Source organism: Quercus robur, chromosome 4, assembly GCF_932294415.1.
Source record: "Quercus robur chromosome 4, dhQueRobu3.1, whole genome shotgun sequence".
NCBI classification, from domain to species: domain Eukaryota; kingdom Viridiplantae; phylum Streptophyta; class Magnoliopsida; order Fagales; family Fagaceae; genus Quercus; species Quercus robur.
The window spans coordinates 83,111,970-83,233,865 of record NC_065537.1 but is presented as its reverse complement, the minus strand read 5'-3'; the positions used below and the strand labels follow the sequence as shown (position 1 = coordinate 83,233,865).

The 121,896-nt window shown below is 35.5% G+C and overlaps 3 protein-coding genes and 3 long non-coding RNA genes across 7 annotated transcripts; 4 read left to right on the top strand and 2 right to left on the bottom strand.

The window, feature by feature from the left end:
• The first annotated feature begins 930 nt into the window (after window positions 1–930).
• On the top strand, window positions 931–60,327 carry LOC126724016 (receptor-like protein 13). Its single transcript, XM_050428066.1, has 7 exons — window positions 931–1,456; window positions 1,636–1,794; window positions 3,365–3,442; window positions 3,565–3,711; window positions 4,569–4,715; window positions 4,793–6,661; window positions 59,875–60,327. Exons 1-7 carry the CDS (start codon window positions 1,078–1,080, stop codon window positions 60,222–60,224), a joined length of 3,129 nt encoding a protein of 1,042 aa, XP_050284023.1. The 5' UTR covers window positions 931–1,077; the 3' UTR covers window positions 60,225–60,327.
• LOC126724029 (receptor-like protein 9b) lies at window positions 19,314–22,565 on the top strand. Its single transcript, XM_050428123.1, has 4 exons — window positions 19,314–19,788; window positions 19,983–20,138; window positions 20,750–20,821; window positions 20,916–22,565. Exons 1-4 carry the CDS (start codon window positions 19,422–19,424, stop codon window positions 21,065–21,067), a joined length of 747 nt encoding a protein of 248 aa, XP_050284080.1. The 5' UTR covers window positions 19,314–19,421; the 3' UTR covers window positions 21,068–22,565.
• Window positions 23,359–42,006, top strand: LOC126724030 (receptor-like protein 56). Of its 2 annotated transcripts, none has more exons than XM_050428126.1 (4): window positions 23,359–24,150; window positions 24,704–24,850; window positions 24,960–25,282; window positions 41,599–42,006. In XM_050428126.1, exons 1-4 carry the CDS (start codon window positions 24,063–24,065, stop codon window positions 41,677–41,679), a joined length of 639 nt encoding a protein of 212 aa, XP_050284083.1. In that variant the 5' UTR covers window positions 23,359–24,062; the 3' UTR covers window positions 41,680–42,006. The 2 variants fall into 2 exon arrangements, with proteins under 2 accessions (XP_050284083.1, XP_050284082.1); XM_050428125.1 differs by lacking the exon at window positions 41,599–42,006 and adding an exon at window positions 26,430–27,253 and having other exon boundaries at window positions 23,361–24,150; window positions 24,960–25,057.
• On the bottom strand, window positions 33,795–35,089 carry LOC126724034 (uncharacterized). The gene is made up of 3 exons (XR_007654576.1): window positions 34,790–35,089; window positions 34,196–34,248; window positions 33,795–34,031 (listed from the first exon to the last, which is right to left on the bottom strand). It is a non-coding gene; the product is annotated as an uncharacterized LOC126724034 (long non-coding RNA).
• On the bottom strand, window positions 43,842–45,894 carry LOC126724032 (uncharacterized). Its single transcript, XR_007654574.1, has 3 exons — window positions 45,015–45,894; window positions 44,391–44,474; window positions 43,842–44,313 (listed from the first exon to the last, which is right to left on the bottom strand). It is a non-coding gene; the product is annotated as an uncharacterized LOC126724032 (long non-coding RNA).
• On the top strand, window positions 54,202–57,818 carry LOC126724035 (uncharacterized). Its single transcript, XR_007654577.1, has 4 exons — window positions 54,202–55,045; window positions 56,530–56,604; window positions 56,735–56,881; window positions 57,710–57,818. It is a non-coding gene; the product is annotated as an uncharacterized LOC126724035 (long non-coding RNA).
• Window positions 60,328–121,896: the final 61,569 nt, after the last annotated feature.

Genomic DNA, 121,896 nt, shown 5'->3' with positions numbered 1-121,896 from the left:
TGCCAAACAATATAACAAATACTAGGGGGTGTTTGGTTTGTGTTTTCAAACAACAATTTTCAATTTTTAAACAACATTACACATATTTTTATACACTTTTTCACTCACACGTATTTTCACAAATATTTTCAAACAACAATTTTCAGTTTTTAAACATATGTACCAAACGGGCCCTAAACAACAAAAAACACATAAACTTATAAAACCTAGAAAACCAAAAATTATAGTCTAAAAGAGGCTTGTACCAAAAGTTGTTTTGGTTTGGTTAAAGAAATAAAATATTTCGGTATCATTTTGAAATTATGGTTAATTTTATATTATATATATATATATATATATATATATATATACACATATTTAAAATTCTTTATTATAATTATAATTTTATTTGTCTCACACAATATATTTCAATAATAATAATTATATGTAGATTTTTATTTTTATTTTTTTTCCTAAATAAGATACACCTATTGTTAGAATATGTTAAATAGAAAATAAATAAAATAGATAAAAAAATTTAAAATTTAAGGCTAAGGCCTACAATACACGGCTGTGTTGGTAGACAAAGACAAAGTTTTGAAGAGTTGAAAGCGTTTATTCAAAACTTTGAACTTTATCAGAGAGTTATTCACCACTTTGTATGGGACCACACTGTTTAGGCCGGCCGGACAAAAAACAATGAATAGGCTCTTAAAAACAAATTCTTTCTTTCACTTTATTTTCAGTCTCATAAATAAATAAATATATATATATATATATAACTCTCTAAAATAAATTATCTTCTTGCACCTTTTTTTATTTAGAAAAAATCGTTATCGTAGCTGGGTGGAAAGACACATGATGCGAATTGCGAAGACTTAATTAGTCCAAGTCATCTCAAATAATGGACGTAACTTTTTGCTTTTAGAAAAAACACAAGATATGATCTGAGAAAGTGGTACGTGTAGTGGGTATATATAGGATGGTGGTGGTAGTGTTATTTCAACTCAAGACCTATTTTGCTTGGGAGTATAAATCAAAGTTGAGCAAAAACTTTGTCAGTCTTATTGTTGTAGAAAATCGTAAAAGGAAAAAGTAATGGAGTTTGGACATTATTGGTGGTGGCCGGTGGTGTTAGTTTTGGTTCATTTTAATATGAATGGGTGCTTTGGTTGCTGGGAGCAAGAGAGAATTTCTCTCTTGGAACTCAAAGCTTCCATTGTCAACTACACTGATAAATATTATTTTCCTCATTGGGACTCAGCTGACAAAGAGAATGATTGCTGTGAGTGGGAAAAAGTCAAGTGCGACATCACTACTGGCCGTGTAATCAAACTTGCTCTTAATAATACGATTTATTGGGGTGGAGAAAGTGGGGGAGGTTGGCACTTTAATGCCTCTCTATTTCTTCCGTTTGAAGAGCTTCAGTACCTCGATTTGAGTTTTAATTCCATTTCTAGAAGGATCCCAAGTGAAGGTACTAAGTTTATATCTTGAGAAAAGTAGGTAGTATTTGTCAATATTTTACTTTTTTCTATTACCTCTTTGTTTTTTTTAATGGACGTGAAAAAAATTAGTCACATGTTAGAATCATTTTATACTATTTTGTGGGAATATATAGTTGCCGACATGCAAATTGAAGCATCTAAATTGCAGGTTTTGAAAGATTCTCTACGTTGGGCAAGCTGGAAGTGCTTCACTTGGGTGATAATAGTTTTAATAACAGCATTTTACAATCCTTTAGTGGTACTATTGCTTCGCTCAAGGAACTACATTTGGATTACAACAGTTTGAATGGATCAATCGACATCCAAGGTAAAATTATCATTAATTAATTTGCAAATGAAGATTAGAAGAGTGTTTCATGCTTATTGAGAACGTAATATTTTTTTTATTTCCCTCCTATATCAATCATTGAGATTTATACAACTAAATTTCACCTTTTTTTTTTTCCGGTAGTTCTTTTAAATGTTTATCTATGGAACTGTAGTTCCTTTAAGAAAAACTAAATTACTGGCCATTTATATTATTGGGAAATGTTAGTGGGCACTTTCACCTAATTAAAAATTAGTATAAATTAATGAAGTAACTGAAAATATTACTTAAATGATAAGTGAGATTCAAAAAATTAGTTTTATTGGCTCTACATCTTTAAAAATTGGTAAAAAATTTGACATAAATTAAATGATTTGATATAAAGTTATTTCTTAGACTACCCTATATTGATAGACCAATTCTTTAAATGCAAAGAATCCCACTGTGAAGTTTTGCGTAACCTGTTATATTTATTTATTAGACATATTTAAAGTTCCATTTAATGAAAAATTATACCTTGCATTGGGTATACTATTAATAGGGTTATTATACCCTATTAAATGCGAAGATTCAAATGATTGAATTCCCAAGAGGTGTATGGAAATGTCATGGATGATTGGATGCTTAGGTAACAATCTCAGATAATGTGTAAAAAAAGTGTGACTTGGCATTCCAAATGAAGAAAAAGAATAGGTAACAATAAGTCAGTAATAAAGTTTGGAACTTTGCTTTTTGGTAAGTGATAAAATTTGGAACCTAGCATGTCATAAATTAGAAAAATCATTCTAATAACCCATGAGAGAGCTCTTGAAGTTGAAACACTGACAAAATTTAGGGGGAAAATAGGTAAAAATCACAAACTATTATATGACGACATAGAAAGAAAAAAAAAACACACACACACATTCACATGCCCTTTTTATTTTGGGTAAATAAGGACAACAAAAACAAGCCCAGTGGGTCAAGTTATAGGCCATTCCATTGATGGATATGGAGCAAAAGGAAAAAAAGATACATCATCAAATATAGAACAATTAGACTAAAATATTAGTAGTCATTCAATTATATAATATAATGTTAGTCAATGATGACTCTTTTTTAAGCTGACTAATTAAGTACCATTAAACAAAAATAAAACGACAACAAAAAGTCATTTGATCCAAAGTCCAAACTATCTTCATCCTCTAAGAGAACAGAATGGATGAATGAGATAGTTCAAGAGGAATAATTCTAGAGACATAACCAATCACACATTTAATTTTACAATTTACTAAGTTGTGTCACTGTGAATGGTGGATATTTTCTACTTTATGCGACTCACTACTTCATGCAAACCACTCAAACTCACACAAGTCAGCAAATTATGAAATTGGGTGTGGGAGTGATTGTGTACAAGAAGTCCAAACAATATGTACAAGAAACTCAAACAGCTAGCAAATGGAAATGAACATTACAATCCTTGTTAACAAAATGAATTTAAGATTCTCAAATTGAAATTCAACCTTTAATCTAGACAAATTGAACTACTAAAAAATCTACAATCTTTTAATTAATTTATTTTTTCATGTAGACTTCAAAGCATTTAACAACTTGGAGGAGCTCTACTTGGGCGGAAATCGTTATATCAATGACTTCGTGACAACGGAAGGTATGACAGGTTGTCAAATACATGTTCACGAATTAAAATAAAATCCTCATTTTACATTGTATGCCGTATACTTAATGAAACTGCAACATTATTATTTGTGAAATATTTTATTTTTCCTATAGATTCAAACAGCTTAAGTAAGTTGCAAGTCCTAGATTTGAGTTACAACAATTTTAATGCACGAATTCTTGAGTCATTAGCTGCCTTCCCATTGTTGAAGATATTAAATATTGGATACAACAATTTGGAAGGATCGTATACTACTAAAGGTAAGTTATACAATGCTCAGACTCTTATAGACACAGTAAGATAATCATTACTAGCATAATTTTAGAAAACCACAACCTATTATAAACTTTTTATAAATAATTTTCATGAAATTTCTTTTTAAAAAAATGAAACTAAATTTGTGTTCCTTAACATTTGAACCTTTCTAACACATGATTCTTTTGTAATTTAAAATAAATTTCGTATTACATTTTCCAACCCTTTATTATTCTCGATAATAATTTTGCATCTCTTGCAATTCTAGTTATAATGATTTGGAATCAGTTGTTAAAATTCCGTAGTCCTTGAAAGAACATAGAGATCTTTTGTAACTCAATCAGTTTATGCACATATTTGAAGACCAATGAAACTCGAAAAATGGCTGTCATGTTTACTTTACCACTTTCTCAAGAAAATAACAAAAGCGGTAGTTTCAGACATTGAAAGTTTATTTCATGCTTTTGAAAACCATATTGTACAGATTTTGGATTTTAGAAAAAAAAAAAAGAAAAAAAAAGGAACAAGTAAAAAGTCGTAATAGAAGCATTTACTTTTAAATTTGTTGACATTCTTGTTATAAAATTCCACCTAAATAGGAAAAATGTCTTTTACTATGGACAAATTATTTAGTTTTCACTCGTCTAACTGATGATGTTGATGATAAAAACAAAGTGGACATTTCTAATTCTTTCTTGGATTTGTAACTGTTAAACCAAAATCTGTATATATTACTTTTATTTAAACTTTACATATAGCATGCCACATATCTTTCCATAACTATTTCATAGTATACAATATTAATAATTTTTTTTTTTTTTTTTTACAATTTCCATGTCTAAAAATTTTATTATTATTTTAGAGTTAGGTGCACTAAACAACCTAGAGCAGCTGTACTTGGATGATTCATCAATTGATAACTGCTTCCTTCACAAAGTTGGAGTTATGAATTCTCTTGAAGTATTGTCAGTGCAATTCTGTCGTCTCAACGGTAGCTTACCTGCACAACGTAGGTTGCTTTCACAATGATATTACTTAGGAAAGCTACAATACTAGAATCTAATCGATACTAATCTCATTTTACAGGCTGGTGTGAACTTAGGAAGCTCCAGGAGATAGACCTCAGCTACAATAATTTTGAAGGGATACTACCTTCATGTATGGCAAACTTGACATCACTTCGAGTATTGGATCTCTCTAACAATCACTTCACCGGGAACATTGCCCACTCCCCACTATCAAGTTTGACGTCACTTGAGCACCTCTCTCTGTCAAATAACGACTTCTTGATCCTAGCCACCATGTCCTCCTTTTCTAACCTCTCAAATCTTAAGGACTTACTAATTGATAACAATAAAATTGCCCTTGAACCTAACTCTCATACTTGGATTCCAACCTTCCAATTACAGTTTTTGAGTCTTTCTAACGGACTCAATGTCAATGGCACAACTCCTAGATTTCTTCATTACCAATATGAGTTGGTAGTGATTGATCTCTCTCACAATAATTTGGTCGGAAAGTTTCCCACTTGGTTGCTAGAAATCCATACAAAATTGGAGTCCCTTTTCTTAAATAATAACTCTTTCACGGGGCCTTTCATGCTGCCATATGATATTTGTCACAACATTAGGAACATAGATATTTTAGATAATCACTTCCAGGGTCCAATCCCAATAAATTTTGGTTTAATTTTTCCAAATTTAGAATATTTAAACATGTATAAAAATGCATTTCAAGGTAGTATACCTTCTTCTTTTGGGAAATTGGTTTTCTTACGAGATCTAGACCTGTTTGAGAATCATTTATCAGGAACAATACCAATGCATTTCGGAATGGGCTGCCACAACTTATATTTTCTCAAATTGTCATATAATAATTTCAGTAGCCAAATATTTCCCACCAATTTTAATCTGACTAATTTATTTTATTTACTTTTGGATAACAATCACTTATCGGGAATGATCCCAAAGAGCATCTCAATATTAAATAATCTTGGCGTAATTGATTTTAGTAATAACCATTTTTCAGGCATGCTTCCAACGTGGTTGGGGAACATGTCTGGTTTAACAGAACTTGTTATGGCCAAAAATCAACTTGAAGGTCCTATTCCAGTCGAGTGGTGCAAAATTGTTAAACTTGAATTTCTTGACCTTTCCGAGAACAATCTATCCGGCTCTATTCCATCTTGCTTCAATTCATCAGAAATTAGATTAGTTTATCTGAATAAAAATTGTTTGAGCGGTCCAATTCCACCTGTGTTCCAAAACAACTCTAATCTAGTAACGCTAAATCTTCGAGATAACCTCCTAATTGGAAATATTCCTGATTGGATTGGCAGCCTCTCATCCTTGAGCATTTTTATTTTGAGAGAAAATCATTTAGATGGTAGGATTCCAAATCAATTCTGCCTTTTGCAAAACTTAAACTTGTTGGATCTTTCCTACAATAAATTTTCAGGTACAATACCACATTGCTTGAGTAACATTACTTTCGTGGCATCCACCCAAGAGCCTATTTTAAGAGTTTTCTCATTTGAGTTTTCTAAGTACCAAATTGGAATGCCATACTTGAAGACAAAATCAACAAATATGAAAGACTGGAATAATATGGGTTATTTTGAGACATTTGTAAGTGAGACAGATGAAGCAGAGTTCACAACAAAGAATAGAATTGACTCCTATCATGGAGACATTCTCAACTACATGTTTGGAATTGACCTCTCATGCAACAATTTAGTAGGTGAAATCCCACCTCAACTTGGAATGATGAGCACCATCCGGGCAATGAACTTATCACACAACAGTCTAACTGGACCAATCCCTACAACATTCTCAAACTTGAAGCTGATGGAGAGTTTTGATCTTTCCTATAACAATTTAAGTGGTAAAATTCCACCTGAATTGACCGAAATTACCTTTCTAGCAGTTTTCAGTGTGGCACATAATAACTTATCAGGTACAACACCAGAAAGAAAAAATCAATTCGGGACTTTTGGTGAAAGTAGTTATGAGGGTAACCTGTTGGGAAAAAATCCTAATCCCCTCTATGTCTATGTGTGAATTAAAATTAATGACTACCAAGCAATAGCAATATTATGGAAACAAAAAAAATTCCAGCAAGCACCACATAAACACAATCACACAAGAACACCAAATCTTCCGTGGAAAACCCTCTAGTGTAGAGGGAAAAACCACGGGGCAGCTCCGAAAAATATCCACTATAAAATAGAGATTACAACTATCAAGTTTATGCTAAACTTGTGTTCACAATAAATTGGATATACAACAAATATATCTCAAGGAGTAAATACAATCTCACCACAAAGCTAGTAGCAAAATCTTCCTCTGAATACTCCAACTCTCCATGGTTGTAGCACTCAAAAACTCCATGAGAACTCCACCAATTTATCTTCCTTGTGTGTAACTTGAGCAAAGAAAAATGTCTCCTTTTTCTTTTTCACTCTCTCACACTCTCACTGTGTTTCTCTCTATTTTTCGAACTGCACCTCCAGCTGAACCTCTCTCTTTTTGTGTTTTGCTCTCTTTGGAACTCACATACAATGGCCAAGAAAGGCTCTCAGTTTTCAGCTTTGCTCACAAGGCCGAATGCCTTTGTTTTCCTTCTTTTCTTCTTTTGTCAGTTTCAGCGTGTCTCACACGCCTAAGTCACTGCCCAAGAAAATGGCATGCTGACTTTTGGAACACTTCTCATTAAGAGAAGTTAGACCTCTCCATGTTTTGGTCACTTCTCAATAAATGGAAAGCTGAATTTGAAGACTCTTGGAACCAAGCTCATAAATGAGCTTTGACAAGGCATGGCAAGCAAGTGGGCTGGACCCACACGGTAAGGCACCCAACATAACCCTCTTTTGTGTGGACCTCCATTACATGATTGCACCAAAATTGGACCTCCTTCTACAATTCTAGTGGATCATGATGGGGAAGATGGGGGCAGTTTCATTGACATGGCTGTCTTCTACATAAGCTTTGTGGTGGTTTACATAACAGTGTTGTTGGGACTTGTTGCAGTTCTCTACATAAATCCTTACTGGCGTAGGGCGTGGTTTAACTTCATTGAGGCGTGCGTTGACAATTCCTACTGTTTTGTTGTGGTTCATTACCGTAAGTTGTTCAATTTCAGGCTTGCATAGCCTTGCATTTTAATGGTTACATGTATGTGTGTCTCTTCCTTGTGGATTTTGAATCTAAAGTTTGAACTTTGAATAAATATATCAGTTTTGTAAATTTTGAATTTGGTTGTTGTTCTAACTACAAAGATAGTGCATTTTAATTTTAGACCCCTTTCAAAATATTAAATTTAACCAATTTTAAATCCAAGTTAATAATTAGATCTATTTTGGAAGATTTAGGCTAAACACATAATCATTAATATTATTATGCTAGTGTGAAAATTTAAAAGATACAAGATATGACAATCTAGGAAACCAATAGAACACAATAGTTTCAAAGGAAAAACCTGGGGGAACTTGACTTTATAAATGCGATTGAGGTGAACAATTTCACTATAGTATAGGATAGATATGTATAGTCAAAATAACCTCATTCTTTGTAAATCTAACTATAGTTACCAAACTAAGCTTTGAATTTCACAGATGTCTCTAATAGTGATTTGCTGCAACATGAACATCTAGCCCACATACTTCAATGCCCCTTAGAAGATTTGAATCCAATGCACTTGATATTTGGAGATCAATAACTTGAATCCACCAATTTAAAGAGTATGTGAGTGATCATCGATAGAGACTTATTATGTCACACATTATTCTCGGTAGAGAGCAGGATGCAAGTGGCATGCCAAAATAAAATCATTTATCACACAAAATTTTTTATAAGTGAACATAATGAAATTTGGCATGTCTAGCTCACCAACCTTTCTTCTTCAAAACTACCTTCTGACTGGGCTAGGTGCCAGAGCGAACCTAAATATCAGAAATTAGTTAGATCATGATACTATAGAGAACTACAACAAGAAAGAACCTCTACAAGAAGCTAGCTATCTTAGGCTAAAAGCCAACCCCATAGAAATGACATGGAGGGATAGAGAGACGCTATTTGGCTTTGGTTTTTTCCTATCCCAACAAAGGGACAAAGACATGAAAGAACCTCAACAAACAAATTAGATCTCATTATTAATTGATCAGTCCAACAATCAAGTCGCGGAGGTCAAGTCCAATAACCAAGTCACATGAGTTGCATGAGTAAATTCCAAATGCACTGATAGAATCTCAACAAAGAAAACAGTCATAAATGAAATTTTCCCATTACACAAGTACTAATCATATATAAACAATAAACAAATCTTGAGGACTACATCTCCTGTGATAGATGGGACTTGGATTGTTCCCCCCAAAATTGCCTACAATCCAATAAACACACACACACACAAATAAAATAAAATAAACAACTAGATCAAAAATAAAAGTTTTTTTTTTGATAAGTAATAAAGATTTTACTTATGAAAAAAAAAAGGGTACTTTATGTTCGCAATGATAAACACAAAACACCTAAAAACAAATGCAAGAAAATCAAATCGAAAGACGAACTGAAGACTGAACATCAAAAATAAAAGTAACTTGAGACAAATGATACATACAGCTGTAGCTATCAGAAATATTGAACGCCAACTTGTAAAAAGGGGATAAGGTACCAAATTTGGTCATTGGGATTGGCTTATAAGTAACAAAAATTTTCAAGGAACTTACTAATCTTAGGAGGTTTTTTTTTATTCCATACAGAAACAGATAGTTTCTATAAATGTAATTCAATTATTTTTATCATTCCTCTAACGGCTTTTAGCGATCTAATAATTATAGAAACAAATCAAAAAGTACCTAAATTTTTCTGCTGCCAGAAAATTCCTAAAATGTATCTTTAAGAACATCTATCTTTAGCTTTATATTCCATCTTTTTGAAACCATAATCAACCTACAGACCCTAAAACCTTCTTCCTTTATTGATAACAGGTGACTGAGGTGGTGTTAAGAAACAGCATAACAAGTGATTTCCTGGAATTCATCTACAAAACTCAAAAACTCGTTGGAAAATCTTCTGTAAAGATAATTTTCCACATTTTCAAGTGTTTATTCTTATCGTTTTTCTCACTATACTCTTAGTCCATTTCCAATCTTCGTCCTGGTATACATAGTGAGAAGAAGTATATTGTAGGTACTCTTCTTTCATCCGTTAAATATATACTATTTGAGATCTTTCTGTCCACTGGATAGAAAATAGGCTAACCTCCAAAAATGTTGATTCAATCAACCACAAATACATGTTAAGAATATATATGCATCCCCAGATCAGTTTCCCATGTGTCTAACATTTAAGTTTAACCTCTATTCACTTCGTAATTGCAAATTACTAAATTGCCCATTAGTCCAATATCAAATAAGTGTAAGTTATACTTATACGTTAATGTTGAAAAATGACAAGCTTCGTAGACAATGGCTGCAGAACTTATTTGACAACTATTTAAACCAATTTTGATTATGTCGGTGCATTTTGTTAGAATTTGGATGTGTCAATTTGAACAATTGGCATTTTGGTATTTATCAAACTATTTGTACTAGATTATTTTGTAGGTCAAACTATTTGGCCTATGTGGCATTTTGAACTATTTAAAGTGGAGCTTATGGTTATTTTGAATTTTGAGAATTACTGTCCATATATATGAGCAAGATGATTGATCGAGATCATGAAAATTGAATAACTATTTTTTATTGTACATATTGTCAAAATTTTAGTATGAAAATTAAATTCATTCTTGATTTTTTATTTATATTGATTACATTAGTTGGTTTAAATAATACACATGTTTTAAATTATACAAGAAATGTTATAAAAATTTTATGCATACCAAACACAAGAAAACGTTCGCAAGCTCATTTTCAAGGTCTTTATCAAACACCGTAAATTGAGATAGTTTTTCAAAAAATGTTCTTTAGAAAATGAGATAGTTTTCCATCAAGACCTGCTCCACCAGTTCTACTCACCTTTATGGTCTCATCATTATCTACTCCTGCAAATGGCAAAGGAGAGTCAAGCATCTATAAAAACTAGCATATACAAAACCTATAAAACCGGTTATATTTTTCTTTTCTTCTTAAAGCTTAAAAAACGAATATGGGAGTTACCGTTAGAATTTGAATTAAGAAGCAAAACGCACTGTTTCTCACTAGAGTGCATTTATCAGAACGCACCGTATTGCTTATGTCATACGTGTTAGAAATTGAGTCTTAAAACGGTGCTGTTCTCTGTGAACTCAGAAACTGTTAGACTTGGCGCGAAAATCTGTTTATCTCTAATATAACAAACCAGTAAAAAAAAAAAAAAAAATACAATAAGCTAGGATATAAATATAATAAACTTTGCACCAACCATCATACATAATCAACACAAATGGAAGTGAAGAAACCAATTAATATCAATGCCTAATAAAGTCACTGTGATTCGTGTATAGTACACGGATTAAACTGCAAAAAGTTTCACGTTGGCATCAACTTCACCTGCAGATGAGCCCCACGTCTAAAAAGTAAAAACTATCCCTGAATTTCCCTAGAACCCAAAACTTTTAACTGCAATTAGTACGTCCAGTCATCCAGCATGAGAAGGCTAAAAAAATTATGTATACAACTGTTGATCACTTCTTAAAAAGTGAGCTTTCGAATCTAATTCAAAAAAGCAAAGCACGAAGAGTCTGGTTTTAGGGATTGCAGCGCCTGAGGTTGAAGATAGACTATGAGGGTTACCGTTAGAATTTGAATTAAGAAGCAAAACGCACCGTTTCTCACTAGAATGCATTTATCAGAATGCACCGTATTGCTTATGTCATATGCGTTAGTAATTGAGTCTTAAACGGTGTCGTTCTCTGTGAACTCAGAAACTGTTAGACTTGGCGCGAAAATCTGTTGAGCTTAGCTCCTTGAATCACGGATTAGATCCGTATAATGTGGATTGGGCTTAATACTATAAATACGTTTGTATACCACTGAAATTAATTAAGCAAGAATTACTCAGTTTTACAATCTTTGCTCTCTCTCCCTCTCTCTCTCACTCTTCTTCATCTCCATCCTTTTCTTCTTCTCAGTTTCTCTGTTACTGACTTACTGTTGTTTACAATTGGATTCTTGCTTCAATAGTTGTTTGCACTAGACATAGATTTCTTCAGTATTTTCCAAAGAGACATTATGAAACATCCACATAAAAGGGAGAAACAATTAAATTGATGATCTTTTTTTTTTTAAAGTGCAATTCAATTGATTACTTTCAGATTTTCGTTAATGATAAATTCAGATAAATGCAACATACCAGCACAATTTCCCGTTCTCCATGACACTGAGGACAAGTAATCTGCACCATAAATGGGCCCTGTTGCATGGAAATCTGGATCGGCAGAAAAACTTCAAGTTAAAAATGGAAAAATACTTTTTATCCTCCATAAAAAAAATGTATAGAATAAAATCTTATGGAAAACTAGGAAAATTAGAATCAGAAGAAGAATAACAGTCTCCTGCTGGAGTCCATCAGTCTTCTAAGAAGTGCTTGCTTATGCAAACTCTAAATCAGTCAACTTCGGTCGCTTTAGTCCGTTTCCGTCCACTTCGGTCCATTCAGTGCACTTCTGTCTATTTCGTCCATAACAATCTAACTCAGTCCACTTCAGTCCCTATAGTCCATTTCAGTCTACTTTGGTCCATTCGGTTTATTTAAGAATGTTTTTCATTCACATTTGAGGATAATCCATCCATGCGGTTTAGACCGAAGCTATTTGCATTTGGTAGGCAATACTTTTTTCATTTATATCATCCAAGTTACCAGGGCTTTTTTGTTTTTGTTAATTTTAACCTAGAAACAACGAAGAATAATAAACAATAAAGCAAAATGATAAATTTCTTGCTCATCATTTCTAAAATCAAAAAGATGTGATACTATAAAATGATAGACTGACTTTACAATTAACATGCATACATCAATTCCAGTAGTAAAGAATAATAAACAATATTTACAATAACAACTTGGATATCTAGAGGCAAGATTTTAAATGTTCTCTGCCTCAATGATAGGCTTATCATATTCTGCTTGCTCTTCTTTGGCATTCTCTTTCAATTCACGTTGCTTTGGAGTCAGATTCATTCACAAATGATCAGTCAGATAGTCAATTGGGTTCCTACCAATGTTGTCAATACCTTTCCGGAATGCAAACTGGAACAAGAAACCCCCTTTTCTCCTTTGAATAAAATTATGGGTCATTTTAGTCTATTTCGGTCAATTCCAGCCCAAATTGAAGTTTGAGCTTGTAGTAAGTTATCAAGTTGTATCTTTTTTTTTTTTTCCTCCCACTTATAAGTAACCCACAAAATACAAATTCCAAAGCAATTGAAATTTTAATTACAAGAAAATTTTGGCACCAAATATGGATTGATAGTGGTAAGTAAAAGAGTGATGTTAGTGGTGAATTTAAATGAGAATTAGTAAAACTTTGCTAACTAAACTGTTATGAAAAATGTCATAAATTTTTTTGTGTATTGCTTTTTTTTTTTTTTTGGGAGAAGTACTACATCAAATTATTTTGTTTCTTAACAAACTCATGAACACAAAACCCTAGAAAAGAACACTCCAAACATGATGGTTGGTAGAAACTGGAAAGACACGAAGTCTTCGACTATTGTAGTCTAGCTAGGTCTTCCCCAATAATGAAAGGATTATCCAAGAAAGAACTATATAAGTTCTTGTCGTCTTTGTTAAGTTTAGCTGTTTAGGTCTTCCTAAATAATGCAAATTATTATATTACTAGTGGTCGATGCAACTTTTTTGCCTGTTGAATGAAGACTATCTTTCCAAAAAAGAAACAACAGGGTAATTAATTAAGAGATAGAGAGGAAAAGAAGAATGATTAGAGTCGTTGAAATACTGACATAGCCACGTGTTTCTTGCCTGCATTTTGATGATTGCATATTCACGTGTTTCATCTTCTTGGATTTTTATTCCGAAGTTGAATTTTTTTAATTGATCTTTATGACTGAAAATTTTGAATTTTTCTTCGTGTAATTCTAGTGGACGAAGATTGTGTTTCACATTTTTGGTTTAATTGCTGTTGGTAATTTGATATGTGATTCGTGCAAAGATAGAGAGAGAATTCACCTTCCCCATGTAAAGCTCAACAATTACACTCTATATTGTACCTCTATTATGATGCATATATACTCCCTCAAATGTACATTCCCCTGGCGATGAACAAATTGAATGACATACCAAACTATCCAGTCTCTTGCTCGTTTGTTGTGTTTTAAGCTTTACTTTTACCTAAGGATTTAATTGTTATTTTCAATACATTAGATTTCGATCTTTATATCATAAGTTGTCTATAATTTGCTTACTTTTTTATTTTTTAAAATTCTCAATTTCAATGAATTATCCAAAATTATGATATTATTGTTTGTCCAAGTGTCACATAATTAGTTAAGATCAAATACCATACTTTTGTTCAAGTCAATAGCTTTTTTTTCCTCTTACGTTATTTTTAGAAATCAATTTTAATGAATTTTTCCTTTCTATTTTCGGTAGAAACTGGAAAGACACGAAGTCTTCGACTATAGTAGTCTAGCTAGGTCTTCTCCAATAATGCAAGTATTATCAAAGAGAGCACAATATAAGGTGCAACGAAAGCACCATTGACCCCAAGTCCTTGGCGTCTTCGTTAAGTTTAGCTGTTTAAATCTTCCTAAATAATGCAAAATTCGTATATTACTAATGGTGGATGTAACTTTTTTGGCTGTTGAATGAAGACTATCTTACAAAAAAACAAACAAGAGGGTAATCAATTAAGAGATAGAGAGGAAAAAGGAGAATGCCTAGAGTCCTTGAAATGCTGGAATATCATCTCATCAAGGACTTACGTATTTGATATTTTCCTTGAAATAATAGGAGATGAAAAATTGTTCGAAACTGTCATTGGAATAGCTTTAAGAGAAACGAACTTTGCATTATTATTAGGACCATTTATGCCTAAATCTCTAGCCTCTTCTTGATTTTAGGTATTATCAAATAATGCTATGCTCATAATACCAATGGCATAGGTTAGTCATCAATAAACATTATCTATGAAGAAAGTATTGGATACACCAATAAAGTCTTTGGCTTCACTTTCTCAAAAAAAAAAGTCTTTGGCTTCTTGTTGAGAGTCTTCTAATTGCAAAGTCATTGGCGTGAGAAAAACAAATGACAGAAGTAAGTCAATGGTGATCACCACGAAGAACTAACGCGCGGACAGACCAGAATTTTAAACTATAGTGGGAGTTTAAGTAAAAATAAAAAATAATAAAAATAAACTTCAAATAAACATATTAACAAACTATTAATCAAGGCAAACACCAAAATTATTTTTTCTTAATAGTTAATACATTAATAATTTAAAATGAAATCATCTATCAACGAAGACAAAAGACACAAAACATCATTGTTTCTTAATACGTTATAATTAAGGTAGATAATTTCGTACCGGGAGCTATTTCAATTTAACTAAAAGAATGGTATATTTTGATATTGGTCAATATTAACATACTGTTTTACCACTATATATATATATATATATATATATATATAATTTAATTAATTACCAAACGGAATGTAAATTTTTTTCTAATCATATCTCAACCACCTACAAACAATTTTTTTTAACTCTCTCTCTCTCTCTCTCTCTCCAAACCGTTGACACAAAAGTCTTTGGCACCTTCTTGAGTTTAGGTATTCTCAAATAATGCAAAGCTCATAACATGACCTAGTCATTACTACGAAACATTTTCCATGAAAGCACAATTGAAACCAAAGTTTCTTGCCTCTTCTTAAGTGAATCTTCACAAATAATGCAAAACTCATAATATTATGAACTATTGTTCACTATGAAACCCTTTTCAACAAGGCACTAAACTCTGAATAGAAGTTGAGAAAGTACAATTGATTCCAAGTCTTTGTTCTTTTGTTGTGTCTAGATCTTCTCAAATAATGCAAAACACATAATACAAGTAGTATGACTTAAGTTCCAAGCTACCTCATTCCAAAATATGACTTAAGTTGAATTGGCAACTTTTCATTCCAACCAATAGCAACAGTCACATTTGTGGCACTAATTCAAACCATTAGCAAAAGTCACATTCACATTCACAGTAATAAATTTAGAATAATCCAATTTAGCAAATATGAAGAGGTTTCATCATTTAAAAAACAATTTGTTTTAGAGGTTCTTGCAGGAAGAAACTAAAGCCACATTTGCTAGTAATTTTAAAAGTTGAAAATCTAGGGTTATTTTCCTTTTGAGATAGATGCACAATGTGTGACCTCTATCTATAGGAAAATTATCTTATGAGATTGTCTCATGGTGGTTATTTTCTTTTTAAGAGATGCACAATGTAAGGACCTCTATCTATAGGAAAATTTTCTTATGAGATTATCTCATGGTGCATCCCTCTTACAGCATGTGAATCTTTAGGTGTGTGGGGACCATCAAACATGAGAGGAATGATCCATGAGATTGTTTCATATGGTAATTTTTTTCTTCATTGATAAGGAATTTTTTTTTACCATTTTATTTTATTTTGGTTGAAAAAAAGATAAAAAATAAAAACTCTCAAGGGGTGGGTGGAAAGATATCACTGGATGTGAAGTCTTCAACTATTACGTTCTATGTTATCTCAAATCATGTAAAGTTCATAATACTTGTGATATAGACTAGTATTCACCATGAAACACTTTCCAAGAAGTTTAGGATTTCAAATGAGTTGGGTTTTTATTATTCCCATGAAACACTTTCTAAGAAGTTTAGGGGCCGTTTGGTTACGTTGTTTTAGTAACGTTGTTTGTATTTTTTGAAAATACATGGGGTGAAAAAATGTATGGAAATACGTGTAATATTGTTTAAAAACTGAAAATATGTTTTTAAACCCATATACCAAACGGGTCCTTAGTTATTCAATTTTTTTTTTTAATTATAAAAAATAGTTATTAATTTAAAATTTTTGACACCCGAGGCAATGGCTTAAGTGGCCTTGCCCAAGGGCCAGCATGGCCCATTGTGCCAATATTTTTTATTTTTTCACGTTGGAGATACATCCTTATATATTTTTACAATACTCAAAGCATTTTCACCTCTTTGGTGAAAGCACATATCCTGTCTTCTTCTTCTCTTCTTTTCTTTTTTTTTCTTTTTTTTTTTTTTTTTTTTTTTTTCTTTTCTAAATGAAAATGAATAATTTTTTCCCACCTTTTAGTTTAGTTGAAAAAAAAATTCCATGGTGGTGGGTGTAAGGATACAATGTATGTTAAAATCTTCAACTCTCATGGTCTAGCTGCAAAATTCATAATACTAGTTATATAGACTAGCATTTACTATGAAACACTTTCCAGGAAAGCTGATGTAGAACAGACAGCATCTGCCTTCCTAGAGCAGCAGGAGCGCAGGAAGTCATAATGCAAGATCAAAGGGGGGGGGGGTGCTAATAGAGGCCATCGGGGTGACAGTGTCAAAATTGCATGAAATTTGGTAGGTTGAAGGAAAACAACGTTCTGATTTAGAATCATGAAATGAATGTCGCCAACTTTTAGGTGAATTACTTCATTAAGGCCCCAAAAATAGTGGTTTTGCTATTTATAGTAATATTTGTTTTTTCTTAATAACTTTTAGTTTAAATGTCAGAATAAGGTCCTGTCTGTTTTGGAACAACCCTAAGGTTAGTAGTTTATGATTCTGCATTATGGTCAATAGTTTATGATTTTGCCTAAGAATGTGCAAGTTTTGTTGTGCACAAAAAGTTGTTTATATGGATTTGAAAGTAATTTAATTGATAGTTATAAAATGTTAAATCTTTATTATTGATTTACTTTCATGGTATACTTAAGTTATATCAAAATTTTGTATTATAGATGAAGTGACTAGCAAAACTACTCGACAACTTGAGTTGTAATTTGCAAGTATAAAGACTTTCAATGCTAGATTTGCTACTAACCTTGAGTAGATTGAGTGTAATTCATATTAAATATTTACTTATTCTAATTTACCTAATATGTTATGTTTTATTTTTAATTTAATTATCTCTCAAGGTAATTAATAATATAACTTTATTTTATCTTACATGCAACTGGAATAGGCACATCTAGGAAGGTTGATAAGTGATAACTTGAAATGGTCCATGACATCAATTTATAATATTGTGTGTGTGTTATTTTATGGTTATTGTAAGGACGCAATTTGTAACGACCCGTAATAGTGTTGGGTTCGTACGTAAAAAAGCCCAAACAATATGATTTGTAGAGCGTGGGTGTAAAGAACTAGGTCAACTGTGGTATATTAAAAAGATTCACTCTCACGTATATTGAAGGTCTAAAGTTGGTACAACGATCGTTCTCTTTTGTGATCAATACAGTTCTTTTTCTCTCTTTTTGTTCTTCTTCTTTTGTCTGTGCTTTTCTCTCTTTTTCTTTTTCTGTTCCGATCCCCCCTTTTTTGGCATGTTCTTCTTTCAGTTTATATACCCCCCTTTGTATTCCATCATTACCGCACACGTGTAGGTTGGGTTCAGAGGATTTCTTTTTGTCCCATCTAGCACCTCCTGGAACTTCTTATGGGCAGCTGTAAGGCTGCTTCCTTACTGTTCAGGTATCACCTCTACATTAATGCGGCCAGAGAGTTGGTTGAAAGGTCATTAATGCGGGGGCAGCTGCAGTTACAGATATTTGTTTACCTTATCTATTTCATCCTTAGTCGGTTATTCTATCCTTGGTGGTGACTTAGTTCTGAGGTCTGGTTGCAACAAGGTCGCGTCCTGGTCGTCCTCGAACGCATACTACCAGGGAATATGGCGTCCTTGGACGAATATAGAACTCTACCGTCATGGTATTGACTACCCCTTCCTTCAGTAATTACCTCATCACTTGACTTGGCCTCCTCAGACGGATATGTATCCTCGGATGGTCCACAGGCCCAACAATCCTGAACTTAATGGGCCTATTGATCGAACGGCCCCCACAGTTATAATATCATTAGTGAAATTTGAATTTGAATTGTGTAAATTTTAAATATATACCTTTAAATTGGTTTATTTGAATTTTTATGGTGGTTAGAACCCAAGTGTTGGAATTTGTTAAAGAATTGTGCATTTTCCATTCCAAGTTTGATGGTTAAAAGATTAGTCTTTTACTTTTTTGGGTAATTATTTGTTGGATGACTTACCAAGTGTCAAATAAAAATCATTCTAATTCAGCAAAAATATATATCATTCTAAAAAAAAAGTGTCAAATATATATATATATATATATTTATTAATCATGTCAAATAATAGGTGGTCGACTCAATCCGACCCGTTTGCCAGGACTGGATATAGTTTAGTAATCACCAAACAAGTAAACATTATCTAGGAAGAAAGTCTTTAGTTTCTTGTTGACTTTTGGTCTTCTAGTCTTCTTGTTTAGTGCCTGCCAACTGTAAAGCGAAAGAAAAAAACACGCTTTGCATTTATTAGATTTTTTTTTTTGGTAAGCATTTATTGGATATATTGTGATGATGATGTGGACTGTTTGATAACAGTATATATGTGGGATGCCGGTGGCCTATTTCATCGCAAGATCAGTTGGAATCATAAGTGAGAGAGTTGGACAAAAACTTTGTCAGTCTTACTGTCATAGAAAATCAGAAAAAGAAAAAAGTAATGGAGTTGGGACGTTTTTGGTGGTGGGTAGTGTTAATTTTGGTTCAATTAGGTATGAATGGGTGCTTTGGTTGCTGGGAGCAAGAGAAAGCAGCTCTCTTGCAACTCAAAGCTTCCATGAACTTCACAGCTGATATAGATCCTTTGCGAACTTGGAACTCAACCAACAAAAATAGTGATTGCTGTGATTGGGAGAGAGTGAAGTGCGACAACACTACAGGGCATATAATCCAACTTGATCTTTATGATATGATCCGTTTGGGTAGGGAAGATTGGTGTTTAAATGCCTCTTTGTTTCTTCCCTTTGAAGAGCTCCAGCACCTCGATTTGGATGCTAATTGGATTAGTAGATGGGTCCCAAATGAAGGTATGTTCATGTCTTAAGCAAAGTCAATTGGTAGTGTTTGTCGAAATTATGTTGTACTTCTGCCTTATATTTTTCTTTTTGAATTTTCAAAAAACGAGAAATTAGTTGTGGCTTAGGATTCACTTTATGCTATAAATAGGTTGTGGGAATATATAGTTGTGGACATGGAAACTGAAGCTTCTACTAAATTGTAGGTTTTGAAAGATTCTCAGCGTTGCGCAAGCTGGAGATGCTTTACTTGGCTAATAACAATTTCAACAACAACATCCTGTCATCGCTCAGTGGAATTTCTTCGCTGAAGCTACTATATTTGAGTTATAATAAATTGAATGGATCATTCCACATCCCAGGTAAGTCTCACGGCTAAAATTCACATCAAGTTGCAAAGAGACTGGAAGAGTGCCTCACGCTTGAGGGTGTAAACTTTTGCTTCTTTTTTGTATTTTGAGAATTTCTGCTCTTAGTTATTGAGATTTATGCAACTAAAATCTCACTTTTTTTTCTTGGCTCTTTTAAATTAAATTACCGAAGAGAATCATTATGATTTCAGTTTTAGTTTAAGCAATTGGAATAAATTATGAGAAGTACAAATATTTCTAAATTAATAAAATCGTGAACAAATTTAAAGCCTTATCAATTTGTGGATTTGAAATAATTTGGGTGAAATGTGATTTCAAATTAATTACACAAGTGTTAATCCACTTATGCTAGAGAAAAACTCTCAAAAATCAAATTCATCTTGTGTCGTTATAGTTTATGTCGAACAACAATTAAAAAAAGAAAATCAATTATTATTTTAGATCATCAATAATTTTAAATAAAAAAAAAACAAATAATTTTAAATTATCAAATGCAAATGTAACCTTAAAATAATCCAGTCAAAATCAATTGATGAATATTATGATTTATATATATATATATATATATATATATATATATATGTGGAATTCAAACTTCAAAGCATTTAGCAACTTGGAGGACCTCTACTTGGATGACAATGAGATCGATGACTTCGTGACAACAACAACAAAAGGTAACGATTGTTTTTAAAAATATATGTTCATGAATTCAAATCAATTCCTTCTTTTATATGGTATGTCAAATTATCTATTTTACTTTGCCCATAGGTTCAAACAACTTACCTAAGCTGCAAGTCCTAGAGTTGGGTTGGAACAAAGTTAATGCACGAATTTTCAAGTCATTGACCACCTTCACATCATTGAAGATCTTAAGAATGAGAGGAAACAATTTGGAAGGATCGTTTACAAGTTACAACTGAAGGTAAATTGTACCATGGACATTTTACGGTGGTGTTGTTTTGCATTTTTCTTTTTCGTCGTTACTGACATAATCTCAAAAAAGCAGAAGCTATAATAAAACATTTTTTTATTATTAAATATTGTTCATTTTTTCTGAAACAAAATATATTGAAAATAAATGAAACTGAGCTTTTTCTTTTCTTTTCCCTTTTTTTTTTTTTTTTTTTTTTTTTTTTTTTTTTTTTTGGTTATAGGGAAGTCAAATACAGAGAGCTAACTCACACTTTTTTTTTCCCCCTTACCATCATGCTTTATTTTGGTCGAACTTGTTTTCCAATTCCTTTAATATTCTCAATAACTATTTGCATTCCCGCCAATAAAAAGCTTCTAATTCAATCATTATTTGCACATATTTTAAGACCATTCTCATTTGTTAATGCTAGTTTACAATTGTAATAGGGGAACACACCCTATAACATGGTCATGGTGCAACCTCCTCACAGGCGTAATAGACCCCACTTGGTACCTAGTGTTACTTCATATTCATAGGAATTGTTATTCTGTAGATGATTTTTAATGAAATAGTATTTGTGTAAGGATATATCTTTTCCCAACTTATTGGAAAACATTTCGGTTAGAAAGTACTCGAATCATCACAAAGAGGAAAGGCAATCTTTGTGACATCTTTAGATTCGATCGAAGAGGACCCTAGCGAGAAAGAGGAGAAATTTCGAGCGGCATATACTACATCGATCCCACTGTTGGATACGTTTCAAGGAAGTCTGTCGCTATAGGTAGAGATCCAACCGTTATCGCCGATTCAAGTTCCTCAACTACCCGTTCAAGCCTAATCACTAGTCCAATGAGATCGCGAGGCCCACAACTCTTCCAATCCTTTGTTGATTGAGTCTGTGAAGAAAGAAGAAGGAAACCAACCCAAAAGGCAAAATGACACCATTTTTGGTGGTCTTCATCCAATCATAAAATCTAAGCCGGTTCATGACACCAATTCGATCCAAGTTCCTTAACTTGGTTCTTCAATTAAGCTCACAATCAAAATTAAACTCACAGCATGCAAACTAATTATATAGCAAACCCAAACCCCAAGCTCAATTTAAAGCTCTGTTGAAAAATTGATTTAGGCCAAATCATTAAGCCCAACCCTACACAAAAACACAACCCATATGGTAGAACTGTTCTACAACTCGATTCACAGCCTAGTGTGGAAACTAAACAGCAAACCGGTTTGGTTCGCCTAACCAGATTCCCAGAATCATACAAAAAGTTTCATATTGTAAGGGTGTATTAGAAGTGTTCATGAATTGTACAATACATAGATGCATATCAATTGAATGATATCATATCATATGTATCGGGAGATACATGAAAACTTGGTTTAAAATGGATTCTTTTACTAAAATTTGGGTTTTAACTTGAGCCCAAATGCTTTTCTACTTGTTTTTAGATATAAAAATTGGGCCACTACTACTTAAGCTCAATACAAAGACCTAGCATGAGCTCCCCCCCCCCCCCCCCCCCTCTTTTCGTAAAAATTTTAGACTACACATTTGCGCACATTTAGATTTTCTTTTCCTTGGCTCTCCAACTCCAACTGAAGCCCCTTTGTCTTAAAAAAAAAAAAAAAAAAAAAAAAAAAAAAAAAAAAAAAAAAAAAAAAAAAAAAAAAGTAAGCAAATATATAAAATTTTACCATTTCCTTCTTCTAACAAAATAAAAAGGCAAAAAGAGATCAATGAAAGATAATGTGAGAACTAAGAATATTGAGATAAAAGTAATAAAATGAGAGAGAGTTTGAAATGATTATAGAAAAGGGAGAAAGTGAGAAAGAGAGAGTGGCAGAGAACAACGAATAATACTTGCTACAACTGCGATATGAGTTGTCGAGGAGAGCCGAGCTGCTAATGCCACTAAAGAGAAAACACGATCATAGTATCTCTATGGGTACCATTTTTTAGGAAATATGAAATTAAGGATAATTTTTATGGAATATGTTGAATGAGTTACGAATTTGAATAATTAATTATTTTTATTTTTTTGTTTTTTAAGAGGCTTTTTGCTTAATATTTTGTTCATTTTTTGTTGTTTGGGCTATTTTTGCTATTATTTGGGGTTTTTTTTTTTTTTTTTTCTTTCTTTCTTTCTTTAAGTGGCTATGAATTATGATTGTGGGGTCAAGACTATTTTTGTTGAACACAAATTCTTGGAATTAACAAGTCAAGGTATACAATATATATTTTTTAGGAGAGACAAAACATATTAATTTAAAAATAATTATGTATATAATTTTTTTTTTCCAAGTATAAATTTTATTTGTTGCAAGTTAGGATGTCCACATCTCCTGAGATTGGCAAATTTATGTTTTTACCCTCACTATTCAAGTGCAATCTCCATTTTACCCTCCAAACCCACCATTGCCACTCCCTTCCTCTATTATTATATGGTCGAATGAACAATAAGTAGCTTAGTGCAAACCAATTTTATGAATATTGTTTTGGTGCTCATTTCAGTTTGTCAATTGAAATGAAATGTTTTGGTATCAATCTATTTCGGTTTACCGTTTTGAGATTACTATACCCGTAAAAATTAATAATATATGCCTACTCTTTTACCTTAAAAGTAAAATAATAATAATAATAATAATAATAATATGTAGTGAAGTCAGAAGTGGATTAAAAACATTAAGGGAAAATTTTTAACTTCTTACTTTATGGAATTCTGGTAAATAAAGGAGAGTCTAGGATTTTTTTTTTTTTAATTGGTGGGAAGTGTCCTAGAAGTTTCCTTACTCCCTCTAGGCTCTACTACTCAACAGGTGCTTTACCATTCTTCACTTCATCTCCCTAGTTTCTTCCTCATCAGATCTCCTTTCTCCGTCTCTTCACAAACAAATTTCATCCTCCACCAAGGAAGCATTGGCAGGAGCTCAAGAAACACAAGGTCAAGAATACACATACTTAAAGGCAAGGTAACTACTCTAACAAATGCAAGCAATACATGTGGCTCCAATCTCTAGGAAAGCAAATGCTAATGGCGGAGAAGGGCAGTGGCTCAAAGATCAAGCTAAAGGAGAAAATGAGAAATAGTATGGTTCCGAGTTTCAGCGAGAAAACAACATATTTTAGCTTCAAGAAGGGAAATAAAATCCAAAACTCATACCGGGCGAAATTCATATTTCGACCGAAATTATCTGAAACGGACCAAAACGCAAGGAACACCCCAAAATTGACCGAAATTCTATTTGAGCTGGTAATTGTAGCATCAATAAAAAAAAAAAAAAATGATTTAGATGTTATAGAAAAAGGGGAAAAAAAAGGTTTAACAACATAGCTTTTAAAATAAGACTGAGATCTTCAAAAAAAAGCATCATCTCTAGTTGAAATAAATTAATTTCACAATTTGAATTAAATTCTAAAATATGAAAGTATATAGACTGCCACATTACATGGTAGTCTATACTCTATACACTATTATTAGATAAAATAAAATTACTTTCTTTCAAAGAATCTTAGTTATGAAAGTGGTCTTGGCTACTTTAACACTTCTGTGTGGTATCTTAATAATTTTCAGCAATTAGTACTAATTTATGCTCTACCATATCAATTAGTACTAATTTAAGCTTTTTACTTTTGTTTTAGAGTTGAGCAAACTAAACAACCTTGAACAGTTGATGTTGGATGGTTCATCAATTGATAGAAGTCTTCTTCATAAAATTGGAGTTATGACTTCTCTTAATGTATTGGCAGTGAGCAACTGTGGACTGAATGGCACCCTACCTAGTCGAGGTAGGGTTTTTTTTTTTTTTTTTTTTTTTTTTTTTTTTTTTTTTCACAATGATATTGCTTCGAATAATTACAATAGTAGAACCTAATAACTAATTATCACATTATACAGGCTGGTGTGAACTTAAGAAGCTCCAAGAGATAGACCTCAGCAACAATAATTTTGAAGGGAGACTACCTTCATGTATGGCAAACTTGACATCACTCCGGGTATTGGATCTCTGTAACAATCACTTCAATGGGAACATTGTCCAGTCTCCACTATCAAGTTTGACATCACTTGAGTACCTTTCTTTCTCTGATAACAACTTTTCGATCCCATCCACATTTTCCTTCCTTTTCAACCTCTCAAATCTTAAGATCCTATTAAGTGATAACAATATATTAGCTTTGGAACCTGACTCTCTTACTTTGATTCCAACCTTCCAATTAAAGGTTCTCAGTTTGTCAAATTGCTCAATTAACATTCCCAATAGGACACCTCCCAGATTTCTTCATTACCAATATGATTTGCGAGTAATTCATCTCTCTCACAACAAGTTTGTTGGGCAATTTCCTAACTGGTTGTTAGAGAACAATACAAGATTGGAGGTTTTTATTGTAAATAATAACTCTTTCACGGGGCCTTTTATGGTGCCATACAATATTCGTCCCAACATGTGGAGCATAGATATTTCTGATAATTACTTACGTGGTCCAATTCCCACAAACCTTGGTTTAATTTTTCCAAATTTAGAATCTTTAAAAATGTCAAGAAATGAATTTGAAGGCAATATTCCTTCTTCTTTTGGGAATTTGGCTTTCTTAGGAAGTCTAGACTTGTCTGAGAATCATTTCTCAGGAACCAGACCGATGCATTTCATAATGGGTTGCCACAATTTAGTCTCACTCATATTATCAAACAATAACTTCAGTGGCCAAATATTTCCTACCAATTCTAATTGGACTAATCTAGAAGATTTACATTTGGACAACAATCACTTCTCAGGCACGCTTCCAACATGGATAGGGAACGTGACATCTTTAGAAGGTATTTTTATAGCCAAAAATCATTTTGAAGGTCCTATTCCAATTGAACTATGTAAACTCATTCGTCTTAGATTTCTTGACCTTTCTGACAACAATCTTTTTGGCTCTATTCCATCTTGCTTCAATTCCTCAATTATCAGTTTTTTTCAATTAAATAAAAATTGCTTGAGCGGTCCAATTCCAAGTTCTTTGCAAAACAACTCCTATTTACGTGTACTGAATCTTCGAGATAACCATCTAACTGGAAACATTCCCGATTGGATTGGCAGCCTCTCATCATTGAAAATTCTCCTCTTGAAAGCAAATCATTTAGGAGGTCAAATTCCAATTCAAGTATGCCTTTTGCAGAACTTAAACATTTTGGATCTTTCCTACAATAAATTTTCAGGTCTAATTCCTCATTGCTTGAGTAACTTTACTTTTAACGCATCTGCTCATAAACCTTCGTTAAGAAGTTCATCTTTAGATGAAGGAATGAGTTTGTCATCGTATTTGAACACAAAGTCAAATATTATCAAAGATTTGACTACTTCATCTATATCTATACTTGAAGGATTTGAGAATGTTGAAGAAGAAGTAGAGTTCACAACAAAAACTAGAACTTACTCCTACACGGGTGACATCCTTGAGTACATGTTTGGAATTGACCTCTCGTGCAACAACCTAGCAGGTAAAATCCCACTGGAACTCGGTAGGACGAGCAGCAACATTCGTGCATTGAACTTGTCACACAACAATCTATCCGAACCAATCCCAGTAACATTCTCAAATCTAAAGCAAATAGAAAGTCTGGATCTTTCCTACAATAATCTGAATGGCAAAATTCCACCTCAGTTGACCGAAATGACCTCTCTAGCAGTCTTCATTGTGGCTCACAACAACTTATCAGGAACAATACCTGACAGAAAAAATCAATTCATTACTTTTGATGAAAGCAGTTATGAGGGGAACCCTCTCCTGTGTGGGCCTCCATTACATAATAGTTGCACCAAAATGAGGCCATTGTCTACAATATCAGTGGATATTGAGGGGGAAGGTGGTAGTTTCATTGACATGAGTGTCTTCTACATAAGCTTTGTGGTGGCTTACATAACTATCCTGTTGGGAATTGTTGTAGTTCTCTACATAAATCCATACTGGCGTAGGGCGTGGTTTAACTTCATTGAAGTGTGCATTGACACTTGCTACTACTTTTTTGTGGTTCATTACCATAGGTTGTTCAATTTCAGCTTTGCATAGCCTTGTATTGCTACTATTTTGTTGTGGTTTATTACCGTAAGTTGTTTAATTTCAGACTTGCATAGCCTTGCATTTTAATGATTACATGTATGTGTGTCTCTTCTGTTGGATTTTGAATCTAAAGATTGAATTTTAATACTATGTTGTGTAAAATCTGTATTTGCTATGTAATTTTAAAGGACTAAGATTGTATTTTTGCATTGTTGCTTTAATTTAATATGAGAGTTATGCAAAGACAGAAATACAACTACCCCCAAAGGGCTAGGAGTCTAGCCATGAAGTGCCATGTAACGTCAAGAAAATCTTAATTAAATCTTGCACATTATTTCAAAATATTGTCTAACTCATTTTCTACTCACCATGAACTCTGCAAAATCACATAAAACATACTCTTGAATTCACAATGTTCAAAACCAGAATATAGGGACATCCAATCCTATACACAAGCACTTGTTTGATCTGACAGCTCCAAAGAAAACCAATTAAATAATGTTTAACTTTCTAAATGCTTCAGTAAATATTGAACCATCTTTATATTCAAAAGATTTATTCCAAGTGACATCTAAATATCCATGTACGTGACATTATTCATAACATAATATAAAAATGACAAATAAACTGACTTGACGTTCTCGATAGTGAAAAATATTAAAGAACAATAAATAATATGTACAATAACAATTTAGATACTTTAGATGCAAGTGATCAAATGTTCTCGCCTTAAATAAAACTACCATTGTGATTTGTAAGAAAAAAATTACACACCCCTACCAAAAAAAAAAAGAAAAGGACAAAAACGACCTAGTCACCTACAAAACTTAGGGGGTAGGTGGGTCTTTCAACAATTGATGCTCTTCTTCAGTTACCTTTATCCTTTTTTGCTAAGAATTAGCAAACAAATGACACCAATTGGTCTACATTTTACCCTGATGGTCCAGGAGTAGAACACTTATCATATTCTCCTTGCTCTTCTTTGGCAAACTCTTCAATCAATTCACGTTGCCTTGGGTTCAAATTCATGCACAAATCAAGCATTTAGTTCTACAATAAAAATGATAGGCTGCAAACACATTCCCATATGATGCTATAGATTACAGTAATATGACACTTTTTTCCCATATATAGTCCACACACTAGATTGAACTGAACCATAAAAATGCATTCTGGAGGGTGAAAAATCCTGCAACAACAATGGCTAAGAACAAGGAAACCTACGATGGAATGCTGACATTGAAGTGCAAATATTGATCACCAAATGAGTAAGAGTTCCTCGTCTTGATCCCCGCATAAAAACAATGAATTCAGAGGGAAAACACACACAATTTCAATATTAAAAAAAAAAAAAAGTTTTTACACTAAAGATATTTAGAATCTTAATTAACAGACAAATAAAATTAATGATATTACATTTAATAAGTTGCTTAACTAAGGTAAAATCATCAAATCCTACATTGAAATGATGATCAGCAACAAATTGCATATTTTATGTGACTCAAGTGGACTCTTAACGTTTGTCATAGAGGATACTCTTCTGTCAAATTTTCTTGTTGATTCCTTACTTTAAAATAAAAAAAAGAATAAATCATGGCAGTAAGAAAAAACCACATTGACACAAGGAACAAAGTGGCTAAAATGTACAAGGACCAATTATGTCACACACAATTCTCGATAGAGAGCAAGATGCAAGTGGCATGCCAAAATAGAATCATTTATCTCTTTCTTTCTTTTTTTTTTTTCTTTTGATTTTTCAGGGCCTTTTTTCAACTAGATAATGATTTTTTTTATGATTTTTTTTTTTATAATAAATTTGGATGATTGCTCTTTTTTGTATGGTTATTTGTCACTTTTTTTATATTTTATTTTATTTTAATTGAGCATCATTCTTTAATAAGAGTATGTGAGTAAATTTAGTCGAACTCATTTTCTTCATCCTACCACTTTTCTACTCCCAACCAAACAAAAATGAGAGAAATATGTTTTGCAATTACTACTTCATGTTCTACCATATTGATCACTTTTTGTTAATTTACATACCTCTAAAAATTTTATTTTTGTTTTAGAGTTAGGTAAACTAAACAACTTCGAGCAGTTGTATTTGGATGGTTCATCGATTGATAAAAGCTTTCTTCATAAAATTATATTTTTGATTTCTCTTAATATATAGTCAATGAGCGGTTGTGGACTGAAGGGCACCTTAACTGCCCGAGGTAGGCTTTTTTTTTTTTTTTTTTTTTTTTTTTTTTTTTTACAATATTTTTGCTAGCTTCTTTAAAAAAATTATAATTACAACAGTAGAACCTAATAACTAATTTATAGGCTAGTGTGAACTTAAGAAACTCCAAGAGTTAGATCTCAACAATAATTTGGAAGGGAGACTTCCTTCTTATATGGCAAACTTGACATCACTTGTGAAAGCTCGGATTTTTGCTAAAACACAAGAGTTTGTTTAGACCCCCAATTGAAAATTACGGCTAGATTGCTTTTACTCTTACTTAATCAAAGTGCGAAATAAGAGTAAATGTGCGCAATGAACTGATACCACTCTAGTGCATACACATGAACAATAAACGATAAAAGTAAAGCACAAGAGTAAGGGAAGAGAGATGCACAGACTAGATAACACCAAGATGTGTTATCAAAGAGAAAACTGAAGAACTCAGTGAAAAACCTCTCCGCGACTCTTCAAGTCGAAATCGATCCACTAGAGAATAAAGTTGGAGTACACGAATAACAAAAAACCCTCCAAGCCTAGTCTGTGCAATGTACTTGAGCCCTCCAAGCTCCTACTACCAATGGACTTCTCGGAGACATGTCTTCTCTAACTTTCCGGATCTCGCAATACGCCCGATTGCATCCGCCAAGCCTCACCGGCTTCTTTTGGCAAATTCCTAAAGCTTCCCAAGTTCCAAAACACTCTTTACACTCTGAATAGGTGTGAGTTGTGTTTGGGTACAAATCTCCTCTTAAGATATAATAATGGGAGAGGGAAGGAGAAGAGGCTAGAATGATTTCTCACTAAGGATGAGTAGCTCTCTCTCTAAAAGATGGGTGTGTTGTGATGTAGAAAACCTATCTAGGGTTTTTCTCTCTGAATGATCTCTCATACTTTTGTGGGTAACGAGGGTATATATAGTATAGATGAAGGGTAAGAAAGTTACACTTAAAATCCTCCAGGTATAGAGTTTTGCGGGTATCTCGCGGGTTGGCCCTTCTCGTGAGACACTCACAAAACTGACAGCCCGGCACGACTCTTCAGCTTCCAGCATATGCTTCTCACGTGGCTCTTTTGCAGGTAAGCTTCTTGCGAGACACTCACGAAATCCACTTGTTCATCCAATACATGCTCGATTCTTCTCCAACTTAATACAAAATCCAATACAATAAAATTCCACAAAATACAAGGAACAAAATTAAAGCAATTACAACACTTTTTTTCATGGAATAAAGCCAACATAAAACATAGTTGTAAATCACAACTTTACAACTTGAGTACCTTTCTTTCTCAAATAACAACTTCTTGATCCCATCCACATTTTCCTTCCTTTTCAACCTCTCAAACCTTAAGATCCAATTAAGTGATAACAATATATTAGCTCGGGAACTCGACTCTCTTACTTGGATTCCAACCTTCCAATTAAAGGTTTTCAATTTGTCTAATTGTTCATTTAACATTCTCAATAACACACCTCCCAAATTTCTTCTTACCAATATGATTTGGGACTAATTAATCTCTCTCATAGTAAGTTGGTCGGGCAGTTCCCTAATTGAGTAATTGGTTGTTAGTGAACAATACAATATTGGAGGCCTAGGTTTCTATTTTAAACAATAACTCTTTTACGGGGCCTCTCATAGTGCCGCATGATATTCGTCCCAACATTTTAACAATGGAAATTTCAGATAATTACTTACAAGGTCCAATTCCCACAAACGTTAGTCTAATTTTGAAAAATTTAAATTATTTAAAAATTTTGAAAAATGAATTTTAAAGTAGTATTCTTCTTCTTTTGGGAATTTGGTTTTCCTACAGCGCCTAGCCTTGTCTGGGAATAATTTCTCAGGAACATTATCAATACACTTCATTATGGGTTGCTAACAGTTAGAACTTCTCACATTATCAAACAACAACTTCAGTGGACAAATATTTCCTACCAATCTTAATTTGACTAATCTAAGGTGTTTGGACAACAATCACTTCTCAGGCGTGCTTCCAATGTGGATGGGGAACATATCATCTTTAGAACATATTGTTATGGCCAAAAATCATTTTGAAGGTCCCATTCCAATTGAGTTATGCAAACTCCTTGATCTTAGATTTCTTGACCTTTTTGACAATAATTTGTTTGGCTATGTTCCATCTGCTTCAATTCCTCAAGTATCACCTTTTTCCAATTAAATAAAAATTTCTTGAGCAGTCCAATTCCAAGTGCTTTCCAAAATAACTCCAATCTACTTGTACTAAATCTTCGAGATAGCCATCTAACTGGTGACATTCCCAATTGGATTGGAAGCCTCTCAACATTGAGAATTCTCCTCTTGAAAGCGAATTATTTAGGAGGTCAAATTCCAATTCAATGATGCCTTTTGCAGATCTCAAACATTTTGGATCTTTCCTACAATAAATTTTCAAGTATGATACCTTACTGCTTGAGTAACATTACTTTTAATGCATCCACCCAAATACCTTTTTCAAGAGATTCATATATAGAGATGTCTAGTTCCAATAGTTTTTCATTTCGTTGGTACACAAAGTCAGTAAATATCGAAGATCCAAATAATTTTTTATTTATGTTCAATGATGTTGTGAATGTTGACGTAGAAGTAGAGTTCGCCATAAAAAGTAGAACTTACTCTTACAAGGGTGACATCCTCGACTACATGTATGGAACTGACCTCTCGTGCAACAACCTAGCCAGTAAAATCCCACCGGAACTAGGTAGGATAAGCAGCAACATTCATGTATTGAACTTGTCACACAACAATCTATTTGGACTAATCCCTATAACATTCTCAAATCTAAAGGAGATAGAAAGTTTGGATCTTTCCTACAATGATTTGAATGGTAAAATTCCACCTCAATTGACTGAAATGACCTCTCTAGCGGTCTTTAGTGTGGCACACAACAACTTATCAGGTATAACGCACAATAAAAAAAAATCAGTTCATTACTTTTGATGAAAGCAGTTATGAGTGGAACCCTCTCCTGTGTGGGCCTCCATTACATAATTGTTTCACCAAAATAAGACGATCATCTACAGTGCCAGTGGATATTGAGGGGGAAGAAGGTGATAGTTTCATGGACATGGGTATCTTCTACATAAGCTTTGTGGTGGCTTACATAACAGTCTTGTTGGAAATGGCTGCAGTTCTGTACTTAAAACCATACTGACGTAGGGTGTGGTTTAACCTCATTGAAGTGTGTATTGATACTTACCGCTGTTTTGTTGTGGTTCTTTACCGTATGTTGTTCAATTTCAGACTTGCATAGCTAATGTTTTGTTGTGGTTCATTATTGTAAGTTGTTCAATTTTTAGAGTGCATTGCCTTGCATTTTAATGATTACATGTATGTGTGTCTCTTATTGTTGGATTTTGAATCCGAAGATTGAATTTTAATACTATGTTGTGCAAAATTTGTATTTGCTGTATAATTTTAATGGACTAAGAATGTTTTTTTTTTTTTTTGCTTTAATTGAATAAGTGAGTTGTGCAAAGACAGAGAAATGTACCTTCCCCCAAGGGGCTAGGAGACTAGGTACGAAGTGATAGGTAATGGCAAACAAATCTTAAATCTTGCAAATTCTTTAAAAAAAATTTGTTAACTCTTTTTACTTGACAAAGTTTGGCTTCAATCAAATGGCTACAATTCCTCTTAACATCTTTTTATTAAATGTGAATTTAGAGTCTTTGACAAATCCCACATTCGATTACATTTTCTTCTCATATCTTTTATACTTACAAAATTTCCAAAAAATCAAAGATCAATAGCTATATTATCAACAAATGTTTAAATTTCAAGTTTTCTGAAATATAAGATTATGTATAAAAAATAAATTCTTGGATCAAATAAAAAATAACATTTGATTGACATAAAATTTAGCATGTGTTTTAAGAACATAAAAAACATACAATCTAACAATTATAATTTCAAAAATATATAATTATGTTAATTTTTTTTGTGAGTGTTGTAGCCATTAGCTCCAAACAAGTTTGGAGTCAAATCTTGCTGCCGTAAACTCTACCAAATTGCATCTAACATGCTCATGAATTCACAATGTTCAAAACTAGAATAGGGTCACATCCAATCCCATTGCAAAACAAGCACTCGTCAGATCTGACAGAGCCAAAAAAATAAACCAATTGAATAACGTTTAACTTTCTAAAAGCTTCACTACATATTTAACCATCTATATAGTCAACTTTAAGATTTATTCCATGTGACATTAGTCATAACATAATACAAAACCCACAAATAAATTGACTTGATGTTCTTGACAACGGAAAATATTAAAGAACAATAAATAATATGTACAATAACAACTTCAATACTTTGGATGCAAGTGATCAAATTTAGTCGCCTCAAATAATACCTACCATTGTGATTTGTAAGGAAAAAATTACATACCCTTAACAACACCTCCCCCCCACCAAAAAAAAAAAAATTACTTGGACAAAAACGACCCAGAGTCACTCCTACAAAACTTATAGAGTGGGTGGGTCTTTCAATAATTGATGCTTTTCCTTCGGTTGCCTTTATCCTTTTTTGCTAAGCTTGACTTTCTATGAATTGGCAAAGAAATGAAGCCTTTTTTGGTTTACATTTTTACGCAGATGCTCCAGCAGTAGCACACTTTTCATATTCCCTTTGCTCTTCTTTGGCAAACTCTTCAATCAATTCACTTTGCCTTGGGGTCAAATTCCTACACAAATCAAGAATTTTAATATACTATGAAAATGAGAGGCTGCAAACACATTCTGTAGTCCACACACTTGATTGAACTGAATCATAAAAGTACGTTTTGGAAGGTGAAAAACACTGAAAAAACAATGGCTAAGACAAGGAAACCTATGATGGAATGCTAACATTGAAGTGCACATATTGATCACCAAATGAATAAGAGTTCCTCGTCTGGATCCCTGAACAAAAACAACGAAGTCAGAGGGAATACACATAATTTTGAGAAAAAAAATTTTACTAATGTTTTTTAGAATCTTAACAGAAAATAAAAAAATTAGCAATATATTTTTATATATAAGTAATAAAAATTAATGATATTACACCTAATAACTTGCTTAACTAGGGTAAAATCATTAAATCTCACATTGAAATGATGATTAGCAACAAATTGCATAACTAACGCGACTCATATGGACTCTTTAGTCATAGAGGATACCCTTCTGTCAAAATTTCATGTTGATTCCTTACTTTATAAAAAGAAAAAGAATAAATTGTGGCAATAAGAAAAGATCACATTGACACAAGCTGAGGAAGTTGCTTCAATTGAAATTCTGAGGGTTTATTGATACAAGGAACAAAGTGGCTAAAATGTTAAAAGACCAATTATGTCACACACTATTCTCAATAGAGAGAAGGATGCAAGCGGCAAACCAAAATAGAATCATTTATCACACAAAATTTTCTATAAATGAAAATAATGAGCATGTCTAATTCACCAACCTTTCTTCTTCAAAACTACCATTTGACCAGGCTGGGCGCCAGAGCAAACCTGAACATCATAAAATAGTTAAACCATGATACTATAGGAACTAGAACAAGAAAGAACCTCTACAAGAAGCCAGTAATCTTAGGCTAAAGGCCAACCCCATAGGAATGACATGGAGGCATAGAGAGATGCTATTTGGCTTTGGTTTTCATAGTCCCAACAAAGGGTGGACATGAAAGAACCTCAACAAACAAACCAGATCTCATTATTAACTGACCCAGTCACCATCCTATCTGGGGGTCAAGTCCAATAATCAAGTCGCATGAGTTGTATGAGTAAATTCCAAATGAAACCTCAACAAAGCAATCAAATGAAAAATTCCAAATGAAATTTTCCCATTGCACAAGCACCAATCATATACAAACATTAAACAAACCTTGACGACTACGTCTCCTGTGAGAGTTGGGACCTAGATTGTTCCCCCCAAAATTGCCTGCAATCCAATAAACCCACTAAATTAAACAACTAGACCAAAGATAAAAGTTTTAATTTTTATTTAATTTTTATTTTTTTAATTATAAGTAATAAAGATTTTATTAACAGAGAAAAAAAAAAGTACTCTATGCTCACAATGATAAACACAAAACACTTAAAACCAAAAACAAGCAAATCAAATAGAAAGATGAATTGTAGACTCTGAACATCAAAAATCAAATAGATCAAAAATAAAAGTAACTTGAGACAAATGATACATACAACTATAGCTATCAGAAATATTGATCGTCAACTTGCAAAAAGGGACTAGGGTACCAAATTTGGTTATTGGGATTGGCTAATAAGTAAATAAAATTTTCAAGAAACTTACTAATATTAGGAGGTTTTTTTATTCCATACAGAAACAGATAAGTTTCTACAAATGTAATTCAATTATTTTTATCATTCCTCTAATGGATTTTAGATGTCTAATAATTGTAGAAACAAATCAAAAAGTACCTAAAATTTTCTGCTGCCAGAAAATTCCTGAAATATATCTTTAAGAACAGCTATCTTTACATTAATATTCCATCTTTTTTAAAACCATAATCAACCTATAGACCCTAAACCCCTCTTCCATTAATTGCTAACAGGTGACTGAGGAGGTGTTAAGAAACAGCATAACAGGTGACCTTAATGACAATATAAAGATCACCAGGTTGATTTCCATCAGGATCTGCGCACCACTTCTACTCACCTTTGTGGTCTCATAATTATCTACTCCTGCAAATGGTAAAGGAGGAGAGTCAAGCACCTATAAAAACTAGCATATAAAAATCCTATAAAACCGATTATTTTTCTTTTCTTCTTAAAGCTTAAAAAACGAAATCTGATTTTTGATACTTGATGCAAACAGACCTGTAATTATAAAATAAAAAGCCTGCAAGCCCATCCATTTCATTCCCAAATACCTACTCTACTATATACTAACAAACCATATACAAATTTTAAGGCCTGAATTGATAAGATCATGCATTAGACTTTGTAGCAGAGGAATTTATTCTACACGGATAAGAATAGCTTGACAACAGTACGATATTTTAGCAATACAACCACCAGAGCCAAAAAAAGAAACAAAAACATAAATAATTAAAAAAAAAAAAAACCTAAAATAAAAAAAGAAATACCTGGCACGATATTCAATTGATTACTTTCAGATTTTCGTTAATAATTGCGTGTAAATTCAGATAAAATGCAACATACCTGGGCATATTTCTTTGCATTGGACTCAGTTTCTTTGACAGTGGATATATTATTATTATTATTATTATTATTATTACTACTAATTTTTATCTTTTTTCTTTGAGTAACGAGGTATTACATAAAATGACACAATTTGTGTCATAACTTGTTCACGTGACGAGTTTTAAGTGGTAGAAATGTGTCTCCACATAGAACCATCATCATACCTCTATTACTCACAACTCGTCACATAGACGAATTATGTCACAAATTGTATCATTTTATGCATCACTAACATTACTCTTTTTGCTTTCATTTTTTTTCTTATACACGTTTTGCTTTTCTTTTCAGTCGTGTCACTTTTTTTTTTTGTTTAAGGAACTTTAGTCCTGTCACTTTGCTTCAATTTATTGCCCTTGACTGACTAGTCAATAGAGTCGATACTCAGTACTCACTGCTCATTTTCACTTGTAAAGACACCCAAAACATAAATAAATAAATAAAAGATGCTAAATGCTAAATGCTAAATGCAGTATTGACTAGTCGATAGAGTCAATACCCAGTACTCACTGCTCAGTTTCACTTGTAAAGACAAAACATAAATAAATAAATAAAAGATACGAATGCTAAAGAGAGCATCTTCAATAACTTCTTTAAAACTAATTTCAGAAAGAAAATACTTCAAAAACTCATTCCAACAGTTTCTTTATTTCTATTTTTTAGATTAGAATTGCTACAGTGCTTCTCTACAAGTAGAGAACACTGTAGCATTTACTGTTCACACTTCAAACATTTTTAGCTATTATAATAATCAGCTATTGGATAAAAAAATGTTGGAAGATGTGTAGTTGTTAAAGAAAGAATAAAAAAAATAATATTTAAATGAAATGGAGAAAATGATAGAGAATCTGTTGGAAAGTGTATTTGAAAAAGTAGGTAAGTAAAAACTAAATATCACTGTTTATTGTCTAAACAGTAAAAAATTTAGATAAGCTCTTGGAGATGTTCTGAGACCGAGAAAAACAAAGAAGACGCATAACAAAAAATTGAGAAGAAGAAATCTTTATTTTTTTATTTTTTATTTTTTTTTAATGAAAAGAAATCTTTATGTTTCTAACTTTCTTTGTTTCGGTCCGTAGCTCTTTTTATTATTATTTTTTAATAAAATTTATTGTATTTTGGAGTTTGGACTAAGGATTTACATGTGTTTCGGCAATATTTTATTATTATTATTTTTTTAAAAAATAAGGGTGTTTGGGAAAATAATTTTAAAGGAGATGAGCCCAAACAACGGCCCAAATATAAATATATTTTTTTTGGACAAAAAACGTATCAATTATTTTCTTTCCATAAGGTCAGGGGGCTCGGGCCTCGGGCCCCTTTACGCCGTCCACGATCGTAATAATGAAATGGAGTGTTTGACAACAGTACATATTTGGGACCTACATATTTCTTTTCTTTTGGTAAACTAAAATGGGGGCCCTTATGGTTGTATTATACCTCTGGGCAGGGCGTCGAGCTCCAACGGGAGGGACTCGTGTGAGGGGTCAACCCCACTGAGGATGCCCACCAACAAGAGCTCACTGGCAGCGGAAATCGAACCTGAACTGGTTAGGCGGAGTGAACGAACCATGCTAGCTGAGCCAAGCCCTTGTTGGCAGACCTATATATTTCAATTCAAGATCATTTTGGAATCATAACTAAGAGTTGGACAAAAACTATTAGTCTTATTGTCATAGGAAATTTGAAAAACAAAAATTAATGGAGTTGGGACATTTTTGGTGGTGGCCAGTGGTGCTATTTTTGGTTCATTTTGGTATGAATGGGTGTTTTGGTTGCTGGGAGCAAGAGAGGATTGCTCTCTTACAATACAAAGCTTCCACCATCAACAGTGTTGATGAATATTATTTTCCATCATGGGACTCAGGCAACAAAGAGAGTGATTGCTGTGAGTGGGAAAGAGTCAAGTGCAACATCACTACTGGCCATGTAATCCAACTTGCTCTTAATAGCACGATTTCGTATTGGAGTGGAGAAAGTGGGGGAGGATGGTACTTTAATGCCTCTCTGTTTCTTCCCTTTAAAGAGCTCCAGTACCTCGATTTGAGTGATAATTCCATTCTTGGATGGGTCCCAAATGAACGTACCTAGTTTATATCCTAAGAAAAGTAGGAAGTATTTAATTTGTTGATATTCAAATTTTTTCTATTACATCCTTTTTTTTTTCTTTTTTTTTTAAATAGTCGAGAAAAAAATAACTATATTTTAGGAATCGTTTTATACTGTTTTTTTGGGAATATATAATTGCAAATGTGAAAATTGAAGCATCTAAATTACAAGTTTTGAAAGATTCTTTGCATTGAGCAAGTTGTAGGTGCTACACTTTGAATGGAATAATTTCAATAACAACATTCTTTCATCCTTGGGTGGAATTGCTTCCCTCAAGGAACTATATTTGGGGTACAACAATTTGAATGGATCAATCCCCATCCAAGGTAAGCCTTTCGGGTAAAATCCTCCAAATAATTTGTTTGACCAAAGTAAATTGTTTGAATTTTTTTTTTTTTTTTCATTTATACCATTTCGTTAAAAATAAATGTAGACCATAGATTAGTTGCATGTTAAGATTCATTTTGTACTGTTTTGTGGGAGTATAAAGTCACAGACATGCAAATTGAATAATTTAAAAATTGCAGGTTTTGAAAGATTCTCTTTGTTCAACAAGCTGGAGGTGCTTCACTTGGATGGTAATAATTTCAATCACAGCATTCTGCAATCCTTAAGTGGTATTGCATCGCTCAAGGAACTAGATTTGAGTTCCAACAATTTGAATGGATCAATCCACATCAGAGGTAAAACTCTCATTAATTTGCAAAGGAATATTATTGGAAGAGTGTTTCACGCTTATTGATATTTATGCAACTAAATTTCACCCTTTTTTTTCCTCAACTATTTTAAATGAAAGTATTTATGTGACTGAAGTCCCTTTTTTCTTCCATGACTTTTCATGTACTTTTTTTTCATATAGAATTTAAAGCATTTAGCAACTTGGAGGATCTCTAGTACTTGAGAAGCAATGAGATCAATGCCTTTGTGACAACAAGAGGTATGATAGTTTGTAAAAATATATGTTCATGGATTAAAATCAAATACTTCTTTTGTATGGTATGTCAAATGAAATTATCATGTCGATGTTTTTGAGATATTTTATTTTGCCCTGTAGATTCAAACATCTTAACTAAGCTACAACTCCTAGACTTGAGTTGGAATTATTTTAGTGCACGAGTTCCTGAGTCATTAATTGCCTTCCCATCGTTGAAGACATTAGATCTCTCATATAACAATTTGGAGGGATCGTTTACTACTAAAGGTAAGTTATACCATTAACATCAAGGTGGCGTTGTTTTGCGTTTTTCCTTTCATCACTGGCATAATAGTAGAAAAGCTCTATAAAAAACCTATTCTAAATGTTGATAATCAAATTTCTTGAAATTCAATTGGACTAAATGTATTGTCTTTCATAAGTATCATAATTTATTTTCGTCTTGTTAAAATTTTGTATTCAAAATGTTAAAAACAAAGACTACATAGTAGAGATTTTAATATTGGTTTTTTTAGCATACCTTTCTTGGCCTAAACCAACAATCATATAGGAGCTTCAAGGTTGTTCTACATTACCCAGAGCTAGCAATTTAAACTCGTTCTATATTTCTACATTAGTAACCCACGAATAAATTGTTTTTCCAATGGTGTTGCAATTGACTAGAGTAATGCAAACAAAATCCACCCCCTAGGAGCCTCACAACAATATTACAATAGATTCATATATATTCTAAATTATAATAATCTAAAAAAATACATTTCCTATTTTTCTAATGACTTGTAAATAATTGATGTTCATTCGTCAAATATTATAATACTTAATTATTATTATAAATTTATCATAAAAATAATATCTTATCAAATATTTCAAAATAAATTTATAGCATACGCGCACATCAAGTGGGACATCAGCTAGATTTTACAAATTGAAGAGTTGAAATAAAAAAATGGTTTGGATATGATTTGTGTAAAAAGGAATTTACCTAAATCAGAAGTAATTGTAGCAACCAAAAATATATGATTTAGATGATGTAGAAAAACGGGGGAAAAAAAAAGCTTTAACAACGCTACTCTTAAAATAAGACTAAGATCTTCAAGGAAATTAAAGCATCATCTCTAGTTGAAGATAATTAATTTCATAATTTGAATTAAATTCTAAAATATGAAAGTATATAGGCTGCCACATTACGTGATAGTCTATAGTCTATACACTATTATTAGAGACTGCCACATTACGTGATAGTCTATAGTCTATACACTATTATTAGATAAAATAAAATTACTTTCTTTCAATGAATCTTAGTTATGGAAGTGGTCTTGGCTACTTTAACACTTCTGTGTGGTATCTTAATAATTTTGAGCAATTAGTATTAATTTATGCTCTACCATATCAGTTAGTACTAATTTAAGCTTTCTGCTTTTGTTTTAGAGTTGAGCAAACTAAACAACCTTGAGTAGTTGAAGTTGGATGCTTCATTGATTGATAAAAGTCTTCTTCATAAAATTGGAGTTATGACTTCTCTTAACGTATTGACAGTGAGGAATTGTGGACTGAATGGCACCTTACCTGACCAAGGCAGGGTTTTATTTTATTTTATTTTATTATTATTTTTTTTTCACAATTATATTACTTCGAATAATTACAATAGTAGAACCTAATAACTAATTATCACATTATATAGGCTGGTGTGAACTTAAGAAGCTCCAAGAAATAGACCTCAGGTACAATCATTTTGAAGGGAGACTACCTTCATGTATGGCGAACTTGACATCACTCAACATATTGGATCTCTCTAACAATCACTTCAATGGGAACATTGTTCAGTCTCCACTATCCAGTTTGACATCACTTGAGTACCTTTCTTTCTCAAATAACAATTTCTTCATCCCATCCACATTCTCCTTCCTTTTCAACCTCTCCAATCTTAAGATCCTATTAAGTGATAACAATATATTAGCTTTAGAACCTGACTCTCTTACTTTGATTCCAACCTTCCAATTAAAGGTTCTCAGTTTGTCTACTTGTTCATTTAACATTCACAATAGCACACCTCCTAGATTTCTTCATTACCAATATGATTTGTGAGTAATCAATCTCTCTCACAACAAGTTTGCTGGGCAGTTTCCTAACTGGTTGTTAGAGAACAATACAAGATTGGAGGTTTTTATTGTAAATAATAACTCTTTCACGGGGCCTTTTATGGTGCCATATGATATTCGTCCCAACATGTTCAGCGTAGATGTTTCTAATAATTACTTACATGGTCCAATTCCCACAAACCTCGGTTTAATTTTTCCAAATTTAGAATCTTTAAAAATGTCAAGAAATGAATTTGAAGGCAATATTCCTTCTTCTTTTGGGAATTTGGTTTTCTTACGGGGTCTAGACTTGTCTAAGAATCATTTCTCAGGAGCCATACCAATGCATTTCATAATGGGTTGCTACAATTTAGAATTACTCATATTATCAAACAATGGCTTCAGTGGCCAAATATTTCCTACCAATTCTAATTGGACTAATCTAATAAATTTACATTTGGACAACAATCACTTCTTAGGCACACTTCCAACATGGATAGGGAACATGACATATTTAGAAGATATTGTTATGGCCAAAAATCATTTTGAAGGTCCTATTCCAATTGAGTTATGCAAACTCGTTGATCTTGCATTTCTTGACCTTTCTGACAACAATCTTTTTGGCTCAGTTCCATCTTGCTTCAATTCCTCAAATATCATTTTTTTTTTCAATTAAATAAAAATTGCTTGGGCGGTCCAATTCCAAGTTCTTTCCAAAACAACTCCAATCTAGCTACTTACACTAAATCTTCGAGATAACCATCTAACTGGAAACATTCCCAATTGGATTGGCAGCCTCTCATCATTGAGAATTCTCCTCTTGAAAGCGAATCATTTAGGAGGTCAAATTCCAATTCAAGTATGCCTTTAATTTGCAGAATTTAAACATTTTGGATCTTTCCTACAATAAATTTTCAGGTCTAATTCCACATTGCTTGAGTAACATTACTTTTGATGCATCTGCCCACCAAACTTCTTTAGGAGGTTTACCTTTTGGGGTAACTTATTTATGGAGTTTGTCATTATATTTGAACACAAAGTCAAATATTATCGAAAGTCTCGATGATATATCTGTGTTTGACGGATTTGTGTATGTTGAAGAAGAAGTAAAGTTCACAACAAAAACTAGAACTTACTCCTACAAGGCATCCTCGAGTACATTTTTGGAATTGACCTCTCATGCAACAACCTAGCAAGTAAAATCCCACTAGAACTCGGTAGGATGAGCAGCAACATTCGTTCATTGAACTTGTCACACAACAATCTATCCGGACCAATCCCAATAACATTCTCAAATCTAAATCAAATAGAAAGTCTGGATCTTTCCTACAATAATTTGAATGGCACAAATCCACCTCAGTTGACTGAAATGACCTCTCTAGCGATCTTCATTGTGGCACAAAACAACTTATCAGGAACAACACCCGACAGAAAAAATCAATTCATTACTTTTGATGAAAGCAGTTATGAGGGGAACCCTTTCTTGTGTGGACCTCCATTACATAATAGTTGCACCAAAATGAGACCACCATCTACAATATCAGTGGATATTAAGGGGGAAGGTGGTAGTTTCATGGACATGAGTGTCTTCTACATAAGCTTTGTGGTGGCTTACATAACTGTCCTGCTGGGAATTGTTGTAGTTCTCTACATAAATTCATATTGGCGTAGGGCGTGGTTTAACCTCACTGAAGTGTGCATTGACACTTGCTACTGCCTTTTTGTGGTTCATTACCGTAAGTTGTTGAATTTCAGCCTTGCAAAGCCTTGTATTGCTACTATTTTGTTGTGGTTTATACCGTAAGTTGTTTAATTTCAGACTTGCATAGCCTTGCATTTTAATGATTACATGTATGTGTGTCTCTTCTTGTTGGATTTTGAATCTAAAGATTGAATTTTATACTACGTTGTGCAAAATCTGTATTTGCTGTGTAATTTTAAAGGACTAAGATTGTATTTTTGCATTGTTGCTTTAATTGAAAATGTGAGTTATTACCGTAAATTGCAAACTCTTTTTCTACTCACCATGAACTCTGCCAAATCACATAAAACATGCTCATGAATTCACAATGTTCAAAACCAGAATATGGGGACATCCAATCCTATGCACAAGCACTTGTTTGATCTGACAGCTCCAAAGAAAACCAATAAATAGTGTTTTTTTCTAAATGCTTCAGTAAATATTGAACCATTTATATATTCAAAAGATTTATTCCAACTAACATTTAAATATCCATGTACGTGACATTATTCATAACATAATACAAAAATGACAGATAAACTGACTTGACATTCTTGATAGTGAAAAACATTAAAGAACAATAAATGATATGTACAATAACAACTTAGATACTCTAGATTCAAGTGATCAAATGTTGTCACCTCAAATAAAACTACCATTGTGATTTGTAAGAATAAAATTACATACCCCAAAAAAAAAGGACAAAAACGACCCAGTCACTCCTACAAAACTTATAGAGTGGGTGTGTCTTTCAACAATTGATGCTTTTTCTTCAGTTGCCTTTATCCTTTTTGCTAAGAATTAGCAAACAAACAACACCAATTAGTCTACATTTCATATTCCCCTTTCTCTTCTTTGGTAAACTCTTCAATCAATTCACGTTGCCTTGGGGTCAAATTCCTACACAAATCAAGCATTTTAATCTACTATAAAAATGAGAGGCTGCAAAAGAATCTAAAGTCAAAAGAAAATAAAACCTCATATGCTCTTTGAACTTCTTGAAACTTTTTCTCAGCTTCAGGATCATCTTTATATGTATCTGGATGTAGCTTCTTCGCAAGCTGCAGAACAATGCCAGATTAACCAAAAAATCATAATAAATGGAGGCAATTAAAAGCAAAAAACACAAAGTTAAGACAAACAGACTATGCTGTCCTAGCAAACTACACAAATGATAAGGCTGCCTACCAATCACCTCCCAAACCACAAAAAGTGGGATTCCCGTGCACTAGGTATGGCCTTTTTTTTCCTTCTTGCAGTAATGAATATGAATAAGTTTTATTCATTTAAATCAATACACATGAAAATACCTTTTTTCCCTCCTACCATAGAAACCAGCATGCTATATCATTCATTCTTTAAGATTTCAGAAAAAAAGATTCACATCTCCATTTAAAATGTTAAGCATTTCAAAAATATAACAAAGAAAACAATAATGCCACACTCCAAATATTGAAGGTATAACATTACAGTGATCCATACAAGCAGATTTTCTCTCTTTAAATTTCCAGTGCTCTTCTTCATTCTATAATTAAAGAAACAATCATGCTAATGTGTGATCAACAAATCAGAGGTAAGTGTGGTGAGTTCGTATTCAATACCAGTGCCATGAATTAATCTAGCTGAGCCAAAATTGACATTCAGAGCTCCCAATAACAACCAATTTTTCTGACTAACTGCATATCACAATACACAAACCATTATCTCAATATTATTAAAAATATACCATATTCAAAGAAATTAATCCAATAATCAGTACAAAAACAGGCACACTTGCTCACTTTGTTGCAAACAAAACTTAAGAAATGAAAGCTTAATAAAACAAGAATTGAACCTGACAAATAAAATCCTAAGTTGAAATGGGATATTGGGTATTATTCATTCAAACTTCAAAAAATTTCATTTTTATTTTCATATTCCCAAATTCTCAAAACCCCAACAAATAAAAATTGAAGTTACCATTTTTAGAAGTGTAATTCCCGTGGTTTTAAAAATCGGACCGGCCGGTTCAACCGGAAACCGGATACTAATCCGGTCCAATTATTGTTAAAAATCAAAAATAAAAGAAAAATTGTTAAAACCGGAAAACCGCTTGTTTAACCGGAAAAACCGGAAACCAATACGGTTAAACCGGTTTTTAGCAGTTCTTCGTTAAAACTACAAATGTTGTGTTATTTTTTTTTAAAAAGAGAGAGAGAAAGAGAAAGAGAGATTTTGTTTCAGATTTGAGAGGAGAGATTTTGATTTTGAAAATGTTCTCAAGCTTGAAGTGGTGAAGCCTAAGAAACCAACAATGACTCCAAAAACATCAGATTTGCTATCTTTGTGTTGAGGAAGAAGCCCAAAAACGAAGCAAGTTTTATATGATTTTATCTGTCTGCACTCTGCTTCAGCCTTTGTTTTCTGCTCTTGCACAGTTGCACTTGCACATACCCATATTGACGAGAGAGACAGAGAGAGGGAGAATATTGAAGAGGGAAATCCGGAAATGAAAGTTTAGCAAAAAGTGGATAGGAAAGAAACTTTTAAGTCCAGACACTCCAAAGAGTTGTTTGAAAGTTTGAATAAATGTGTGGTGGGTGTGATATAAACGTGTAAGTGTAGGATAGGTGGGAAAAAAGTATAAGTGGGCAATGATATTGTTACCCATTGGTGACTTTCTTTTGGTTACTTGACAAATTAAAAAATAACTAAAAATTGTTTGTAATTGTTACACTTTACATTTATTAGGTTGAATTTTGTTAAGTGGTGTCCAAAATTTGGTCAGTTAATATTTAATGTTTTACTATTATTAAAATTTTTAGTTAAAATAACTACTTATAAAATTATTTATTTATTTTTATAATTAATAATTATTTATTTATTATTTATGACATCATCGGTTCGACCACCGATTAGACCCCGATCGGACCATAAAACCGATAAACACACCCTATTCCGGTTCTTTCATCATACTGGTTTTTAAAACCAGGGTAATTCCCAAGAATCCGAGAGGGGTTACAAACCCCAGAATTGAAATTCCTATATCCCCCTTTACACACCATCTTGTATATCTACAAAATTCAAAACCTCACAAAACCAACCAACCAACCAAAAATTCAAACTTTTTTCCCAAACCCACCAAAAAAATTAGGGAATTGATTTGAAAATCGAAGTGGGATTGAAGAAAGAGCGATGAGCGAGGCGCGTACTATGGCGGCCCTGGATTGGAGGCGCATACCATGTCATGCTTGTGTTTCTAGATGCTGCTTTGGTGTGAATATAACTGCTATAGTTGAAGCAACAAATTGAGTTATACACTTACCCCCGTTGGATTTGGGCATGAAACTATAAATCACATGTTGAGCATAGTTTTAAGATTAGTTCAATTACATATTTATGGTATATGATGTCGTACATTTATGCATTTTCCTTCTTATGCTTGGCACTTTCTCATGCTATTGTCTGCTTTGTCTAGATATTTCCTATTATACATGTCAGGAGTTCGGGTCTTTTATAGTTGGACGTGTCTAACATATTATGCCTTAAATAATGTTCCACGAGTATTGATTTGTTAATATCTGAACATAAGCAACTACTATATATCATAGGGATAAATTACTGTGCAGTCCCAGAATATGCTATTTCAGTCACAATATGTATAGTCGCAACAACAGAAACGGATGTAAATATTTTGGTTCCCATGTTTCCTGTGTGGACAACGATGGTATTCGTACTTCATTGCCTCAGTTTGTCTACCACGATTAATCAGCTTCAAAATTCATTTAAAACCCAAGTATTAGATGGAAATTTCACTTCCAAAATTCAAAAAACTTAATACCACACTTGCCAAACTAGCTGGTCTTCTGGAAACTAGCTATTGTCCAAAACGTTGAAGCAGCACTTTTCTAATATGTTTTTCTTGGTATACACTGCATATTTTGATAAGTACTTGTAGAATAAGATTAGTTCTTGGAACCTGAGTACAGCCACCTAAATTCTTAATATGCTGGGACCTGGGATTGCTTAATTTGATTTAGTTTGTATATGTGAGTTTCCTGTTTTGCAACCCTGCTCAATTCTAGTTATTTTAAGCGCTAAAATTTATCTGCCTTAATGGAACTAATATCTCATGTTAATATTTCTATTGGTAAGCTTAAGTTTCTGAAATAGCATACAACTTGCTTGAATATGGTTTTCTTTACAGGTAGGCATAACTATTGCAGCTCGCAAATATGATTTTAATTCTGCAGCACCTTTCCAAACGTCCGACATCATGAATCTCCAACCTTTAGTGAAACATTCAGTTCCCTTATGTTCAGAAGCCAAGGCTAAAATCCAATTGGCTGAGGTATGAGTTATGCTTTGTTCTATTGTTGAGATCCTTACATGAATATGTATTGTCCAGTCAACAGAATGCCACATTAATCATAAAAAAACTTACAATCCCAAACAAAATTTTGCATAATGAATTTGGTGGCAATTGTGATATTCATCTTGAGTATATTAATGCTTGGTGAAATTGGTTTAAAATTGAATCAACATTGGTTTTAAGCTATTATTTACCATTGAAAAAGCATATACTGTTATTTTGGAGTTATTTGAATCTTTAAAAGAGTTTTTCCAGGGCATCTGTTAAGATAAAACATACACTAGGTAGAACCAGTCTAGATAGATTTCATGAAAACTCATACATGACTACCTATTGCAGAAGATTAAAACTTCTGCTGAATGATTGTCGTCATGACTTTTTATTTCGTATTCTTGTATGGAAAGATATGGTATATTTAGTCATGTGACTCTTTGTTCCAGGGAATGCTTAGTGAAGCCTACACATTACTTTCTGAGGCATTTTCAATACTTCAGCAGGTATGTTATTCCATTATTTTGCCCTCTTTGAATTCCTTTGGTACGGTTTTTAATTTTTTAATTTTTTTTTTAATTGTGTTGCAGGTTACTAGTCCAATGCATCGGGAAGTTGCTAATTGCTGTTGGTAGACATCTCAACTAAAACGATTCTGCATATTTGTTGCTATTATTTTTTGGTTGATCTTAGTGATATAAAAATTTATGCATCTTGTACTTTGATTTTGATCATAGCTGTTAGGCACTAATGTTCCCCTGCAGGACATGATTGATTATAAATTTATGCATCTTTAAATTAGCTATTATTTGGTTATAAGATTGATTTTCGATTCAGTGATCTGCACTTACAAGAGTAAAGCAGATCAATATGAAAATTTGTTTATGATTTGCTTGAGCCTAACCGGTGTTCCCTTTCTTAACTTTTCAGGTATCTTGCCATGGTTTTGTATCATGCAGGAGACAAGGCTGGTGCGATAATGCAACAGCACAAGGAACTGATAATAAATGAACGGTGCCTAGGTTTGGACCACCCTGACACTGCTCACAGGCATGCTCTTCTATTCTTTTCTTTTGTTTTAATGCACTGAGGTGTTTGGATAGTATCTGTCAATTTGTAATGTTTGATGATATAAACTCATTGAATGTAGTTATTTACTTATCCAAAAAAAAAAAAAAAAAAAAAAAATTACCACAAGTTACTATTTAAAATATTAGCAAATGATCTCTTTATCACATGACTCCTTCCATTCTAAGTGCAAGTTAGAGGGTGAGGTCATGAGTTCAAGACCCACTGTATGAATACATAATTAACCAATAAAAAATAAGAATTCTCGTATAATAATCAAAAGTGGATGTGGTTTACAGAATGAGTTCAAAAAATCATGTATAAAATTAAATACATTTGTTTCTATCTATTACTTATCAAAAAAAAAAAAGAAGGAAAAAAGATTTGTTTCTATTTCTGTTCATAACATGAGAAATTTTTGTTTTCTTTTGCGGTGTCCAAGCAACCCTCTCTTACAGTCACATAGAGATCTAATTCTTGGTTCACTGCAGTTATGGCAATATGGCTTTTTCCTACCATGGACTTAACCAAACAGAACTTGCATTACGGTACATGTCTCAGGCATTGCTCTTGCTAAGCTTGTCATCAGGCCCAGATCATCAGGGACGGAACCAGGATTCATACCTGGGGGGGGGGGGGGGGGGGGCAAAGCTTAAAACCAAAAAAAAATTTATGAAAATAAAAACTAACATCTATTTCATATTCAACAAAATACTACATACAAAATAAGTATTTCTTAAACATTTCATATTATAAAACACATCAACAAAGTATAACATACAAAATAAGTGTTTCTTATTTTGTGCGCGATTTTTATTTAGTTCATATTTATTTTTTTATTTTGCTTTTGTAATTAAAGGGGCATGAATTTTATTTATTTATTTATTTTCTTGTAGGTCAATATCTAAATATTTTAGAGGAGGAGAGACAAATATATATATAAGGGCAAATCTTAATTTTTTTATACTAGGTTTTTTTTTTTTTTTTTTTTTTTTTTTTAAATGTTGGTGTGGGGGGGCAATGGCCCCCCTCTGCCCCAACGTAGATCCGTCCCTGCAGATCATCCTGATGTTGCTGCAACTTTTATAAATGTTGCAATGATGTACCAAGACATTGGAAATATGAACACAGCTCTTCGTTATTTGCAAGAAGCCCTGGAAAAAAAATGAAAGGCTTTTAGGTGAGGAACATATCCAAACTGCTGTATGCTATCATGCTCTTGCCATTGCATTCAATTGTATGGGTGCCTTCAAGCTTTCTCACCAGGTATGTGCCTTAGTAAAATTTAATTTGTATAATTGGGATACAATTAATTATAATTCACTAATTTTTGCCTTTGGCTTGCCAGCATGAGAAGAAAACCTATGATATACTTGTCAAACAACTTGGTGAGGAGGATTCAAGGACACGGGATTCCCAAAACTGGATGAAAACATTTAAGATGCGTGAGTTACAGGTAATATATGATCTCCTTGAGTAGATGTGAACTTGTGATAGATTTTCTTGGACAGTTGTTTTGTATTCTTAACGAGATTCTGTATTCCCTTTTGGTTTCTGAATTTTGTGAACCTTGTTTGACAGATGAATGCACAAAAGCAAAAAAGGCCAAGCTTTGAATGCAGCTTCTGCTCAAAAAGCTATTGATATTTTGAAGGTACTTTTGGATTCTTCTTTTTATTTATTTGTTCTTGACATTTTCATCTTTATCCAAGATGAAAGGAAGGGATCAGATCTCAGTACGGGTTCTGCTTTTGTCCTTTTTTGCGTGGTCTGTTTCTCATTCTCTGTATGGTGTCTACAACCCATACATTTCTGGTTTTGTGTTCTTAAAAACCAGGTCTTTTTATCCTGGTACTACAGCATAGCGTATTAAAATCCCTTTATGGATTCCTTTTCAAATTATTTTTTTTTGTTAAAAAAAAAAGGCTTTAAATACACGGTTAATCCCTAAGGTTTAGCACAAAAGAGCACACAAGAAATTTTAGCCCCTGAAGTTTAAAAATAGTTGCTTTTACTTGGATGATGTGACCAAATTAAAAACTGACATGTCATCACTCAATTAGACACATTAGGAAGTAAAAGTGATAACTTTTAAACTTTAAGCTTTCCAGGGACTAAAAAGGATCTCTTTAAGTTTGTTAGGGACTAAAAGCTAGCACTTAAAACTTTAGGAACAAAATTGTTAGTGGACTAAAGTATAGGGACTAACAGTGTGTTTTGGCCAAAGAAAAAAAAAGAAAAAGTAAGAACTGTGAAGAGCCTCGTAGCTCAATTGAAGACGTCCAAGGTTCATATTCCCCCACCCCCAAGTATTGAATTATCAGAAAGAAAAATTGAGAACTGTAAAATGCTTGATATATAAATCAATGTTAATTTCCCTCTAAAATGAGGCGAGTTTATTTCCGTTTCTTATGTAAAACAACATGCTTTTAATGTGGTATTATCTTTTTGCATATGCCTTTTAAGGGTGTTCTTTTAATGTGGTATTATCTTTTAAATCAGTGTTTCCTTTTTCTAAGTTTATAGGATTTTTTTTTCCAGGTATACAGCATTACAGCTTCAGATTTCATTGCTCACTCTTTTATATACTAATCAAACTGTTCTTCCTTTTTGCAGTCATTCTCCAAACAATCCCAATAGAAGCAGAACAAGTTAGAATTACTATCAAATCATCAATATTTTCACCAAAGGTTAATATGTTCTTTGTTCCATCAAGAGAATACCTATATATGCATTGGTTTTTGGCTTAGGGTGCATGAATTCCTTACATGCTAAGATTGTATATGACAAAGCTCCAATAGATGATATAGTATTGATCTATGATGGAGTTTGTTTTGTGTTGCTATTTTAGATGTGCATTATGGGATAATAACCGAGAAGGGTGAGGGTTTCGGTTAAAACTCAAGAAATAACTTGCATCATGAAAATGGAAATTCTCACAATGTACTTTACTCATCATTAGTGATAACTGCTAACTAGGCATTAAATCATTTAAATTGCTTCTTCAAGATTGTATTTTACTTGCTACTGTAACTTAAATATTTGATCTCATGAAGTTTACAAAAGGAAATCTATATAGATCAGTAAGCATGTGACAGAATTTGCTATGAGCATTGTGACATTTCACTATTTCGGTACAAATGAACATACGAGAGTTACAAACTAAACTAAGAAAAAATTGTGTCATGGTGCGTTCCTCTGACAACTTGTGAGTCTTACAGGTGGGGGCTATCAAATATGAGAGGGAATATCATGGTGATTTCATAGTGGTGGGTAAAAAGATGTGGTGGACATGATCACACAAGTCTTCAACTGTCATGGTCTAGGTTATCTTAAATAATACAAAGTTTATAATATTAGTGATATAGCTAGATTAGTATTTACTATGGAATAGTTTGGAAAAAAAGCACAAGATAGGTCTTTGGCCTTTTGTTGAGTCTAGGTCTCCCCAAATGGTACAAAAGAAATGATCATTAGTTATCACTACAAAACATTTTACCAGAACGTATTACATACGAAATAGGAAAACACCAATGCTATGGGTTAGTCATCACTATGAAACATTTTCTTTGAAAGCACTATTCATGAAACCAAAGTTTTCAACATCTTCTTGAGTGTGCGTCTTCTCAAATAATGCAAAACTCCAAACCATTGACATGGAAGTCTTTGGCAACTTTTTGAGTTTAGGTATTTTCAAATAATGCAAAGCTCATAACACCAATGCTATGACCTAGTCATTACTATGAAACATTTGCCATGAAAGAACAATTGAAATCAAAGTTTTTGGCCTCTTCTTGAGAGTGGATCTTCGCAAATAATGCAAAACTCATAATATCATGAACTAATGTTCACTATGAAACCCTTTCCAACAAGGCACTAAACTCTAAACACAAGTTGGGAAAGCACAGTTGATTCCAAGTCTTTGTTCTTTTGTTGTGTCCAAGTCTTCACAAATAATGCAAAACACATAATACAAATTGTATGACTTAAGTTCCAAGCTACCTCATTCCAAAATATGACTTAAGTTCAACACGCAAATTTTCATTCAAACCAATGGCAACGGTCACATTCATGGCACTAATTCAAACCATTAGCAAAAGTCACATTCACATTCAGAGTGATAAATTCAGAATAATCCCGTTTAGCAAATATGAAGAGGTTTCATTATTTTTAAACTATTTTTTTTAGAGATTCCTTGCAGGAAGAAACTAAAGCCACATTTGCTAGTAATTTTAAAAGTTGAAAATCTAGGGTTATTTTGCTTTTGAAATTGATGCACAATGTGTGACCTCTATTTGTAGGAAAATTATCTTATGAGATTGTCTCGTGGTGGTTATTTTCTTTTTGAGAGAGATGCACAATGTAATGATCTCTATCTATAGGAAAATTTTCTTATGAGATTATCTCATGGTGCATCCCTCTTATAGCATGTGAGTCTTCAAGTATGTGGGGACCATCAACCATGAGAGGAATGATCCATGAGATTGTTTTATAAGTTAATTTTTTTCTTCATTGACAGGGAATTTTTTTCACCTCTTTATTTTATTTTGGTTGAAAAAAAGATAAAAAATAAAAACTCTCAAGGGGTGGGTGGAAAGATATGATTGGATGTGAGGTATTCAACTGTTGCATTCTAGGTTATCTCAAATAATGCAAAGTTCATAATACTTGTGATATAGGCTAGTATTCACCATGAAACACTTTTCAAGAAGTATAGGATTTTAAATTAAGTAAAAACAGTAAAAAAAAAAGTACAATAACACCCAATGAAGTACAATTCTCCATAGTAGAGCACTTGAATTGCCTAATTCACTAGTGGAAAACTATCAATCAATATATCAGTACTCATTTTATGTACAATATTTAAATTTAATAAACAAACAAATTGTACACAGTCACAACAAATGCCAAACAAAAAAACAAATTCTAAACAAAAAACACATAAACTTATAAAACCCAGAAAACCAAAAAATATTGTCTAAAAGAGGCTCGTACCAAAAGTTGTTTCGGTTTGATTAAAGAAATAAAATATTTTGGTATCATTTCGAAATTATGGTTAATTTTATATTTTATATATATATACACATATATTAAAAAGTCTTTATAATAATTATAATTTTATTTGTCTCACATAATATATCTCAATAATAATAATTATATGTAGATTTTTATTTTTATTTTTTTTCCTTAATAAGATACACCTATTTTTAGAATATGTTAAATAGAAAATAAATATCGTTATTGTAGCTGGGTGGAAAGACACATGATGCGAATTGCGAAGACTTAATTAGTCCAAGTCATCTCAAATAATGGATGTAACTTTTTGCTTTTGGAAAAAGCACAAGATATGATTTGAGAAAGTGGTACGTGTAGTGGGTATATATAGGATGGTGGTGGTAGTGTTATTCCAACTCAGACCTATTTTGCTTAGGAGTATAAATCAGAGTTGAGCAAAAACTTTGTCAGTCTTATTGTTGTAGAAAATCAGAAAAGGAAAAAGTAATGGAGTTGGGACGTTATTGGTGGTGGCCGGTGGTGTTAGTTTTGGTTCATTTTGGTATGAATGGGTGCCTTGGTTGCTGGGAGAAAGAGAGAATTGCTCTCTTGGAACTGAAAGCTTCCATAGTCAACTACTCTAATGAATATTATTTTCCTCATTGGGACTCAGCTGACAAAGAGAGTGATTGCTGTGAGTGGGAAAAAGTCAAGTGTAACATCACTACTGGCCGTGTAATCCAACTTACTCTTAATAGGATGATGTCTTATTCGAGTAGAGAAAGTGGGGGAGGTTGGTACTTTAATGCCTCTTTATTTCTTCCATTTGAAGAGCTCCAGTACCTCGATTTGAGTTTTAATTTCATTTCTGGATGGATCCCAAACGAAGGTACTAAGTTTATATCTTAAGAAAAGTAGGTAGTATTTGTCAATATTTTACTTTTTCCTATTACCTCTTTGTTTTTTTTAATGGATGTGAAAAAAATTAGTCGAATTTTAGAATCATTTTATACTGTTTTGTGGGAATATATAGTTGCTGACATGCAAATTGAAGCATCTAAATTGCAGGTTTTGAAAGATTCTCTACGTTGGGCAAGCTGGAAGTGCTTAACTTGGGTTATAATAATTTTAATAATAGAAGTTTACAATCCTTTAGAGGTACTATTGCTTCGCTCAAGGAACTACATTTGGATCACAACAATTTGAATGGATCAATCCACATCCAAGGTAAAATTATCATTAATTAATTTGCAAATGAAGATTAGAAGAGTGTTTCATGCTTATTGAGAATGTAATTTTTTTTTATTTCCCTCCTATATCAATCATTGAGATTTATACAACTAAATTTCACCTTTTTTTTTTATTTTTTATTGTTTATCTATGGAACTATAGTTCCTTTAAGACAAACTAAATTACTGGCCATTTATATTATTAAGACTCCATAACAATTAATTATTAATAAATTTAAGATAGATAGTATGACACCTGTGGACAGTTTGGCCGACAGGCCTAAGGCGCTTGATTTTACTATTTTAGGAATTGGTCCGAAAGTCCGTGTTCAAATCTCATTGTGAAGTTTTGCGTAGCCTGTTATATTTATTTATTAGACATATTTAAAGTCCCATTTAATGAAAAATTATACGTTGCATTGGGCATACTATTAATAAGGTTATTATACCCTATTAAATGCGAAGATTCAAATGATTGAATTCCGTGCTTATTTATTGCCGTGATTCCCATGAGGTGTATGGAAATCATGGATGATTGGATGCTTAGGTAACAATCTCAGATAATGTGAAAAAAAAAAGTGTGACTTGGCATTCTAAATGAAGAAAAAGAATAGGTAACAATAAGTCAGTAATAAAGTTTGGAACTCTGCTTTTTGGTAAGTGATAAAATTTGGAACCTAGCATGTCATAAATTAGAAAAATCATTCTAATAACCCATGAGAGCTCTTGAAGTTGAAACACTGACAAAATTTAGGGGGAAAATAGGTAAAATTGACAAACTATTATATGACGACATAAAAAAACACACACACACACATTCACATGCCCTTTTTATTTTGGGTAAATAAGGATAACAAAAACAAGCCAGTGGGTCAAGTTATAGGCCATTCCATTGATGGATATGGGGCAAAAGGAAAAAAAGATACACCATCAAATATAGAACAATTAGACTAAAATATTAGCAGAGTCATTCAATTATATAATATAATGTTAGTCAATGATGACTCTTTTTTTAAGCTGACTAATTAAGTATCATTAAACAAAAATAAAACAACAACAAAAAGTCATTTGATCCAAAGTCCAAACTATCTTCATCCTCTAAGAGAATGGAATGGATGAATGAGATAGTTCAAGAGGAATAATTCTAGAGATATAACCAATCACACATTTAATTTTACAATTTACTAAGTCGTGTCACTGTGAATGGTGGATATTTTTTACTTTATGCGACTCACTATTTCATGCAGACCACTCAAACTCACACAAGTCAGCAAATTATGAAATTGGGTGTGGGAGTGATTGTGTACAAGAAGTCCAAACAATACGTACAAGAAACCCAAACAGCTAGCAAATGGAAATGAACATTACAATCCTTGTTAACAAAATGAATTTAAGATTCTCAAATTGAAATTCAACCTTTAATCTAGACAAATTGAACTACTAAAATCTACAATCTTTTAATTAATTTATTTTTTCATGTAGACTTCAAAGCATTTAACAACTTGGAGGAGCTCTACTTGGGCGGAAATTATATCAATGACTTCGTGAAAACGGAAGGTATGAGTATGACAGGTTGTCAAATACATGTTCACGAATTAAAATAAAATCCTTATTTTACATGGTATGCCGTATGCCTAATGAAACTGCAACATTATTTATTTATGAAATATTTTATTTTTCCCTATAGATTCAAACAACTTAAGTAAGTTGCAAGTCCTAGATTTGAGTTACAACAATTTTAATGCACGAATTCTTGAGTTAGTAGCTGCCTTCCCATCGTTGAAGATATTAAATATTGGAGGAAACGATTTGGAAGGATCGTATACTACTAAAGGTAAGTTATACAATGCTCAGACTCTTATATACACAGTAAGATAATCATAACCAGCATAATTTTAGAAAACCATAACCTATTATAAACTTTTTATAAATATTTTTCATGAAATTTCTTTTAAAAAAAATGAAACTAAACTTGTGTTCCTTAACATTTGAACCATTCTAACACATGATTCTTTTGTAATTTAAAATAAATTTCGTATTACATTTTCCAATCCTTTATTATTCTCGATAATAATTTTGCATCTTGCAATTCTAGTTATAATGATTTGGAATCACTTGTTAAAATTCCATAGTCTTCGAAAGAACATAGAGATCTTTTCTGACTCAATCAGTTTATGCACATATTTGAAGACCAATGGAACTCGAAAAATGGTTGTCATGTTTACTTTACCACTTTCTCAAGAAAATAACAAAAGCAGAAGTTTCAGACATTGAAAGTTTATTTCATGCTTTTGAAAACCATATTGTACAGATTTTGGATTTTAGAAAAAAAAAGGAACGAGTAAAAAGTCGTAATAGAAGTATTTACTTTTAAATTTGTCGACATTCTTGTTATAAAATTTCACCTAAATAGGAAAAATGTATTTTACCATGGAGAAATTATTCAGTTTTCACTCCTCTCGCTGATGATGTTGATGATAAAAACAAAGTGGACATTTCTAATTCTTTCTTGAATTTGTTACACCAAAATCTGTATATATTGCTTTTATTTAAACTTTACATATAGCATGCCACATATCTTGCTAACAGTCATAGTATGCCATATTAATAATTTTTTTTTTTTTTACAATTTCCATGTCTAAAAATTTTATTATTATTTTAGAGTTAGGTGCACTAAACAACCTAGAGCAGCTGTACTTGGATGATTCATCAATTGATAAAAGCTTCCTTCACAAAGTCGGAGTTATGAATTCTCTTGAAGTATTGTCAGTGAAAAACTGTCATCTCAACGGTAGCTTGCCTGCACAAGGTAGGTTGCTTTCACAATGATATTACTTAGGAAAGCTAGAATACTAGAATCTAATCAACACTAATCTCATTTTACAGGCTGGTGTGAACTTAGGAAGCTCCAAGAGATAGACCTCAGCCACAATAATTTTGAAGGGATGCTACCTTCATGTATGGCAAACTTGACATCACTTCACGTATTGGATCTCTCTAACAATCACTTCACCGGGAACATTGCACACTTCCGACTACCAAGTTTGACATCACTTCGAGTATTGGATCTCTCTAGCAATCACTTCACCGGGAACATTGCCCACTCCCCACTATCAAGTTTGACATCACTTGAGCACCTCTCCCTGTCAAATAACGACTTCTTGATCCCAGCCACAATGTCCACCTTTTTTAACCTCTCAAATCTTAAGGACTTATTAAGTGATGACAAAAAAATTGCCTTTGAACCTAACTCTCATACTTGGATTCCAACCTTCCAATTACAGTTTTTGAGTCTTTCTAACGGACTCAATGTCAATGGCACAACTCCTGGATTTCTTCATTACCAATATGAGTTGGTAGTGATTGATCTCTCTCACAATAATTTGGTCGGAAAGTTTCCCACTTGGTTGCTAGAAATCAATGCAAAATTGGAGTCCCTTTTCTTAAATAATAACTCTTTCACGGGGCCTTTCATGCTGCCATATGATATTTGTCACTACATTAGGAACATAGATATTTCAGATAATCACTTACAGGGTCCAATCCCCATAAATTTTGGTTTAATTTTTCCAAATTTAGAATATTTAAACATGTCTAAAAATGCATTTCAAGGTAGTATACCTTCTTCTTTTGGGAAATTGGTTTTCTTACAACTTCTAGACTTGTCTGAGAATCATTTATCAGGAACAATACCAATGCATTTTGGAATGGGCTGCCACAACTTATATTTTCTCAAATTGTCATATAATAACTTCAATGGCCAAATATTTCCCACCCATTTCAATCTGACTAATTTAGAATCTTTAATTTTGGATAACAATCACTTTTCGGGAATGATCCCAAATAGCATCTCAATATTAAATTATCTTTACACAATTGATTTTAGTAATAACCATTTTTCAGGCATGCTTCCAACGGGGTTGGGGAACATGACTTTATGGGAACTTGTTATGGCCAAAAATCAACTTGAAGGTCCTATTCCAATCGAGTTGTGCAAACTTGTTAGACTTCAATTTCTTGACCTTTCCGAGAACAATCTATCCGGCTCTATTCCATCTTGCTTCAATTCATCATATCTTACATCAGTTTATCTGAATAAAAATTTGTTGAGCGGTCCAATTCCAGGTGCGTTCAAAAACAACTCTAATGTAGTTACATTAAATCTTCGAGATAACCTCCTAATTGGAAACATTCCTGATTGGATCGGCAACCTCTCATCCTTGAGCATTCTTCTTTTGAGAGAAAATCATTTAGAAGGTAGGATTCCAAATCAATTATGCCTTTTGCAAAACTTAAACTTGTTGGATCTTTCCTACAATAAATTTTCAGGTACAATACCACATTGCTTGAGTAACATTACTTTCGTGGCATCCACCCAAAAGCCCATTTTTAGAGATTTCTCATTTGGGCTTATTAAGTACCAAATTGGAATGCCATACTTGAAGACAAAATCAACAAATATGAAAGACTGGAATCATATGGGTTATGTTGAGACATTTGTAAGTGAGACAGATGAAGCAGAGTTCACAACAAAGAATAGAATTGACTCCTATCATGGAGACATTCTCAACTACATGTTTGGAATTGACCTCTCATGCAACAAGTTAGTAGGTGAAATCCCACCTCAACTTGGAATGATGAGCACCATCCGGGCAATGAACTTATCACACAACAATCTAACTGGACCAATCCCTACAACATTCTCAAACTTGAAGCTGATGGAGAGTTTGGATCTTTCCTATAACAATTTAAGTGGTAAAATTCCACCTGAGTTGACCGAAATTACCTTTCTAGCAGTCTTTAGTGTGGCACATAATAACTTATCAGGTACAACACCAGAAAGAAAAAATCAATTCGGGACTTTTGGTGAAAGTAGTTATGAGGGTAACCCTCTTTTGTGTGGACCTCCATTACATGATTGCACCAAAATTGGACCTCCTTCTACAATGCTAGTGGATCATGATGGGGAAGATGGGGGTAGTTTCATTGACATGGCTGTCTTCTACATAAGCTTTGTGGTGGTTTACATAACAGTGTTGTTGGGACTTGTTGCAGTTCTCTACATAAATCCTTACTGGCGTAGGGCGTGGTTTAACTTCATTGAGGTGTGCGTTGACAATTGCTACTGTTTTGTTGTGGTTCATTACCGCAAGTTGTTCAATTTCAGGCTTGCATAGCCTTGCATTTTAATGGTTACATGTATGTGTGTCTCTTCCTTGTGGATTTTGAATCTAAAGTTTGAACTTTGAATAAATATATCAGTTGTGTAAATTTTGAATTTGGCTGTTGTTCTAACTACAAAGATAGTGCATTTTAATTTTAGACCCCTTTCAAAACATTATATTTAACCAATTTTAAATCCAAGTTAATAATTAGATCTATTTTGGAAGATTTAGGCTAAACACATAATCATTAATATTATTATGCAAGTGTGGAAATTTAAAAGATACAAGATATGATAATCTAGGAAACCAATAGAACACAATAGTTTCAAAGGAAAAACCTGGGGGAACTTGACCTTATAAATACGATTGAGGTGAACAATTTCACCATAGGATAGATATGTATAGTCAAAATAACCTCATTCTTTGTAAATCAAACTATAGTTACCAAACTAAGCTTTGGATTTCACAGATGTCTCTAATAGTGATTTGTTGCAACATGAACCTCTAGCCCACATACTTCAATGCCCCTTAGAAGATTTGAATCCAATGCACTTGATATTTGGAGATCAATAACTTGAATCCACCAATTTAAAGAGTATGTGAGTGATCATCGATAGAGACTTATTATGTCACACATTATTCTCGATAGAGAGCAGGATGCAAGCCAAAATAAAATCATTTATCACACAAAATTTTTTATAAGTGACCATAATGAAATTTGGCATGCCTAGCTCACCAACCTTTCTTCTTCAAAACTACCTTCTGACTGGGCTGGGTGCCAGAGCGAACCTAAATATCAGAAATTAGTTAGATCATGATACTATAGAGAACTACAACAAGAAAGAACCTCTACAAGAAGCCAGTTATCTTGGGCTAAAAGCCAACCCCATAGAAATGACATGGAGGGATAGAGAGACGCTATTTGGCTTTGGTTTTTTCTTATCCCAACAAAGGGACAAAGACATGAAAGAACCTCAACAAACAAATTAGATCTCATTATTATTTGATCAGTCCAACAATCAAGTCGCGGGGGTCAAGTCCAATAACCAAGTCACATGAGTTGCATGAGTAAATTCCAAATGCACTGACAGAATCTCAACAAAGAAAACAGTCATAAATGAAATTTTCCCATTGCACAAGTACTAATCATATATAAACAATAAACAAACCTTGAGGACTACATCTCCTGTGATAGATGGGACTTGGATTGTTCCCCCCAAAATTGCCTGCAATCCAATAAACACACACACACAAATAAAATAAAATAAAATAAACAACTAGATCAAAAATAAAAGTTTTTTTTTTTTGATAAGTAATAAAGATTTTACTAATGGAAAAAAAAAAAAAAAAAGTACTTTATGTTCGCAATGATAAACACAAAACACCTAAAAACAAATGCAAGAAAATCAAATAGAAAGACGAACTGAAGACTGAACATCAAAAATAAAAGTAACTTGAGACAAATGATACATACAACTATAGCTATCAGAAATATTGAACGCCAACTTGTAAAAAGGGGATAGGGTACCAAATTTGGTCATTGGGATTGGCTTATAAGTAATAAAAATTTTCAAGAAACTTACTAATCTTAGGAGGTTTTTTTTTTTTTTTTTTTTTTTTTTTTTTTTTTTTTTTTTTTTTAATTCCATACAGAAACAGATAGTTTCTACAAATGTAATTCAATTATTTTTATCATTCCTCTAATGGCTTTTAGCGATCTAATAATTATAGAAACAAATCAAAAAGTACCTAAATTTTTCTGCTGCCAGAAAATTCCTAAAATGTATCTTTAAGAACATCTATCTTTAGCTTTATATTCCATCTTTTTGAAACCATAATCAACCTACAAACCCTAAAACCCTCTTCCTTTATTGATAACAGGTGACTGAGGTGGTGTTAAGAAACAACATAACAGGTGATTTCCTAGAATTCATCTACAAAACTCAAAAACTCATTGGAAAATCTTCTGTAAAGATAATTTTCCACATTTTCAAGTGTTTGTTTTTATCGTTTTTCTCACCATACTCTTAGTCCATTTCCAATCTTCGTCCTGGTATACATAGTGAGAAGAAGTATATTGTGGGTACTCTTCTTTCATTCGTTAAATATATACTATTTCAAATGTTTCTGTCCACAGGATAGAAAATAGGCTAACCTCCAAAAATGTTGATTCAATCAACCACAAATACATGTTAAGAATATATATGCATCCCCAGATCAGTTTCCCATGTGTCTAACATTTAAGTTTAACCTCTATTCACTTCGTAATTGCAAATTACTAAATTGCCCATTAGTCCAATATCAAATAAGTGTAAGTTATACTTATACATTAATGTTGAAAAATGACAAGCTTCGTAGACAATGGCTGTAGAACTTCTTTGACAACTATTTAAACCAATTTTGATTATGTAGGTACATTTTGTTAGAATTTGGATGTGTCAATTTGAACAATTTGGCATTTTGGTATTTATCAAACTATTTGTACTAGATTATTTTGTAGGTCAAACTATTTGGCCTATGTGGCATTTTGAATTATTTAAAGTGGAGCTTATGGTTATTTTGAATTATGAGAATTACTGTCCATATATATGAGCAAGATAATTGATAGAGATCATGAAAATTGAATAACTATTTTTTATTGTATATATTGTCAAAAGTTTAGTATGAAAACTAAATTCATTCTTGGTTTTTTATTTATATTGATTACATTAGTTGGTTTAAATAATATACATGTTTTAAATTATACAAGAAATGTTATAAAAATTTTATGCATACCAAACACAAGAAAACGTTCGCAAGCTCATTTTCAAGGTCTTTATCAAACACCGTAAAATGAGATAGTTTTTCAAAAAATATTCTTTGGAAAATGAGATAGTTTTCCATCAAGATCTGCTCCACCGCTTCTACTTACCTTTATGGTCTCATCATTATCTACTCCTGCAAATGGCAAAGGAGAGTCAAGCATCTATAAAAACTAGCATATAAAAAACCTATAAAACCGGTTATATTTTTCTTTTCTTCTTAAAGCTTAAAAAACGAATATGGGAGTTACCGTTAGAATTTGAATTAAGAAGCAAAACGCACCATTTCTCACTAGAGTGCATTTATTAGAACGCACCGTATTGCTTATGTCATATGTGTTAGAAATTGAGTCTTAAATATGAGGGGGATACTCTACTAGACAATCTAATATGATAACTTCTCTCATATATGAAGGATATTCTTGTGCAATCAGCATGGTGTATTTCATATATGCTATTTAATATCAAACAAATGATTTTTTTTTTCCTTGAGTTTTTGGGATTTTCCCCCTAAAAAAAAAAAAAAAGTTTTTGGGATTTTTTTTTTGGAAAATGTTAAAGATACTACATATTTTACTACACATAATAAACGAATGTGATTAATAGATTTTAAAAATATAATATATGAATATTTGATTTTTTTTTGGTAATTAATAACACATCATTTTGGAAAAACAATATAACAAAATTTATGGTATCTTTAGCATTACTCTCTCTCTCTTTTCTATAAAGAGATATAAATTTGGCTCAGTTGTTATCTTGTGGGGCCAATATCACCTCCTGTCTTCTCATTGGTAAAAAGCACATAAACTAGTCCGTTCCAGTATTTTTTTTCTTTCCTCAATGAAAATGAAAAAAATTTCTTCTACCTTTTTTTTTTAGTGAAAAAAAAAAAAAAAAAAAAAAACACTCATGGTGGTGGGTGGAAGATACAATGGACGAGAAGCCTTTAGTTGTCATGGTCAATGTAATTATCTCAAATAATACACAATTCATAATGAGCAATACTTCAAAATACAAACACAACAATTTTCACAATTTCTTTTACAAGAATTGAATTGACAAATTTTTATTGATTATTATCTAGGTCAAAATTTAGGTACAATACATTAGGTGTTGCTCCTTAGGTTCTCTCTCTTAAGATTCTGCCATGTGACTCCTTAATTAAAAAGTACACTTTCATCCCAGGAGGAAAAATCCACATGACAAAATCTTAAAATGAGAACCTAAAGAGCAACACCTAAGTACTGTACCTAAGTTTTGCCCGATAATAGACATCACTTTCTTACTACCATTAATTAATAACTTGCCACCTCAGTGATTGTAAATTGTTTTTATAATATTATTTGTCTACGTAAACTCTTGGTCATAAGGAAAATTCTATCCTAATAGGTATTATGTTCTTGGAAAATGTTTCGTTGTGATGGGTTGCCCATGCCATTGACATTATTTGAGGAGACCTAGACTCAACAAAAGACCAAAACATCAATTGTCATCTCTTAACTCGTATTTATTGCCTTCTTGGAAAAAAGTTTCATAATAAATTTAGTCTATATCACTAGTATAATTATGAACTCTGCATTATTTGAGATAACTTACACCATGACAATTGAACAAAGCACCAATTATTTTATAAATCATATCTTTTGCCTTTATGGAAACTCTTTCATAGTGAATACTAGTCTATATCACTATTATTATGAATTTTGAATTATTTGAGATAACTTGGGTCATGACAGTTGAAGAAAGCAACAATTGTCCTTTCTTAACTTATATTTATTGCTTTCTTGGAAAGTCTTTCCACACACGCACAATGTAAGTCTATCATTATCCTTGATCACAATACAAGTGAAAAAGTTGTGCGATCTAAATGGTGTATTTCTTACACTACTATCTAATATCTACAACATTTATGATTTTTTCCTTGGGTTTTTAAGATTTCTCTTTTCTTTGGAAAATATTGAAAATATTACGCATTTTACTACATAAACTTTTATAAATTAATGTGGTAATTAGTGTGATTGATGGATTTTAAAATTTTAATTAATGAGTGTTTGAATTTAGAAAAATCTCATTTAGCAAATATGATGAGGCCTCATCATTTAATAAAATTAAAAATTTCTTAGAGATGCCTTGTGGGGGAAGAAACTAAAGCCACATTTGCTAGCAATTTTTTAAATTCTAAAAATCCAGGGTATTTTCCTTTTGTGATGACCTCTATTTATTTATTCAAATATCATTTATATATCATTATTAAATTTTATATTGTAACTTTGCTTTTAATTTCATTTTCTTGCTTTTTGATATACAAAGTTACTAATTATATTTTTAAATTTAAGTCTTCTAACATCTACCTTTAACTTATTTTTTAAATGATTTTTAATTTACCTTAAATAAAGTGATACACAATGAAAGAAAATCGAAATCTAATTTCCAAATTTGATTTTGGTATTGAGAGAGATACCATTTGGTGTGTGGTCATGTGAAAGATTGGATGACATAAAAAATTGAAATCTCAAGTCGTTATAAGAAATTAATGTTAATGATAATTTGCTGCATTCATATAATTTTAATTTTGTTAAAAAATTTAGGATTTAAAATGAATTGGGCTTTTATTAATCCCACCATTTTAGAGGCCTTCTTGAAGTGACGAAACTCACATTTTTTTAATTATAAAAATAATTATAATTTAAAATTTTTGCGGTATATTTTTTTTTTTTCACATTGGAGATACATCCTTATTTATTTTTAAAATATTCATAGCATTTTCACCTGTTTGGTGAGAGGACATATTCTTTTAGTCTTTTTCCTTTTCACAATGAAAATGAATAATTTTTTTCCCACCTTTTATTTTCTATTGAAAAGCAGATTCCATGGTGGTTGGTGTAAAGATATAATGTTAGTCAAAGTCTTCAACTCTTGTGGTCTAGGTTCGGAATTCATAATACGAAATAGACTAGCATTTACTAATTACTATGAAAAACTTTCCAAGAAAGCACTGGATACGAATTTATAGAGGTAGTTGATTTGTTGAGACCTAAGTCCTCAGCATTTAGTGGAGTACAAGTCTTCACAATTGCCCCAAAGTCTTTGGCCTTCATTTTCTTGAGTGTAGGTATTGTCAATTAATGCAAAGCTGGTACCAATAGACTAGTCATAACTACATTTTCCAAGATAGTACCATTCAAACCAAAGACTTGGGCCTCTTCTTGAGTAGGACATAACTACAAAATTACAGACCAAAGAAAACAAATCACCTGAGTAATACCAATGCTATGGCTAGTCATCGCTACGTACAAAACATTTTCCGTGAAAGTAATATTGAAATCAAAGTTTCCGGCCTCTTCTTGAGTGTGCGTCTTCTCAAATAATGCAAAAACTCTAAACCATTGAAACCAAAGTTTTTGGCATCTTCTTGAGTTAGGGCATTCTCAAATGATGCAAAGTTTAAAGGGTCCGGTTAATATATGCCCTTATGGCATACATTAACAAATCTGTTTTAGGAAAAAATTTATCAGGAATTAAAAAAGCAGTCAAAATTTTTTCAATTCCCGATAAATTTTTTTTCTAAAAATAGTATACTATTGTGTGCTCTTAGAGCACACGTTAGTCAAATCCAAGTTTAAAATACCAATGCTACGAACTAGTCATCGCTATGAAACTTTTCCTATGAAATTAAAGCACCATTGAAACTTAAGAAGCACGGACACATCATGTATGGGAATGACATGACAACACAAAATTTTTCTTAAAAAAATAAGACATGAGTACGGTAGGACAAGCCTATAAAAAATTATAAAATACAATACATTTTTATTTATATTCTCTATATATTATTAAGCATTTATATTTTATATAATGCTAAATATATATCAAATTAAACATTTTTATTGATATTTTGTTTGCCTGCAAAATATCTTCATATAGATATATTTTGATTTAGTATATATTTATGAATGTATTGATATTAGCACTATATTCAAGAAGACAGATTATGATTCTACTTTGAAAGAGTATTCAATTCTTTTTGTTTTTGTGTCCCGACTGTGTTTCTGCATTTTTTTTATTTTTATATATATTTAAAAAATGACAGTTGGGAAAGAGTACTTGATACGAAAGTAATGGTAACTTAAGGGTTAGGGCCATTAAGGAGTGTATGGATGATTGTAGGATGATGGACCTGGGGTTTTCAGGCCCAAAATATACTTGGACTAATAAGAGGGAATTGGGTAACTTAATACAGTGTAGACTTGATAGATGTTGGGTTAATCCGGGTTGGAAGGAATTATATCCGGAAGCTAACGTCACTCACTTAGCCAGGATAAACTCTGATCACTGTCCTCTTCTGCTTAGTTTGAATCCTTTTTTGGGGTCCACTGCTGACAGGCCTTTTAGATTTCAGTCAATTTGGCTGAGCCACAGTGACTTCCCAACTGTTGTGAGGGATGCTTGGGCTGGTAGGGAAGAGAATTTAGCTGAGGCAATCTCTAGCTTCTCAACCAAAGCTCAAAGATGGAACAGAGAAGTGTTTGGGAATGTTTTTGTTAGAAAAAAGAAAATTTTGGCCAGGTTATTAGGTACCCAAAAAGCCTTAGCCACCTGTCCAAATGGTTTTTTGATTAATTTACAAGATCGTTTGACTGAAGAATATAATTCTATCAGCCAGCTAGAAGAGGAGCTGTGGGCGTTGAAATCCAGAACTAATTGGATTATTTTGGGGGAGAGGAATACTTTGTACTTTCACATTTCCACTCTCCGCAGAAGAAGCAAGAATAAAATTACCAGTATACAAAATAATGAGGGTGAATGGTGTCACAATAGTGAGGAAGTGAAGGAAATTTTTAGTACAAGCTTTAAGAAGTTGTATAAATCCGAACAAGTGTTTTGTCCTATTGCCCCCCAATGGAGATCGGATTGGTGTGCCAAGCTCAGCCATGAAGATGCTGTTAGTATGGATAATATTCCCTCAGATAGGGAAATTTGGAATGCTCTCAAAACAATGAAGCCTTAAAAAGCTCCTGGTGTTGACGGGCTTCATGCGGGTTTTTTTCAGAGGTTCTGGTTAGTGGTGGGGGAATCGGTTAAAAAGGAAATCAAAGAAGTGTTTAGGAAGCAAAAAGTTCCGGAGTATCTTAACCAGACCTTAATTGTTTTGATTCCTAAACAATCTGGTCCAGAAACTGTTAGTCAATATAGGCCCATAAGCCTTTGCAACACGATATACAAGGTTATTGCAAAAATTATTGTTTTGAGGATTCGTCACTTGCTACCATCCTTGATTTCTCCAATGCAGACAGCTTTTAGTGAAGGCAGAAGGGGTTCAGATAACGTCATAATTGCCCAAGAATTAATTTACTCTCTTAAGAAGAGGAAGGGGAGGACAGGGTTCATGGTTGTGAAGATTGATCTTGAAAAGGCCTATGACCGCCTAGAGTGGTCGTTCATTAAAATGGTGCTTGAACATTTTGGTTTTCCAGAGAATATGATAAGATTGATATTGAGTTGTGTCTCCTCCACTACCACAGCACTATTGTTCAATGGTAGCAAACTTGAGTCTTTCCAACCTTCAAGAGGAATAAGACAGGGAGATCCCATCTCTCCCTATCTTTTTCTGTTGTGTATGGAGTTTCTTGGAGCCCAAATCACTGGTATGTGTGAGGATAGAAGGTGGGATAAAGTAAGGGCTTCTAGAAGTGGTCCGAGCTTTTCTCACGTATTTTTCGCTGATGACTTGATGCTGTTTGCCAAAGCAGACTACAAAAACTGCGAAGCTATCATTGAAGTTCTTGACAATTTCTGTAACCTGGCTGGGCAGAAAGTTAACTATACCAAGTCTAAGGTTCTTTTTTCTCCTAATGTGACTAGAGGAAGGGCGAGAGGCATTTGTAGGAGATTGGGTATTGTCGCAACCACCAACCTAGGTAAATACCTTGGTTTTCCCATTATTAACCAAGGAAGAGTGGGGAATGCCTTTAATTTTGTGGTTAACAAGATCCAAAGTAAGCTGGATGGTTGGAGATCCAAACTGTTATCAAGGGCTGGTAAGCTGGTTCTTATTAAATCCTCTGCGGCTCCTGTGGCAGAATATTATATGCAATGCCATTTGCTGCTTGTTAAAGTTTGCAACCAAATTGATAAGCTTCAAAGAGACTTTCTTTGGGGTTCAACTGAGGAAAAAAGGAGGCTGCATCTGGTTAGGTGGGAGACTGTGACACTTCCCAAAGAACTTGGAGGGCTGGGGCTGCATAATATGAGGGATAGGAACTGTGCTTTGTTAGCAAAGCTTTGCTGGAGATTAGCTTGTGAGCAGGAATCTCCTTGGGTGAAGATGCTGGTGGCTAAATACCTCTCGCCCAGCAGATTAAGTGATGAAGGTAATAAGCTTCCTTGCTCCTCTATTTGGGCAGCTTGCAAGAAGGGTGGACCAGTCTATGTCAAGGGGCTAAAATGGTCAGTGAGGAATGGGGAGAAAGTAAAGGTGTGGGATGATTTTTGGCTTCCTATTGGTCCTTTGAAAAACATAATTGAAGGGCCTTTAAACCGGTATGATAATCTCATTACGGTGAAGCAATGTTTTAATCAAAACCATGAATGGCAAGCTCAATGTCTTTCTTTTGAGCTGCCGGAACACATTCTCAGTGTCATTAAAGCTACTCCGCTGTCTTCCAACCCGGAAGCTGAGGATTCACTTCATTGGGCCTTTTCCAAAAATGGTTTTTTCTCTTTGAAATTTGCATATTTGTTGGCAAGGGATTTAAACCCTTTGAACCTTGATACTATTATGGTGGATTGGGTGTGGAAAGCTGAAACTTATCCTAAGGTTCAGTTTTTTCTATGGCTGTGTCTTCAAACTAGCGTGCCCACCAGGGAAGTTTTGGGTTCAAGGGGTTTAAGTCTTGACCCCATCTGCAAAATCTGTCTGCAAAGCATGGAAACTATGGATCATCTCTTAAGGGGCTGTTGGTTTGCCTGTGACTTTTGGCAACAAATTCAATTCCCGGTTTGTCTAAGGGATACTTTTAGTTTACCGGTTAGTAGATGGCTTGAAGTCAACTGTAAGGCAAAAATCAATCACAGTAGAATGGGCATTCCTTGGAAGATTGTGTTTCCCATGGGAGTGTGGCAGCTATGGTTGCATAGAAACACTTTTCTTTTCAAATCCGGCAAGGTGAATCGGTCTTGTTTCAGTAAGAGTGTTAAGGATAGTGTAGAGTTCTTCTCTATAAGGCTGAATGCTAAATTGCCTAAAGTCAAATCTGTTGTTGCCGTGGGATGGGAGAAACCTCCAACGGGTTGGGTGAAGCTAAATTCAGATGGTTCAGCTCTTAGCAGCCTAGGACGTGCTGGTGGGGGCGGAGTGATCAGAGAATGAGGGGAAATGGTTGAAAGGTTATGCTAGGTCTCTTGGTAGCACCAACAGCTGTGTGGCTGAACTATGGGCTGTAAGGGATGGTCTTTTACTTGCTAAGGAAATGGGGCTGCACAACATCATTGTAGAGCTGGATGCATTAAGTGTTGTATTACTCTTAAACAATAATACCACCAACTTGACTTTGGAACCTTTGCTTAATGATTGCAGGAACCTAGTGAAGGAGTTCCCCAACATGCAGATAAAGCACATATATAGGGAGGCCAATCAATGTGCGGATGCAATGGCCAAAATGGGCGCAAACAATGTAACCTCTTTTGTTGTTTTTTTGAATTCACCGGCTGTGGTGGAAAGAATCCTAGCTAATGATAAAGCTAGCTTGTGTTGTAACAGACTTGTTTGTTCCTAGTTTTTTATGATATTTCCTTATTGACCAAAAAAAAAAAAAAAAAAAGTAATGGTACGAGCTAGTCATCATTAAACATTTTTTCAAGAAAGTAATGGATACGAAACTTGGAAAGCACCATTGACTAAATTTTTTGGCCACGGAGTTGAGCCAAGTCTTCTTCAGTATTTTCTCAACAAAAAACACAATTCTTCTTGAGTAGGACCTGATTGAAAAATTAAATCCGAAAGATATAGGAGTAAGTCAATTAAAGTATTTATTTATCAAAAGAAAGTGAATTATCTTTTAGAGGAAACTACTTTAAAAAATCTTAAGGGCCGTTTGGTACATGTATTTAAACATATGTTTTCAGTTTTTAAACAACTTTACATGTATTTTCACGCACTTTTTCACTAAGACATATTTCTAAAATATACAAACAACGTTACTAGAACAACGTTACCTAACAGTTCCTTAGATTTTAAACTTTAAAGTGTTTTATTTATTTAAGTTTGTTGTTTAAACTTTGAAGTGCATGTTCAATATAAAAATGCGAGCTTAATTAATATGTCCCATTTAAAAGTGTGGTGTTCATTTTTTTTTTTTTTTTTTGAACGTACTTTTCCCAATCTTTTCTCCCACCTTTTTAGTTTATATTAATAAAATAGAAAAATATTATCACGGTAGTGTGTGGAAAACTCACCATATGGATGCCAACTCCTAGTTTAGGTCTTCAGCGTATGACGAGTGTTTTTTTTTTTTATTTTTTTTTTACATATGTTTTCATTTGAACATTTTTTAAGATGAACAAAACTTAAGTATAGTACTTAGATGTTATTTCTTAGTTTACTTCTTAAGATTTAGTCATGTGGCTGTACCTAACTAAAAATACACTTTCATCTCATGAAAAAAAGAAAAAAAAAAAAAGAAAAAACTACATGACTAAATCTTAAGAGAAGAATATATAAGTACTATACCTATATTTAGGTATAGTACTTAAGGAACAACACTTAAGTACTGTATCTAAATTTTATTTTTTTAAGATATATATAAACATTTTTCCATCAATTAGGAATATTATGTAAAATAGTAAAAGGAAAATTTGAAGCCTTAACCAACACGCTATGCATTATTAGAGCAATTGTTCCCAAAAAAAAAAAAAAAAAAAAAGACAATCAATTGTTTTACTGTGACGTGGACCTGTTTTATAACAGTATATATAAGTAGGATGCTGGTGGTCTATTTTATTTGTAATACTGTGTAATGCTATTTTGCATGGACATCGAGATGGGTATAGATACGGGGTGCAACAATTCTTGAAAAACAAGAGTACAATATGTTTGGTGTTAGACAATTAATTAATATTTATATTTTTTTTTCGAAGGGTAGTTCGGAATCCACTTGTCCTGCAACGCCCATATAGACGATCCATCCCCCACCCGCCAACAACAACCCTTCTTCAAGATCGGTTGGGCTGCAATAAGGCTTTTCCAAACATAAGAACTATTTGGCACATCCTTTGCCTCCAAAAAGCTGCAACGTGGGAAATACTTCGCCTTAAAGCAGCCATATAACAGTGAATTTTTTTCCTGTAAAAGACGCCACCCTTGTTTGGCTAACATAGCTAAGTTGAACAGTCTTATGTCGCGAAATCCCATCCCTCCTTCCTTCTTTGGTTGGCATAAACCCTTCCAACTCTTCCAATGGATTTTTTTCTCATCACCCATCTGTCCCCACCAAAACCTTGCACACAAGGCGTTAAGCTCATCACATAGCTTCACCGGTAATTGGAAGACCCCCATAGTATATGTCGGAATGGATTGTGCCACTGCTTTTATAAGAACCTCCTTCCCTGCTTTTGATAATAGTTGTCCTTTCCAACCCTGAATCTTCTTCCAAACTCGGTCCTTTAGAGAAGAAAAGGTCTGGTACTTAGATCTCCCAACCAAAGTAGGTAGACCCAAATATGTGTCAAACCTGTCCACCTCCCTCACTCCCAAAGCCATCTTAATGTTATCCCTCTGCTCCCTTGCTGTGTTGCTGCTAAAATAAATTGATGATTTTTCGAAATTGATACATTGTCCTGAAGCATCAGCATATGTCTGTAAAACCTCTGTCACCACCCGCACCTCTTCTTGATTAGCCCTACAAAATAAAAGAGAGTCATCTGCAAATAGCAGATGGGATATAGTAGGTGCACCCCTGCATATGGATACTCCGTGTAGCCTTCTTTCCTCCTGTGCTTTAGCAAGCAAAGATGAGAACCCTTCTGCACATAAAAGGAACAGATAAGGAGAAAGAGGGTCTCCTTGGCGAAGACCCCTTGAGGGGCGAATGTTCCCATAAGCCTTTCCATTAATCCGAATAGAAAAAGAAGAGGAAGTGACACAGCTCATAACCCTGTCAACCCATATATTAGGGAGGCCCAATTTATACATAATACCCTTCAAAAAATTCCACTCAACCCGATCATAAGCTTTGCTCACATCTAGTTTTAAAGCTAGAGAACATTTTTTACCAGACCTCTTGTTATGCATAGAGTGCAATGATTCATAGGCCACCAACACATTATCAGTAATCAAGCGTCCCGGAACAAAGGCACTTTGTGAAGGAGATATTAGATGAGGTAGAATAGTCTTCAATCTATTAGCCAAAACTTTTGAAATAAGTTTGTACATCACATTACAAAGGCTAATAGGCCTATAATCTGATATTTTCTCAGGCGCATTGATCTTGGGAATAAGCACAATGTGGGTGTAATTTATCTCAGGCAACATAGAACCAGAATTTAAAAAATCTAACACAGCAGCAATCACATCATTACCCACTATATGCCAAAATTTTTGGTAAAAGAGAGCATTCATACCATCTGGTCCAGGTGCCTTTGTTGGTCCCATCTGGAACAACGCCGCTTTGATTTCATCTGCACTGTACTCTCTGGACAAATACTCCTGCATCTCTGGGGTAACTTTGTGAGGCACTGTATTAAGACACTCCTCCATCCGGTCACTGCCACCTGAACTAAAAATATTCTCAAAGTATGAGATTGCCACCCCTGCTATGTCCTCAACCTCTTCCACCCAATTTTGCTGCTGGTCTCTAATCCCCTTTATAAAATTCTTTCGGCGTCGTTGGGATGCCTTGGAATGAAAAAACTTGGTGTTCTTATCCCCATATTTAAGCCATGGAATGCGAGAACGTTGGTGCCAATAAATTTCTTGCTTGAGCAGGAGTTCATCTAACTGCTTGCTAACCCCCAAAAATTCGGCCCTACTCTCTTCAGTGGTCTCCATCATATTCAGATACTCAATCCGCTTTTGTAACCTTTTTATTTCCTCCACATCCGGGTGTGTCTTCATTGAACCCCACGCCTGCAGGTCAGCTCCACAATATTCTATCTTTTCATGAACATTAGATAAGGCCGAACGAGAGCCACCACTTGCTCCCCATGCTTCCTCAACTCGTCTTTCACAATCATCCCAAAGTAACCAAGCCTCTTCAAACCTGAACCCACCTGCTCCTTGAGACCTAAATCTCTGATCTGTCCGGGTTTGCAATACAAGAGGAAGATGGTCAGACGCATGAGTGTGTAGATGAGTTACTGTACTAGCTGGGAATCTATCTCTCCAACCCGTGTTTGCCACTGCCCGATCCAGTCTTTCTTTTGTGTTGGACTCTCCTGGCCGTTTGTTATTCCAAGTAAACTGATAACCACGAAAACCTATATCCATCAACTGACACGTCTCTAGTGCTGATCCGAACTCCTCCATCTGCTTGTACGAAGGTGGGTGTTTGCTCTTTTTCTCTGATGCAAATAGGATTGCATTGAAGTCTCCCATGCAAAGCCAAGGCCCTTGAACAAATGTGGCTAGATGTGATAACAAAGCCCAAGACTTGCATTTTTGGCTAGCTTCGGGCCAACCATAAAAACAAGTTAAATGCCACTCAAACCCATCCTCCTCCACCACCTTAGCCAAGATATGATTTTCTGTATAGTTTATCACCTCCAGTTTAATATCGGATCTCCACAACAAGGCTAGCCCACCCCCTGAATTCGGCTTCTTCACTATCAACTTATTAGGAAAAGTAATTTTTCTGCAATGCTTATCAAAACCCTTCTTGTCCAGTCGTGTTTCCATTAAAAAACACACTGTGGGACCTTGATCCTTCAGTAATTTCCGAAGGCTTCGAACTGTCCAAGGGTTCCCAAGCCCTTGGCAGTTCCAGCTGAGTAGCCTCATTGTGACCGGCAAGGGTGCTCAAACACCCCCGCCGTTTCTTCTGGATTAATCTGAATTTTTTCCCGCTTCCTCAAGTGAACTTCTAACTCCGAATCTCCATCTATCTCATCCTGCAACGAGCCCCTCTTCCCAAGCACCGTGGCTGCTTCAGCTAGACTTGATTTCCCTTCCCCAAAATCCATTCGGGCTAATCTTGTCCAGGTGGGCCTAGTTTTAGAAACCTTTGGCCCATTTAATCCCATTCCCTCCACGTGCACAGTCCCATGCAAAGAAGCATTACCCACCTCCTTTGAACTTAACCCCACGTGCACTTCCTCATGTATCAACCCTACCTCCTTTGACCCATCCAATAAAGCCTTTGGAGTTAATGCCATATCCGTTTCAGCCCTTCCCTTAAAACCCGGAAGATAATCCCCCTTTTCATGCACGTTACCGGATTCATCGCTCTTTCCTTTCTCACTTGTCACCGTTACACTAGGGTTTACATTGTTTACTCCTTCAGCCGCCGCCGGACTCAACCCCTCAGCCTGAACTGTACCTTTCTCCGGCACTGTATCGCCCCCCCCAGATTTGGTTCGCTCCACTCGCTGTCTTCCACCCCTAGCCTTCAACCATTCTCCATACTGAAGTTGCACTGCCTTCCCCGTTTTCATCAGCGCATAATAAGTAGCACAGTGCTTAATGTCGTGACCTAATAAACCACAACAATGGCAGAACATTGGCAAGCGCTCATACTTGAAAGAAGTCCACGTTTTCTTGCCGTCTGATCCAGCCAAGAACCCCCCTCGGCGAATCGGTTTGGCTAATGGGACAGCCACTTTAACCCTCATAAATAAATTCTGCCCATCCTTGTTACGCCTCTGTTCCACCTCTTCTACCACTCCCATACGTCGACCAATCTCTGTCGCCACAGCAGGACTAACCATGTCAAACGGCGCATCCCAAATCTGCACCCACAAAGATACCGAATCAAACCGGACATTCTTTGCCGTCATACCCTGTTGCCACCTGCGTAGAAGTAGTACCTGGTTATCAAATGTCCATGGTCCACCCTTAAACACCCGCTCCAACTCAAACTCTGTCTTGAATTTGAACTGAAACAAATTTGCCCCTACTTCAACAATGTGCATCCCTTCATCCATACCCCAAGCTCTTCGTAAAGTATCTTGCGCTGCCTTCTTATTAAACGGCCTACAAGTTAGAAATTTTCCGATCAAACTCAAAGCACAACTCTCAATTTCTTCCCTACGCCCCTCGTTTGGAAGGGCAATGATTTCTTCCTCTTCCGATGTTAACGTCATATTCTCCAAACTATGTAATACGTCCTCCGCCATAGTGAAGCTATGTCCAAAGAGAGCAATAAAATAGAGTCAGACCCTTAGCAAAACTAAGGGGGGATAGAAACTCGTATTAGAACGAGAGAGAGAGCTCCTAGGACAGGAGAGCATGTTAAAATGAGTAATTAATATTTATATTTAGGTATATTTTAAAATATTTTTAGGCATAATTTATGTTTCTTTTAGGTTTAAATTAAGTAATAACAGTAAAAAAGTACAATAACACCCAATGAAGTACAATTCTCCATAGTAGAGCACTTGAATTGCTTGATTCACTAGTGGAAAACTATCAATCAATCTATCAGTACTCATTTTATGTACAATATTTAAATTTAATAAACAAACAAATTGTACCCAATCACAACAAATGCCAAACGAAAAAACAAATGCTAAACAAAAAACACATAAACTTATAAATCCCAGAAAACCAAAAAATATAGTCTAAAAGAGGCTCGTACCAAAAGTTGTTTCAGTTTGGTCAAAGAAATAAAATATTTCGGTATCATTTCAAAATTATGGTTAATTATATATATATATATATATATATATATATATATATATATATATATATATATGTAAGGGCAGTTTTTGGGGCCCAGGCCCAGCAGGCAAGTGATTCTGACCCAAAAGACCCTCAACAATGAATTTATAGAGAGTGGGTCACAGAACTAGGTCTTGACAGAGTAAACGTAGTTATAAGTAAGCCATGCAACCATTTGAACGTGGGGATATTCCATTAAGCTTCCTGGGTTAACAGTTCGTGGGGCTGTATCTTATGCTTTGTTTACAGAACTCCTTTCTCTTTTTCTTCCTTTCTTCTCCCTTCCTTCCGATCCCCTGGCCATGACCCTACACTTGTTAATCATCTGGGCCTCTACTTGAGTGCCTGTCCCATAGGACATCCTCCTTCTTTTCTGTGAGTTGCACTGGCCAAGATAATACTGTTCTCCTGTCCTCTCCACATTAATGCGGCTGGAAAAGTAGTTTCCTTGCATTTAATGCGGCAGTTGTGGTTACCCCCTAAACGTCTTGCATTTTCCCTTGATTTTGGATGACCTTTCACCATGTAAAGGGTGTGAATTGGACTCCCGTTTGGTGCGTCCGAGGAGGTACTCCTCTTCGGACGCCCCTTAAGCAAGCCCGACCCAACATGATTGGGCTGGGGGGTCCTCTGCCTGTGTCTTCGCTTCCTATTATGGTTGGGCTTCGTACGAGTACCATGGCCCAACGCTGACTGGCGAATTTTACCCCCACAATAGCCCCTCAAAATTCCGGCTCTTTCTTCTTGGTCCGAGGAGGAAAGGCGGGATTTTGATGCCTACTGGACAGTTCGTTGTGGATTCCTGCTTCACACGTGCGGGGGCGTGCCCTCACGCGCCTCATTAATGCTGAAGGCGTTTAATGACCCGGGGGAAAGTAATTGCAGCTTTTTGGAGTTTTACACTCTTTCAATCCAACGATTGGAGACCGGATCAACGGTGGACAATGTTTCATTTGCTCTAGACGGGAGTATGTCTGTCCAACTCCCCCTGAATATATAAGGTTTTGAAGGCGTTCATTCCTCACTTTTGACGAACACTCCAGTATTCAGAACATCTCAGAGCTTTCTCCTTCAGCCCGTTCTTACCTTCGCCGCCATTCTCTTGAAGATTCCGTCGAGTTTCTTACTCGTAAGTGCGCGCTTCTTCTTCGTTATTCTTCATTAGACAAATTGCCTTCACGTTGTCTAGGATTAGAGGGGATGGGTAGGCTTGAAAAAATGGTAGACTCTCCGGCCGGTATGGCGGGCTTCAGGGCGAAGTATCGTATTCCACCGGAGGTAGGTTTAGAGTATTGCCACCAGGAGGACATTTTGTTCAAGAGGAGAACAGGGGAAGTCGCAATTCCAATGATAGCCTTCGTGGAAGGAGGAATGACGATCCCAATGGGGAGAATAACTAGGGACTACCTACGTGGTCATAGATTGGCCCCCCATTAGTGCACCGCGAACCTGTTCCGGATCCTGGGGTGCGCCGACGCCTTAAACGACCAGATGAACCTCGGCCTTTCATGGCACGACGTGGTTCATCTTTATGAATGCCATAAGCTCGGCGACTCATACTACCTAAAGCCCAGGACTGATGAAGTGAGGTTGATATCCTGCCTTTCCAAGTCCAGCAAAGGCTTGAAGGACGACCATTTGATCGTCTCCGGACCATGGCATGACGGCCTTCACTGTCCGACTAGGGCGGGAACGCCAGGTGGGGTGTCATAGAACTAGATTCCGTGGGGAGGACCTTAGTTTTGAGCTCCCCTCCCCCCTTTTTTCTTTTTATTTTAAACTCGTTGGTTTGGTTGCATGCCTCCTCGGACTAACGTAAACCCTTTAACGACCTTTGCAGACAAGGAGCGAACATCCCCTCGACTGAGCTTGGTCAACGTCCCGGCTCTAAATTACCTCTTGAGATCTGAGATTTTTGTAAGCGAGGACGAACAACTACGGTCGGCTCCTTTGATTTTGGACTACGTTCCCCTCACTCGATCCTTGGTAGACGCCGGCCAAGCTATAAGGGCTGGCAGTCCAAGATTGGCACGAATTGACGTATCCATACCAGGGTTCCTCGCTGCAACAGACTTACCTCCTATTCAGCTGCCTCCCCAACGTGCCTTTCCCACAGTGGTTATCCCGGAGGAGGAGGCTGGTTCTTCGCATTCATCCTTAGAGGAACAAATAGACCAGTTCCAATTTACCGAGGAAAGAGAGGTATCGGCCAGAGTAGTAGAGCTCTCGGACTCCGACACCGATTTAGACCATGCCTCAGCGGCTCCTGATACTGGTTTAGTCATCGCACAAGCTGATATCAGCGAAGAGACTGAAGAAGAAGGAATGGATTTAAAGCCAATGACTGGCCTCAGGGGCCTTCTATCTAACAGGAGCAAGGGGCAGTTCTCCAAGGACGTCTCGAAGGAACAAACTGCCCCTAAGGCTCCTGCTCCTCCTCTCCCACCCTCGTCGGATACAGCGCTGCAGCCTATGCCTAACTTAAGGCGAAAAAGGCTTGTAGAAGAAACGGAGGAGGGAGAGATTGGCCGTGAAAAGGCCAGGCCTCAAAAGAAGGGCAAGGAGACGAAAGAGCCCCGAGAGAAGAGGACTAGGTCCAATGATAGCCGAGACGAGGCGGCCATTCGTAGGGAACAACGAACATGGTCGCCTCGGATCGAATTAGACGGCGCCCCAATCCCCTGGGATGCGACCCTATGGGAATCCAAACGAGGGCAGGCATTATTCTTGGCCGAGGCCCTGCAGCAGCCTCTTCTCTTGCCTCGTGATATGGAGGGTCTCAGAAAGACTCGTCAGCCAGACCTTTTCATGTCATTGAAGAGGGACATGGCCGTGGTAAGTGGAATCTTCTATCTTGTCTCTATATTGTGTACCCTCTTATCGTCATGTTTTAATAGGGTTTTTATTTCCTTCCGAGCGCAGGTCACTCAACAAATTTTTGTTACTGAGGAATGGGCCAAGAAGGCTCGTGAGGACTTGCATAGGGAGGCTCAATCCCGCTCTGCCGCCGAGAAGGCCATTGGCGATCTCAAACAGGATTTTGATCGCCAAAACAATGAAATAAAGGAGGTGAAGAAGGCTCATGCGAGTGCGGAAGCCGGCCTTAAGAATGCCGAAAAGCAAGCTGACGATCTGCGCATACAGCTCCGCCAATCTGAGGAGAAACTTACAGCGGAGCAGCAGGCGGTTTCAAAGCTCAAGGCTGAGCTTGCAAGGACCAAGGAGGAGGCCCGCTTGGCCAGGGAAGCTGCCGAGAAGGCTGTGGCGGCCTCATATGAACGTGGAGTCCATGATACTGAGGTTAGGCTGGCCGAGGAAGTTGCCACCGTCTGCAGGGAATACATCACCACGTCCTGGAGTGTAGCCCTGGATCGGGCAACTGTCCCAGCAAATTCTGACCTCAGGAAGGCTGAGAACATCTTTTTCCTGGAGGACATACACGAGGTTCCTGTCAAGGTTGCCTCCACAGAGCCTCTTCCAACAGACTCCTCTATTCCCGACGCTGGGGGCACGGAGCAGGTCGCGCAGGGCAAGTCACCCGAGGATAGCCTTCGTATCAGCGAGATCCTTACACAGGCCAAGGAGATTGCCCCGGAGAACCAAGCAGCAGATGATCAGCCCGCTCCGACTCAGGGCTCTTAGGAAAGTAGTATAGGAATTTATTTGTTTTACTTTTCGTGTTTTGTTCTATTTTGCGTTGTTAATGTTTGTGAACAGAACCGCTTTTGGGCTTGAATGATAAAGGTTATTTCCTTTCAGATATCGTTGTTTTATTCTCTTTTGTTTTCATCATGAATGGATATCTGTTCTGTCATTTACTGTTGAAAGTTAAGTATAAATGAATGAATACGTGAAAATAACGATAGTTCATAATTAGACAAAAACGGCTGTGAAGTTAATTTCCCCCAAGTCTGTGGCCGAGAAGCCATGCAGGACTTGGGTTCTGTTTAACACTTAGTGAGAATAGTATTCGCGATTAATTTCCCCCAAGCCACTGGCCGAGGAGCCATGCAGGACTTGGGTTCTGTTTAACTCTTAGTGAGAATCGCTTCACGGTTAATTTCCCCCAAGTCTGTGGCCGAGGAGCCATGCAGGACTTGGGTTCTGTTTAACACTTATTGAGAATCGTTGCGTGGTTAATTTCCCCCAAGTCTGTGGTCCGAGGAGCCAGGCAGGACTTGGGTTCTGTTTAACACTTATTGAGAATCGTTGCGTGGTTAATTTCCCCCAAGTCTGTGGTCCGAGGAGCCAGGCAGGACTTGGGTTCTGTTTAACTCTTATTGAGAATCGTTGCGTGGTTAATTTCCCCCAAGTCTGTGGTCCGAGGAGCCAGGCAGGACTTGGGTTCTGCTTAACACTTATTGAGAATCGTTGCGTGGTTAATTTCCCCCAAGTCTGTGGTCCGAGGAGCCAAGCAGGACTTGGGTTCTGTTTAACTCTTAGTGAGAATCGTTGCGTGGTTAATTTCCCCCAAGTCTGTGGTCCGAGGAGCCAGGCAGGACTTGGGTTCTGTTTAACACTTATTAAGAATCGTTGCGTGGTTAATTTCCCCCAAGTCTGTGGTCCGAGGAGCCAGGCAGGACTTGGGTTCTGTTTAACTCTTAGTGAGAATCGTTGCGTGGTTAATTTCCCCCAAGTCTGTGGTCCGAGGAGCCAGGCAGGACTTGGGTTCTGTTTAACACTTATTGAGAATCGTTCCGTGGTTAATTTCCCCCAAGTCTGTGGTTCGAGGAGCTAGGCAGGACTTGGGTTCTGTTTAACTCTTATTGAGAATCGTTGCGTGGTTAATTTCCCCCAAGTCTGTGGTCCGAGGAGCCAGGAAGGACTTGGGTTTTGTTTAACTCTTATCCCAAATAGCTGTACGGTTACACGGCATCAAGCGTGGTGTCTTTCATTAATAACAGTACCTTTTCAGGTTATTTACATTCCACGGATGTGGCACTACATGTTCGTCCAAGTCTTCCAAAAAGTACGCCCCAATGCCGGCTACGGATGTGATACGATATGGGCCCTCCCAGTTTGGTCCAAGCTTTCCCCATGCAGGGTTCCTCGCGGTGCCTAGGACTTTCCTCAGCACTAGATCCCCGGGCGTCAAGGGCCTTGACTTCACCTTGGCATCGTAGCCCTGTTTGAGCTTTTGCTGATAATAAGCTAGGTGCACCATCGCACTTTCCCTTCTCTCTTCGAGGAGGTCCAGGCTTTTCTCTAGAAGGCCGTTGTTAGCAATTGGGTTGAAGGCAGTAGTCCTCTGGGTGGGAAAGTTTATCTCTAGTGGGATGACGGCCTCGACTCCGTAGGTCAATGAAAAGGGGGTTTCTCCCGTGGACCTGCGAGGCGTGGTGCGGTACGTCCACAAGACGTGGGCTAGCTCTTTAACCCACCTCCCTTTCATGTCGTCCAACCTCTTCTTCAGTCCATTCAATATGGTTTTGTTGATGGCTTCCGCCTGTCCGTTACCCTGCGGGTAGGCTGGTGTGGAGTATCGGTTGACAATCCCCAGTTCATTGCAATATTCTCTAAAAGCCTTGCTGTCAAATTGGAGGCCGTTGTCCGAGATCAGGGTGTGCGGGGTCCCGAACCTAGTGATAATATTTTTCTAGATAAATTTCTTGACATCGACGTCCCTGATGTTTGCCAGCGCCTCAGCTTCGACCCATTTCGTGAAGTAATCGGTGCCGACGAGAAGAAACTTCTTGTTCCCGGCCGCTTTGGGGAACGGCCCTAATATGTCTAGGCCCCATTGTGTGAATGGCCAAGGGCTGGACAACAGGTTAAGTACTCCGCCCGGCTGATGTATGTTCGGGGCGAACCTTTGGCATTGGTCACACTTCTTCACATATTCCAGTGCCTCTTTATGCATGCTCGGCCACCAGTAACCCAGCGTCATGGCCCTGTGGGAGAGGGACCGGCCCCCCGTATGGCTTCCACAAATCCCTTCATGTAACTCCTCCAGGATGAGTTCCGTAGCCCCTGGGTGCACACACAGCAAGTATGGCCCTGAGAACGAGCGTCTGTAGAGTTTGGAGTCCTCGGACAGCCAGAATTGAGAAGCTCTCCTCCTGATTTTGTTAGCCTCAACCTTATCGTCCGGTAAGGAGTCGTGCTTTTAGAACAGCACCAGAGGGTCCATCCAGCTGGGTCCTGCCCCGACGTTGTGTACCCAAATACCGTTGGGCTCCTCTTTCGTTGGGCGGCAGAGGTCTTCAACTAAAATAACCCGCGGAAGGGGCTGAGCCGAGGAGGTGGCCAGTGTTGCGAGAGAGTCAGCGTAGGTGTTCCCACTTCTGGGTATATGCGTTAAACGGAAGTCGTCGAAATGGGTCTGCAGGTGTTTAGCCCGGGCAAGGTACCCTCGCATTCTTTCATCCTTCGCCTCCAATTCCCCATTTACTTGTCCCACTATGAGTCTCGAATCGAGAATATGCTCGCGCATTTCCCACCCAATTTCTGGATCATAGACATCCCCTCCAACAGTGCCTCATACTCGGCTTCGTTATTCGTTGCCGAGAATCCGAACCTCAACGACTTTTCTACAGTTATCCCTTCGGGAGAGACTAGAACAAGTCCCACCCCGGAGCCCCTTTGGTTTGCTGCACCATCGATATGTGCTCTCCACCTATTGTGCTCTTGCTAAGAGACCGTGCCGACCAGTTTCCCATCGGCACTTGGTGATCCCGACATTTCCATCCCTTCTAGGGTGGGCTCCGCAAATTCAGCTACCAGATCGGCGAGGACCTGACCCTTTATGGCGATGCGAGGCATGTATCTAATGTCGAAGGCGCCTAGGATTGTTCCCCACTTAGCTATTCTTCCTATGTAGTCGGCGCTACGGAGGACTGATTTCAGTGGAAGTTGGGTTAGCACAACTACTGTATGTGCCTGAAAATAGTGGGGGAGCTTCCGCGTGGCTTGTACGACGGCCAATATAGCCTTTTCGAGGGGGAGGTACCGGGTCTCTGCCTCCTGCAGCGATTTGCTTACGTAATACACGGGCCGCTGCGTGCCATTGTCCTCTCGGATTAGCACTAGGCTCACCGCATGAGGGGCGACTGCGATGTATGCGAACAACACCTCGTCGGCGTCGGGACTGGACATGATCGGTGGTCGAGCGAGGTATTCCTTGAGCTGTTGGAAGGCTAAAGCACACTCTTCAGTCCACTCGAAACCCTTCCACTTGTGCAATAGGAGGAAAAAAAGCCTGCATTTGTCCGCTGAGCGGGAGATGAAACAGTTTAAAGCAGCTATCATGCCGGTAAGCTTCTGGACCTCTTTGGGATTCCGAGGAGGCTGCAAGCTATGAATGGCTCTTATTTAGTCAAGGTTAACCTCGATTCCTCGGTGGGTTACCATATAGCCCAAGAATTTTCCTGATCCCACCCCAAATGAACATTTGGATGCGTTCAGTCGTAGCTTGTACCTTCTCAGGATTTGAAACACTTCACCGAGGTCTCTGATGTGGTCGGCCACCAATTTGCGCTTTACTATCATGTCGTCTATATACACTTCAACGGTTTTGCCCATCTGCTGTTCAAACATCCTAGTCATCATCCTCTGATAGGTCGACCCGGCATTCTTCAGGCTAAAGGGCATCACCTTATAATGATAGTTGCCAACTGGGGTGACGAAAGCAGTTTTTTCTTGGTCTTCGGCAGCCAGGGATATCTGATGGTAGCCCTGGAAAGCGTCCAAAAAACTCATTCGGGGATGTCCGACAGTCGCATCTACCAATCGGTCTATCCACGGCATTGGGAAAGGATCCTTCGGGCAGGCCTTGTTTAAGTCCGTGAAGTCCACGCAGACCTGCCATTTCCCACTCTTCTTCTTTACCACGACTGTGTTTGCCAACCATTCGGGGTAGAATACTTCCTTGATAGCCCCAGCTCTCTTCAATTTTGCGACCTCCTCTCTCACAGCGTCTGTATGTTCCTTTGACGGGCGCCGAGGAGGTTACTTCTTCGGTGTTATAGCCGGATTAACATTAAGGTGATGGCGTATGAGGTCTGAGTCAACCCCGGGGGCTTCGTAAGGATCCCAGGCGAATACGTCCTCATTCCGTTGAAGAAAATTAATTAGCACTGACTTCTCCTGTGCTGGTAATTCCGAGCCGATCTGAAAAAACCTCTCAGGGTCTGATCCGACGAGCACTTTCTCCAGCTCCTCACAGCTCACCTCCATGGCCGGTCCTCCACTACCCGCAGTTGAGACCAGGGTCATTGATTGCTATAAGCTGTTCCCGGCTGAAGTGGAAGGTTCGTTGCTTGATCGTCGTGAAATTGCTGACACCATGCATTGTCTGGCCATTCCTTGGTTCCCTACTATCTCTTTGATTCGACCTTCTGACGGATACTTCACTTTTTGGTGCAAGGTTGACGACATAGCCCCTAGTGCATGAAGCCATGGCTAAGCCACAATAGCTGTGTAGGGGGAGTATGCATCTAAGACGATGAAGTCCACTTCCACTACGTCTGAGTCTGTTTGCACAAGCAGCCTAATCATGCCTTTCGGGATGACGATTTTTCCTTCAAAGCTAAGCAGGGGTGAATCGTATGGCGACAGGTCTTCCTGCTTCAAGTTCAGCCCCTTATACAAATCTGGGTACATTACCTCCACGGTGCTACCTTGATCAACTAACACCCTTTTCACGTCATAACCTCCTATTCTGAGCGTCACGACTAGGGCATCTTCATGGGGTTGAATAGTTCCTTACTTATCCTCCTCCGTGAACCCGATTAATGGCGGGGCACTCACTCTGGCTCTCTTGGATTCCCTTTCGCCTGGCTCCGTCGGGAACCTACCCACTGACATTACTCTGAACGGGCCGGAACCGGTTCTCCTAGGTGCGGCAAGAATGACATTTATCATGCCTATGGGTGGCCTCAATGCGCCTTGTCTGGTTTCGACATTTGGCTACTCAGGGCGGTGCAATAGATGCCTCAGCTTTCCTTCTCGGACAAGCCGATCCAAATAGTTTTTTAGGTTCCTGCAATCGTCAGTGGTGTGACCGGGCTCTTGATGGTACGCGTAGTATAGATTCTGATTGCGTTTTAAGGGGTCGCCTGCCATCCTGTTCGGCCACTGAAAGAAAGGTTCGCACTTCACTTTCTCCAGGATCTTGTGCAATGGTTCTCGGAACACAGCGTGGACTACCTGAGCCCCAGTAGGTCCGGACTGTTCCATGTAATCTCTTCTCGGCTTGTTACTGCTGCTAAAGCGGTCCGACCTGAAGTCACTCCTCTCCTGAGGGATAACCTTCGCTTTTCCCTTCTCAATTTGCTGGTCCTCCTCGACCCTTTTGTACTTGTCTATTCTGTCCATGAGTTATCGCACGTTGGTGACTGGCTTCCCAGTGAGAGACTTTCTTAAGCCATGCTCTGTCGGCAGGCCCCTTTTGAATGTAATAATGGCGACGTCATCGTAGTTTCCTTCTATCTCATTGTATGTTTCCCAATATCTGTCCGAGTAGGCCTTCAGCGTTTCTTCTTCCCGCATGGATAAGGATAAGAGGGAGTCGAGGGGCCGAGGGACTCTACTGCTAGTGATGAAGCGGGAACCAAAAGCCTGCGTTAGCTGTTTAAAGGAATCTATGGAATTCGGCGGGAGAGCATCAAACCATCTCATTGCCAGGGGTCCCAAGCTAGATGGAAACACCTTACACATTAACGCCTTATCCCTGGAGTGGATGACTATCCTCTGGTTGAATTGGCTCACGTGCTCCACTGGGTCAGTTCGACCATTGTATATGGCAAACGTTGGCTGATTGAACCACCGAGGAAGCACTTCCCTCTCTATTCTACGAGTGAATGGCGACTGGGAGATGCGATCCAGGGCCTTGCTCATGGCGTCATTGGCCAGGCCTTGGTAAGACGGGCTTTTGTGGCCGCGTTTGCGAGGCCGTTCTTCCTCATAAGAAAACGTCTCGCTCGGAGGGGTTCTTAACCTTTGTCTGTATTCGCCATCCTCACCATTGCTAGTGTCCGAGCCGGGTGAAGGACGTTTTCGCTGGGCTCGACGCAGCCTCTTCTTCAAATCATCAATCTCTTGCTGTAGAGCCTTTCGCTCGTTGTGCTTGTGGGACGCGTGATCCTTCCCTTTTGAGCGGCTTCCATTCGTGTGAGAGGTGTTCACACTGCCCTCTCGTTGATTATCTTGGTCCTTCGCTCGTTCGAGATTTAGAAAGTTGTCCTGTCGTTGAGATTCTGCACGTCCGGTTTGGCGCGGACCTGATCCTTCCATCCCTTATCGTTTCACTTGTCGAGACACTAGTTCTTCCCACAGACGGCGCCAATTGTAAGGACAGTTTTTGGGGCCCAAGCCCAGCAGGCAAGCGATTCTGGCCCAAAAGACCCTCAACAATGAATTTATAGAGAGTGGGTCACAGAACTAGGTCTTGACAGAGTAAACGTAGTTATAAGTAAGCCATGCAACCATTTAAATGTGGGGATATTCCATTAAGCTTCCTGGGTTAACAGTTCGTGGGGCTGTATCTTATGCTTTGTTTACAGAACTCCTTTCTCTTTTTCTCTTTTTCTTCCTTTCTTCTCCCTTCCTTCCGATCCCCTGGTCATGGGGATTTTTTCCTCTTATATAGCATCTTTCGAATGATAATGACCCTACACTTGTTAATCATCTAGGCCTCTATTTGAGTGCCTGTCCCATAGGACATCTTCCTTCTTTTCTGTGAGTTGCACTGGCCAAGATAATACTGTTCTCTTGTCCTCTCCACATTAATGCGGCTGGAAAAGTAGCTTCCTTGCATTTAATGCGGCAGTTGTGGTTGCCCCCTGAACGTCTTGCATTTTCCCTTGATTTTGGATGACCTTTCACCATGTAAATGGTGTGAATCGGACTCCCGTTTGGTGCGTCCGAGGAGGTACTCCTCCTTGAACGCCCCTTAAGCAAGCCCGGCCCAACATGATTGGGCTGGGGGGTCCTCTGCCTGTGTCTTCGCTTCCTATTATGGTTGGGTTTCGTACGAGTACCATGGCCCAACGCTGACTGGCGAATTTTACCCCCACAATATATATATATATATATATATATATATATAGACACACATATTTAAAAGTCTTTATTATAATTTTATTTGTCTCACATAATATATTTTAATAATAATTATACGTAGATTTTATTTTTATTTTTTCCCTAAATAAGATACACCAATTGTTAGAATGTTAAATAGAAAATAAATAAAATAGAAAAAAAAATTAAAATTTAAGGCTAAAGCCTACAATACACGGCTGTGTCGGTAGACAAAGACAAAGTTTTGAAGAGTTGAAAGCGTTTATTCAAAACTTTGAACTTTATAGAGAGTTATTCACAACTTTGTATGGGACCACACTGTACAAACCGGTCGGACAAACAACAATGAATAGGCTTGTAAAAAAATATTCCTTCTTTCGCTTTATTTTCAGTATCATATAAAATAAATTACCTTCTGGCACCTTTTTTTATTTAGAAAAAATCGTCATTGTAGTTGGGTGGAAAGACACCATGATGCAAACTGTGAAGACTTAGTCCAAGTCGCCAACACGTTGGTTGGTTCAGTGGTAAGGAGCTTGTGGCCCTGCTTGTCAGGCTTGGGTTCGAGTCACCTCCACAGCCAATTGTTGGTGGGCATTCTTAGTGGGGTTAACCCCCTGCACGATTTGACTAGAACGGCCTGAGCCTATGTTAGATCGGCGCCCTGTCCGGGGGTAAAATATAGCCATAAAGGCCCCCATTTTTTCTTTTACCAAAAAAAAAAAAAAAAAAAAAAAAAAAAAAAAAAAGGACTTAGTCCAAGTCATGTGAAATAATGGATGTGACTTTTTGCTTTTGGAAAAAGCACAAAATATAATCTGAGAAAGTTGTATGTGTAGTGGGTATATATAGGAGAATGGTGGTAGTGTTATTTCAACTCAAAACCTATTTTGCTTTGAAGTATAAATCAAAGTTGAGCAAAAACTTTGTCAGTGTTATTGTTATAGAAAATCAAAAAAAGAAAAAGTAATGGAGTTGCTAGGACGTTATTGGTGGTGGCCGGTGGTGTTAGTTTTGGTTCATTTTGGTATGAATGGGTGCTTTGGTTGTTGGGAGCAAGAGAGAATTGCTCTCTTGCAATTTGAAGCTTCCATCGTCAACTACGCTAATGAATATTATTTTCCTCATTGGGACTCAGTCGACAAAGAGAGTGATTGCTGTAAGTGGGAAAGAGTCAAGTGCAATATCACTAGTGGCCGTGTAATCCAACTTACTCTTAGTAGTATGATGTCTTATTCGAGTGGAGAAAGTGGGGGAGGTTGGTACTTTAATGCCTCTCTGTTTCTTCCCTTTGAAGACCTCCAATACCTCGAGTTAGGTGATAATTACATTTGTGGTTGGGTCCCAAATGAAGGTACCAAAGTTTATATCCTAAGAAAAGTAGGAAGTATTTAATTTGTTGATATTCTAATTTTTTTTTCTATTTCATCCATTTTTTTTTAAATAGTCAAGAAAAAATAGCTGTATTTTAGGAATCATTTTATACTATTTTATGGGAATATATAGTTACAGATGTGAATTGAATCATCTAAATTACAGGTTTTGAAAGATTCTCTTTGTTGAATAAGCTGGAGGTGCTTAACTTGGCTGCTAATAATTTCAATCATAGCATTCTGCAATCCTTAAGTAGTATTATGTCACTCAAGAAATTAGATTTGAGTGGCAACCATTTGAATGGATCAATCCATATCAAAGGTAAAACTCTCATTAATTTGCAGAGGAATATTATTGGAAGAGTGTTTCACGCTTATTGATATTTATGCAACTAAATTTGACCCTTTTGTTTCCTCAGCTATTTTAAATGAAAGTATTTATGCGACTGAAGACCCTTTTTTCTTCCATGATTTTTCATGTACTTTTTTTTTTTTAATATAGAATTCAAAGCATTTAGCAACTTGGAGGATCTCTACTTGAGAGGCAATGAGATCAATGCCTTTGTGACAACAAGTGGTATGATAGTTTGTAAAAATATATGTTCATGGATTAAAATCAAATACTTCTTTTTTATGGTATATCAAATGAAATTATCATGTTGATGTTTTTGAGATATTTTATTTTTCCCTATAGATTCAATCATCTTAACTAAGCTGCAACTCCTAGACTTGAGTGCGAATGATTTCAGTGCACAAGTTCTTGAGTCATTAACTGCCTTCCCATTGTTGAAGACATTAGATCTCTCATATAACAATATAGAGGGATTGTTTACTACTAAAGTTAAGTTATACCATTGACATCAAAATGGCATTGTTTTGCGTTTTTCTTTTAATCACTGGCATAATAGTAGAAAAGCTCTATAAAAACCCTATTCTAAATATTGATAATCAAATTTCTTGAAATTCAATGAGACTAAACTTATTGTCCTTCATAAGTATCATAATTTATTTTTGTCTTGTTAACATTTTGTATTCAAAATGTTAAAAACAAAGACCATGCAACAGAGATTTTAATATTGGTTTTTTTAGCATAACTTTCTTGGCTTAAACCAACAATCACATAGGAGCTTTAAGGTTGTTCTATGTTGTCCAGAGCTAGCAATTCAAACTCATTCTATATTCCAACTTTAGTAACCCACGAATAAAATGTTTCTCCAATGATGTTGCACATGACTAGAGTAATACAAACAAATTCCACACCCTAAGAGCCTCACAACAATATTACAATAGATTCATATTCTAAATTATATTAATCTAAAAAAAATACATTTTCTATTTTTCTAATGACTTGTAAATAATTGAAGTTCATTTGTCAAATATTATAATACTTAATTAGTATTATAAACTGATTATAAAAAATAATTTCTTATCAAATATTTCAAAATAACCTTATAGCATATATGCACATCAAGCGGGACATTAGCTAGATTTTACAAATTGAAGAGTTCAAATAAAAAAAATGGTTTTGATATGATTTGTGTAAAAAGGAATTTACCTAAATTGGAAGTAATTGTAGCCAAAAAAACAAATGATTTAGATGTTGTAGAAAAAAAAAAAAAGGTTTAACAACACTACTCTTAAAATAAGACTGAAATCTTCAAGGAAAAGCATCATCTCTAGTTGAAATAAATTAATTTCATAATTTGAATTAAATTCTATAATATGAAAGTATATATAGACTGTCACATTACGTGGTAGTCTATACTCTATACACTATTATCAGATAAAATCAAATTACTTTCTTTCAATGAATCTCATTTATTGATAAAAGCTTCATTCGTAAAGTTGGAGTTATGACAACTTAGTATTGACTTCATTATAAATGGAAGCTTATCTGCCTCAGGTAGGTTATTTTCACAATGATATTGCTATCGATCATCACAATAGTAGAATCTAATCACTAATTATCTCATTGTACAGGCTGGTGTGAACTTAGGAACCTCCGAGAGATAAGCCTCTCCAACAATCATTTTGAAGGGATATTGCCTTCATGTATGGCAAATTGGACATCACTTCGCTTTTTGGATCTATCTTGACAATCACTTCAGTGGGAATGTCCAATCCCTATCTGATTTGAGATCACTTGAATTCCTTTCCTTGTCAAATAATGAATTCTCGAACCCAATCACTTTCTCCTCCTTTTTTAACCTCTCAAATCTCAAGTTTCTCTTAAGTGATAACAACAAAATTGCTTTTGAAACAAACTCTCATACTAGGGTTCCAACCTTCCAATTAAGGCTTTTCAGGTTGTCAAAGTGTTCATTTAATGGACTCAATACAACTCTTCCCACATTCCTTCATTACCAATATGATTTGCGAGAAATTGATCTCTCCCACAACAATTTGAAGGGGAAGTTCCCCACTTGGTTGTTAGAGAACAATACAAGATTGGAGGTTCTTATTTTAAAAAATAACTCTTTCACAGGGTCTTTCCTGGTGCCATATCATCATCTTCATCCCAACATTGAGGAGATAGGTATTTCAAGTAATTACTTACAAGGTCCAATTCCTACCAACTTCGATTTAATTTTTCCAAATTTAAAGTATTTAGATCTCTCTAACAATGCATTTCAAGGTAGTATTCCTTCTTCTTTTGGAAATTTGGTTTCCATGTGGGCTTTAGACTTGTCTAAAAATAATTTATCAGGAACAATGCCAGTGCATTTCACAATGGGTTGCTACTCCCTAAATTTTCTCAAATTGTCGTATAATAATTTCAGTGGCCAAATATTTCCTTCTAATTTTAATTTGACTAATTTGGAATATTTATATTTGGACAACAATCACTTCTCAGGAAAGATCCCAAATAGCATCTCACTGATGATTCTTGGTGCCACAATTGATTTTAGTAATAACAATTTGCTAGGCATGCTTCCAACGTGGATGGGGAACATGTCATTTTTAAAGACAATTGTTATGCAAACTCATTAATCTTGAATTTTTTGACCTCTCCGATAACAATTTGTTTGGCTTTGTTCCATCTTGCTTCAATTCGTCAAGCATCAAGTTCTTTCATCTGAATAAAAATTTGTTTAGCGGTCCAATTCCAAATGTATTCCAAAACAACTCCAAGTTGCTTACATTAAATCTTCGAGATAACTACCTAAATGGAAGCATTCCTGATTGGATCGGGAGTCTCTCATCATTGAGCATTCTCCTTTTGGGAGCAAATCATTTAGAAGGTAGGATTCCATTCAACTATGCCTTGTGCAAAAGTTGAACTTGTTGGATCTTTCCTACGATAAACTTTTTGGTCCAATACCCCATTGCTTAAGTAATTTTACATTTAAGGCTTCAGATCCTTATTATACTTTGGGAGGTCTCTTTTTCACCGATATTGGTCAACAATCAATTAATCCAATGCCATGGGCAGATCCAATGACATGGGACGGATTTGTGTATCGAGGGCCAACATTTGATACCTTTGCTCGTGTGGATTCGAAACAAGAGATGGAGTTCACAACAAAGAGTAAAACTTACCCCTATAAGGGAGACATTCTGAACTACATGTCTGGAGTAGACTTCTCATGCAACAGGTTAGCAGGTGAAATACCACCCGAACTTGGAAAGACAAGCAACAACTTACGTGCAATGAACTTGTCACACAACAATCTAACTGGACCAATCCACACAAAGTTCTCCAATCTGAAGCAAATGGAGAGTTTGGATCTTTCCTACAATAATTTAAACGGTAGAATCCCTCCTCAATTAACTGAAATGACCTCTTTGGAAGTCTTCAGTGTGGCATACAACGACTTATCAGGTACAACTCCAGATATATATAAAAAATCAATTCATTACTTTTGATGAAAGCAATTATGAGGGAAACCCTCTTTTGTGTGGACCTCCATTGCATAATGATTGCACCAAAATTGGACCCCCATTTACAACACCAGTGGAATATAAGGAGGAAGAAGTTACAAAAAACGAGCTTTAGAGCTGCGTTTTATAGAAATGCGGCTCCACCACTAGACGTATAGCCGCGTTTTTATAAACGCGGCTATAGACCAGCGCGGAAGCTGCGTTTTATGGTACTGAAGCTGCGTTTATGAATGGCAGGGCTTAGGCCGCGTTTTTAAAAACGCGGCTATAGACCCATCCGGTAATTTTTTTTTTTTCCCAAAGCTGCGTTTAATAAACGCAGCTTAAACGGCTGAACTGAGCTGCGTTTTATAAAACGCAGCTCTGGGTTTGTTATAAATAAAATAAAAAAGCCCTCAACAGTCAACACCAAACGAAAAAAACCCTAAATTGAAAAAACTCTCAGCTCACTCTCACCACCAAACTCAGATCGGTCACTCTCAACACCAAACTAGGATTGCAAACCCTCGCTCTCTATCATTCTTAACACCACGCCCCCACCGCCGCCTCTCATCGACAGGTACGAGCTGGTAAGAGATATTGGGTCAGGAAATTTCGAAGTGGCAAGGCTTATGAGAGACAAGCAGACTGATGAGCTTGTTGCCGTCAAGTACATCGAGAGAGGTGAGAAGGTTAGTCTCTAAATTTCACTTTCTTTTTTAACTTTTTTGTTAATGGGTGCTTGAATTTAAGCTCAGTTTTATTATTGGGTTGAGAAATTTGAGTGCTTTGTTATTATTTGGTGTATTTCATTTTGAGTTTTGAAGAAGTTGAGAGTGGTTTATTAGGATTTTGGTTAGTTGGTTTATTGTCCATGGTAGTTGAAGTTGAGCATGTTTAAACATGCTCAACTTCAACTACCTAATAAAAGAAATTTCTTTTAGAGGATATTGGGTGGATTATTGGATTCTTCATGTTATTTAAATTTATCTGTAATTATATTTCAATTCTGTTTCCGTTTGCATTCTTGTGGAATAAAATTGGTTTGTTGATTTTTGAGGATTAATGGGTTTCTAAATTCTTTCGTGAGATTTTGAACGGAGTTAGGATCAAAATTATTTCCATTGCTAGCTGTTTTAGGATTGTTCTGTGTGTGTATGGGGGTTAAATTTGCCTGGGATTATGCCCATATATGTGTTTTTATTTAAATTTCACCTTGTTGGGTGTTTATGCTGAGTTTTATGCTTAATTGATTTTTAAAGATCAACAGAATTTTTTTAGAAGATTTTGTAGTCTTTTCTTTATGAAGTTTAGTCATAGGGTCGATGCGTAAATTTGTTGAAATTGATTCTCTTTAACTCTTTGGTTAATAAGATTTTGTGGGGAGGGGAAGAAAATATGGTACTTTGACAACTTAGAAAACGATATAACATCTGCCCTCCATTTGGTTGTTGAGTGATGTATGGTTCTTTTTAATTTGCTAATCAAATTTAGTGAAATGGACATCAACAAGATGGTAATTGTGTTAGATTATGGATATTGTTTGTATTCTCAGAGCTGAACTGGTAAAATTTAAATTTTAAGATTTTAGTTTCATGTCTCCCTGCTACATCCATGCATGTTGGTTCTTTTGTGGTCTCTAATTTGGGATTGAATTTTCACACTTTTAAGAGTTGGATTAAATAAAAATATGCATATATTGGTAACATCTATATTTTCGCATGGGTTGTTTAATTCCTGAATACTAGAAAACTGTTATTAATATGGCTCATTAAGGAATTTAGACAATATTAGTAAATTATTTTTTTGTTTGAGTTTCATCATTTATGCAAACCTCCTTAGACAGTGTTGTTCAAGTTGTATGCTAGTCATCTAGCATAAAGTTTTTATTTTTTTGGTTGGTGAGTTACATATACACCGTGGATCTTGAACACATGACATCACCCTTTATCCCATTACTATAGGAGGAGGAAATGCTAGTTGAGCTATAGCTCATTGGTGTAGCCTCACATAAATTTATAATAGTTATGAACTAGCTTTTATATTGTGTTAACAGATAGATGAGGTACTAATTTTCTTTTCTTGTTGTTGCCTTTATTTGTACATCTCTGGTGTGTTTTTTGTGATTTGGAATCTCTGGTCTTTGCATTTGAAACTTACAGAAGCACACCATAGGCTGGTATTGATACATTTCCTGTGGTATTTTCCTGCTAGTGAGTAGTGATTTCATTAAGATATATTTGCCACCTTTGAACAATATGGTGGTTTGACGTATAGCAATTGGTTTCTCTTCGAATGTGCTATACCTTTTCTTTTTTGTTTGTTGCATCATTGGTTGTCAAATATGCATTTTTTTATTTTTGTCTTCTTTTCTTAGTCCTCAGTGCTGCATTCACAACCAAAATCAACAGTTGGCACCCCTGCATATATTGCTCCTGAAGTGTTACTTAAGAAAGAATATGACATGGGGTTGGATCCTGAAGTGTTACGTATAGCAATTGATGTGGCCTAATTGCATTCATCCTATTAGAAGAGAAGTTTCATTTTGTCACACTGAATGGTTATGATGTGTGCCTTTTTGTCACATTTCCAGGTTTGTGTTGAGAATCTTTGCACTAAACAAGCTGAGAAGGAGGTTGAGGTTCGAGGACCTCCTGTTTCAGTAGCATTTGATTATCAAGGAAATGCTACAAAGGTTTGCCATTCTTTTTCTCCTGGGAGCTTAAGTTAATTTGCATTTTTGGCCAAATGATTTGTGTGGTGAGATTATTTGAAAACAGCAATAGAAGTAGGTAGTAACTACCATGAGTGCATTTGAAGGTAATCAACAAATTACAATTTGCACTTATTTTATGCAGTCATAAATTTTCTAAGACAAGCGTTGATGTTTCAGCGCCTTCGGTTGGATCAAACTAGCAAGGTTGATCCTTTAACATTGCTGGAGAAGATCTCAACAAATGAAATATCTCAAGACGTTTGTATGAATTGATAGATTATAGATAGATTAGACTTTATACTTGTATGAATTGAATAGCTAATTCATTTGTCTCTGTGATATTTTGTAGCTTCTTAGTGATCGAATATGAGAACCTAATAATGCATAAAGACTAGGAGTTCTCTCTTTGGTTCATATTAATCTGAATGACTAAAGAGTGAGGTTTTGGCATTAGACAAATACTAGATGTTATTAATACCAGCCTTTTAGCCCTACTGTAGGTAAGGCTTTCATGCAGGTTTACAAGCCATGGTTTTAACTACCTTTTTGTAGTGCGTTACACTCCAGCAATTACTTAATTACCCAAAACACATGCTCTTGGGTACTGTTTTGTTGTGCATCGACACTTGCTACTGTTTTGTTGTGGTTCATTACCATAAATTGTTCAAGTTTAGGCTTGCATAGCCGTGCATTTTACATGTACGTTTGTCTCTTCTTGTTGGATTCTGAATCCAAACTTTGAATTTTTAATATGGTGTTGTGTAAGGCTTGTATTTTGTTCTGTAAATCAATCTGATCGACAATTTTTTCTTTTTTTCACTTTTTTATTCTAAAATATATGAGTGGTAGATTTTAGAAATATATTGTATTAAATGTATGGGTATAATATGTATTTAGTTTTTATCCTTTACACCATATTTCAATTTAGTCTCTAACTTTAGCTTATTGGTTCCAATTTGAACTTAACACTAGAATTACTTTTTTGCCCTACCAATAACAACCCATAACAATCTGCCACTTAAGATTTGTTGTAAAAGTGTTATGAAAATGTTATAGACATAGCATTTCCCATAACAAAAATACATAAATAAAAAAATCAACTCAAATATATTTAGGATAAATTACGTATTTGGTCCCTATCCTTTACATGGACAAATAGTCAAAATAAAAAATTAGTTTATTGTCACATTAATGGAAACTAATTTTAGTTTGACTGTTTGCCATGTCAACAATTTCCATTCAAAAGATAACAACATGAACTAAATTGACACGAAACTGAAAGGTTAGGAGCCAAATTGACACTATTGGAAGGTTAGAGACCAAATTAAATATGATGTAAAAGATAGAGACCGAATATTAGTTTATCCTAAATATATTTGAATTTTGCCGTATAAATTCATACATCTTAAGTAAACTGCAACTACTAGACTTGAATTGGAACAATTTTAGTGCACGAATTCTTGTGTCATCAACTACCTTTCCGTTGAGGACATTAGATCTCTCATATAATAATTTGAAAGAATCGTTTACTACTAAAGATGAGTTATACCATTAGATTAACATCAAGGCGGTGGTATTTTACATTTTTCTTTTTGCCACTGGCATAATTATAGAAAAGCATAAGCCACAACAAACCTGTTTTGAATATTTATAATCAAATTTTTTGAAATTCAATGAAACTAAACTAGATTTAACAGATATATAGCTTTGACTTATTGTACAACCATGCACGAGGACAGACTAATTGTTACTAAGGTAAATGAAAATTTATATATGAAAGAAGCCAAAAACCAATTAAGAAGATGAACAATGCCAACCTATAATCACAAATTAAAAACTTAAATTTTGTCAACCAACCTTCCTTTCATGTTACAAAAGAAGTATTTTTCAAAGAGACATTATGAAACATCTATAGAAAAGTGAGAAACAATTAAATTGATAAGTCTTTTTTTTTTTTTTTAATGCAATTCAATTAATTTTCAGATTAACATTAATGATCGAGTGTAAATTCAGATAAATGCAACATACTGGCACAATTTCCCGGCGCAACTGACCATGCCTAAACCTTTACAGCGAGTACATTTTTCTGGTTTGACTCCAGGGGCAACACCACGTCCACCTACAAATCTCCAGAAACAGAATAAAATCTTACGTTGGGAACCTTTCCTCCAAACCAAATTTACTCTACCAACCAAACAGAGCAAAACAACCAAAATTCTGAATAGGATCTGCCAGCAGTCACCATACCACAAGGTTCACATGGCATATGAGTTTGAAATGTGCTTCCTTGAACAGTCTCCATGAAGGATAGTTCAAGAGATACCTGTGATCATTAATCAATGATGAAATGCATGTCAAAAGAACCAAATCGAAAGCGTAAAAACAAATGATATGTGCAAAAACAGCAAGCAAACCTTGACATCTTCACCGCCACAGAAGAAGTCTTCGAATATCAGATCTCCAGAGTAGAGAATGCCACAACATGCAAATTAAAATATTGCATTAGATTTCAAAGGTGAAATTTGTTAAGAAGCTGAAGAAAACGGGATCGTTTTGTACAAAGAAGAAATCACTTAAAAGGTAGTTAAGAAGAGAAATGTCAAAGCACGTAGTTTTCACATGTCACAAAGATTAGTTTATAAAGGCCAATCAGATTAGATGCCGACACGTGTAAGGGAGGCTTCAACTAATTGTAACTCTGTAACAAACTCCTTAATCCAGGGATCAATTAGTTAGACACGTGTAGTAGTTAGTTTTTCTGTTTTTGATTTTTTTCCTCTTCTTTTATGCTCAGCTTGTACGTATAAAAACAAAGCTTGGGCCCGTAGTAAGTTATCAGGCTTTATCTTAATTTTATTTTTTTTCTCCCACTTATAAGTAACCCACAAAATATAAATTCCAAAGCAATTGAAATTTTAATTACAAGAAAATTTTGGCACCAAATATGGATTGATAATGGTAAGTAAAAGATTAATGTTAGCTATATGGACGCAATTTAAGTCCTTAACCTAAATGATAAATGAACTTAGGCCCAAATGATAAATGAACTTAAGCCCAAAAACCCCAATACAATGAATTTGTAGAAAGTGAGTTGGAAAATTGGGTTTTAATGAATCAGACAACAAGTAAAGTAGATCCAGATGACAAGAAAATGAAGATAGACTGATTTATTCTAAATAAAATCATCATCGGCACAGTCCGAGGATATCAGCTCTTATATATTTCTCTCCAAATTAATTATAAGTTCAATTCTTGATTATTACAATGTCCCCCTCTCAATCTCCCGATCTCTTTTTCTTAAGGCCATCCTCCTAATTTATACTATTTCTCTCCTCTCAAAGGCCCGCCACGTGGACAGTAGATTGCTTGGGTTGATCCTTGTCCTATCAGCACCTTCCTGAAATCTTTAGGGGTAGCTGTAAGGCTAAAAAATACTGTTCAGATATCACTTCCTCATTAATACAACTAGAGAGTTAGCTACAGAGCATTCAATGTGGTGGTAGCAGCTTTCCCTTAGATATTTCCTAGCTTTCATCCCTCATGTACGTTCATAATGCACGTTCTAATCAATAGAACTTCCTGCAATGTCACCTTAGATGATAGGACACACATTTTGATATTTGCTTCGTTTGGCCGAGGGGATATTCCTCCTCAGCCCACCTCCTCCAACCTTTACAGTCATAGCTTGTTCGTGAAGTTCAAAATCTTATGTCTTCCTTACTATTGATCTATCCTCGGACAACTGAGTCTTCTCGAACAAGGCCCAAGGCCCAATATATATATTTGGGCCTGCCTCCCTACATTAGTGGTGGATCTAGAAAAAAAACTAGTAAAACTTTGCCAACTAAACTGTTATGAAAAATATTGTGAATTTTTTTGTGAATTGTTTTTTTTTTTTTTTTTTTTTGAGAAGTATTACATCAAATCCAAGGTGTTAAGTTGTTACTGGTTCTAAATTCTAATTTGGATCCACCATTGAAATTATTTTTTTGCTATGATCCATAACAACTTGTAATAACATATGCTACATAAAATTTATTGCAAAAAGGTCGTGAAAAATGTTATTGATGTAGTATTTCTTTCTCTCTTCTTTTTTTGTTTTTCATTTGATATAAAAATATTATTTTATTTATTGAATAATATTTGGGTTTAATTAATACTATTACAATAATAAAAATAATCGTATTGGTTAAAATTTGGGGGCCTTTTATTTACATGGGCTTTAAACAATTGCCTCAATTACTTATATAGTATAGAGCCAGTGTTGCTAAAACCGCTGCCTAATTCCAAGTTTTAGCTCCATACTATGTACACTAGCAACAAAAGAAAAGCTCCAAATGTAGATAATGTTTACACTAGGCTTGGCAAAAATTATGATAAAATGAATGATGATTTTTTTTTTTTTTTTTTTTTTTGAGAAAAATGGATGATGAAATTGTTGGGCAACTAATTATGACAGCTTTGTTTCTCATAAAAAAAAAATTAAGACAAATTTTTTTCCCTAAGGCCCCTTTTGTATGGTTGGGAGTGGAAAAGTAAAGGGATGAAAAAAATGAGTTTGTATAAATTTACTCATATGCCCTTGTTTAAAAAAGATACCCAATAAAAACAAAAATGTGACAAACAACCCCAAAAAGAAAAAAAATCACCCAAATTTATTAAAAAATAAAAATCATGTCTAGTTAAACAAAAAATAAAAAGAAAAGAAGAAAAACAAAACAAAGCATTGTCATGTCCACGCCCTAGGAAATCAGAAGAAAAAAGGAAAAATAAGAAGAAGAAAGAGGCAACATTCAGGAAAGCATAAGGAAAAAAAAAAAAAAAAAAAAAACACTTAAAACAAGAACTCAAACAAAATAAAAAAATAAAGAAGAAAAGAAGCCAACATGCTAGACATGCCCATGTGTAAGTGCACATGCGCATTTTGGGCAATAAACAAATCAGACTCCCCCCCCCCCCCCCCAGTTTACTCCCCATTTTGGGGAGAAAACTTTCTAGTGGGCTCGAGGAGAAAACACCCAAACTTTAACCTTTCTTTTCCCCCTCCCCCTCCCAACCAAAAACCCTTCAAAAAGTCAATCACATTTATAGTTGATTCAAAGGTTCTATAAATAAAATAAAATAAAAAAGTCTACAGCCAAAGAAGTCTTCGAATATCTGATCTCCAGAGTAGAGAATGCAGCATGCAAATTAAAATATTGCATTAGATTTCAAAGGTGAAATTCACATCCTTTAAAAAAAAAATAAAAGGTACAAATGCAGATAATGTTTACAATAAATCATCATCCCATCCTTAAACCAAACTGTGGACATTAGCAAAAACAGCAAAGCTACAAATGCAAATAATGTCTCCACTAGGCTTTGTAAGAATTATGATTAAGTGTGTGATGAAATTGTTGTGGAACTTATGGATGCAACTCAGAAAGATTTGTTTTTTGATGGCCCAACTTTAAGAGTCCAAATCTTCTATCTTATTCTTCCTACTCTACTCTATACTCCACAAATAAAAACATATCACATGTCTATTTATATAATTAAATGTTAAATTTATGCCTTACTATTACAATTACCTAAAAAAACCATCATATTCCCACTACCCCACCACCACCTTTGCCGACAGCCACTACAGTCACAGCCAACCACCGCCTCCAACAAAACTCATCACTCTTCCACTTTCATCCCTCCCAAACCCATGAGGAAGATGGCAACTGGAGCAAAAACAAGTTTTCCAGTGAAAAATATATGGCCTCAATACGATGGCAACCCATGGTGTTGTTTGGTTGTACTGATGTGGGACAAGGTTATTGCAGATAATTGCAATTAATGGTTTGTGAGATTTCATGATGATCTTTGTAGGTGAGTCACAGAGATCGTGGTTGGCAGTTTCAAACTCAAGGTACTAGTTCGAACTGTTTTAGGCCAGGGAAGAAGCAAATGGATTCAAGTTTTCTGGTTTGACTCCAGGGGCAACACCACGTCCACCTGCAAATCTCCAGAAACAGAATAAAATCTTACGTTGGGAACCTTTCCTTCAAACCAAATTTACTCTACCAACCAAACAGATCAAAACAACCAAAATTCTGAATAGGATCTGCCAGCAGTCACCATACCACAAGGTTCACATGGCACATTAGTTTGAAATGTGCTTCCTTGAAAAGTCTCCACGAAGGCTAGTTCAAGAGATACCTGTGATCATTGATGAATGATGAAATGCATGTAAAAAGAACCAAATCGAAAGCGTAAAAACAAATGATATGTGCATAAACAGCAAGCAAACCTTGACAACTTCACCGCCACAGAAGAAGTCTTCGAATATCTGATCTCCAGAGTAGAGAATGCCACAGCAGATTAAAATATTGCATTAGATTTCAAAGGTGAAATTTGTTAAGAAGCTGAAGAAAACGGGATCGTTTTGTACAAAGAAGAAATCACTTAAGGTAGTTAAGAAGAGAAATGTCAAAGCACGTGGTTTTCACATGTCACAAAGATTAGTTTATAAAGGCTAATCAGATTAGATGCCGACACGTGTAAGGGAGGCTTCAACTAATTGTAACTCTGTAACAAACTCCTTAATCCAGGGATCAATTAGTTAGACACGTGTAGTAGTTAGTTTTTCTGTTTTTGATTTTTTCCTCTTCTTTTATGCTTAGCTTGTACATATAAAAGCAGAGCTTGGGCCTGTAGTAAGTTATCAGGCTGTATCTTAATTTTTTTTTTCTCCCACTTATAAGTAACCCACAAAATACAAATTCCAAAGCAATTGAAATTTTAATTACAAGAAAATTTTGGCACCAATTATGGATTGATAGTGGTAAGTAAAAGGATAATGTTAGTTGTATGAATGCAATTTGAGTCCCTAGCCCAAAGGATAAATGAATTTAGGCCCAAAAAGCCCAACACAATGAATTTGTAGAGAGTGGATTGGAAAACTATGATTTAATGAATCAGACAACAAATAAAATAGATTCAGATGACAAGAAAATGAAGATAAACTGGTTTATTCTAAATAAAATCATCCTCGGTACAGTCCGAGGAGATCAGCTCTTATATATTTCTCTTAAGATTAATTACAAGTTCAGTTCTTGATTACTACAGTGTCCCCCTCTCAATCTCTCGATCTCTTTTTCTTAAGGTCTTCCTCCTAATTTATACTATTTCTCTCCTCTCATCTCTGCCTTCCACCTGGACAGTAGATTGCTTGGGTTGATCCTTGTCCCATCAACACCTTCCTGAAGTCTTTAGGGGTAGCTGTAAGACTGAAAAATACTGTTCAGATATCACTTCCTCATTAATGTGGCCAGAGATTTAGCTATAAAGCATTCAATGCGGTGGTAGCAGCTTTCCCTTAAATATTTCCTAACTTTCATCCCTCCTGTACGTTCATAATGCACGTCCTTATCAATAGAACTTTCTGCAATGTCACCATGGATGATAGGACACACATTTTGATATTTGCTTCGTTTGGCCGAGGGTATATTCCTCCTCGGCCCACCTCCTCCAACCTTTACAGTCATAGCTTGCTCGTGAAGTTCAAAGTCTTATGTCTTCCTTACTATTGATCTATCTTAGGACCACTGAGTCTCCTTGGACAAGGCCCAAGGCCCAATATATATATTTGGGCCTGCGTCCCTACATTAGCGGTAGACCTAGATAAGAACTAGTAAAACTTTGCCAACTAAACTGTTATGAAAAATATTGTGAATTTTTTTGTGTATTGCTTTTTTTTTTTTTTTTTTTTTTTTTTTTTTTTGAGAAGCACTACATCAAATCCATGGTGTTAAGTTGTTACTGGTTCTAAATTCTAATTTGAATCCACCATTGAAATTATTTTTTTGCTATGATCCATAACAACTTGTAATAACATATGCTACATAAGATTTGTTGTAAAAAGGTCGTGAAAAATGTTATTGATGTAGTATTTCTTTCTCTCTTCTTTTTTTGTTTTTCGTTTGATATAAAAATGTTATTTTATTTATTGACTAATATTTGGGTTTAATTAATACTATTATAATAATAAAAATAATTGTATTGGTTAAAATTTGGGGGCCTTTTATTTACATTGGCTCTAAACAACCGCCTCAATTACTTATATAATATAGAGCCAACACTACTAAAATCGTTGCCCTAATTCCAAGTTCTAGCTCCATACTATGTACACTAGCAACAAAAGAAAAGCTCCAAATGCAGATAATGTTTACACTAGGCTTTGCAAAAATTATGATAAAATGAATGATGAAATTGTTTTTTATTTTTTTATTTTTGAGAAAAATGGATGATGAAATTGTTGTGCAAATAATTAAGACAATTTTGTTTCTCATCAAAAAAAAAAAAAAAAAATTAAGACAATTTTTTTCCCCAAGGCCCTTTTTGTATGGTTGGGAGTGGAAAAGTAAAGGGATAGAAAAAATGAGTTTGTATAAATTTATTCGTATGTCCTTGTTTAAAAAAGATACCCAATTAAAACAAAAATGTGACAAACAACCAAAAAAAATGAAAATCACCCAAATTTATTAAAAAATAAAAATCATGTCAAAAAAAAAAATTCATGTCTAGTTAAACCAAAAATAAAAAGAAAAGAAGAAAAACAAAACAAAGCACTATCATGCCCACGCGCTAGGAAATCAGAAGAAAAAAGGAAAAAGAAGAAGAAGGAAGAGGCAACGTTTAGGAAAGCATAAGAAGAAGAAAAATAAAGAGCTCAAAAAACAAACACTTAAAACAAGAACTCAAAAAAAGAAATAAATAAAGAAGAAAAGAAGCCAACATACTAGACATGCCCAAGTGCAAGTGCACATGCGCATTTTGGGCAATAAACCCCCCCCCCCCCCCCCGCTCCACAATTTTCTCCCCATTTTGGGGAGAAAACTTTCTGGTGGGCCCGAGGAGAAAACACCCGAACCCTAACCTTTCTTCCCCCCCTCCGAACCAAACACCCTTCAAAAAGTCAATCACATTTATAGTTGATTCAAAGGTTCTATAAATAAAATAAAATAAAAAAGTGTACAACCAAAGTAGTCTTCGAATATCTGATCTCCACAGTAGATAATGCCACAACATGCAAATTAAAATATTGCAGTAGATTTCAAAGGTGAAATTCACATCCTTTAAAAAAAAATAAAAGCTACAAATGCAGATAATGTTTACAATACATCATCATCCCATCCTTAAACCGAATTGTGGACATTAGCAAAAACAGCAAAGCTACAAATGCAAATAATGTTTCCACTAGGCTTTGTAAGAATTATGATTAAGTGTGTGATGAAATTGTTGTGGAACTTATGGATGCAACTCAGAAAGATTTGCTTTTCGATGGCCCAATTGTTAGAGACCAAATCTTCTGTCTCATTCTTCCTACTCCATTCTATACTCCACAAATAAAAACATGTCACATGTCCGTCTATGTAATTAAATACTAAATTTATGCATTATTATTTCAATTACCTAAAAAAACCATTATATTCCCACTACCCCACCACCACCACCTTTGCCGACAGCCACTGCGGTCACAGCCAACCACCGCCACCAAGCCCACCGCCTCCAATGAAACTCATCACTCTTCCACTTTCATCCCTCCCAAACTCATGAAGAAGATGGCAACTGGAGCAAAAACAAGTTTTCCAGTGAAAAATATATGGCCTCAATACGATGGCAACCCATGGTGTTGTTTGGTTGTACTGATGTGGGACAAGGTTATTGCAGATAATTGCAATTAATGGTTTGTGAGATTACATGATGATCTTTGTAGGTGAGTCACAGAGATCGTGGTTGGCAGTTTCAAACTCAAGGTACTAGTTCGAACTGTTTTAGGCCAGGGAAGAAGCAAATGGATTCAAAATAGAATTGTGATAAAAGAATTACTCTAACACATTACTATCCTTTAGAAGAGATTTAACTTATCTCTTAACTCATATCACTTGGCTGCCGGCAAAGGTGGGGATGGGACTGTGTGAATATGTGTATTTTTTTAATTTTTATTTATTTTAGATACATAATTGAAATAATAGGAGGCATAAATTTAGCATTTAATTAAATAAATGGACATGTGGCATATTTTTATTTGTGGAATATAAAGTAGAACAAAAAGAATGAGACAGAAGATTTGGATTCCAACTATTATGGTGGCAAATGCATTAGCAAGAGGCCACGAAGCAAAGACAGGAGACTGTACAATTATGTGACCCCTGTTTTTTTTTCCTTAGCAGTAGATGTGGACTTGGTGGGAGTTTGCTTCCCTAACAATTTTTGAATTCTATAAATGTTGTTTAGCACCAAAACAACCAATGCCCAAATTTTCAGTACAACTAAAACTAAAGAAGGCAGCACTCAAAAAAAAAAAAAAAAAAGTTTTAAGCAGCACTTATGCAATAAAAGCATTCAAACCGATAGAACCAAAACCAATAGAACAATTCTGAAAGAATGTAGGATTGTGAAAATCATTGGGAACGCCAACCTATAAGATGGTGTGTTTAGACAATGTAAATACAGATAAAGAATAAAGCGATAGGAAATGCACAATTAAGTAGTATTATACAGAGTAGTTTTATTGAGATGCAAATATAAAGGCAAAGCTAACCTGAATATCCGAAATTAGTTAAATCACGATACTATAGAGAACTAGAACAAAAAGGAACCTCTGCAAGAAACCGGTAATCTTAGGCTAAAAGCCAACCCCATAGGAATGACATGATGGGATAAAGAGATGCTATTTGGCTCTGGTTTTTCCTGTCCCAACAAAGGGACAAGGACATGAAAGAACCTCGACAAACTGATCAATACTCTGTGGCAATCACTTATCTCTTGTCACTAGCTTACTCATGCAGTTCTGAAAGCTGAGTTTGTTACTTAGTTCTTGTAAATACAGAATCTGAAGTATGAATTCAGTAACCAATAAGATGAGTTTACACTTTTCAATTCTCTTTCATTGTTACACTCTGCTCGCATTTTCTTTTTCTTCTAAGAAATTTTACAGTGTATTCGACTCTGGGTATTGAAACCCAATCGGGATTAGTTTAAATTTTGTGTCTTGGTACCAGTTTTTATTAAGTATCTACAAGGACATCGGATATTTTTGGCGCTGAGCAAATAGCGGATCGGGTCGGGTTATAATTACCCGCAGCTCGACCCGAACAAAATCGAACCCGCCTGAAATTTTGATGAAATTATCGGGTCAGGTTGGCTTTTTTTTGGGGGTCCTTTCGGTATTTTCCTATTTTTTGGTCTTTTGCTATTTTTGTGTTATTTTCTACTATAACATTGGCATTATTACCAAATATCTTTCCAATTTGAAAACTTGACTACATCACCAAATCTCAATATTTATGACACTTTATCACTTACCAAATTTAAATTTTAAAAGAAATCTTTTGGCATTAAATTCATTAATGATAATGACCCAACTAATTTAGGAAATGTAATTTGAATTTATTCCACCCCTTAATTTATTTCCTTCCAAAACAAAGTTTAAATTCAAAATAGAATTCAAATTCAAAATCAAAGTCATAAAGATTCTTATCTAAAAGATCTAACCATCCACATCCCATAGCAATAAACAAGAAACAATAAAAATATGAATAATACTAGAGATATAAACTATTTTATAAACAATTTTGCAAACTGCTGATGTGATGAAGGATTATTGGTAAATGAAAAAGTGATATTAATGGTAGGCCTAGATGGAAACCAATAAAAAGTTGACCACATCAACATTTTGTAAAAATATTGTAAAATAGCTTATGACTATAGTATTACTCTAAAAATATTTAGTACATATCATAGTTGTTGAGACAATATTGCCGAGTTTCCTGTAAAAGTATGTCAACTTTATCACAAACATGTATATAAAGAAATCAACACTACTTTTTCTCAAAAAATAGAAAAAAAGAAATCAACACTACTCACCCACAAATAACTCTTCAGATACAAAGAATGCAATCAGAAATATAAAAGTCCCCCACAAATAATTCAGAACTATAGGAAATGTATATCCCTGAGGTGCTAGTTAATTCAAAATCAAATGATTGGAATGCGACCAATTTTTTTTTTTTAATTAATAATTGTTTTGACAACCTATCCCTAACATTACACAAAAAACAAACCTTTTTCACCTCATGCTGACTTCATCCCTAACATTACACAAGGCTCTTGTTGGGGCAAGCAAGAAATAAATAAATAATAATAATAATAATAAAAACAAACCTTTTTCACTTCATGCTGACTTGTCACTTCAGGTGAACATCTTTATAACACATGTTCAAAGCTTAAACTCAAGATATAGATGACAGTGCAGGTGTTGTCCTTTTGTAATATGATTGCCCATTCTTTATAAATAAATAAAAAATGATTGCCCCTTTTTTTGCTACTATTCCTTAATGTATATATAAAAAATAATAATAATAATTAAAAAATTATGATGAGCACATGTTCTAAAGGATGGACAATAGTGTATTTTGGCCAAAGAAAAAAATAAATAAATAAAAAGTAAGAATTGTGAAGTGTGTTGTAGCTCAACTCTACCTTTTTAGTGTTTTTTAGGGAGACGTCCAAGGTTCATATTTCCCACTACCCCTAAGTATTGAATTATGAAAAAGAAAAATTAAGAACTGTAAAACGCTTTTGGGTATCAATTAGATGCTTGTTTCTTGCTTGGAGCTGTCCTAACTTCCCTAAAAGATATATTGTTTCTTTTTAGGTGGGTACTTAGGATTTCTCATTTGATATTTGATGTTCCACGACAGGCCCATCCTGACTTAATACAGGCATTCCAAGTTGCTACAACAGCTAGAGGGTCTGGGAGTTTGGGCACCACTGTCAACAAATCTCTTAATGCTGCGATAATTGGTGATAATTCTCCTCGAGGGAGGGGAGTTGATGAAAGAGCTGCCCATGCTGTAGCTGAAGTCAGAAAGAAAGCTGCAGCTGGGGGCCTCTTGATACGTCCACAAGGCATTCCTGTGCAAGCTATGCCACCACTTACTCAACTCCTCAATATTATCAATTCAGGTATGACCACTGATGCGGCAGAAGGTGGGGAAACTGATAGATTGAAGAAGGAAGCTGTAAGGTTGAATTTATTCAACCATCTAATTGGCTTTATTCCGTACCAAATTTGCTTGTAATTCAGCATTTAGTAACCCTGTATTTAGGTGGGTTTGTTATAAGGGTAGTGAGTGAGATAGAGTGAAGATTGCTCAAGAGTGTGCAAGAAAACAGAGACTCGCGGCTGGGACTCGCAGGTGACTCGCGGCTGCAAGCCGCCAGAAGCAGCACACGTGCCAAGCATGCTGGAAGATGAACAGTCATGCTAGCTGGAGCACTACAGGACAAAACAGGACAACTGGCCATACGGTTAACTCGCGACTGGATCTCGCGACTGGATCTCGCGACTTAGTCAAGCCGCGAGCCACCCCTGTTTTGTAAAACCTGACATTTCACGTTTCTCTCCCACTCCAGTATAAATACCCCTTTTACCCACGATTGAAAGAGAGCTTCCAGAGAGAATTTTGAGAGAGAAACCCTAAAGAAAAACAAGATTGTTTCACCCACAATCTATACCTTAGAGTCTCTTCAAATTCCTCTACTCTCTTCCTCTCCATTGTCAAATCCTTGAGAGGCATTATACCAAACCTGGTTCTCACCATCATCATCACTGTGAGACAGTTGTTTGGATTTCTGGGAAGCAGTTAGGAAGGAACCAATCTTCATTGGTTGATGCTACGGTCTAGTAGCGGAATCCGGGAAGCTAGAAAAGAAAAAGGTTCGGCGCAACCTCGTTGGAGCAAGAAGCTTGGAGGGCTTAGGTGCACTGGGTAGATTAGGCTTGGAGGGTCTATTGCTGTCCTTGTATCCCAACTGTATTTTCTACGGATTGTTTACCGCTTGGAGGGCGGCGGAGAGGTTTTTCGCCGAGGACTTCGGTTTCCTCTTCGATAACACATCGCGTGTTGTCTTTGTGTTTGCATCTTCCTTTCTCTCTATCTTTGCCTTTTTATTATCTGCTGTGGTTTTATTTTGTTATGGCTTAGATAGTCTTTAACCAATTTCGTATTATAGCATGTGTTAAGTTTCCGCACACTAGTTGTTTGACATATTGCTTGTATTGGTTAAGTTGTTTTTTTGGGGGTCTAAACGTTCAAAGGTGTTTTGTACACGTTTTTGAACTTTCAATTGGTATCAGAGCGGATACACTGCTATTGGTTTCATTACCATTGTGTGATCCTTGACTCCCTTTTGAGATGGATAGGTCTCAATCCCTAAATGCACCTCCATATTTTGATGGTAGTAATTATGCTTTTTGGAAGGTTCGCATGAGAGCTTTTCTGTGTTCTATTGATGAATCCGTTTGGGATGCTGTTGAGATTGGTTGGACCAAACCTAAGGCAGCCAAATCCACATGGGATAAGACAGCACTTGCTGCATCTAATGCTAACAGTAAAGCACTTAATGCTATTTTCTGTGGTGTGTCTCCAGATGAATTTCACAGGATTTCTCATATTACCGTTGCCAAAGAAGCATGGGAGATTTTGGAAACCACCTATGAAGGCACGAAGAAAGTGAAAGACACCAAGTTGCAAATGCTGACCACTCGGTTTGAGGAGCTCAAAATGAGTGAGGATGAGTCTTTTGACTCTTTCTATGGGAAGCTAAATGAGGTGGTGGTCAGTAAGTTCAACTTGGGGGAGAAAACGGAGGACTCAAAGATTGTAAGGAAGATCCTTCGATCATTGCCGGAAATTTTTCGTGCTAAAGTGACAGCAATTGAAGAGAGCAAGGATCTTGATGACATCAAAGTACAGGAGCTGGTTGGTTCTCTGCAGACTTATGAGATGTTGCTGCCCAATCAACGGAAGAGTAAATCCCTTGCTCTAAAGACCATTAATGAGAAGGTGGAAGATCAAGACTTATCGGGAGAAGATGTGGTTGACAAAGATGTTGCTTACCTTGTCAAAAATTTCAGAAAGTTCTTGAAATTCAAAAATAATGGAAAATTCGATGATAAAAGAAAATTCCAAAGTTCTGGAAGGGAGAAAAGGGAATTCAAAAGGAAAGATGGAAAAGAATCCCAACCCACACAAGGTGTCACTTGTTTCGAATGTAACGGACATGGACACTTTAAGAAGGAATGTCCGAATTATTTGAAATCTGCTTGTCCGAATGTCCGAATTATGCCACGACCTTGAGTGACTCGGATTCGTCTGACTCAGAATCTGAAGAGAGCTGTGATGGAGAGAGGAACTATTCGGTTTTTATGACTATTGCTCTTGTTGAGTCTTCGGATGAGTTGAATCTGCTTGTACGAGATCTTGGAGAACATAGTGATGATGAATCACTAGGAATTGTTGAAGAATCAGATGCTGAAGAAGATGAAAGTACAGCAAATCTTCAAGAGAATTATAACTCACTCTTGGAGAAGTCGGGTGAGTACACAAGGGTGGCCAAGGCTGCTGTGAGAAAAATGAAGAAGGCTGAGGAGGACTACAAAAGTCTCCTAATTCGATATAGGGAGGCCAAATGTGAGATAGAAACATTGAATGGTGAGTTGTCCGAAACTTACACAAAAGTGAGATTTCTTGAGAATGAGGTTGTGCAAGCAAATGCTAAAATAGAGAGGGTCACCACCAAGAAGCTAGATGATGTTATATCATCTCAAAAGAGCTTTTCAGACAAATCCGGATTGGGATATACCGGAGGAAGTAGTTCATCTGGAAATGTCACTAAAGAAGTGAAGTTTGTAAAGGCCAAAGATCCAGTTGTAGCTGACCTTACTGGTGAGAAGCTCGAGGTGGAGGAGAAGAAAAATGTGGTGAACCAACGGATGCTGAATCCCCGTAATCAGTCTGTGGGCAGGTCTGAATCTCGTGTCAAGTCACGTCCACGACCACAAAGAGGTCCTAGAGGAACTTATGTGTGCCATTATTGCGGACTTCAAGGGTATACTCGACCAAATTGCCAAAAGCTGAGAGCAAAGAACAGTGCAACTCCTCAAAGGTCAGGAGGACCCAGAAATGATAGGAGAACTTGGGCAGGTGATCAATCTAGAGATCAAAATGGAGATCCCGGAATGATGAACGTGATGAAGATGATTGGTGCATTCACCAACTACTTGGAAAGCTTCTCACGAAGGTTTGAAAGCCCTAACTCCCGTACCCAATCCTATAAGGAAATCACCCCAAACGCAAGTGACGTGTGGGTGAAAAAGGGTACTCATGCATAAGCATTACAACATGTCCATGCATTAATACTTCCTATGCTTTGTGACAATGTTTGTTTGGTTTGCTTGCTGTTTTTGATGTTGGTTGTTTGCTTGTCTACTTGTGAATATTTTTAATTTTGTTTTATCAATCTTTTTGTTTCTTGTGTCAAAAATCCAAAAATCACATAAAAAATTAGAAAATCAAAAAGCTTGATTGACTTTGTTGAGTTTTGTCTCAAAACTTGTTTTGTCTTGTACCTTTGTGCTAATGGCTTTGTGCATTTTCGAGCATTGCTTGTTTTCATGCACTTATATCACTGTGGGAAAAATCTTGAAATCTATGTGATTGTTGTAAATAGATCTTCAAACTTGTCATGAATGATTAGTGAATGGTTATGTTGATCTTGAGACATGCATAGACTTGTGTCTATATATCTTCCCACTCTTTATTTTTGTTTTGCTAAAAAGAGCTCGCCAAATGTAAATCTCTAAATGAAAAGAGATATTGAGCTGCAAAAGCCTGTCGCACATTCTAGTATTCGACTAGGAAAAAGGGTAAGCGACCTTATATTAAAGTGAATGTTTATTCAAAAAGCCAAAGGCTTGTTCATTAAAGTGAAATGTCAAATATCACTCTCACAATGAGAGGTGATTGCCTCAAAAGATCAAAAAGATCAAATGTTATGATTAAAAGTGGAGTAAAATGTAAAGCTCCAAGTCATGTTATCAAGTTTTGTGGGAGGTCATATATACATATTTCTATAATTGAGATAGGTCACATGATCTAGTGCTAATTGTGTATGCCTTGGTTGAATCGATCATTGAAGCTTCACATTAGACGAAGGACTATCTCATTGTTGATATCCACACACAACACACAAGTTTATGTTCAATAAATGCCATATTCATTTGTGTGATTGTACTTGATGAAATGTGTTTTCACATGCTCAATCTTTGTTAATTCAAGTACAAAAAGATTTTTGAGTGTTTTAGGTGTTTTTGGAAAGTATTGTGTTTGAAAAATCTGAAAATTTCAAAAATCTAGTTTTGCCCTGTTTTGGCGGCTCAGTCGCGGGTATGTCAAGTCGCGAGCCTCAGTCGCATCTTTGCTGGTCATTTTTGGCGACTTGTTCGGGAGTGGAAGGTCCAGTCGCGAGGTTCACTCAGAGATTTTCGCGGCTCAGCTCGCGACTCACTCGCGGGTAGACCTTCCAGTCGCGAAAAACACTTAGAAAATTTTTTCAAATTTTTGTTCTTGAGTGCTTTGGCGGCTTGAGCTGGCGACTGTGTGGCGACTTAATCAAGTCGCGAAAAATGCGTGTTTTGTAGAAATAAGAGTTGTTTTTAAATCTTTTTCAGTTTTCCCTTGAATATTTGTGACTGTTCATCTTCTCTCTAAACTATCTCCCTCCCAAACACTTCGTGCTCCCATTTCCAATCTCCATTGTTGCATTCTTGTAGCTCAAAATCTTCAAGTCACAGGTATGGGTTTTCAGTTTTGCACTCTTTTCTACTTGATTTTGTGCTTTTCCCTTTGATTTTTCGCATATGTTTGTGATTTAGAAATGGGTTTGTGTTTCGGATTTTGCTCCTTGTTCATGCTTAGGTTGCGAATGCTGCTGCTAGAATTTGATTTGATCTTAGTTGTTTCCTTATTGCTCTTCATCCTGTGCTTAGCTAAGTGATTCTTTTATTTTATCTGAACTTTGAGCTGTTGAGTTGTTTCAAATCGTTCCTTTTGAGGCTGTGAGTTTTACTGTGCTAAATATGCATGCTCTATTGTGTAAATCTTTTGGGAGCATATGTGAGCTTCACAATGCTGTTTATGAGCCATATCATTTTTCATTATCTGTCTCATTGACATATATCTGCCTTTAGGATAGTTTCTATATCTGTTGCTTTTATATGTGTTTCCTATCTTAGGCTTGTTTATCCATGTGTTTGATCTAAGTAGCTTGTGTTTAAATGTTCCAAGTTCATTTGTATGGATGAAATCTCTTTGTTAATTACATGGTACTGACTAGTTCTACGCATATATTGCTCTATACTGTTGTGGCCTCTTCTGATTGTTCACAGATGGCTCCCTCACCTCCTAAGAAGAAAACTCCTGCAAAGAAGGCTGACAAAAGATTGAAAATGGATTCTAAACTATTTAGGTCAGTTCATCATTTTGAGAGATACAGGGATAACTTCATGAAAGCAGGAATTATTCAAGAAAGATTTGTAGATTTGGAGGATTTGAGACAAACCTTTATCCCCAGCTGTTTTGAAGGAAGAGGATGGGAAAAGCTTCTGAGTGATTTCCCTGTAGTGTGTGAACCCCTGATTAGGGAATTTTACTCAAATGCTGTGATAAAGAAGAATGAGTTAAGTTGCTGGGTTAGAGGTAAAGAATTCATTTTGGATGCACATGTCATAGATGATGCATTAGGGCTTGAAGGATTAGAAGATGAGGAATTTATCAACTACAAGGATAGGAGTGTCTCTATTGAAACAGTTCAACAAAGGATAGGTGGGCAGAGAGAAGGAAAATGTTTGAATACCACTGCCTTTCCAGTGGACATGAGGTGTCTAACAATCATCATGATGTTTAACCTCTATCCCATTAAGAAGTTTACTACAATCAATTATGCTAGAGCAATCTTTCTGATGGATCTCAAAGAAAAGAATTTCATAGACATAAGTTCCCACATATATGACACCATTGTGGATGAGACAAGAACAACCTCTAGGCCAAAATTGATCTTTCCTAGTTTGCTGATGAGGATCTTTAGAAGGAAGGGGGTTCCAATCCCTTAAGACATCAGTCCCATGTCCACACCTTCTGCAATTAACAAGCTTACCTGCAAAAGGATAAGTGTTAGGCTTCCAGGAGAAGAAGATGAAGGTGATGAAGGAGAAGGTGTCCCAATGGAGACTGAAGCAGAGGCAGCAGGGCATGCATCAACCTCAACACCCAGGACGAGTGGCAAAAGACCCAGAGCATCAACTTCTTCAGATACACCTCCAGATGCTTTCCAAATCATTCTGGAAAGACTTGATGGGATCAGAGAAGTCTAGACTGAGCACTCTGAGAGGATGAGAGCCATGCAGGATCAGATTGATGTTTTGTCTGCAAAACTTGATAGCTTCACCACTCAGCCTGAACACTGACCCTTTGGCCATTCCTGTCAAAAAGGGGGAGTAGTTTCTGTCTGTTGATAATGTCATTGATGATTGAGAAGCAGAAAAGCAGCTCTTAAGGGGGAGTATTGTGTTGAGGGGGAGTTGTCAAAATCAGAGACTTTGTTTATATATGTTTATGTTTTGGGTACTTTTAGTGTTTTTATGGTTTTGATACACTGTGTTTTGGTGTATAGTTGTTTCTAACTCATTACTTATACTCTTGGTTTAAATTTTAATATATTTTGATGATGTTATTCAGGATGTTTTTGTGTTTGTACCCATGTGCTTTTGTAAGCTTTTAGGGTTAATGTTTTATGCATAGTTTGTAGGCTTTATGGTATGTACCTTGCTTAATGCAGCCTTTATGCTATGTTGAAATCAGTACTTTAATCTAAATGTTCTGCATTTTGGTTTATGTACTGTCACTCTTGTGCCCTTGTAGGATTGTTCCTAGATGCATATACCTTGTGTGTTATGCATTGGTTGAGTGTTGAGCATACAAGTGTCTTGCCTTGTGCTTGTTAACTTGTATGTCCTTGTGTTCATTCCAAGTGTGAATGAGCACTGTGATCACTACCTTGTGGTGTTCACTTGTTTGATCAAGCCATGGTTTGTTTCTTAACTCCATCTTTGCTTGATCACATATTGCTTGTTTCATATGCATTTATAATTTTCTGCTTACAATGATCATGGTGTATTGTTGTGTTTCAGGAGTATTATATTCATATGATTCAAGTGCTTCACAACTTCTAGAGTTAGGTGTGAGTGAGTTTTGTTCAACTGTTCTCAACTCACATGATTAAGTCTAGAGTCTGTTTTAGGGTTTTGTCACGGAATAGCCAAAGGGGGAGATTGTAAGGTTGAATTTATTCAACCATCTAATTGGCTTTATTCCGTGCCAAATTTGCTTGTAATTCAGCATTTAGTAACCCTGTATTTAGGTGGGTTTGTTGTAAGGGTAGTGAGTGAGATAGAGTGAAGATTGCTCAAGAGTGTGCAAGAAAACAGAGACTCGCGGCTGGGACTCGCGGGTGACTCGCGGCTGCAAGCCGCCAGAAGCAGCACACGTGCCAAGCATGCTGGAAGATGAACAGTCATGCTAGCTGGAGCACTACAGGACAAAACAAGACAACTGGCCATACGGTTAACTCGCGATTGGATCTCGCGACTTAGTCAAGCTGCGAGGTCAAGCTGCGAGCCACCCCTGTTTTGTAAAACCTGACGTTTCACGTTCCTCTCCCACTCCAGTATAAATACCCCTTTTACCCACGATTGAAAGAGAGCTTCCAGAGAGAATTTTGAGAGAGAAACCCTAAAGAAAAACAAGATTGTTTCACCCACAATCTATACCTTAGAGTCTCTTCAAATTCCTCTACTCTCTTCCTCTCCATTGTCAAATCCTTGAGAGGCATTATACCAAACCTGGTTCTCACCATCATCATCACTGTGAGACAGTTGTTTGGATTTCTGGGAAGCAGTTAGGAAGGAACCAATCTTCATTGGTTGATGCTACGGTCTAGTAGCGGAATCCGGGAAGCTAGAAAAGAAAAAGGTTCGGCACAACCTCGTTGGAGCAAGAAGCTTGGAGGGCTTAGGTGCACTGTGTAGATTAGGCTTGGAGGGTCTATTGCTGTCCTTGTATCCCAACTGTATTTTCTAGTGGATTGTTTACCGCTTGGAGGGCGGCGGAGAGGTTTTTCGCCGAGGACTTCGGTTTCCTCTTCAATAACACATCGCGTGTTGTCTTTGTGTTTGCATCTTCCTTCCTCTCTATCTTTGCCTTTTTATTATCTGCTGTGGTTTTATTTTGTTATGGCTTAGATAGTCTTTAACCAATTTCGTATTATAGCATGTGTTAAGTTTCCGCACACTAGTTGTTTGACATATTGCTTGTATTGGTTAAGTTGTTTTTTTGGGGGTCTAAACGTTCAAAGATGTTTTGTACACGTTTTTGAACTTTCAAAAGCTAATGGCCATCCTTCAATGGCCCACTAGATTCCAAAAATGATGAATTGACATCATTTTTTAGCAATTCAGGCTACTGTTGGATTGGGCAAAAGCTTAGCATCATTAGATGCCATGAAACAAAAAGCAAAAGCAAAAGCTGCAGCCTAAATTGTTGCACAGTTGAGATTATGCTGATCGGTAAGGAAACCCCTTATTTATTTATGAGATTTGGAATGATTTCCAATATGGCATCAGAGCCTTTTGTTTTGTCTGTTTGAGTGATGAACAATCCCGTTTATCCATGGTTCTCAGAAGTTATAAAGGCTATTGAGATGTACCCGTTGACCGACAGGTATTCCTTTTCGTTTTAACCAATAATCAGGATCATATACTCTGGAGATCATGCCAGCAATTTCTCATGCCAATAGATTAAATATATTCTTCTAGGTTCTGACTGAAGAATGAACTTGTCAGTTTTCCTATCTTTTGATTTTTAATTAAATTTTGAGCAATTTTGGGGCATCATGTGAAAGCGTTTCAATGTTTAATATGTAAAACAGTGTGTTAATTTCCCTCAAAAATGAGATGAGCTTATTTCATTTGTTTGAGAATCAGCTCTCTTTTTAATTCTTTGCTTTGTATAGTTTTTGAAATCATTATTTTGATGAAGAAAATCCTCCCTTCATTGGAAAATTTTACTCAACTAATATTGACATGGTACTCCAAATCAATAAAAACAAGATACCTTATTCCAAAATATGACATAGTTCAACGGGCAACTTTCAAATCCTAATGTAGCACTCATCCAAACCAACAGCAGTAGTCACATTCATAGCATTCATTAGCAAAAGTCACATTCATAGGCAGTAATAAATTAAGAATGGTCCCGGTTAGCAAACATGATGAGGTTTCATCATTAAAAAAAAAAAAAAAAAAAAAAAAAAAAAAAAAAAAACCTTAGAGATGCCTTGTCAAAGCCACATTTGCGGATGATTTTAGAAGCTGAAAATCCAGAGTTATTTTCCTTTTGAGAGATATGCATAATGCGATGAACTCCATGCATAGGAAAATTTAAATTATTTTGTGAGATTGTTTTATGGTGCATCCTCTTATAGCATGTGGGTTTTCGAGTGTGGAGACCATCAAATATGAGAGGGACAATCTATGAGATTGTTTCATAAGGAAATTTTTTCCCACCTTCTTATTTTGTTTTGGTTGGAAAAAAAAAAAAAAAACATTCTCGAAAGGGTGGGTGGAAAGATCTGATAGCCATCAAATATGAGAGGGACGATTCATGAGATTGTTTCATAAGGAAATTTTTTCCCCACCTTTTTATTTTATTTTGGTTGGAAAAAAAAAAATCTCAGGGGGATGGGTGGAAAGATCTGATAGGATGCGGAGTCTTCAACTATTGTGGTTTAGGTTATTTCAAATAATGCAAAGTTCATAATACTAGTAATATAGACTAGTATTCACTATGAAACATCATCTAAGAAGGCACTAGATACTAATTTTGTTTTAAATTTCATGGTTCTTATAAAATAAATCCTTTATATTATGGAAAATTATTAAATAGTCATGGAGTATAATTGATCTGCACTTCAAATCAATAAAAGCATCATACCTAATTCAAAAATATGGCATAAGCTCAACAAACAACTTTTCAACTCTTCCCCAAATAGCACTCATTTGTATCATCAGAAAAAGTCACATTCATGGAAACAATAAGAAATTAATAAGTTCTTTTAGCTTAGCAAAAATGATGAAAACTTTGTTATTTAAAGAAAAAAAAAAATTACTAGAGATGTCTTGTTGGAGAAAGCTATGCAATGTTACTTTTGTGGGAGATGCACAATGAAATTATCTTATAAAATTGTCTTATGGTGCATCATTCTTATAACATGTGGGTTTCATAGATGTATGGGCCTGGCTGCCAGATATGAGAGGGGCACGTTATGAGATGTTTGAATGAGATACTCTCTCTTATGCAGGATGGTCTTGTGCAATCTAAGTGGTGTATTTCTTACATGCTATATAATATCTAACTCATTGTGAATTTTACATTTGGTTTTTGGGATTTCTCTTTTCTCTTGAAAATATTAAAAATATTATGCATTTTACTACATAAACTTTACAAATTAATATGATAATAAGTGTGATTGATGAATTTTAAAACATAATTAACGACTGTTTGGATATATATATATATATATATATATATATATATATGGTTTTGGTGATTGACGACACGTTAGTCTGTAAAGACAATATAGTAAAGTCTAGGGTTGTCTCGAGACAATTTGAGGTCTAAGGCAAAAATTTTATTTGAGTTTTTTTTTTTTTAAAAATGAATTTTAAATTCAAATATCATTTAATATCATATTTAAATTTTATATTGTAACTTTATTTTTTTAATTTCATTTTTCTTGCTTTTTTATATACAAAATTACTAACTATGTTTCTAAATTTAAGTTTTTCTAACATCTACTTTTAAAATTTGAGCTGATTTTGTAGTATCATGTGGAAGCATTTTCAATGTTTGATATATAAAATCAGTGTTATTTTCTCTCTAAAATGAGGTGAGTTTATTTCCTTTTCTTAAGTAAAACAACATGCTTTTAATGTGGTATTATCTTTTTGCATGTGCCTTTTAATGGTTCTCTTTTAAAATGATGTGTGCCAGAATAGCCCATGGCTAGATGGTGCTTCAACAAAGTTTCCCTCATTGCAAATGAAGTAAGGCAAAATGCTTCAAAATTTTATTGTTTTGAATTTTATTGCAAATGAAGCATGAATGCAATGGAATTTGTTATGAGCATTATGACATTTCACTATTTCAGTACAAATGAACATATGAGAGTTTCAAACTGAACTAAGGAAAAAAAAAAAAAAATTGAGGACTTCCTCTTCTTTATTTAGTATAGTTTTAAAAATAATGTTTCTAATCAAGAAAATATTTGTACTATGGAAAATTATGAGGTATACATGGAATACGATTGACAAGATACTTCAAATCAGTTAAAAAAATAATAATAATAATGCAAGTTACTTACCACTGTGGGTGGTAGTCTTGTAATCATTGGACATACTTTCAAGTGGTTTGAAGGATGTCATAGGTAGGTACCTTGTATTTATTTCATATCATAAGCAAAAGTCACATTCGTAGCAACTGTAAGAACACAAGAATAAGCTCCTTTTGGCAAAAATGACGAGGTAAGTATTATTTTTTAAAAAGAAAACAAAAAGAGATGCTCTGTGGGTGGAAGCTAAACTCACATTGCTAACAGTTTTAAAAGATGAAAATAAAGGGTTATGTCATGTTACTTTTGAGGGAGATGCACAATTTGATGCCATAATGCAGAACCTTGTGAGAATATTGTCTCTTGGTGTGTTCTCTTACAAAATTTAGGTCTCATAAATGTCTCTTTAATATCAAACATGATTTTTTTCCCTTGAGTTTTTGGGGATGTTTTTTGGTAAATGTTAAAGATACAACACATTTTACTACACATGATAAATGAATGTGATTAATAGATTTTAAAACTTTTTTTTTTTTTTTTGGATAGGAAAACACATACTTAATATTAATCAAATAACAATAGAGTTCACATCATGAAGAATTGCTAATTCCAAGAAACTAGTACAATTCTCCATCCACATACACTGATTAACTATGCCCTCGGCATACTTTGCTAACAAATGAGCTGGGGTTTTTGCATTACGTTTTACATGAGAAAAATACACATTATGGAACTCCAAGGAAGCCGAGCTATTACCCATAATCATTGCATCAATCGAGGCCTAGCTGAGGAAGAGTGATTCAATGCCCTAGAGACAATTAACGAATCACCCTCAATTATAAAATTTGAAAATCCAAGCTGCTTTGCGAACTGTAAACCAACTTCAACAGCCTTCGATTCTGCTTCAGGAGGCCCCAATGGTGCATGAATTTGTTTGCACATTGCCGCTACAAATCGCCCATTCTAGTCCCGTACTAGGACTCCCAACTCCCACAGAGTGCAACTCTGCAAACACAGCACCATCAAAATTGAACTTGAAACACAGTGCAGGTGGCAGAATCCATTTCTGATTGTGCTGGACAAACACCTGAGCATTTGGTAATAATTCAACAGCAGCCCAATATTCCTCCAAGTATTGCATTGCCCATTGAAGAAACATCCTTCCATCCTTTTGCGTTCTGCCATAACGAATATCATTCATGTTACCCCACATCGCCCACGCACAAGTCAATAGCATCTCAATGTTTTCCGGTGAACTATTTTCGTCCATCAACAAACACCATAACATCTCCTAAAAAGAACTAAGCTAGTCCATCACGTTGGGAAAAACCAGTTTCGATAAAGACCATAGTTCTTTAGCTCGGGTGCATTTCTAGAAAAAATGTATCAAATCCTCTGCCTCCATGTCGCAGCCATCACATATATCAACCTACAAAACATTTCTTTTAACTAGGTTAGTTTTCAACGGAAGGATGTCGCGACAAGCCCTCCAAGCAAAGTGCCTTATTTTATGGGGCACATTGATCTGCCATAGACGTTTCCAAAAGCTTTTTTCTTGGCTGCCATCAGAACTTGAAACTGAGGAATCAGCTAATGACATTTGAGAAGCAACCCAGTAGGCTTTTTTTACTTAAAAAGCTCCATTAGTGCTCCAAGCCCAAATCTGTTTGTCTTCTGGCAGATTAGAACTTATAGGGATTGCTTTTATAGCCTCTGCTTC

Bases quoted from the DNA above. Each gene is read 5' to 3' on its own strand.
- LOC126724016 (XM_050428066.1), top strand. From the start codon at position 1,078: ATGGAGTTTGGACATTATTGGTGGTGGCCGGTGGTGTTAGTTTTGGTT. The intron at 1,795-3,364 runs GTAAAATTATCA...TTTTTCATGTAG, and splicing joins TGGATCAATCGACATCCAAG to ACTTCAAAGCATTTAACAAC. The intron at 3,712-4,568 runs GTAAGTTATACA...TTATTATTTTAG, and splicing joins AGGATCGTATACTACTAAAG to AGTTAGGTGCACTAAACAAC.
- LOC126724029 (XM_050428123.1), top strand. From the start codon at position 19,422: ATGGAGTTGGGACGTTTTTGGTGGTGGGTAGTGTTAATTTTGGTTCAA. The intron at 19,789-19,982 runs GTATGTTCATGT...ACTAAATTGTAG, and splicing joins TAGATGGGTCCCAAATGAAG to GTTTTGAAAGATTCTCAGCG. The intron at 20,139-20,749 runs GTAAGTCTCACG...CAAACTTCAAAG, and splicing joins TGGATCATTCCACATCCCAG to CATTTAGCAACTTGGAGGAC.
- LOC126724030 (XM_050428125.1), top strand. From the start codon at position 25,030: ATGTATGGCAAACTTGACATCACTCCGG. The intron at 25,058-26,429 runs GTATTGGATCTC...CTATACTTGAAG, and splicing joins CAAACTTGACATCACTCCGG to GATTTGAGAATGTTGAAGAA.